Here is a 144179-nt window from a genome sequence, read left to right on the forward strand (position 1 = left end):
ATTTATGGCATACCCCTGCTTACCAGCTTCTGTCATCTGACCCTGCTTAACTCTGTGACTTGATCTGATATTGTGCACCCCCTCATTCACTGGAAGGAGCTAACCTTAACCATCTGAATTTAGGTAACCACCCAATTATTCTCCATCTTATACACATAACAATATTTTTCAAGGCACAATATGATTATTCCTATTTTTTATTGCTTATTTATTTATTTAAGTCTTTTTTCTCCTGATTATTGATAAGAGCAGATGACTTATCTTTTTATTATCACTTTACCCTAAATGCTTACAACAGTATCAAATACAAAGTAAATTCAATAACTACTTCATGAATAAAGTATAAATGAATAAGACATATTGGTAATGTGTTTTACCTTGCTGACTGACTCTCATTCTCAGAACTACATTACATAATGTAATGTAACATAACGTCATGTAACGTAACATAAGATAATGTAATATAATGTAGCATAACATAATTATTCTTTTTTTTACTTCGTACTGTATTAGTACATGAGATCATGAACTAAGACTTAAAATTAGAAGTTTTGTAGGCTGTACTTGTCCCAAACTTCTAATTGCCTTATTTCTATTTCTTTTAAGTACTTCTCATACTGTAATATAAATTAATTTACTTATTTATTATGTTTTACTTTTTTGTTGTCCTTACCCAATTATAATATATACCATATGGTCAGAAATCTTGTCTATTTGTTTACATCTGAATAACTTTTCCATTTAAAATACTATCTGGTACACAGCAGATGCCTAATAAATATTTGTTGCTAAGTAAATTTTTGATGACCTTAACTTTCTAATTTCTTGATAAGCATGGAAAATATTTCAAAGTTCATGAAAGAAAAGATCTCCTTTATTTTCACCCTAATTTTTCATCAAGAACTCATAATTAACATATTACACAATTTTTAAAAATTTTATTATTAGTTTTAAGAATGCAGTACATCGGTTAGACATTCATATAGTTTATGAAATGATTTCCCGCTCTTTCTCTCCTCTGGCTCTACCCCTAGCCATTACATTGCTCCTGACATATTACACCAATTTTTGAGTAAAGATTTAAATGATATAGAAAAAGTAGGCAGAACCCTTTAATGTTCAAACTTATTATTAGTATATAAATTAGAATAGATTTATCCCAAAATGGATCAAAAGAGATATAGGCCCTCTAAATACTTCCTTGAAAAGGTTCTGAACCTTTCCATAGTAGTAAACTAAAGAAAGAAAACACTATTTCCTTTAACTAAAACTATATAATTTTCTTAAGCATGACTTCTTCTACCTGTATCTACTGAGTTACACAAGCTAATATGATGCTTTAATTTCACAGTATTTTATTTATTTAAATGCCACATCTTGATCTGAGCTATTTGAAGCATATAAATAGACTCTATTTTAAAATTATTCGCATGCCAGAATTAGATCTGTTATCAGAAAACCAATTTATGTATCTTAGTGCCAACAAGAAAGTATATTATTTAAGTTTTACTGGAATGTTTCTCGGTAATTCACTGTACTGTACTATTATGAGTCATTTAATATTCATTAACATTACCTAGAAAATACATTTGGACTTGCAATTAATAAATATTCATTTGTCACATGCTCTTTTTAGTAAGGAATATAAATAATTCTTAAGCCATGTTTACTGCATTCCCACAACTTGTAATCTGTCATGATCACATATAAATTTAACTAACTGCAATAAAAGACCATATGCAAATTGTTGACCATTGGTGGTACAGAAAACAAGTTATGTAAGACTTCAGAAGAGTCTTAAGGAAGATTAATAAGAGAAGGGGGCCTTGAGCTGGGCATTGGATGATAAGTAATTAGATATACTGAGACTAGAAATTTAAACAAAAGGTTCAAACTGATCAAAAGAACATAACTGGACTGAATGGACTCATGTTGGCAAAAGTGTAAGGTTTGCACAGAAGAATGAGAGAAAGGTAAGTTAAGGACGTGACTTGAATGACAAGCCAAGGACATTGAACCTTACGTACTTAACTGTCACATTATACTAGAGACATTTGGGGAGATAGAATTGTGATACCATATGGAGTGGTTGGAGAAGCAAGAGATTAAAAGCAGAAAACCAATGGAGAACCTTTGGCAATGGACCGGTTTTGAATTAATAAAGACCTTGACTAGAGATATTAATGATGCTAATGGAAAATGACATTTTATTTTTTCTCTTGATTCTATCATTTTTTTTTCTGGATGGATTTCACAAAAGTATTCCTGTAACTTGAAATTCATGTCTTCTTTGAATCCAATTCTACAAGTCTGAATAAGTGAAATGAGTTTCATAAACTTGATATGAACTCATTAACTTCAGTGAAAGTGTGAAAGGCTGCAGTCTTCCTTTTCTCAGTGAAGTGGGTTGTCTATAATAAAACACCTATCACTTCAGGGATTTTAAATTAGCAAGCCATCTGGCAGAAAACAAATTAATGAGGACAGCAATACTCATGAGGGAGGGTTTGGTTTGACTCAGTGGGCTAAACAACATTGAAGATGATCTGTTTTTTTAAGTTAAAGTTTCAGTTCTTATTAAAATATAATACCTCTAAGGGTCACATTTTTAATAGATTTCTGTGTTGTAAAACCAAAATTATCCATGCAAAGATAGGTAAGTAATTATGAATTAGATGTAGGCTCCATTGATTAGTTCAGGTCTAGATAATACCATGTAACAGTATAGTCAGGTGTTCTGATTTGTCCTTACCATAAGGCACATATTAAGGTCCATTAGTGCACTATTAAAATTACTTGGCTGCAATACCTTCTTAATATGTCTCCCTTGATGATCTAGGCCTATCGCTGTTTAAGAAAAACAAAACTTAGTGTTGATGAAGGTGGGAGGGTATTATTCACTGCTAGTAGATAGGAAGGTCATTGATTCAGCTTTTCAGAAATGCAATTTGGTAATATTGTTAAAATCAAGACGTATTTCTAACTTTTCACCTATTAGTCTCATTGTGGATTTACCCATATAATAATCAATCAATCAATTAATTAATTAATTAATTCACTGAAAAAAATTGATTGTCTAAGAGTAGGTCAATAAGCCATGGCAAATTTATAGGCTGAAATATTATTAGGCTTATGACAGTTGGAAGGTTTTAAAGAGACATTGGATAAGGAGTAAAAGAGCAAGAGACTCATTTATTTGAGCTTCATATTCACAAAGAGTCTGAAATGTGGACTTTTCACTTTCTACTCACATGGTATAAATGCAGCCATATATTTATATTTACAGAATACACAAACACACACACACACACACATACACACACACATATATACATATATGTATATAATTGTCTTAGTTTGAGTTCTCCCAGAAACAGAACCTGAGATGCAAATTTTGGTACAGGTATTTTGTTTGGAAGTCCATTTCAGGAAGCTGGAGAGAACAGGGAAAATGTGACATGAAGTAGGAAAGTAAACAACGAAACAATAAAAATTATATTCTTGAGGTCGCAGCTGTAGGCTGTGATATATGTGTGTGTGTGTGTGTGTGTGTGTATACATATATATATATATAATTGTTTCACACTACCTTTCTTGGATGGTAGACTTACAAGTAATATTTCTATATATTTTTGTAATATCCAAATTTTCTATGATGAATATATATCACTTTATAAATAGGAATGCAAGTAACAAATGCTTAAAAAAACAACACTATGGAGATAAGCGACTCATACAGTTGTAATGCTCAATCCATTTTAATTCGGTATATGAAGCACAGCAATGTAGGACATCTAATAATAAGCACCTTAACACAAATGACAGATGGATTTTTTTCCCAACACTAAAATTCTTCCTGGCTGTTCAATTTATTTAATGTAAAACTCTTTGTCGCTGCTAAGTAATTGTACTTTGCTATTCTTTATGCTATTTGCCTTCCTAGACACCAGAGATAGTTGTTATATGCAATCTGTTATATACACAGAGACTTGTATTCCAAAGTGACAACATACTGTCTTAGTTTGAGTTCTCTCATAAATAGAACCTGAGATGCAAATTTCAGTACAGGTATTTTGTTTGGAAGTCCATTCCAGAAACCTGGAGAGAACAGGGAAAATGTGATATCAAGAAGGAAAAAACCCCAACAAAAGTATATTTTTGAGATCACAGCTGTAGGCAATGGGCTCAATTCAGCCAGGTCCTCCAATAAATTTTCAGAATGCCTCCAGTGTCCATACAAAGGATGGTTAGGGTATTTATGGATCAGATTCCAACCCCTCCAGCATTAATACTCCTGCACTGCTGGACAATGACTGCATGTGAATTAAGTGGGTGTTCTGCATCTTTGGTGAAAATTATGAGACAGGGTTGCAGCAGGATGGATAGCTCATGCTTGAAGAGGAGTACTGCCAGCACATAAAAAGATATGTTTCAGGCCTGCAAAAACTTCTGCTTTAACCCATACTTACACCACTCAGATTTACTTGTAACTCACTCACTCTTCAAGGTGGTAATCAACTATATTCTCTTAATAATACTCCGTAATTAGGGTTATTGCTGCAGCTTTCGCTGAGGACATAAATAACATTCATTATCATCATGCTCTACCACCCATTCTGGATTGTCCTTACCTTTGTCCAGCATTATAGCTAGTTTAGCTATTTGCCAGATGATGATCTTCCTACCTGAGGAGTCTAAGACTTTGGTTGTTTTTTCTTGTCAATGCCTGGTTGGTGAGAAATGCTCTATTAAGTCTTCATAGTCTAGGTGGGCTAGTTAAGATCTTTATTCCTGAGGGGTCTGATCATCTGGCTGTTTTGCTCTTGTCAAGCTGTGGAAGCTGCAAATTTCCTTTTATTCTTACCAGGCATTGAGACTCCAAGAGATATTTCAATAACTCTCCAAGTTCCAGACACATTCCTCCCTTTCTGATTATGTAGCAGTAAGTCTAGCTCTTCTTGATAATCAGAGTTAATTTTTCCATCACCAGAAGGATAACTCTTTTCTTTGTCTGCTAGTCTACTGACATGATATGCCAAGTGACCAAACAGCTGTCATAGCTTCAGTTTCAGTGAAAGTGTTATTGTGTCCAGTGGTAAAAGCGCTCCTCTCCTGGGAAATAAGGAATTCTAATTCAGCAGAGACTGAAGTTGTAGGGATGGGAAAGAGATATTTTCAAGTAGTTCTCTGTAATTAATAGCAAGAGGCCTAATTCTACACCTATGTCTTGATCGTAGGCTCAAGCATTATAATGATTTTGGATACAACAGTACTATGTCAATGCTTACCACCTATGTCTTTCAAGGACTGGTAAGATAGCATTTTACCTGCCAAGCTTTCACTAGTCTCTTTTTCCCACATTATCTTTCTGTATTCTACCTCAAACCTCCCCATATCTCAAAGTTGTAATATTTATTTTCCTTAAAAATCTATAGCTCCTTATTTGTATCTCTGCAATACCACTGCCTATTACTATTAATTTGTGTATCACAATTGGAACCGTGGACCTGTGGTTTAGTTGTTGAGCCTTGCTGCATCTGAAAAAGCACTCCTCTTGTGCCTCCTCTTTTTCTTCTGATTTTATACTGTAAATAGCTAAAGAAGAGCAGACACTTCCTCTCAGGGTAATGCGGTATGTGGAGAAATAGAGACCAACTGCCAGAAGTTGTCCTATCAGGAGAACTTGTTCAGAATCTTCCCCTAGAACATTAACTCCTTGAGGACAGGAACCATGTCTGATTGATATCAGTGCTACCCTCAGATCAGCATTTAACACATAATAGGGACATAGTAAATAAATGAATGAACAAATTGTATACACACTATCTATCTCACAACGGTGTTGAGAGAATAAAAGAATAAGAAATTTAAAAATATATGTTACAAAGTATTATTATTATATTGTTATTTATCATGACCAACTGGTTGCTTTATTGAAAAAGAGGACCATATGGAGTAACTAATGGGAACAAGATTGTTGGGATCTGAAATTAGCAATAATGTTGTCCATTCTGCATACTTGCCTTCTGAAAAAAATTTAATCATTATTGGTTGTAGAAGAAGATATCAATGCAAGAATACAGCAATAAAGAGATCATGTGTATGCTAGGAAGGCCATGAGTCAGTGGCTATACAAAGAATGCAAACACCTGTCTCTTCTACATAGATATAAATATTGAGACATGTATTATTATAGCTTTTACACTTTTTATACTTTCTGTCCCATTCTGTTTGCCTCTATCATCCAAAAATGAAGGCAAATTGATGGGGTCTGAATAAGTTATCTCCAAATTTCAACCATACCCACATAAACTGATTTCTGGATCTTTTGTGCTATTAAAGGATGCATATATTTGCTGTGAATATGGGATTCTTCTACATTTATTCCAGGTGGAGTACATTATCGGGTTATTAATTATCTGCTTACCCTCAGGGTCATGATTCATCACTTCACATCTTCAGGGTCAAATGTGGTGGGACGGAACACACTGCTAGTAACTGCCTGCTCCTTCCTCATAACTGGAGTCCGTTGTATAGACTCCTGTGTAGATCTTCATAGCATTAGTGGATCTTCTCTTCAAGGGTAACTGGAGAGGATTGGTTTTATCTATACACAATTTTTCCCTGTACCTCTTAACCTTGATTCTCTATACCATTTAGTAATCCTCTTTTTGTATCCCATGTTATTCTAAAAAAAATAAAATTACTTTCTTTATATTAAGAAACTAAGTGCTAGTTGCATAGAATTTATTATAGTTATTAAACTGTGATACATTTATGTAATAACTAATATGGTGTATTCTAGACAGTTCTTAGGGCTTAGATAGAATGATTAAGCAAGATAGAAAGGGTCTTCTCTAATATGGAGCCTTCATAGGGGAGAGAAAACAGAACAAGAAAACAATCAAATGCATGAATTATAAATTGTGATTGATGCCATAAAAAATAAATGAGTGGCTAAAATAGAAAATAACAAGGAAAGTAGAGACACTGTGGAGGAGTTACACTTTAGACAGAGCAATAGAGAAATATTTTTCTGATAGGATGATATCTAAACTGAGAATAAAATAAAGGAAACAAATGATCCATTTGAAGTGTCGAGGGGAAAAATTTTGATCTATATTGAGTGTCTAAAGGAAGAGAGAAAACAAAAGGAGAACATAGAGAGGAAGCAGGAAACAAATCATGCAGGGTATTTTTCTCCATGGAGAAGAGTTTTAGTCTATTTATGAGTGAAAGAAAAATGATTATATAGTTTTAAACCCTAAGATGATTATATTCATATTTAAAGGCGATGACCTTTGAGTGTAGAGAGTATATTGGAGATGGGGGCAAGGAATGAAGAGGGGAAACCAACTAGGAAGCTGTTACCATGGTTGAAGAACGAAATGAAGCTATGCTGAACAAGGACGGTGACAGTACAGACAAGAAGATCCTAGAACATTTTTGTAGGGAGAAATGATAGACTTTGCTAACTGTATAGAAATTAATAGGAAATAAATTTTGACTTGTTATAAGAAATAATTGCATCTTGATGTGACAGATTGTTATTGTTCAAAACTGTGCCCTTAAGATTTTACTTTTCTATTGCATTAACACCGGTATTGGTCGTGCCATTTGCTTTGAGAAGAGAAACGATACATGCTGCTTCTGAACAGAAACCTTAAGAGTTCGCTTATGGCTTCGCCAGTGCTCGTTCCCTCTGCAGGGAAAACAGTATATCTCATACAGGAGCTCTCCTCTTATCTCAACTCTGAAATAAAAAAAATAAATAAATAAAGTGGGGTATAGCCACGGCTGATTTAAAAATATGTCATGTGAGTGGGGAATAAGCCACAGAGATTTGAAGTTTGTTTATCACTGTAGCATAATTAGTGACTGATAAAATGTGCAAATATTCAAATCTCACATTTTTAAGTATTTTGTCACATTCAACTATATCTATAACAATGCTTTCCTATTTCTATTAGTTATTGCATAGCTCCAAGAAAAGTTTGGATGCTCAATACATCTATCCCCTTCCAAAATTTTTCTAATATTTAATTTATCAGTATCTGGATATCTAATTAATCGTAATCCCCATTGTTCTTTCTTTACCTTGCAATGTGGCTCTGAAAAGAGAGCATATTGACTTTAATGATTTAGATCATATGAATAAATTGAATTCTTCGGGCCATATAAACCACTTAGAAGAATTCACTAATACCATGTTGCTTTCAATGTCACATAATTAAACTCTCATGTCCTTTACCTCTCCCTATACACCCCTCTAAAAAGGTATGGGGAATTGAGTTTGAAAGGGATCAGAATACACTATATCAAGATATGCCATTTTGGCCTAAGAATCATTTTGTGCTGAAGGCAATTAAGAAGCAGCCAATGTAGAAAAACTTATTTGCCCGTCCCCTATAACATAAATTTCCCTTTATGAAGGTATTCTTCCTGCCTTTGCTCATACTGGGAGGAGGAAAACGACCCCTATTTTTGGAGACAGAAAGTTGGGTCTACACAAACAAACTTTATTAAAGTAACATTTCTCTTCTATTCATTGTACTCATATATTTATCTTCCCCCAATTTGCAGCCCCTAGAGGACCAAACTTCTTTTCCTTTGTTTTGTCACTTCTCTACAAATTTATCAGCCTTTGTTAAGATAATTAAGATGATATGTAAGCCCCCAAATTTAACAACCCCTTAGAATTATTCATCACAGGGTTCTCTGTGTATGTGTTGCATGTATAAGTAAATTTTAGGTTTTATCCTCTTATTAATCTTTTGTCAGTCTAATTTGCAAAACCCAGCCACAGAATCTAAGATGATAGAGAAAAAAGGTGTTTTACCCTCTCCTATACATTCCAGTGTAATTATAGAACATTATTATTAATGGATTATGCCTCATATCAGACACAATTTCTACATACTCATGAGATAGAGGTATGCCTTTTTATCTTAGAGCATTTCGCGTATATTTGATTGATTGACAAAATCAATTGGTAGAAATCTGAAACATATAGGAAAAAATCTGAAGGATGAAACAAATTCTTAATCACCAGTTTTACATTATAGAATAAAGCTTTAAAAGTTGAAAGAAAATTCTTTTAATGATGTTTTATTTTTTAATGAAATAGTTGATAATTTTAAAGATTATTACCTGGGGAGCACCACGGGAAATTAATGTTTAATATTAACATGTTAAAGTTTGCCTCCACAGAAGGAGGTTAAAAGGTAAGACTTGCAGATAAATTTCTTCTGGCATGGCCATACAAATAGTTCTTGTTGAAGTTATACACATAGATCTTTTTTAAAAAAGTTAATTGATGTAGAGATTTTCCTCTGAAGAATTCCTTCCCAAAGTTTTCCAATATTCTTTTCTTGATCATTCCAGTTTCTTTCTACTAATTTTCACCACTAAAGAACATAAACAATTTCCTTCAGACAGCAAAGCAAATAGTTTATTTCTATCAATTAGGGAATATAAATTAAGATCGGTTTTTATAATGTCTCTCTGTTATCCCTTTCTAATATTCAACTAATGGAAAAATTGAGGCAATTTTTGTACTGAGAGGAAACTAGATTTTTAAATTAATTTTTTCCATGATTTGCAAATATGGGCATGCTATGTAAGTTTTTTATGTTCCATTTATTTCACCTATAAGTGAGATATTTTTATTTTACCTAAAAATAATATGAAGGAAGTATATGAGATTATATTTTTTTAGCACCTACCAAAGGCACAGGGCTAAAAATTGTGATTCTATTAAACACACTGTTGACCATTTCTAACTGACCAAAACAATTTGCCAATGTGAACTTGCTACATATTTTATACATGTAAAATTCCATAAGATATTGACTTATTTTCCCATCCCCAAATCCAGTTATACTGAAAGATAAATGAGTATTTAAAAACTAATATTAAATAGAAACTTTACATAAGAGGGCTACCTCTATGGTTAGTGTTCTTTCCAATTTAATTTTAAATCAGGAGAATATTTTCATCTCTAAATTAAAATAAAGCCCAACCATCTGCTTCTTCATTTTCCAATTCTAAAACACAGTTCTTCAGATAAAGAGATTTATCTGAAGATGTATTCTTCAGATAAGGAGATTTAGCACATGTTTATAAAATGTATCCTTAATTTTGTGGATTTTAAATCTCTCATTTTAATACTGATAATACTTTACTATCTATGCCCCAAGGTTATGTATATCCAACATTCTCTTATCTTGGCAGGGTGCATTTCAAAAAAGTTATTTTCCCTAGTCAAGCTAAAAGCAGCCATCTAAAAAGCTGATACGGCAACCCCATCCAACTTTATTTCTCTCTGGCTCTTGGGTCTTGACAGCTGACAACTATTTAACAGGTAAAATGTAATTCTCAAACTAGTTCCATGGAGTATTTTTTCCGACTTATGTTTTTTGTGTTGGGAGAGCTCCTGGGGACCATGAGAGATTTGGACCCTATCTCCACTCCCATCATTGCCTACAAGAGATTTTGGTGATTCAAGTTGGGATACAATATTTCCAGACAGACTTTTATAATTTCGTAACAAGCCAGAGTGATGATTTTCATAAGACATGCTTTAGTGCCCAACCACATGAATGCAAGACACAAGAATAATTTTGGAAGACTTTCTTTAGGCTTCTAAATGATGTGACTTCATTTTTTTCTCAAGATGTACAGAAAATGATCTCTCATTTTGTTTCAGTTGCTTTACAGCAATAACTTTAAAAGTTTAATTAATTTTTCACATAGTTTTAAAATAAGACAGAGTCTAATCAGCTCCAATTGTCTGTGCTCCTAGGGGTTATAGAAGGGATTAAAAGGAAATATTCGTAGATGAAGTCCCTATCTACTACAATCCTCTCCCTCACCTCAGTGACTCCAAGGTATATATCCTGATAGTTTAGAGTAATGAAGTTTTTCTCCAGCAGTGTGTTCCTTTCTCCTCCTTTTTCTCCTCCCCTTCTCCACCTCCTCTTCCTTCTTCAGTTTTTTTTTTGTTTTTGTTTTTGGGTTTTTTTTTTTGGTGTTCAGCAAGAAGAAATGCAATCTGTTCTTTTATGACTGATTCTAGGAGGTGAAGAAATTTGATCATTCTCTCTCTAATGGCAAATGAGGTTTCATGTAAATAAGTACTTATTAATTTCATCAGTAGTGGCTAAAGATGAAAAAGATAATAATCATTTCTCTCTTTGCATTTTTATTCGATTTGGATTAATCTATAAATCCAATCATTTTGCTCTTAAAAATGAAGAAATATGAATATCGTGGATGTAGCAATCAGCATCTCAAAGTCTTAATAGGTTAGCATTAAATTGAATTAAATCTAACATTTGGAATATGTAATAGAAATAAGTGTTAAATATTATAACTATGCCCCCAAACCTACGTACGGCAAGTGTATAAATGAAGGAGATATAGTTTTACAGATCCTATATGATAATGAGTTAAGTTTCCTTGATGATAATTAACACTGTGATATGTATGACTAAGAGGCTAATGTGACCTTACGTAACACTAACAAAAGTAGAGTGCCCAGAAGAAAGAATGTGATAGTTTAATTGTTTTCTGTACTTCTAGGGAATTCTGCCTCACTCTGGGGATACATTTTGTCTAAGTAATCAAAACAATGAGATGACTTTAAATATAATCAGTATCACATATTTTTAAATAGTTAGAAAAAATTATAGAATGAGGATGAAGTAGAGGAATATTAGAGTTTATTTAATTGAAGGGCAGTTTAATGAGAAGTCACTATGTTCCATTTTTACCCTATCATACATTTCTCATGTCAAAATTTTAATTTAACTCAATTTATGCTTATTGAGTGTCTACCCTTTCTCAGAAATATAATGGGGTTGAGAACAAGGTTTCAGTTCTGGCTCTTTCATTTACTATTACATGACCTTAGGCAAGAATTTCACTTTTCTGAGTTATAGGATTCTCAACTATATTGTAGGGGTGATCGTACCTATTTTGCAGGGTGGTGTCAGGTATTAAATTATATAAGGTATAGAATGTAACAGAGGCCAACTCACAACAAGCATTTGACTCACCTTTGTGAGTACTACTAGTATTAATAATCAATGCATTTAGTAGGTCCCTAATAGAATGAACAAGGACCAAAGTATTAAAATTACTGATATGTTTCTATTCAAAAAACCAATAACTTTTTTGTTTCTCACATTCTTAAACTTTTTTGGTGCACAGATACCTTGGAAATTCTGGTAAAAGCTATGAGTTCCCTCTCTATAACGTGTATGCATGAACAAGTATGAATACATGCACAAATTTTGTTAAATATTTTAGGAGATGAATTGGGTCACTAAAATTCTTTTCTTTGTATATATCTTCAATAAATAAAATAAAATTAAGTCGGGAAAATTAGAAATTTTGCAGAGAAGGGAAAGGAATTCTCTACCACTGAAAAAAGTATTGAGAATCCTATATGTTAGAAATGCTGTATCATGCTTTCTATCTTTCTTAGTAATGACACAATAAGGACGAAAGACAAAAGATTGAAGATGTTATCTCAAACCCAATTAGAAATTAGAATTCATTGAGCAATATCCAAAGGACTTACTAAGCATTCCCTAGATATAGGAGAGCAAATGAGTTGAAAATTAATCCTTGTTTATTTGCTGACTTATGGTCAATTTGTTTCCAAGCATTACATTGGAATCAATTTCAGAGTTTATGTTTTGTCAACAGAACAAGTCCCATTACACCAATTTTCTAAACCTTTGCAAGCCCATGGTCTCTTTTGATAAACATAATAATATTAATCTCTCATTTAATATCATTTAAAATATTTGAATAAACGTTAAGGTTCTGACCATTTAAAAAACACTTTTTGAAGTTAAGTTGGCTCTTAAAGATTTCAACATGCCTCTCTCCATGTTCACTCCCCTGTGCCTTGCCCTCATTAGCTCCAAAGCTTGTTATGCACTTAAATAATTTTTTTAGACTTCTGGCTCAGAGGGAAGTGAAAATAACAAAGAACTAAAGCAGTTATTCAAATTAGTCTAACCAACCTTTTCACTTTTGTTATGTGGTACCTAATGTCTTTGACTGCCCAGGAATCCTCTTCTCTTCTGTTGACAGAACCTGGTTCCTAATCCTAGGATCAGCCATGTGACCCAGGTTGAGAGATTCATAACCCATAAAATGAATTCAAGAGATTAACCCAGGGGCAGCATAAATCCTAGAAAGACAAATGGAATCACTCTCCTGGATTCTAAACTGAAACTAACAAGTCTGTGTGTTGTGCTGGGGATATTGTACACATATGCGTGTGTAAGGGGTAGGGGAAATCTCTGTTTTCTGTGGCCATAGAGTTATATGGATATTACATCAGAGGATATTCCCTCATCACACAGACAGAATAAAGATGCACATAGAAAAAAGAAGAGTTGAGGGGTAGCAGAGACTATCCTGAGAATGTTGTTTCTATATGCCAGAGATACCCTGATGCCTACAAGTCTTCCTTCAGTTCTGTGAAATATTCTATGTCCTGTCAATAAATTTTATTTCCACTCAAGCTAGATCAAATTGGGTTTCAGTCACTTGCAACTGACATAGTTAGTACAATGACTAAGAATTTTAAGTTATTATTATTTTGATCTTCAAACTTTTATTTAAAGTGGTGAAATCTTTTTCAAATGAGATAGTAAGAGGATTCCCCCAACCCACCAAAAAAAAAAAAAAAAAAAGTTGCTTGGATTCAAGCAGGTAATGAGTGTCCTGGTCTTAACAATGCCTTCTCGGAATCTTCCTTTACCCCAGAGGCGACTCCTCTCCTTTCTGCAAAAAGCCTTGGTGTCTGCAAAACACTGTGAAAAAAATCAATGGGAAAGTCTTCCTGGGGATGAAGCATACACTATACTTCATCTGTTTCTTTTTTAAAGTTTTAGCTTTATGGGATTATAATTGTCATATAAAAGCATAAGATATTTAAAGTCTACATTGTGGTGATTTGATATATGTATACATTATGATAGGGTTGCCTTCATTTAGTTAAGTAATATGTGCATCACCTCATAATTACCTTTTAAAAAAATTTTGGTGACAACATGTAAGTTCTAATTGCTTAGCAAATTAACTATGCAACATATTGTTTTTAACTGTAGTCACCATGTTTTACATTAGGTCCTCAAACCTTATCTCAAAGCTAAGAGTTTATACCCATTTACCAACCTCTCTTTATTTTCCCCACTCCCTAACCTCTAGTGACAACTTTTCTACTGTCTGTCTCTCAGTTTGACCTTTTTTTTTTTTTTAGATTTCACAGGTTATTTGTTTCATACATGTAAACATGAGTATAATTGCTTCTATCACACTTTGCTGTGTTAGTGATATCTCAAGATAACATCTTCTCATACTTATTTTGTTAAAACTATCCTTTATCTAGTGTATTACATAAAAAATTCTGTGAGAGACTAGTTAGCACTTTAGAGAAATATATATATATATGATCACCATTTTCCTAATGTAAATATAAAATTTGGGTTACGTGTTTCCAAAGATAATATTCAAATGCTTGTATCATATTGTTTTCAATTGAATTTTTATTTGATAAAATTTTAGATTTTAATATTACATAAAACTAATAACCCAAAGCTTTAAATTCACTTCCTAATTTTAAAATAAAAGTTGTATAAATAATATCTGTAAAGAAAATTTTATAAAAAATATAATGTATAAAACTGTTATAAAAAGATTTTCTTGTTGATTAAGCTTAAAGAGTAATGTACAATATAAAATTTCACTTTGTGATAGTGAATATAATTATGTTTTATAGCCAACAATTCCTTAAAATTAAAATAAAATGGTTAAATGAGTTTCAACTTCATGTCATGAGCAAACTTCATTTTAGTAGAGTGCCTTTCATGTAGAAGTCAAGAAGGTTGATACAATAATGATAATGATGATGTTTTTAATTTGAACCTCATGAGGCCTCAGTTATCACATTTAAAGCAAATGAGAAATGAAAAAATATAGTTAATAGAAATGTAGCAACTTAAAGTCACCAGTTTTTTCCAGCATGTTTTTACCTACTCAGCATCCTCTCTTTTTTGGTACAGAACCTCAAATTTGGGGGGGGGGGGGTGGAAATGCTCTCCACCCACACTCAGGCAACAAGGTTCAGAAGGGGCTTTATCCATGACTGAATTCAAGATTTAGCCTGGACAAGCAAAATCCTGAGTTGCCTTAGACACATACCCAAATTCATACAATCAGAAAGAATCCCTGGGCTGATGAGGGAGCTGTTAAGAGGAGAAGCTCTATGTTTTAACTAAAATAGAGAACCCAGAAATAAATCCACACATCTGTAGTCAATTGATCTTTGACAAAGTTTAAACAACACATACAAGGGGGGTGGGGAGTACGGTCTCTTTAATATAAGGTGTGGGGGAAACTAGATATTAACAAGTATGAATAAAATTGAACCCTGTCTCACACCTTAAACACACATTAACTCAAAATAGATTAAAGACTTAAACATAAGACTGAGAACTATAAAGTTCTAGAAGAAAATATGGGGAGGTATCTTGACATTAATTTGAGCAATTTGGATATTACACCAAAAAAATAAGAAAAGCACAGACACCAAAGTAAAACTGGATAAGTGAGACTGCAATAAACTATAAAGTTCTGCACTGCAAGGGGAACAATCAACAGAATAAATAGGCAACCTACCATATAGGAGAAAATATTTGTAAACCAATTCAATAAGGGGTTAATATAAAAAATACATAAGAAATTCATACAACTCAATAGCAAAAGAAGAAAGAACCTAACCCAATTAAAAAATTGTCTGAGAACCTGGATAGACATTTCTTTAAAAATGCAAATCAACATTACAATTAGATACACCCCCACACAATTTAGAATGCCTATTTTCAAAAAGACAAAAAATAACAAGTGTTGGAGGATGTAGAGAAAAGGGAACCTTTGTATTCTGTTGATGGGAATTGGCACAGTGACTTTGAAAAACGGTATGCAGATTCTTCAAAAAATTACAAACAGAAATATTACATGCTATTTCTATACACAGAGCCAAAGGAAATAAAATCAATTTCTCAAAAACAAAATCTGTATTCTCATGTTCATTGCTGCATTATTCATAAAAACAACACATAGAAACAACCTATGTGGCCATCGACAGGATAGATAATGAAAATGTAGTGGATATACAATGAAACTGTATTCAGCTAGAAGAAAGAAATCCTGCCAATAGTGGCAATGTGGATGAAAGTGGAGGACGCTATGCTAAGTGAAATAAGCCAAACACAAGAAAGAGAAATACTACATGATCTCACTTACACGTAGAATCTAAAAAAGCCTAACTCAAGAGCAGAGAGCAGAATGGTGTGGTTGTGAGGGCCTGGGTGTGTACAAAGGGGGTGGGCAAAGAGATGTTGAGAAAAGGGTATAAAGGCTCAGTTATGAGAGATAAATAAGTTCTGGAAGCCTACTGTACAGCATGGTGTCTATAGTTAATAATACTTGTGTTACACATTTGTAATTTGCTGACAGTTGGTCTTGTGCTCTCAGGAAAAAAATATATGGCTATGTGAGGTGATGCTTATGTTAATTAACATGACTGTAGTAATCAGTTTACAATGCATACCAAAACATTACATTTCACATCTTAAATATATATAATTTTTGTTAAATATACCTCAATAAGAGTAGGAGTGGAAGTCTGGACATAGTGAATTGACAAAGGGGTAAAACCAGAGATTATTAGTCAGGAGATGAAGGTTTATTGAAAAATTTGAGCTTGGTATCTATGTTAACAAATGAGTAAGATAGGAGTTTGTAAGAGCATTTGATAGGGAGAAAATGTCAGGGATGTTCCAATGGAATTTTGTACATGGCCATTCTACCCTTAATCTAGAAGAAAGTTTCTGGCATGTTTATATAATTTTTCCCTATTTCAAATACAAATATAGATTATTTTTCTTAGCCTATTGATAATTTTACTCAGCATTTAGAATAAGTAGAATTAGATGTATATATTCAAACTTCCATCTTAAACGAAGTTTAATTAATAATAATTAAGTCTCATGGCAAAAGTGAGTAGCTGAAAAACATATACTGGACCTTTAGAAGTAGGAATTTATCAGGTCAAGAAATGAGAAAATACATTACATATATATATGTTTATGGAATAGTTTATGGCATAAATGACAGATTTATGAAAATAATAAGAGACCTATGTGACTATATTTTAGTAATTATGAAAAGATTTTTAATAAACAATTCTGGTAAGGTAAGTGGTGATTAGCTAACAAGAATCGTGATGCCATGCTCAGACCTTTGATCTTTTTCCTTCACAAGAGTTCACTGAATATTTGTGAGGGTGGTCGTGATTTGATAGAAATCTAGCAAGAATGTGAATAGTCATGGAAAAAATGGACTGGAAAATTAGGTATAATTATTGGAGAAAATGGACTCTGGGATTAGATACTAAAATAGACTGTTAAACACCTATGTGAATAAGAACAGAGAACACAGGTGGAATAAGGTAGTGTACATGGGGAAGGCAGAATACTATAGATTTGGTGGTAAGTTTCTTCTACAACTGCATTATTTTTTTTTTCTTTTTGTCTTGTATCTTGATGAAAAATAATTGTACAGAAATGTTACTTTCCCTCGATGTTCAAATCCAAGTACTGGTAAGGCTCTAAAATATATCCCGATTCCTTCTCTGATCTCATCTACTTCTCACTCTCTGTCCAACTACACTGATATCTTGCCCTTTCTTGACCTTGCCAGGCTTGGTTCAGAGCTTTCACACTTCCTGTTTCCTTTGCTTGGGATGTTCTTCCTTCAGAAATCTGCATATCTTATTTCTTCAACTCCTTCAGGGTTATATGTAAATGTTACCTTATTATCTACATTTTCCATCTTATCTAAAATAGCAACTTCCTTCTTTCCCTTCCCCACTCTATTCTTTTCCTTAGCACTTAGTACCTAACATAATAAATGATTTATTCTCTCTATTGTTTTCTCCACTAGAATATAAGTTCCCTGAAGTCTGAATGTTTTACTGCTTTGTTTACTGTAAACTCAGCATTTGGAACAATATTTGCACCATTGTAAATGCTCAAATATACTTGTCAAATGCATAAAGTGGTATGTTTTTACAATGTATGCAGCTGCTTTTGTGCTTTTTATATTTGTATTCATTTCTGTTATATATACTCCCTATCACCATCACTTTGTGAATTTGACCAAATTGGTACACAGAAAACCTCTGGAAACCCTACACAGCTCACCCATTCCCATGTGACTAGGCCTCCACCATCCCCCCATCGCCACCACGCATCCCCTACCTCTCTCACTCTCTCTCAGAGAATATAAGAGTAGAAAAAATATTTTTATTTTAACTTAATATGTAGATGTCATTATATTAAATAATATTTTTCTCTTAAGTGGAAAGTATATATAGCATATTACGTCAAGTTCCACATAGTGACAGACATCCAATAGTCATCTGACCCTCACTTACTGCTTTGATTTGTTAGAAATTTGATAAAAATTTGTTAGAAATTTGAGGGGCCCTGAGTCCAGGGAAGATAGATTCTACTTAAGCCCTAAAAAGAAAAATTATCACTGACCTCCAAAGTAGTCTGATAATTCCCTTGGCCAGTGATTGGTTTACGAGTGGCCACGTGATCCAATTGTGGCTAGCGGGATGGAAGTGGCAGGCTACTGAAATGGGCTTCAGAGAAAGTCTGTGCTTTACTGGTCATAAGGTCAAATCCAATTGTCATGGTGCTTTAGTTTATTCCCCTTTCCTATTCATCCTGACTGGAGATGCAGCTCTCATGAGGTGATAAACATGAGGAAAGCCAATGTGCCAAGACTAACAGAGCAGAATATCAGAAAGACCCTTAGTATCCAATGGCATTCTTAAGTACCTGCAAACAGCTTTTTGACAGCTGATTTCTGAACTTCTTGTTACATGGAAAATAAAAATATATTTGCATAAGGTACTATAATTGCATTTTCTGTGTTCCTAATTGATGCACTAGTGAACAAGTGATTTAAGTATGCTGATGCAGTTAGCTAGTATTAATACAACAGTATTATGCTATACACTTTGCTTATATGCAATAATACATTCATTGTAAAATATTTAATAACAGTAAGTTATATTAGAGTAATAATGGGATATTAGGGAATTTCATATATAATTGCAATTTATTGAAATGAGCTAATGCTTCATGAGGTAAAATTATATTCAAAAAGGATCTCAATAGATAATAACAGTTAATATATATTATTTTAGTGAGGCAGAATTCTAAGTGCTTTACATTTGATATTCTATCCAATACTATGTTTATATGAAATCAAATGTAAATGTGTGGTACTTAATATTTTCTAACTCTCTGTTCTCTATATATAATTTTTCCAAAAGAGATTTTCTTAATTCCACATATTAAAAAAAAAAAAATCCGAAGGAAGATGTTACATAATTAATTTCATTCTATATAAAACAGTGTCAAGTTTGGTTGATAGGTGAGATTGACACAAATTTAATACTAATGATCCATTAAATGTACTTTAAATAAAAGCATATAAGTCTTCCTACTGATGTGAGCAACACTTTTCAGGTTGATAACTCTTAGAATCATGTCCTTTACTATTCCAAATAGTAGTTTTACCACTAATTTGAAATAACATTGTGATACAGTTCATGACAAAAGTAAAAATGTTGAATGATGTCCTTGAATAAAAATCAATGAATAGAACATGAAATCCAGCTTAAAGGCAATTTTTAAAAAAATCTGGCTTCCGGTCTGTCAAGTAAAAGGTTAGCGGTTGCCCCTCTGTCCTGACAATAAAAAAGCTGAATGAACTGAAAAATTAATATTTCTTCTTAGATCTGTAAGAAAAGTGAGATAACATGGCAAACTGCTGCCCTCCAAATTGGAGAAATGGGCAAACACAGAGAATCACAGCTTAAAAGAGCAGAAACTCATGAGTAGCAAATTCCACAGGAATCAGTGCCAGGGTGAAGAAACCTGACTATAATTGACCAAACTGCTGGAGTTCAGTGTGGACAAGTCTGAGACTTAAAAACTCCAGGGAACCCAGTCAGAGGGGAGCCCTACACTTTCTCGATTTTACCTCCAGGAGCATTACCAGGGCCTCACAATGAATATCAAAGAAAAATTCCCTCGTGCTTCTGGCAGGGGCGGGGGGGGGGTGCCATTTTGAATTATGCCAGAGCATTCTATTCTTCTTAGCAAGGACTGCCCTCAAAAGAAACTATTTAACCAGGGCATAATCTGCTGGGGTTTTATCAGAGCCTAATTGACTTGAGGGAAGAGAAATGCCCAACTCCAGTTGGCTCTAGCTGTCCACATGGAGGAGGAAAGGGGCAAAGGGAGAATGAGAAGCACATGTGAAACCCACAGTGCAGAACGTAAGTTCACTAAAAGACTGAGACCTAGTCATAGAACTGCAAAGAGCTTTCCTTCCCCTCACTGCTTACCACCACATTAATAAGTCTTAATTAAGCTGTTCCTTTTACCCGGTATATCATGTCTAGTAATCAAGAAAAAAAATTATAAGACATACTTGTAAAATGCAAACACACAGTTTGAGGAGGAAAAGCTAGTATCAAAACAAGACTCTTATGACAGGGATGTGGAAATTATCAGACCAGGGATTTAAAACAACTATGTTAAGATCTCTAATGAATCAAGTAGATAGTATACATGAACAAATGGGCAATATAAGCAGAGACGCAGAATTCTAAGAAAAGGAAAAAAATGCTAGAGATCAAAAACATGGTAACAGAACTTTAAGACATAGTACAAGGCTATTGTAATCAAGACAATGTGATATTGATAAAAAAGTAAACAGATCAATAAATCAAAATAGAGAGTCCAGAGATAAACCCACATAAATAGTCAAGTAATCTTTGACAAAGGAGAAAAGGTAACACAGAGAAGAGTCTTGTAAATAAATGGTGCTGGAACAACAGGATATGCACATATAAAGAAGTGAAACTGGACTCAGACCTTACATTCTCCACAAAAATGGACTCAAAATGGATCATAGATCTAAGTGCAAAATACAAAACTGTAAAACTCATAGAAGATAACGTAGGAGAAAGTCTAGACGAACTAGGGATTGGTGATGACCTTTTAGATAAAATATTAAAGGTGTGGACTATGAAAGAATTTAAAAACTATACTTCATTAAAATTACAAAATTCTACTCTGTCAAACACACAGTCAAAAGAATAACATGATAAGCCACAGATTGGGAGGAAATATTTGCCAAAAACTTATATGATAAAGGATTGTTATTTGAAATCTGCAAAGAAAAAAAAAAACTCTTAAAACTCAACAATTAGAAATTTAAAAACCCAATTAAAAAATGAGCCAAAAACTTTAGCAGATACATCACCAAAGCATATGGTGAATAAGCATATGGAAAGATAATGCACATCATGTCATCAGGGAAATACAAACTAAACAATGGGATACACTACACACCTATTAGAATGGCCCAAATTTGGAACACTGAAAACAAATGTTGGTGAGTGTGTGGAGCAGCAGAAACTCTCAGTCACTGCTGGTAGGAATGTATATTGTAAACCCACTTTGGAAAACAATGTGACAGTTTCTTAGGAAACTAAACATACTCTTACCATCTGGGCCAATAATTACGTTTCTTGGTATTTACCCAAAGAAGATGAAAACTATGTCCACTCTCAACCTGACATGTATGTGTATAGCAGCTTTTTCATAACTGCTAAAACTTGCATGCAACCAAGATGTCCTCCAGTAGATGAATGGATAAACTGTGGTACATCCAGACAATAGAATATCATTAAGTGCTTAAAAAACAAAAACAAAAATAAAACAAACAAAAAAACTATTAAATCTCAAAAAGATATGGAGGAAACTTATGTGCATATTACTAAGTGAAAAAAAGCCATATTGAAAAGGCTACATTGGACGTGATTCCAAACATATGACATTCCAAAAAGGCAAGGTTATGGGAACAGTAAAATATCAGTGCTTGTTAGGGATGTAGGAAGGATGTAGAACAGAGAGGATTTTTTAAGGTAATGAAATTACTCTACATGATACTATACATGACATTGTAAATTTGTCCAAATATACACCAAGAGTGAATCTTGCCATGTACTATGGGCTTTGGGTAATAACAATGTGTCAATTGTATGTGTACAACAGGGAGTATATGAGAAATCTCTGTATTTTCTAATTTTGCTGTGAACATAAAACTGCTCTAAAAAATAAAGTCCATTTAAAAAAGTTAAAAGACGGAAAACAGGTTGAGAAGTTGTTTGAGGGGAACTTCTGTGGTGCTGGTGATGTTCTCTTTTTGAACTAAGTATATTCCTTCTGTGTAAATCCATTAAACCGTATATTCATTAAAGAATAAACAGTAGATCATTTCAGCTCTTAGGAATGGCTTGTATTTTGACTGTTTCTGACTTCCATTGACATTAATCAATGATGTGCATTCAGAAAGTAGTGACCTAACATTTAAGTTGATGTTGGAAATTATCTTTTGATTAGCATAGTGTAGCATAGCATTGAATTGTCCTTAAAAGAAAAAAAAGTAGTACAGATTTCATTTCAAAAGATGCTCAACTTTATTAGCTATTGGGAAAATACAGATCAGAACTATAATAAGATACTATATCGCACCTGTTAGAATGGCTGTTATCAACAGGACAAGTAATAATAAGTGTTATAGAGGTTGCGGGCAAAAAGGAACCCTCATATATCGCTGGTGGGAATGTAAAATTGGTATAGTCACTATGGGAAACAGTCTGGAGATTTCTCAAAAAACTAGAATTAAATTACCATATGATCCAGCAATCCAATCCCTCTTCTGGGTATTTGCCCAAAAACCCTGAAAACATTTATCCGCAAAGAAATACATGCTGTTCATAGCAGCATTATTTAGTGGCCAGGACATGGAAGCAACCAAAGTGCCCTACTATAGATGATTGGATAAAGAAGCTGGTATAGGAGGAAAAAAAATGGCATCCCTCTGGAGACCAAATCAAAGTTGTGAGGAGCAACAAGGAGCAAGCAGCAAGGAAAATTCATCTGGGATCTAGATGAAGAAACCAGACAAATAGGGAGAAATCCAAGAAATCACCCTGCAATGGCAGAAGGTAGGATGGGGCGAGAACCCAAGGCCGCCCATTCTCTAACGGATGAGTGAGACGGAGGCCGCGACAGCAGCAGCAGCAGCAGCAGCAACAGCAGCAGATGCCTCTTAATAGGGCCTTGTCTGCAAGCAGATTTTCGCGGTGATCGAGCTGCTTACTCTGAGCACCAGTGCCGATTTGGCTGTGTGCAGGGGGCACCAGAGACTTACAGGGAGACATTGTCAGAGTGAGGGCTAAGGCAAGACTTGCTCTATACAGAAGTGCCAGCAGTATCCTCCGTTCCTTGTTGATCCCTCCCCTCTCTCAGTGGCAGACACAGCGCCACCATAGCCGTGATGTCATCAAACTGGATAACAGAGGTCGCTCTGCCCAGAGGATTCCCTGAAAACCCACCTCCCCCAATTCCTGACCCCACTCAACCCATATCCAGGTATATATTCAGTGAATCAGGTGCTCCTTGCTGAGCAGCGCCTAGACTCATATTGGAGCCAGCTGGCCTCAGTTTCTGTTGAGGCCTTTTGCGGCAACTGTAAGCACAGCATCTGTGGATTGCTTTATAATCTGGACAGGTGGTCCCAGAGGGATAGAGGCTTGAGCTAAATTTGGCCTATAGCTGAACCCCTCTCAGGACTGTGCCACTGGACACCTACTTCAAAAACCCACTGTAATAAGACCAAGAATTAGGAGCTTTGATTAGTACATAGAAACAGACATGGAAAGGCAGCCAAAATGAGAAGACAAAAAAGTAGAAACCATATGAGAGAAGAGAACAGTGATCCAGATATAATGGAGTCAAGAAATCTAACAGATGCAGAGTTCAAAACACTGGTTACAAAGATGCCCAATGAACTTTTGGGAAGTATAGATAAATTCAGTGAGAACTTCAACAAAGAGATAAAAAACATAAAAATAAAAATGAAAATTATAAAAGGGAACCAGTCTGAAATGAAGAACACATTATCTGAGATGAGACGTATATTAAATGGAATAAACAAAAGAATAAACAAAGTGAGTGAATAAAGGGATCAAATGCCCTATCTAGAGGATGGAAAAGCCAAGATCACACAATTGAATAGCAAGAAAAAAAGATACCAAGAAAATAGAAATAATTTAAGGACACATGGGAGACTATTAAAGGTCAAAATATCCATCTGATCAACATACCTGAAGGAAGACAAGATGTTAAACAGCTATTTGAAAAATAATGATGGAAAACTTCCCTAACTTGGTGAAGGAAATGGACATACAACCTCAGGAAGCCAAGAGAACCCCAAAAACCAGAGATACAAAGAGGCCTACACTAAGACACATCATAATTAGAATGCCAAAGGTTAAATACAAAGGAAAAATCTTAAAAGCATCAAGAGAAAAGCAGAGTTACCAACAAGGGAACATCCATAAGACTGACAGCTGATTTCTCAAAAGAAACTATACAAGACAGAAGGGCTTGGCACAAAATATTCAACGTGGTGAAGACCCAGTATCTACAACCAATACTACTTTATCCAGCAAAGCTATTAGAGTTGCAGGACAGATAAAGAGCTTCCCAGACAAACCAGTATTACAGGAAATGTTGGAGGAACTTCTTTAATAAGAAAAAACATGTATCAAAAACAGGAATAAAGAATGGTAACTACTACACTCCCATCAATAAGTACCTCAAATAGAAAAAAATTAAGTGCTCCAACTAAAAAATAGAGCGGATGAATGGATAAAAAACAAGACCCCTACATGCTGCCACAAGAGATTCACTTCAGATTAAAAGACACACACAGACTAAAAGGAAGGGGATGGAAAAGTCAGACGGATAAAGATAAACACTGTTATGATTTCACTTATATGCAAAATCTAAGGAATAAAAAGAACAAACTAATCAAAAACAGATTCACAAATATAGTGGACAATTTGGTGACAGTCAGAGGGGAGGGGGGATGGGGGCCTGGAAAAGATGGAGTAAAGGGTTAAAGAAGTACAAATTAGTAGCAACGAATAGTCATGGGGATGGGGAGCATGGCATAGAGAATGCAATTAGCATTAATACACTGATTAGGTGGAGAGTCAGGTGAGGGGGGGGAGCAATTGGAGGGATCATTATATGAACTATATAGATGTCTAATCAATGTACTGCATACTTGAAACTAATTAAAATAAATAAATTTTAAAAAGATACACACAACAAAATATTACTCAGCCAAAAGAAAAGATGAAATATTGTCATTTGCTATAGCATGGGTAGATCTCGAGATAACCATGCTAAATGAAATAAATCTTACTGAAAAACTTGAAAACAATATGATTTCACTCATACGTGAGATATAAAACTGAAAACAACAAACATGGCAAACAAATAGAGACTCATGAACACGAATAGTGGATAAGTGGTTACCAGAGGGAAGGGGGTGTGGGGTAGGTAGATAGGGGCAATAGGGGTCAAATATTTGATGATGAAAGCAAACCTATCTCTGGGTGATGAACACGCAATGCAAAATATATACAACACACTGCCGAATTGTACATTTAAAACTTACTTGATTTTATTAATCAATGTCACACAAATCATCTTTAATTTTAAAAAAGTGTAGATTTCATTTCAAAAGATTAACATGGACATTTATCATTAATTTCAATTCAATAAGCAATACAATTTTTTTTTGCATAGTATATAAATATATATGCTTTTTTTTTTTTTTTTAAGAAACAGCGTAGGCATACAATAAAAATTAGTGAGCAGTAAGAAAGAATAATTCGAATACAATAATAGAATACAAAAAAGATTTAGTGATAAATTGCATATTTCAAACAAAAATTATATTCTAATTTTTTAGCAATCCTCCCCCCACCACCTGAGAAAAAAAAAAAAAAAGAAAAAGAAATAAATCTCATCAAACAAGAGCAGTTAATATCAAGGTAAATACTGAAAAATAAGTAGCACCTTTGGTCAATAAAATGATTGTCAACATTTGTCTTCAGTAATCCTAAATAGAGCACTTCTGATTTTGTAAAGAAAATAAAACTAGTTAATATGTACCATGAAGTTTAGCTGCTGCATAATTCAGCATTTGCATAGAATGTTTACTGACAAAAAAAATAAAATAAGATCTTCAAAATAGACTAGCAATTTTAAGATAAAATGCTACAGGTGTTTACTTTCTACATCTTAAGTTGAAAATTTGCCAGACAATTCTTCTAATATACATTCATCTTGCATCATACAATACTGTAGTATTCATTTAATAATCTAGATACATAAATTTATTTCATAAAGGAATTATTTTGTGCCTAGCATTTTGTTAGGCATTGAAGTTATTAGTGTAATTAAGATAACATCCTTGCCCTCAAGGAGCTCACAGTCTAGTAAGAAAGAGATGAATTTTAAAGTATATTCAAAACTGCTGACATAATATATGCTCTCACAGATGAATTCAACATTTGGTTTCAATTTAGAGAGCTGAGAAGATAAACAAACTAATCAAATATATCTTTGATATGTAAATATATTCAAAACAAAATAGAATACAAATCAAAATTACATATAATGCTTAGAAAATAAGCACTACGGTTCACACGGTTCACGTCCTTTCTCACTAAATCCAGAAATATTCATACTTTGCTTAGAATAGCATGTAGTAGAAAAATAAAGTTGATTAAATAGTCTATCAGAAATTTGTACTCTAACAAACAAGCTATCTGAATGGTTCTAAGTTAAAAATCTTTTTAGATGCACATAAAAAACAACAAACCTAGAATGAAAGCCTTAGAATGTTGTAAAATTTCACTCTGACATTCATATGAGGTAAGAAGTCCATTTTCGTTCATCTGACCATAACTTTTAACCAACCTTAACAGAGTGTTGAGTACCAGTGTTTTCATACAGAGCTTCTCTAGCTTATTTTGTCATATTTGAATTTAAAAGAGAAACAAAAAGCTCATTTTACCATGTGAAGGAAAATACCTGCTGAAAGATAATGGATTTTTAATCACTGAATAATAACTTAGTGAAATACTGAATATTATGCACTTTACTAAGAAGTATATATGAAGACTTTATGGGATTGTGTAACTAGGGAAAGTAAACTGAGCCCTCCGAGGAAACAAAAATTCTATGGTAAAAATGTCCCTAATTAGGTTAAAGATGTCCATAATTCTATAGTAAAAATTCTCATAATTTGCAAGAGAAGTTGAGCTAGACATCATGAAAAACTATGAAAAGAAAAAGATATATATTTTTAATATAGGTAAAAAGGAAGGGGTGGGGTAAAGCAGCATGGGATTGAGATGGAAGAAATAATTCAGCATAAAAAATTCCCATATGGTCTACTAAAGTCAAAAATTCTTTTTCTAATACAACTTTTCCTCTTAAGGTCTAGATCTAAAATTATGATTCTTAATACTGCTACAATAATTCTTCCATGAAATGTATATAAATCAAATTAGGTGAAAATGATGGGAACAGAGACCAAAATAAACCACATTGTAGGACCATGTAAAGTGTTAAGACCTATTGTGTACAACTGATAGCAAAGAAGAGAAAAATCAGAACTACAGAAAATGACATGAGCTAACAAATTATTCCTTTTTCAATTATCAGTTGATAGTTTATGATATTGACTATATAAACATTATAATTATAGATAATGGGGCCTCTCAGGTTTAAGTGCATTTCTCAAACATGAGGTCATACACAATGGATATGTAGAAATCAAAACCCTAAAAAAGTGACATGAGTTGTGAGACAGGGTGGTTGGAACTTGGTAATAAGAAAATGAAACTTACGAATCATGTGAATTTATATTGAGAAAACATTGAGTCTTTTGACATGAAGTACACTAGATCCTGACTCACTGCCTCTTAAATGTGTGCTGATTAGACCCAAAAAGAATCGAGAAAGAAGGTGTGAATAGGTCAGGACAAGTCTATACCTAATATTCTATTTATAAATTAGAAGGCATATTTAAGGTTAAATGGTGAAAAACATGGGGTGCTCAGTTATCATAAATGGCCAAATAAACTTGAATTACTTTGATCGTGAATTATTTTGGTACTTTGGTTTATGATAACCTTCCTTCTGTAAAATTTCATGATGGAGGAAGAGGACTCAAAAAGGATCTTGATGGTGTTCTCTGATTTTGCTTTATATCTTGAACATCTAAAACCTATAGTTCCCTAAGGGAATATATATGTTCCGCACTAATTGGTACAGACACAGAAGCCAATCATGTTTCCTCCTCCATTTATGTGATTATATAATAATGAATGTTCTGTTGATACTCTCTTCTCAATCTTTGAATAATTCTGTTAAAACAACATATGTTCTAAAAAATTCAAGGGAGTGGGAAGAATGAACAGAAAAATTTATTTTACCCTGGAACAATCGTGAATCCTGTTTGTGAGTTGAAGTCACTGTTTTAAGTATGTTCTGACTTAATTTTCAACATTTATTTACAGAAATGTATGTGTGCATATTTGTGACTCTGTGCAGGCTGCTGCCAGGCATGACTTTATATATCATATCATGTGCTTTGAATATGTAATTTCCCTTCCCTTTCTTTTTTAACAATATAATCAGTGTTAGAAATTAAAAGATAATGAAAATGGCCAAAGAGCAATGAAATAAATACAAACTGTTTTTGACCAGAAATTCATCCGTATGTAAATAAATCCCCTTTCATGAAGAAAGCCACTGGAATGCACCCACCAGCATATCTCTATCAGCAGGTGATCAAAAGAACTATAGCCTTAGACCTAAAATCCCCCCATCATTACTGTGCTGTTTTTCCTCCCAGGAGTCTCATATCTATATTAACTTAAATGTATTCAACACATTTTGGGTGGAATGTTTAAGATTGAAGAGCTACTACACGATTTATGGTATTGAATTTCTTATGACAAGTTAAGAATTACAGACAAAAGCACTGATAATATGAAAATAGCTTGTTCCAGATTCAAGATTGGGTGAAATTAAATTAAAAACAGCCATACAATGCCACATGATTGATTTACATATGGTATTGGCACATATTGTTTTACTTAATATTTTAGAAATCCAAATACTTCTTCATATGCAAAAAGTGAATGTAAATGAATATGAAATTTTATATAGCTTCCTAAATATGAGCCACTTGCTTAAACAGTGCATAAATTTTACAAATCAAATCCTTAATATTAACTATCACAAAAGCTTAGTATCCAGGTACAATCTTACATCAAATAAGAATATCTCTTGCCTCAACTGCAATAAAAAAAAAAAAATGGCAAATTCCTTTAGACATCTAAAGAGTGGCATTGCTTCGATGCAAACACTAAATGTTTTTTAGTAACCATAATCATAATTTAAACTTCAGATTGGTAGATGTAAATATTTACATTAGCCATATATCTTTCTCATTTAAAAGCCCTTTATCAGTCAAAATGATATTTAATAGTTCTGAAAGCACACAACTATCATATGCCTCTATATTAAAGAGTGATTCAGAGTCCCAGATGTTTTCACATAGATATGAAAATGAGAAACTGCTAAAGTAACCTGGGTTGCAGCATTGAAAGCTTCTTGCTTCGTATCACAAGAATATACCAAGTCACACACAACTTCTAGTTCTAGAAGCCTCTTTTAACAGTCTCTTGGTTTAGTTATGTTCACAGGCAGTTAGAAATCCTATCAGTAGAAGGCAGAATTTTCAAGTGCTACCATTCCTATGATGTCGAGCATTTTCAGTAGCTTAGTAAAAAGCCAATTTGTGATTTCTACTTTTTGCTTTCACATTTTGAGGAAGGGAGGTAAATGAGAATGTTTACAGGGCTCATTAAAAGCATCTCCCACTCTAAGTCAACCTTACCTAGAGAGATTACTCATAAGAGTAACCTCCTAATCACCACTATGTGTTGGGAAAAATTGGAGTTTGGCCTGTTTATAAGCCTGTCTACTGGAATTCCAGTTGATTCCACTTTGATGTCTCAATATGAAAATGAGTCTGATAGAATTCTGGTCTTAAAAAAAAAAATCCCTGGTTATTACTTTATAGATTACTAACAAAAATCCTTTTTAAAATCAATAGCCATACCTCATTGCTTGGAGCTATTTAGGCTTTTAATTTAATTTACATATTAGGTAAAAATTCTGAAAATTATTTGAGGGTTCTAGTCTCTAGCACTAAGTACTGATAGTCTTCTCAAAGAAATCATGTGTGTGGATTAATCAAATCTAATAGTGCTTAGAAATAATGGTTAAAAATGGATTTTCTTCTTTTCTTAAATTTTATTTTATATTTTCAGATGCTTTTTAAAGTTTTATTTTCAAATCAAGATCACCTCATTTTCACTCATGTCCTTATCTTTAAAATCCACATTGTAAAAGTAGTATACTGATATAATACATTTTTTTCATGTATTTTTTTGAACTTATCTTTTGTTCTCCAGATGCCATGTATGTGTATGTATATATGTGTGCACATGTGCCTGCACGCGCATACATGCATGTGTGGGGAAATTGATTTTTCTTTAATTCCAATTCACACTTTAATAGCAAATAAAAATGAAATATGGAGAGCATACTCTAATAGGATTAAACATAATTCTTATAACTACTTACACCAGGGGTTTGAAATTCAGATCTCTATAATGAAAACTGGAAGTCACTGGAGGACTTTAAAATTATTTTTTAGCTGCCACAACCAGAGTCCTGTATAGAAATAAACCCATTGCATGAATTCTTTATATGCATAATCTCAAAATTTAACTTCCAAAAAAATTTCTTAAAAGAAAACATTTTAAATCTGCCATTGAGAAAAATCTCATCTTCATCCTTAATTGTAACACCTTATTTCAACTAAAAATTCTCCAATATTTTTTTTTTTATTTAAAGAAGTGCTCCTAAGGAAGTCATAAACACTGAAATCAGAGATGGGATTCTTGTTATATATTAGTTTCTCTTTCTGAGTGATTATTCCTTGATCTCTTACTTTTGCCACTACCACCAGAGTGTTTAGATTTGGTTAAAGATTCAGATTCTCTGGACTCAAGCTTATGTATTCTCCTCCTTGCTCCTTCCAACTTCTTTTCCTTTGCAAGCAATCTATAGTTTATAACATTGCCAATGAGCAGCCACACTCCTGCTAGGAGCACAATAACTCCACAGGCCAAATACATGTATTTATATTCTCCAGTTTCATCCACCAATTTACCTAAGAGACAAAAAAGCATTTTTTTAAGATAGCACAATAAAAAAGCCATAAATGATAAAATTTTCAAATAAGTTCTTCTACAAAGTATGTACTTATTTCTTATTTAAGTTAATATTAAATGAGACTTTAACAAAGAAAAAATTATTCCAGATTATGACATCTATATATGTAAATAAAGAAAGGCACGTATGGATGGGCACATGCAGCATTATATTACCAGTACAGTAAAATCCTTGAAAATTATTACCACCCCTCAATAAAAATGTACAAGCAAGACAAAGTATATATATGTTTTTGGATATATAGTCATAAATACATACATGTGTGAGGTACATTTTTTATATCCGTACATGTAGAAATAGATACATTTATCTGTTTACAATATATACATTGAGACTGCTTCATTTCCGTGCTTCCTATCTTTTCAATAAAGAAAGAAACACTACATTCTTTAGGAAAGACCCAAAGGCTTTTTAAAGTTCTTGACAGAGCATAATGTTTACTAAATGCCTTTTCTATTTTCAGCACTAGGCTAAACACTTTATTTGCAATATCTCATCTAATCCTACAAGAGCACGGCGAAGCAATCTGACCATAGTAAGAGAGGCATTCTGAGTGACAGAATCTAGACTCTAACTAAGGTCTGTCTGAATCTCACATTCTTAACTGCACTGCAAAATAGCCTCATCAAACCTCCTTAAACCTGGTTAAGTGTTATGTCACTTTTTGGGCCAATCACTGTTTTTTATTTTATTTTATTTTTTACTTTACCTGAATCTAAATTATTAAGACCAAACTAATCAGAAAGAAAATATTTATTCCATTTGATTATTAAAACATTAAAAATTAGCCTGACATCATATAATCTGACAGTTTACTGACTTTATAAAATATTTCAGTTTTCAGTCTTGCTTATACAGGCATTTAACTATTAACAATAATTATTATCAACAAAATTTAGTGTATACAAATATATCTTGTTTATCATATGTGTATCCCAGGTGGTTCTGACATAGACCTATTTGTTTATTCATAATCTTTATTATTATAACTAAAATCTAGTCAGTGGCTCAGTATTACATTTAGCTACTTGTAAAATCTATTTGAACAAAGTTACCTGTTTTAAACATTAGGTAAATGGTGAAATAAGATTATTTAAGTATGACACATACATAAGCATAACAAAAACTGTATAACTTAATTTTTCATTCTCACCTTAAGTCAAATATTTCTATTCATTGAATGATTGTTATATCTTCTAAGTAATAAATATTTGTTCTATTGCCCCATCAGAGTTATTGTCACTTTAGGCTGCCATATCAACATACTTTCTAAATGTTTTGGGAGTTTTTCATCATCATTGAGAAACTATATATGATTTCCGTAACTAGAGCTCAGTTCTTTGTAAGTGCAGCAGTGACAGTTTGAAAAAAAATTAAAATAAAAATCATGCTCTCCCTATCTTTCACTGTTCTACTAACAAGAGTAATAGGAGAAGCAGCGATTGTTTAAGAAGTAACTTCAACGATACTCCTTCATTCAAAAGTATTTAGTGAGTACCTACAATGTGCTGGACACCACTCTATGAGATACCAAATGCTGTAGAGAAGAAGCTGTCTAAAAGTCATGGAGTGTCAGGGGTAATAGGAGGCAGAAATAAAACAAAATAAAAAAATAGGTATGTTATGGCTAAAGTCTGAGAGCTTCACCAGGGAGCTGCAAATCAATTACTGCCATTGTCACCACTGGTACAATAATTTGGCAATATTAATACAATAAGCATTGAAGGATACTAAAATTGGTATAAGTATTACTAATACAAGTTCTCAGCACAAGTAGAAATAGCCAATTCTGATTTTTTCATTTTCATCTATAGAGCCTACCCACTAAGTCCATGACCTGAGATGATATTTTTTCATCCCACCATGTGTGGTGAAATATAAATTTCCCTGTTGATATCAAGAATTTTAATGTTAACGAACAGACTTCTAAAACCTATTCGGTAAAACTACTTCTGCGTGGAAAGATAGGCCCATTGTACTTATATAATGAAATAAGTTGGCTGATAAATAAGACCTACTGGCTTTTGCTCTTTTTGAAAATTATGCTAGTTAACAGGACAGCCATGGTGAACAAAAAGTCAACAACTACACAACTCATTCCTGATCAAGTGAAAAACAAACATGAATTTTTCCACTTTAAAAATGGTTCTTTAATGTCATACAGGAAATAATTTATAAATTTACATTTAGCCTGGCAGTTACTGTGACCACTAGGGGGCAGGCCAGGAGTCTAAATGAATAGCTGTTTAGAATACAGTGATTACTGGAAAAGACTGGCCCACAGAGTATTAATATTTATAACATTTAAGACTAAAGAGTCTTAGTTTCAAAAATGAACTTACACATGTGTCTTTACTTAGTCTCCTTCCTGGGTTATTTAGCACAGATACTTTGTAGGCATCAATGAAAAAATTTCAGATCTTAAAATTTAAAGGTAGTCTTTATAATTTATAAATAGTGAATGTAAGTATGTGATCAAAAAAATGACCTTAAATGATCTCCCTTTATTCTTACATTCCATAAGTATATAGATATTCCTATCAGTGATATTATAAAAGTATTCCTATCTTAGGCATGGAACAAGTTCCATATTAATATAACCAATGTACTCCAATAAGAAAATAGATCCTGAACTTTTGAGAGAATTATTTTAAAATTTTGGACTCATTTTAATGTAAACAGAAGATAAATTTATTCACCAATGATAAAATAAAAAATGTCATTTTATTTTTATGATATTTTTAAAAGCATGAAACAACTGATAAAGGTAAAAACCTGAAAATTATGCTACTAATGATCAAACTTAAATTCTTAAATTCATAGGTTCAGGCTCTGAAACAAATTTAGGTCTAAAATCAACTAATTATAAAGTTTAAAAATAAATAATAAAACCTAAAATTAACACGCCCATAGTCTTTCAGGCTATTAGTATTCGCTATTACAAACCATATTATATACTACAAAGTCTCAGTTAATGGCTATCAATTTTATACTTTTATACTTTTTGCTTTACTTGAGAAATATTCTTACCAGCAAGAGGAGGGCCAAGAAGAACTGGGCAACACTCTACTACTGTGACGAGTCCCACAGCACTGGAAAATCTTTGAGCACCAACGAGGTCCATGAGAGTTTCAAAGAGAACACTGCTAACACTGCCAAACCCAAGGCCAAAAAATACAGCATAAATCACCAGACTTGTGTAGTCCTCTGCCAGTGGGCACAAGAGATGACACACTCCGGTGAACATAATTGCAAAACTGAAAAAGTACTGGATGCGGGGTCGAACAATTGAGGAGTTTGCAATAAAACCTCCAGCAGGCCTAGCAAACATATCAACAAAAGCCATGATAGACAGCAGGAGAGCTGCAGAATACTCATCAATCCCTCTGTCTTTAGCATATGGAGCCAGAAAAATAATGGGGGCAAAAAACCCTAGAAACATAATGACATTTCCAGATAAATATATCAAAAATCCCCTATGCTTGAAAAGGGAGAAATCTAAATACTTATTAATTATTTCCCGTATTGATTTCTTCTTGCGGCTTTTCTTCACACCTGGCTGAAGTGCTCTTTCACTAATCTTATTTTTGGACTTAGTTTGTTCAGGTCCAATGGGTCTCATGAGGGCCCCAGCCACACAGGAATTCAAGAGTATAGCCCCCAAAATCAAGAAGCTTCCTTTCCAGCCATAAGTATTATAAAGAAACTGATTGAAAGGAGCTAAAGTACTTAAAAAAACAGGACTTCCTGCCATGGCGAGTCCATTCGCCAAGGGTCGTTTCTTATAGAAGTATTTGCCAATGATTGTTAAGGCAGGTTGCAGGTTGAAGGCAAGACCTAAACCTGAAAAAAAAAAAAGAAAAGAAAAGAAAAACACAAACACATTATGCCACTCTCAAAAGAAATTACTCTTCAAAATATACATTTAAGTGAGCAAGACAGAACATAAATGTAACAGCAGGTAGTGATTTTTGTTAATTATAGATATCAGTAGGACAGCACATAAACAAAAGGTTTTGGACACTCGATATGTGTGACAGTTTTATATTGCTTTGATTAAAATACAAAAACAAAACCAAGAATTACTGATATTTCAATAATTAGAGAATAGATTGCAGCTAGGACAAAGTTACTATTTCTTAATTACAATCACTTAATTTCACAGATACATTAATCTCTATTTACATATATATATGTTCATATATATATATATATAATTAGATTCTTTTCCTTGTGGGGAAAGTCTGCATTTAAACTGTTAATACTTTCTTTTCAGAGTTGACTAGGCTAAAAACTTTGTCGCTTATAAACAATCTTAGGTCTCCCCAGAGATATTTCTTCAAAACCATGCAAATGATAAAAAAAAAAGTGATAAATTCATGCCATTAATTTCATAGTCTACGTCCCTCACATTCCACATTTCATGATATAGATGCACATATGTGTTAAATAAAAAAAATAATTTTTTGGCTTAAAACATATTCTTATTTGAGAGATTAAAGATTCGTGTTTATAGAAGTCAAAAGTTCACACTGTTTAGGGAAATCCTTGGCAGTGCTAAGTATAGCTTTTGAAAAATGGGTTACTTCTTATAGTTTGCCAAGGTACTATTTAGCAATAGTAATGAATAAGTTTGTTTAAAAAGTACATAAAATTGAATTATATAAACTACTTCTCTTTCCTCTTTAGCCTAGATCTTATTCTATATTATTTTAGGTGCTATAGAAGTAGGAATTCTTTTGCATTTACCAATTTATGTAAACTGAGACAGTATTGTAAAGCAATTAAGTATTTAGATTCTAGGACATTCAGTTCTGAGTACAAGTACTTATAAGCAAACATTTAATATGAGTATTTTCTATGATTAGGAGGGTCCCTAGAAGCTGACTATAAAGAACCAAGAACATGCTTTGGAGAGGCAGTATGATCTCTGATTCTACCTCAGTTATACCTATGAGACATACAGAATAAGTATAATTAGAGCCAACTTAAAAATAAAGAAAAACTGACTAGCCTATGGTTAGCAACTGGTAAGTAGAAGAACCAAAATTAAAACTCAGGAATTGTGTTTTGAATTGTGTTTCGAAATTGCGTTTTAAGTTTCTTTATCTTCTATCCCCGCTCCTTCCACCCGGTTCTATCAGCTGGAATTTTTCCTTCAGATGTTAATCCAAGTTCTCCTTAGGAGATGTCAGCCATCTAATTCCTATTCTGGCATGGCAAAACATATATGAGATTTGAAATCAAAAGACCTAAGTCTGTCCCAACTACTTACCTACTAGGCAAAACATTTAGACTTCTTAAGCTTTAATTCCCTCAACAAAAATCAACTAAATTCTAGAACTATAAGATGTTACACAATGACACTGTGATCATTATTATTTGCTAACATTTATCTAAAATTAACAAAATGTTGGACACTCTGTTAAGTACTATATATTAATTTTTTCTATTAATCATTCCAATGACTCCCAGAGGAGCTATCATTTTCCCCATTTTAAAGACAAAGAGACTGAGGCATAAAGAGGTTAATTTATCCATGATCACACAGCTAATATGTACTGAGTCAGGTTTAAAAACAAGACCCATCTGATTTCAGATACCAAGAAGTATTGGCTAATAATGACTTAATATAAATCCCTTAAAAGTGTATTTAATGGTTGACTCTAGAAGTGCCAAAGCCTTCAATACTTAAAGGAATGAAACTGAAGTTGGAATAATATATAATGCTGTTGATAGTTTTGGTACAGTGATATCAAAATCATCTTTTTCCTAATACATCTACTTGTAGGCCCAGGCTGACTTTATAGTTAAATTCAATATGTAGTATTTCTGCATAAAGGAAAGGGCATTCTCTCCACTATGACAATTCTTAGATATAATATGACTCTCATTAACAAAAGGTGTTTCAACCATATCAAAAATAGAGTTGTCAATAGGTAAAGATTGTAACATTACTATGACTGCAGGCTTTAATATGTCTAATTTTTTTTTTTCATTAATTGATACATAAGTACAAGGTTAGACTGATCTAAAACTGAAATAAAGAAAAATATATTTGCCTTTTTATCTGTGGGCATAAGAAAATGATTCAAACTATATTTTGAAGTCTAATTTTTCTTAAAACTGAATAGAGATTTGTTTGATTCAATTTATTATTGAGGATAATAAAAAATAGTGTTTTCCAAATGTACATATTCAGGCCAATTTGAGTCCAGAGACATGATGCATGAGAAATGACAATATGTCCTTCTGAAGTATTTGCATTTAATGGCAATTGTGCCTTACAAAGCTTTTAAGCAGAATGCTTTAGGTAAGGAAAATAAGGGACACCAATACAAGTTCTACCACTAGTCAGAACGCAGACACTGATAATTCTGTTGTTAAAGTTGAATCAGTGCATCTGGAAAATATCTTTTTGCCACCATTTTTAACCTATTAAAAGTGATATGTCAGATACTCCAAAGAGCAATAAGTAACAGAAAATAAATTTTTAAAAATGAAGCTATTTCTATGTCACAGAGTGTCCATAAAACCATCATAACTGGTCAAAGGATAAAGGCTAAAACAGCAAAAACAGACCAAAGCTGTTTTGTTTTTGACATTTATATCATTGCACATTACATATCTGATAACTCATTTTTTTCCATTTTTTGAAATGAGTTTGACTGAACATTCCATAGCTAGTATTTCAATGTACTAGATGAAAATAATTTAAGGTTGCATCTGATATAGAAAGGAAACCCAACGAAAACAATAAAAACATTCCATTGTTCATCCTTCTTACAGAGTTTTACAAACAACCTCAGTGTTAAGAAGATAAGCTGAAAACAAAACTTACCTCCAATGAATCCAATAGTGAGGTAAAGCTCTAATACGCTGGTACTGAAAGAGGCAGAGACCATTCCCAAGCAGCATAACACACCTCCTACCATCACCACAGGCCGGCTACCATACTTATTCACCAAAACACTGCTTATGGGACCTGCAGTAGAGAGGAGATGAAGAAATATTTAGTTGCTGGGTCATTTATTTATTTTAAACATTTGGTATTTAATGTTTGATCTTAATGATCAAAAAAAAATAGTAGTTCACATAGAATATAATGAAGACTTTTTGATACTTTCCAATCAGTTTGACTGGTTACTTTTAAATATATATGTATGTGCATATACATACATATATATATATATTCATGTAAAATAATAAATTAGAAGTATTTAACAGATAGTTTATTATGTCCATTCAACTTTTGATGGAAAAGTTTTTCAACAAGGCATAGCCAAACTGTCTAAATATCTCAAGTGCAGGTAACTTTATGTAACAAAAATTAAAGGATTATATAAATGACTTGTGTGTTAGAATTTTATTTTTTAGAATAATGTGTGTGCGCACAAATACACATACATGCCCTTAACTAGAATTCAAATTTTTTTATTATGAAACATTTTTTTCTTTTATGATTTTTCTTTATTATTATATTTCTCTGATTCTAAGGCACCAGTTGTTTCCATTTCTTCTTATATTAGAAATAAAGATGTCTCACTCTTGATGGTCTCTTAACAAGCTCTTCATCAGGTGGCAGTCATAGGTAGTAATGTAGCTATCATTGTCTATGCGAGCTGAATTTGGTTGTTATTTCTGTGGTTTGGCTGGACAATGGCAATATCTCCCATTTCAATCAAACCATTTGAGGCCCATTTGAAAAAACAATATGAAATTCTCATTGTCTGAAAATAGTCAGTTGATACATTCTGGTAAGGTCAAGAAAGCACTAACCTCAAATTTACAGAATGGATGCAGTAGTTTAGATGGAATTACCAGAGAAAATGGTGGATCTCTCAATTAAAATACACATCCTCATCAGTGAAGAGAACAACTTCTGTGTGAAATATGAACATTGAGGATTTAGATTCAACTAATTTAGAAGAGCCAGATACTGAATGGGAAGAAGTTTTTGAAATGCTTTAATATATTTAATGTATCTTTTCCAATGCATATGTTCATATAAAATATTCATAAATGATTAAAATGATTAAAACAATCTGTTTACATCTAGAAAAGCTCTTTTGATAATTAAAGTTCTAAATATTTACTGATTATTTTGATTAATTACAACAATCTCTTCTCAGTATCATAGATATTACATACAGTATTTTCTATGTGGTGCCTGGATAACTAACAAATGAATTAACTGACTACTATATTTTATAAATGTGTCTGTCCAAAATACGTAAACTGAAAATGGAAGATAGGCTATGCATCACAACTAAAATTGTAGTGTATGGAAAGTAATTATATCTATAGATTAGGATAACCACATTGAGGCTTTCTTCCATTATTGTGATTAATTAGGGTAGCTACTAAAAATTTCTAGAGGTGTTAGCATTTAGTTTTTTGTTTGTTTTTTTGAGGAGGCTTTGATAACATCTACATTGGGATGAGTCGAGATGCAGTCAAAGTTCTAATTTTAAAAAATATTTTAAGTTATATACTTTAGTTAAATGATATCTTCATAAAGGATATAGCTACACGATTCATCTATAATCTTTTTTCTAGTCTAAAAAAAGATATACTTTTATAAGTGATTATTCAGAAATAATCAAAGCTTCTTACCCTTTAATATTAAATACTTATAAAATATCATAAAATATTTCTACTTTGTAATGTTGATCAAAATTAAAATTATGATATAAAATAAAATGTGCTTATTTTATAAAGAATCTCTAAATACTTAATATTATCTTGAAGAGGCATCTAATATTAGGTGTAAAACACAACACCATCCATTACTCCTCCCCATCCTATAAGCAGTTCGATTTACTGTATTAACAAGACATAAAATTTCAAAAAAAAATAAATCCTTATCAAATGAGATTTTTACTAAACATGAGCTGGCTTCACAGGTGTCCCTTTTTGGCCTAATCATATTCTGAGCTCATTCATTCATTCATTCATTTATTTATTTATTCAATCTTTTCAGAAGTTTTTACTCAGCATGTGTTTTCAAAGTAATCATGATGTTTAATCATTAGTTATGTGAAAAAAGAAAATTCTCTACCTGCTGAGAGTTATAGCTGAGCCCACATCTAAGCAGAGCAGTTACAGTTCATCAAAATTCTTTGTTCTATTTGCTTGTCAAGCAGTTTTAAAAAAATGATGTGCAAGAATAATGTTGTATTTCTGAAAAATTCCCGAAAGTATCAGAATGTATCTAAATCAGACAATCTACCCTCTAATTTATTTTGATCCTATTTTCCAATCTAAGAATTTTTGGTGTCAAGTATAATGGCCATGTTCATGCTAGCTATGGAGTTGTAAAGGACAGCTTTATCACAGAGCAGTGTAAGGATCCCAATACTGTCACCCATATTTCAGTTACTTCTTTGTCTTCTAAAAGCTAATTCTGTTTTTTTGTGTGTGGCTCCACAACACTTAGCAAAAGATTATGTATTCTGCCAAGGAAGCTTCCGTGGGTTCTTACAAATTAACAGTTTGCCCACTCTTAAAACTGTTGGACTTATAGTTGGTAACACACAAAAACAAAACACTTACTCTCCTTTTTATTTGCTTGAATCTTATTCATACATTCTATTCTAAGATCTGTGAAAGTAGCTGTCACATGTACTATTATTATTCAACATTTATTGAGGCATTACTTTCTGCAGGCAGTGTGCTAAGAATTATATGTGCATCATTGCATGTGATTTTCATGGCAATCCGACGATATAATTACTTAATTAAAGCTGTTGACAGTTGATAAAACAGGGGTGTGCCAAGTGTTTAGATAACTTATTTAAGATCACATCAGTATAAGGGGTAGAATGTGGATATGAGTCCAGGGTTATCTGATTACAAAACTTGTATTTTTAACTGTAATGCAGAAAAGTGTCAGCACTGCAAGGGCTAAGATTACCATCCATAGAAAGGCCTCCTTGCAAGTTTGGCTCTTGGCCGGTATCCGGGAACTTAGATTTCAGAAGTGTTCTCGCCATCCCCTAACTGATAAGAGTGGGCTCATCATGCCTAAACTGTTTTTACAATGTGTTTATGCTAAATATCTGCTTTCTTTCTGGGAGTTTGGAATTTTGGTACATGCCAGACAGAGAATGTCTATGTGACCAGAAACACAACAGAAACCTTAGCTGTGAGTCTCTAAAGAGCTTCCTGGTTAGACAACACTCCACACAATCTGACACAACTAATTGCTAAAAGAATTAAGCCCATCCTTTGTGATTCCACTGGGAGAAGACCCTTGGAAGTTTGTGACTAGTTTCCTTTGTACTTTGCCCCATGTGCTTTTTTCTCCCCTGATACTGCTTTGCACCTTTTGTGAATCTTCCAACTAATATAATAATAGAAAAAATTCAATTCTACTAAAAATTTCATAAAATCTGTTAATACCATCTCACACTAAAAAGTAGTTAACATGTACTAAACACTTTCTTTTCCTCTAATTAAGCTTGAAAGTTTACTTAGTTTCAAATAATTATCTCAGTGTGATCTAACTATAGAATATTAAAAAGTGATTCTGACATTTTTCCCCATTTGTTCTACACAATTAAATGTTAGAATAGTTTAATCCCAACAGGATTTTTGAAATATGGATGTATAATTCAGAACGCATCTGTCTTAGGTAACTAATAAATAATATGACCATTTCCAAATTATGCTAAAATGTTTCTGTTCATGGATAGTTTTCCCTCATAATTTTTATTGTACATAGAATATTGCATAAAGTTCTATGAAATTTTATATTCTTTCCACCATCATATTCTTCAGAATTAGGTTTAAATAACACTGCCATAATGCATTCCGTGAACCCATCTGTCCAATGTAATCCCCCAAGCTTTTAACTGCTATACTACGTTGTTCCTATTTTTCTTAAGATAGCAATAATATTCTACCTTGTGGTATATTTATTTGCATATTTGCATTAATCATTAGAGCTTCAACTCTTAGAAGAGAGGAGTGTAATTTTATTCATATTTATAATTTACTTAGGCATGAAAGATCATTTTTTTCACATAGTAGATAGTAATTATTTTAAATTTAGATTAAATTGTTTTCTAAGCTTATTTAGAATTGTCATATGATGCTACCATCACTTAATTGGTATGATATCAATATTTAAGAGAAGACAAAGTTTTATGAGAATATTTAATCTACTAAGTTCCTTTCTCTTTTTATCTAAACCACAAATAAACAAATAATACAACATATATGCCATATTAAAGGTCATTTTAGATATGTGTATATGATCACCATTCATCTTAACTCTTGTCTTTAAAAGTACCTTGGTTTATGAGTAAAGATGTTTTAAGCAAACAAAATTCCTAACTAAAGTTATAAGGTCCACTTACCCCAACATCCTTACCACAATCTACTACAGTATAATGTATATATAGTGTAGCTATAGATGTATCTGTATATGGCTGTGTGTGTTTTGAATGCAAGGAACATAATACCAAGAGAATGTACTAGTATTCTTTGTGCACCTTTTTCATAAGTTCTAGTATATTATAAAGTACTATTGAGTAATAGCGATTAGTATTCACTGCTTATTTCAGGAAAGCAATAATAACAAATATTTAAACAAGTCCTCCCTTGGTTAATTCTCTTGGCGAACAACTATGCATCCATTTTCTTCTGTTTCTTTTTTTGAATTCCTTACAAGAGTCTGCTTTTCACTGTGCAGCCACATGCTCAGAGAATTAAACTCTATAATGAGGTAGGAATCAATTCTATTTTACTGAGAGCCAATCATAGAAATCTCATTCCCTCTCCATTGCATGATTTAGGGCTGGGCTTATGTTACTATCCTGGCCAATGAGACATGAGTGGAAATCTTCCCAGTGATTTTTGGGAAAGCTCTACTTTTCTTCAAGAGATACAAAGAAACTACTAAATATTGTCTTGTATGTTATATTGTCTTAAACCACATCAACCATCTTGTGAACATAAAGAGAACTGGCCTGAAGAAAAAGCTAGCATAGTAGATGGTAATTATTGGAAGTAAAATAGTTGATTTAATATTTAACAGAAAAATCCATGCACAATATTACCAAATATCTAACTAATGATAATGAAGACATTAACCAATCCACTTCCTGCTTCATATCCTTTTAGTGTATCTTAATGTAGGTTTACTATGAAGTTAAGCAGCTTAAGGTTCAGAGCCCTGCACTTGCAGACCCCTTGCAAGGTCCTGGGAGTGCCTAGAGATGTATTCACAAGGTCATATGTTTAGTAAAATCTGAAAAGATACTTTTATATTTTTTTCTCAAAAAAGTTTCTTTCAAATTTTATGATATTTCTGGGAGTATAAAATCTATATCTACTCCTAGAAATGCCAGTATATTTTGTTTGCAATATAAACAAATGTTTGAGTTTAGACGTAGTTTCATAAAACCTGTCTGGATTGTTCTTGGACGAGTAATCTTATTTGTGTATTTCTTAGCAACCATTATCAATGATCTTTAAATTAATATAATTTACAGAATTGGAAAAATCCAGGTGCTAACAAAAACATAATTTTAGTTTCTCTATGACCACTGCAAACATAGGCAATCTATTTTCTGTTCCATAAATAACACTCATTAGAGAGTTATGCTAATAATGGATTGTAAGAACATCTTCATCCATAAAACCCCTAAATATTCTGCTGTCTATTTTGTCAATATTATTTAAAGGGGAAACAAAATAATTTTTGCTAGACTCACTCAGGTGCATGGGGATAGAGCTAATCAAGAATGCTAACATGGCTAGAACTCAACTGATATACTCTAAGATGCTCTTTATGACTACGACAATAGTAATGATACACTAACTGAATCTGCTTTGGCTCGGCTCAACATTAAATATGAAAAACATCTTCTCATTCTACTGAGCTTTCTCTAGACTTTAACTACTTTAGGAGTTCCAAATCTAAAATTTCAGACTAGAATTTTTTAATGACTATCAAACAAGACAAACAAGCCCTTTCTAGCACTTTCAGCTGTGTATATCACTGACACTTCAAATCAGTTGAGTCACAAATATTGTTTCACTTGAGCCTCTGAAATAAAATTTGCTCTGCTCTTGTTTTCCTGATTTCATTCAATGACATCACTATCCATTCAATCAAGCTAGAAAGTTAGACATCATCCTAGATTACTCCTTTTGTTTTTATAGCTGACATCAAATTAACCACAAGGCATTACCAATTCTATTTCCTAAATATATCATTTCCTTCTTTTCATCTTTGCTGTGTTTCTTTACATGAAGTTCACACGACCTTTTACTGGACACAAATAGATGACCAGAGTGATCTTTCAAAGAGTATATTATAGATCATGGTTTTTCTCTTAAAACTCTTAACTGACTGCCTATCAGCTTCAAAATTGATTAAATACTTTAAAAGGAGATATGGCCCATTAATCCTGTTACCAGTCTTCAATTTCACAATTTTTTACTATTTTTTTTAACATTTTTTCATGGTCTATTACCTTTGTGAATGCTGTTCTTTTAATATAGCTTATAAATATTGAGAGTATACCTTGTTTTAACATAATTCTAGACATTAAGGATACAGGAAAAACAAAAGCAAATTAAACCTCCTATTCTCCTAGCATATCCATTCTAATCCTTTCTGCTTGGAATGCCTTCCTTGCCAATATAGATGATCGACATTGGCTTGGGGAAGAGAGAATGGGATGTTACTAAGCAATAGATGTAAAGTTTCAGTTAAATAAGAGAAGTAAGTTCTAGAGATCTGCTATCCAGCACTGTACATTAACCAAGAATACTATATGACATAAAAAGTTAAGAGGGTAGCTCTCACGTTGTGTTCTCACCACAATAAAATTTTATTTAAAAAAAATGTTTAAATTAAAACAATTGAAACCCTCAGGGGAAAATAAAATGATGAGGATGGAGAATCTGAGTGAGGATATAGCCCAGAGTAATTCTTCCAGAGATTTGTTTAAGCCATTGCATCTTTGTTAGGGTATGACATTCATTTTGACTGGTACTACCTTTCTACCTTTGAAAAGTATGGCTAAATGAGTATAGCTAAACAGACATCATATTTAATAGCCAAAGTGGTGCTACTGTTTGAAATAATTTAATCCTCTAATCTGATGAATTTGGGGAAATTTTCAAAGCAAAAAGTCTTCCTATTGTTGACATACCTCACTTTGCAAATGAGTTCCAATGCATTCTTTGTCTTGTTGCCAATAGCAAGCTGCTCTTCTCAGATTTCTGACAATGTCACCAGTTACTCATTAGAACTGCAGTAGTCATTTGATGTTGACTAATACTGACTTCCTTAACATTTAGTAAGAAATTGTTATTAACCGAAATTCATGATTACCTATCCCATTGAGGGGTGTCTATCTCCAAGCTGCTCAGCCACCCTATTCCACTCAAATTATATGCAATTACTATTTTAATTTTTTTCCAAATCTCTTAAAATTTAAGTCTCTCTTTTTCTTACTCTGCCATTATTCAGCATATGACCTTCCCAAACTACTTACTTGGAGAACACAAAAGACATCAAGCAAGAAATACTTCATCCTCCAGTGAACAATTGCATGTTTAAATTTATGTTTGAATATAATGCAAAACCAACAGGGCCACAGTCTCTCATTTAAAAACACTCTTGTGGTTACCTGTGATCAAGCACAGTGTGTAATGTGTCACACAGCATGATGTTACATAGAATTAGCAGACTTCTAACTTAATCTCATCTTAGTGCAATTTTTTTTTCTTTTATTTTCTTTTGAAATGAGTATATTTTCCTATCTGACATCAAGAAATAAAACCCATCAGAAACAGAACTCTTATTCCCTGTAAACTGTTGTAAAGTGGCTTCATTCTTTCTAATGGCTGCAATGCATCATAAACTCAAAATAAATTAGTGGCCATTAAGCCAGAGGCTCCCCACCATTTGTATTATAAATGGTGCTTAGACATCAGGCATTACTGGAATCACCTTTCGTCTGAAGAGTGATATTGATATCTTAAGCCAGAGCACATTAAAATGATCCAGTGAAATATACTGACTTCAGGAAGGATATTCATATATTGCTTGTGATGAGAATAATACTTAGATTTCCTAGTAGCAAAATACATTTCTTCAAAAACAAAAACTATATTTTTGAGGTAAAAGTTAAATACAGTTCAAATTAATATGACTTTTCAGGAACCTCATAGTGGTATACTATTTATACCACTGCGGTTTGCCACATAAATCACAAAGCACACAGACAGCATTTAAAATGTATTCCTGAGTTATAAAATACAATTTTGCATTCAATTTTGTATCATGTTTTCAACTCTTTTCAAGTAATCTAGCTCTCCCACTATCTGAGATTTCCCATACCACTCCTTCTGTCCTCAAAACACCTATCCTCCCTCTGCCAGAATCTGCCTCTTCACAGTCAGCTTGTGGTGACACCAGAGAAGTCATCACCAAGGACCGGCTCAATTTTTTGTGACTGAATACCCCTCTCTACCTGAATATGCACTCTTATTTCTTCTCAATACAACATTTATATCCACTTCATATTTCCAATGATCTCACTAACAGAATTGTAAAACTCAGTATCAGTTGGCTAAAGTTCCTTTGCCACAGGACAAGTGTTAGGATAGATATAGATAATTTTGTCTCATGACCACTCTTTTTGAATATAATTTTTATTTGAATAAGTAAATGGATTTAGTATGATTACTATAACAGCCTAGAGTTCCTTTCTTATTATTTAAGGTAACTTCGTATATCTCTGTTCTGATCCATTTATGCATTGACCATTAAGTTGAAATCTCTAGACAGTCTTATTTCCAAATATTGTATCACAAAGTTTTTAAATTTTTTCAGAGATGTAAGTAATGGTTACTGAGTAGGGAGCCTTTGGAAGAGTTGGGAGATCTTAGGACAGGAAGAAGAGGCAGAACCTGTACATTCATAGTTAACAACCCAGACAGCCAAGAGATGGGGAATCCAAGACTAGTGAAGTGAGATTTCCTCATGCCCAGTTATCTAGTGAATCAGTATCCAAGGGCGGTGAGAATAGTGATAAGATCATCTGTCCATCTATACCTAAAAACTTTAAATATTCCGTATGCAAAATAGTTTAAAATATTAATTAAAGAACACACACTTTGGCTAACTGAAAATAGCCATTCTTTATATTCCAGAGGCCTTTCCCCAAAGAGTTCCAAGTTGCTTTTATTTTCTACATGGACACCATTGAAGTTCAGGGAAGCAATCCAGAACTCCAAAGTCTAAGGCAACTCGAATTAGCCACATGGACTCATTCCTCACTATAACTGAGATAACTTTAAACATGGTCAAAGGAAAAATAAAATTGAGGTGAAAAATACTTTTGAACTCTACCCACAAACTGATAGTTTTGATCCCTTCCTCATATCCCAAACTTGATTGAAATGGTTTAGTCTACATTCTTTCTGTGATCTGCTGAGACAACACTAAAAAGAAAGATGTTTTGTTTTGAACGGTGCCAACTGTCGATACTCAAAAAATAAATGATAATAACAGGAACATGTAGGAGTCAGCTCAGGGAGAAGTAAGTGTAATGTCTAAAAGGCTAAGGGACTTATTTATGAGATATGATTAAGAGGGAAAAAAATAAGTAGCTTGGTCAAATAATACTAAGGAGGGTGATAGAATAACTGCTAGTATTTTTTGGAAGGCTTGAACATGTTGAAAACTAAAAGATTATTCACCAAGTAGGATAGTAATAATAATCACTTTAGACCTTATATCTCTTCAGCACAATTTTCAAAATACATCTCACTTATCTCAGAGTGTAATTAAATAGCAAATTATTTTAAATCTATAAAATTTTCCGTGGTGAAAATAATTTGACTAAGGGTAGTTATTTCTAATGGAACAATGTTATGTACTATTTTCAATGGGAAAGATGAAAACTGACCCACTAAGGAGAAATAATCCTGAGAGATGGCACCACAAAAGCCCAGAAGTCAGGAGCAGATGCCTTCTGTCCTACCTCTGCTACTCTCTATGTGGCTTTTGGAAAACTCATAACTCTCTTAAATCATTTTTTATCTGTAAAGAAAGAAGCAGTCAAGTGGAGACTTTCCTTCACTTTGTAAATGTGAATGAATTCACAAAATTATGTTTCAAAGTGTGAAATATTTCTTTAAATATTTCTTTAAATTATATGGATTTGGAAATGGATTCTAGCTGTTTAATGATAAACTATACCAATAATGTGATACACTAAGTACTCATCAGCTACATTCTATCCCTTCATTTATGAATATTAGCAAAAATATTCCCTTTATCTCTGTGATTAAAAATGAATGTGTTCTTAAGGGAAAGCATTTATTCGATAATATTGGTATACTATTATTCTTGGGCACTGGAATATCAATAGCTATCATTTTTTGAGTAACTCGTTACATACTAGGAAGCATAGTATAGTACACTTTGCAAAATTTATCTAATTTACCTATACTTTCATAAACTAAAAATTTTCTATTTTCACCTTCATTTCACAAGTAAAAAGAACCTATATGGGACGTTGTTATTGCTGTATTCTTAAATGCCGACATTCCATATGCATCTCAATTTCAAAGAAATTACTCCTACAATGCAAAAATATCTCCACCATCTCTTAAAATATACTTTTAATAAAAATATTCTCATGACATCATTAACTAGTTAATAATGCCCCATATAATTAAATTACAGAGTCACATTGGTGTCTTAAATTCTAGCCCTATTCTATTTTATAGCTAGGCAAACATCTCAGATATAAGGACACAACTGATTCCAGCAAGTCTACCACAAATTCTATCAAATAGAACATACCATATATTTAATTGGGAAGTAATACATCAGATTAGCAAGATCAATGACAGTTTTTATTTCTATAATTGATATATAAAAAGGAAGACTAACCTCAGGATAAAATTGAGATGTACTTTTTAAAAGCATATTGTGTATATTAATGTTATTATTCTTATTTAAGAATTTTTTTCTTTCTGCATACACATATGCACTTGAAAATTGATATTAAGCTATGACAACAAGCTAAGCTTTCAGAGGAGACACCTGATATGCTCTTTGGCTGGTGCGAAAGGTGAAACAGCACCCTGCTTTACCACATTAACAGCATTATTTATTCCACTGTCACCTAATCCTCAGTACTAGAATAAGAGGTGGACAAAAAATTGTATTCTATTGATGATCTACAAAAAGCTGCTCTGTACTTCCATGGCCTTTCAGGCCTTTCTACAACTAAAGTTTTCTTGAAACATGTACATGACTGCTTAGGAGCTGATGAGCTATCTATAATATTTGTCATATATAAAAATTTATGTATATACACATTATATATTACATGTGATGATATTATGTATAAATATATTTTTATCTCCACAATTAAAATTTTCACTGTTAGCTTTATAACCTGCATGTCTGTTTAGAAATGAAAAGAGAAGGATTTACACAATATTCTCTAACTATAAGCAGAATACTACTTAGATACATGAAAAGAAAGGCAATAGAAAATTTTTAAAAAGCTATGCAAACAGAGAACAACAGTTAAAAACAAATAACTGTTGTTTTAGAATTTTGTAATAGAAAATAGCTGAAGGGTTTCAGAACTTGGAAGAGAATTTTCTGCATATTTTTATTGTGACCTCATAATATCACATAAAGTCATGTTATGTAATGCTTTGTACTCAAATAGCCCATGTTTCCATATTTTATGTCTGTTATATAGTTAACATAACAGACTTGGTGTCTGTTACCCTTATATTAGAAGGCTGACTTTAAACATTTTGAATCCTCTCTTTCCCCAGGCAGTCTTGTCATTGCCCTTTCACCAACTACTTCTTTGACCATTAAGGCTGTCTTTTATTCTTTTCTCCCAAAGTAGTTCATATTTCTGTCTTGAAACATATCTCACAGATTCAATAATTTTTACCTCCCTTTCTTCCTCTCTGGATGAAACTGCAGGTCAGGGATCATGTCTTTTTCATTTTTGTATATCAATGTCTAGCATAATTCCTGGTGCATGGCAGGAGCTCAATACATGCTTATGAAATGAAATAAAAAATATGAAGTAATGTGAATTCTGAGAAAGGAAGTGACTTCTGAAAAAACACACTATTATACAGTAGCATAGCGAGGCATAGAACTCAGTCTTTCACAGCTTATTTTATAATTATTACAATACTTTTGATAATGATCCATTTGTTCATTCCTTCAAAAAATATTAAGCACCTACTACATGCCAGAGCATATTTTAGTGACATAGAAGTTCACACTATCATGACTGTTCCTTTTTAATAATAGAAAGGTATATTTCTATTAACATGAGAACTAATTATGCCTTCATAAGACTATATTCTATTTCAAGAAAACAGACCAAGTTCATGAATGTGTGCTATAAGGAAAAAAAAAAAAGTGACCTAATAAGAAATTTTAGTCAACTACAAATACATAAGTAACAATAACGTAAGAAAATTCCAAACTAGGACAAATCTATTGTCCTTCTAATTCTGTGTTCTTTTGACAGCAATGCCATAATGGATTTGATGGACTATATGGCTGTTGCACATTACCTCAACCTGAAGATTAGGAAAGAAAAAAAGGAGGTATAGTGGTAAGAAATTCTTATATTACTAAAACATGAAAGTGAACAGAAATATGAACTTTAATTAAAGTCAAGAGTATGAGTATTGTTTATAATATTTTCTTGAAAATTAATATGCTATTTTATTCTTAGTAAATTTGTAATTCAACAATCTCCAATATAGCTGGACTGCTAAGGAATACAGATTAAATACCTGTGTTTCCATTTGTATCTTGTTATCATTCATAAATTTATCAAAGCTTCATATGATTCTGTTAAAAATTTGGTCTAATTCACTTTTTATTGGGATCATAAATTTTATTGGGTTATCATTCTCTTATATTATAAAATTTACCATTTCAGGTTTCTCTTGGGCCCAATTTTTCCTTCTCCTTTCTCACTGCAATTCCAATATTGTGGAATTTAGTTAACACATTTATTCACATAATCCATACCCTTCAGGACTTTATATTGTTTTATTATCTTTTCTTAGACTTGGTATTTTTAGCCTGTAAAGACAAAATCTAATTTATCTGTCTTGATAGAAGAAATATTCTCTATTTCAGAAACAACACAAACTCACGAATATGTGTTTTTGTTCATTTTAGCTTCTCTGTTTTGAATTTTCTCTGGCTGTATTATGTTATTGAGTATGGTACTCCATTTTGTGCACCTATTGTGTTAAAATCTCTTAAAAATGCATAGCCATTCATAACAAAAGGAGATAAAATGCAATGGTTTCTCAGCAGTTACAATGAATTTTGTGACTTATTTATTCTCACATAAGATAGATTTTCTCAGCCTATTGCATTAAAAAGATAAGAAATGTGGAGAAAGAAACCTAGAAGCTATAACATAAAGCATGGACTAAAAGTTAAAATGTCAAACTTAGACAATGTCTAAAAGAAATACAGACAAATTTTGCCTAAGTAATAGAAAGATGAATCTTTTAATTTATAATTATTTTAGGTTGAAATCTAAGGTAACATTGGCATATGATATTTTCTTTCCTTCTTAATTCATTTTTCATAATTTCCACCCTGGAGGTGCTGTCCCGGTCTTTGGATAATTTTGAATTTTCAAAACACCTTAAATAAGCTCAATGCTAGAACACTACATCAAAATACACAAATTTAGATGACACATATGTTAGCCCAGATAACCATACTGTTATTTCTGTGTTTAATTAGGGGAGTTGAAAAGAATCAATAGAGTTCAGAACTAGCTACTCATGAAAAGATGCATGAACATTTTATTTATAAGGAATTAAAGCACAGATGTGTTGAGTAATGTGCCAGAATTACTCAGCTGGTAAATGGTAGTGTGGGAATCTCAACATAGCAAAGTTCAAGTCCATGCCCAAACCACTCTACCTCTGAAAAGAAAAAAAAAGAAAAAGAAAAAGAAAAAAAAGGGGGGGGCTTCTTTTGTTTAGAAATTTAGTCTACAAAATCAGTTTTCACCATTGAAAGTGGCATTTTCACTTAAAAACCAATGATCATGCACTACAAATGAAAAAGTGAAACAAACTGCCAGTGGAAAAAGGGAATACCTCTTAGAAAATACACAACAAAAAAAATTACAGTAGGATGGTCATGAATATTATATAGGTATCATTGAAGATAAAACTAATATTCAAATGATTAGCTAATTTAATTTGGGTCTTATTAAATTCATTCTAAGGTAAATAAATATGACAGTTAAAGCAATAAAAAAAGTATTGTCTGAAACCAAACAGAAATTCAGGTTCTTTCTGAGATTTTTTGCCACTACCTCTGACTCCTCAAAGGAGAAGGACTGACAAAAATATATAAAACAAAAAGTATTTCTATTTTCAAATTTGTTTCTTCATAAGTAGATAAATTTTTTTCAAAACCTATACATGATAATTATTTAACATTAACAGCTATTTTATTCATTTTTACCTACGAGAATAAAATTAGTCAAAGAAGCAAAATAAGAGGTCACGGATATGAATTTAAAAAGCAAACAATAAAAACAATTTCCTTTTTTTCTCTCAGCATAGTTTGGAATGTTAATAGTGTACATGGACCACACTATCTCATCAAGAAAAGCAATTTCATAAGTACTCAAGAATTGCCTCAGGCTTCCAGTTCAGTTGTGTTTGAAATAATATGGAAGCCATCTTTAAGGAGCAGAGGTTATGCTGCCCGTGAAAAGTTTTATCCAGCTTCTAAAACAGATCATGTTTAATTTAAGGAACACTTCTAAATAACATTTTTGCTACAACATAAAGATATTTAATATCATTTCTTGATAGGAGCAGTGTTCATTAGAAAGGCTTTCTCATTTTATCTGAGTAATCTCATTAAACTTGTTTTTCTCTGTCTGAAAAGGCAAAATTAACTCTACATAGGTATTTTTCGTGTATTTTACACCAATCATGAAATACTCCTTGTACCCAAGAAGGATTTGGAAGGTTAATGACAACCTCTAAGTGTTCAAGATCACTCTAAATGAGGTTATTAAAATTCGACCCTTTGAATATTTCTGATAAGGGGGGGGGGACAGAGTTTGTCCCAGATAAGAAGGGACAAAGACTATACGGAGGCTTTGAAAAGTTCTTCAATCTCTAAATCCATATCCACTCTTTGGAAGATGATAGACGTCTGAAACATTGAGACAGATCTCTGTTTCAAAAAATAGTTTCCGTAGCCTAGTTCTTTCCCCAAAGCCAAATAAGTAACCATCACATGGATTTCACAACTCTCATTTCCATAGCACACACCATTTACTCTTTCTACTAGTATTACAATATCTTATACTTGTTGGAAAAAAAAAATCTCAAATATTTTAACTTACTGTAGGATTTTTTTTCCCTCCTAATTAAAAAAAAAAACTAAAAAGATGCTTTCATGATTTTGTTCTATAGATGGTTCTTATGCTTCTATATCAATGCAAGTCATGGACACGAACATTGTGTTATCTAGTAGCAGTTTGGAAAAATTAAAAGAAACTCCAAAAGGAACTGACACATATATAATATTTTTCCTTTTGTTTCCCTTTGTTCATTATCTAGATTTCACTCATAGTTTTATTTACAGATTCTTTTTACTCATCACCTAAAGAAAACTGATGAGTCTGAAGTATTTTCAGAGTTCTATTTACTGGATTTATTCCTTTTCAGCCTTCCAAGAATGCACATTCACAGCTGGGGTGCTGAGAAAGTATAAAGCTTGCTTCCATTTGGCCTCTCACATGAATTTCTAATCTAATCATGGGATCCATGAGCGGTGAGGCCAAAGAACATAAACCAACATAATGCTATAGTCATTAGACATTCCCAGAGTATTCAGAGCACATTTTAATCAGAACAACAAAGGCTATGGAGCATCACTTTAGCATCAGTCTTCAAAAATCTATCAAAGCTTTACACTTAATGCCATCCAAGTGACTAGTGACTAAATGTAGCTACTATTACTTAAATAGCGAGAGAAAGTTGTATATTTTTAGTAAGAATCAATAAAATCCAGGGTGATAATCAATGTCTCTACATAAATGCTAATGTAAATTAGCTTTGTGGTTGTGCGGACTTGCCCCATTCCCAGAAACAACAAATGAAACAACTATAATAAAAATATTGGGTAACTCCAAATCTTTTTACACAGCACAGGAAACTAATTCTATCAGAGAAAAAGTCTACAGTTATGATTAATCCTCATTATCTTGGATTCCATATTATCTAACTTGCTTACACACTGAAATTTATTCATAACCTCCAAATCAAAACTCACAGTGCTTTTTCCATCATACATGGAGATATGCTTAGTAAGGGAAAACTGGAACCACCTGACATGCACATTCCCACCTGAGGGCCAGTCTCTCTCATGTCAAATCTGAAACTGAAACGTGAGATCGAGATGCTGGTAATCATCTTCCCTGTATCAGGGAGAGGATATCAAAATAAATAAAGCTACCGCACTGGAAAAAGCAGAGCAAGGAGGAGCAAGAGCAATGTGATAGACAAATAGAAATCACTGGTATTGATTGACCTGGAAGGCGCTGGTCCTTGTGCTGCTCCTCTGATTCACATGCAGGAACATTTCTGTTTAGACCTAAAGGCTTTGAATCAGGTTTCTGTCATTTGCAACAAAAATACATCTGTATAAAATATGTAATAATATAATAATATATTTTAGAGAAATTTTAAGCCAAAAACCAAAAGAGATATTCTTGCCAGGCCATATATTAATAACTAGGTTCTTTTTATAAGTCCGTAAATGAAATGTTCACTATCTAAAGCACACATATAGAAAATAGGATTGAATAAAATTTCTTAAATTATTGTCTGCTGAAAATAACATTTAATTATAATCCAATATTATTTGGACTAGATTATCAGCTCTTCATAAGGAAAGTATCTCCTGGAAAAGTTTCATAGGTCTAAGCATATTTGTGGATATGTCCTTGATCTCTGCTTCCTTCCATCCCTGTCTTGAGGGGGACAAATAGTCCTCTAATCATAGAAAGCTGAATGGGCACGATTTGATCCCTACTTCTGTGCCTTGAAGTAACTACTTCTTTATTTTATTCCAAAGAAACCTGGCAATGATGATTTCCACTTATACCTCCTTTTATATTTGAGATACTGAAGCCTTCCTCTTCTCTAACAGAGATCAGAAGAAGTAACAAAGATTTTGCCAAACTTCTTATAACATAGTATACACTAAATGACATCCCATAATCTGTTCTAGTCCCCACTAATAATTTACATAATTATTATTATACTTAAACAACAATCTAAGCCTTCCTGCAAGGTGAGCCAAAGATCTTCCCCTTGTAGCCATGTTCTATGGAATAAGGTTGCTGCAGTAGGGAAGAGGGAAAAGGAAGATGAGAACCAGCTAGAAGTGCCTTGTCCAGGTGTCCAGTGATGACATACATCCTTCCACTCACATTTCATTGGTCAGAACTTGTCACTTGGTCACACACAATCTAAGTGTAAAGAAGCTAGGAAATACACAGAAGCTCATGGCTAGATAGTGAGCATAATGGTTTCCCCCATACTGTACTGTATTTCCTTGGAAAACTTTAGGAATATCTATGTTCATGGATGGAAAAAAAAATCTACCATGGCATAAGTATAAGTGGTACCCAACCTGCTTGCTCAGGACTGTCCAAGTACTTCCAAGTTCCTGGTACTTTCTGGTTTATGTAAAGCTAAGATGAAAGTCCTACCTATTTCAAACATAGGAATGTGCTTATTTTTATTATTGCTTCTAAGATACAGCCTTATATGATTCAATAGTATTTATTCTTTATTCTGCAAAATATTTAGAGCACAAAGCAAAACAATATAATGTGCTTATTTACACTTAAAAACAATAGAAAAATATGCCTTGTATATTATGGCCACCATCCTCCTATACCTAAAACATTTTGCTTCTTGCCCCCCAATAATATGAGCCCTGTGGTCTAATGCTTGGTCCCTTCATAATGTAGTCCCATCACCAAACCATCATCATTACTTTAGCACAATTGGCAGTCACTGTCCACAGAAAATAGAAAAGTTACTATGAAGACAAAGACAATTCTCCTCCCTATAATGGCTGATTCTTCCAAGACATAACAGATATAACCAGAAAAATAACATGAGGCACTCACTGAGATTGGTGGTCCCAAATTTGTGTTTGGTAATTATTTAGCTAACCATGTTCACATTATTTTTTGTTAGAGTAACAAAGATAAACATTGTACTAAAAGGTAATCCTATGTAATCACTGTTGACAAAATAAATCTCTATATCCATTTAAACAATGTGGAAAGTTTAAATTGTAATATGTTTTCTACTTCTACTTAGTGCTTTATTAATGGGGTGATCACTCTGCTTGACCTATTTGCAGAAATCCGTTAGAGCTCCAGGAGACCATATGGAAGGCCAGATGGGTTGTGTAATTTAATGCCATTATTCTAAGAATGAAGTAAGGGATAAACATAATTTGCATTTTTTTTTTATCTTTCCTCCATACCTTTTATTAGTTTCATTTTTAATTTGAACCTCAGACGGGAAGATAATAATACCTTGTTACCAAGGCCCAGATGCTGACTAATTACTACAAGAGACTCCAGCACTGACATCACAGGCCAGGCCTCTGAACATGCTCTGTCTTACCCAGTGACCCCACTATGGTGATTAATAGCTTGAATGCTAAGCCCTAATGAATGTGTCAGATCTTAGATGTTCTCTACACTAACATAATTAGCATTACATTGAACAGATTATTTCAGTCACATGGCAGAGAGAATTCTACTTCATAGTGCACACCTTTTCACCTGATGACCTTTGAATTTATTTTATAATCATCAACTTAAAAGGCCCCTATAAATAGAGATCTTTCAAATATTAAAGGCAAATTTAAATATTTTTAAATTGAATGTTGCTTTTCTTCTACAAAAGTGAACCCCTATGTTGCACATATAACGCAGTGGTTTTCAGAGATGCTCGTTGAAATGGAAGTTCCTGGACTCGACTACCAACAGAAATTCTGATAAAAAAGGGTTTGGAATCAGACTCAGGGCTATGCATTTTAACACGCGATCCATGATTCGGAAGCAGAAAATGTGAACCACATCTTGAAAAAACACTGCCACTTTAGTAGCAGGACAAACATCTGTTAGAGCATTTGAATCACTCAGACTTTTTGTTCTAAGTAGTGTGCTCCCGAAAAATTTATCTGCATCCACCTAAGAGGAATTGTGTTCATACTGAGATTACAGTTTTAAATGGGCCAACATTTTTTTGTTGTTGTTAAAAGATCAAAAACTAATTATCAGGAGAAGACATGGATATTATTTCCAACAAAACATATAAGTGTATGAGGTCGCCATTCACCAGTGGACATGGTACTTAGCAACATGTCTATCCTGTAGGCAGTGAGCCTGGAATTGCTTTTCCACTTTTAAAGAAAATTAATGTAAAATTACTGACAGAAAGTGTAAACACAAAAAGTGGAAAACAGGTACAGGATTATTGGAATATCAATTTTTACCTTGGTAGTAAAATAAAGAGATAATATCTTAAAGAATAATTATTATGTCACTAAACAAGTGACTTTGGTGGATGAAGCACCTGAATTAGGTCTGTAGAAAGCCTGCCCTAGATCTGACTCTGTCACTTTCTAGAGGTAAAGAGGAAGATACAAGAAATCAGAAGAGCATAGTGATTAAATGTTTGGTGTCTCAATTTCTATACACTGCTGATAAGCTGTTTGACTTGGCAAAATGATTTTAACTACTTCCTCAGCTATAGAAGAGAGAGAAAATAATACTTAATTTATAGCTCATTAAGAGGATTGGGTCATATAACACATAGCAAGCATTTAGAAAGGCCTTAGTTGAAAGTAAATACTAATAAATATTGGGTATTTTTACTAATGGTATAGTTCTGTCACTATAAGCCATATTATTTTCACCTGTAAAGTAAGAAATTACATTCATGATTTGTACGATTTCCTTAAGAGCGTAGATGCTGAGTCTATACCTATCTCTCAAAGTCAAATATGCAGTTGAAAACTGAAAACAAATCTAAATATTTTAAATAATTATTTTTAACAAATCTATAAGATGATCTAGTCTGCTGTTCACATTTATTAAAAAAAAAAAGATAGATGGCAAAAAAATGCACTAATGCCAATATATATATTCGTAACATTCAGAAGTGACATGGCACATTGATTTAGTCATGAATTATATCTTCATTAGAACATAAAATGTAACAAGATAATTGTAAGGTGACTATTTGAACTTTAAAATGTCATATTTAATAACTACTAGACAGGTAAGGAATTATTTCTATCACACAAACCTGAATGGATCCAGAATGTACATGATAACACTCCAGTTTTACATCTTAGGGTGAAATACTTCGTTAACTTCCTAGGCTTATAGATTGCCAACAACTTGAGTTTCTTATTCAGAAGAATTTCTATCAACTGTGGCAATAGTAAGAAATTATACTAACACCATAGTAAATACTTTATTCCAAATTAAGTGGAAAAGTGCCTCTTTTGAAAGTCACATAATTTAGTAAATCTTACTTTGTGCAAAGAAATCCCCATCCATATAAATATACTAGTAAGATTAGAATTATGTAAATAGTTCAAGGCAGTTGAATTACTAAAATTATTAAAAATTTGGTTCTAATTATACTTTTAGTTGATTTTAAATGACACTAATACGAAAAACAAAGCTTTAATATACCAAGAAACTACATGTAAAATATTGTGGCATGGAGAAATTGTCTTCTTAATGCAGAATTTTATGGATTCCAAAGAACCTTACCTCCTGCGTACATAACAGACAGCATAATCGATGAAATCCATGCAATTTCACTGGAGGTAGCATTGAATATTTTCTGAATTTCTTTGAAGAACACCGTGATGGCTTTGGGGAATGCGTATGAAAATCCAATGGAGATAAAAGCTGCTAAGTTCACTACCCAGCCCCATCCTCCATCAGGAGGTTGAGGCTGTTGGGTATCTACGACTACTGGCATTTCTGCTCTTCTTTTTGAAATTCAAGTAACCTATATTAAAATAATGAAACAATGGTTTAAAACATTTTTATTTTCATATATCACTCTTGATAGTCACCAATATAGTATTTTTCAGTTGTAAATACAACTATATAATTTTTCATAAATATTACTTTAATACTCTATACTCAAAAAATTATCATAAAATTTACCCTCCAAAACGGAGTGGGATATGTAACTTTGACTGTTATGGACTAAAACTGGAAAGCATTTAATTTTTTTATGGAAACAAAAATTACTCAAGAAGTTAAAAATTCAGCTCCGTACTGAAGTACTAGCAAAAAATTAAAGCTATTGCAATCTGATTTCTAAGTATACAAAAAAAATGGGGCTATCATCACTTAAAACAATACTTTTTTTAATCCAAAATACTTGTGACTTCTGTATACAGAGGTTAAAAGGGACCATTTATTAAATCTGATGAATTATAAAGAATTAAATAGTAGGCATATTTTAGAATTTCACTTTTAATCATTGAGAACACATAAAAATATTTCAGCACACATCTATTTTCTAAACTTATGGGTTAGAAATTGTATAGTTCTAATAAATTAAGTTAACTTTAATGCACTTCCAAAAACTGGTGCTACCTCTATCAATTTATAAATGATACATTTCATGTATTTTTATAACAATGAAATTCTCTCAATTGAATGGGTGATATGTTATTGTTTATTAAAAGGAAGGTACATTCTTTTTAGATATTCCTAGGAATACTTAGTTGTTAGCTTTATGGTACAGGATACCCACTACCTGTGGAAGAATAATCTTACATAATTTAATACAATTGATATCAAATTAAAAACATCTTTATTCCCTAACATCATTTTTTTTTTTTGTATCCTGCAACTTTATTTAATTCCTTGATTAACTGTAACAGTTTTTTGGTGAAGTCTTTAGGGTTTTCTATAATAATAAGGTCATGTCATCCGCAAATACAGACCATTTTACTTCTTTTACTCCAACTTGAATGCCTTTGATTTCTTTTTCTTGTCTAAATACTCTGACCAGGACTTCCAGTACTTAATCACCATTTGTTTGTCCTGATCTAGTAATTAATACATGTAGATGACATAAAAAGACTCATATGTCTTCAGTATATTTACAGTTGGCTTTTGTAATAATTTTTGCTTTTTTAGAAACAATAATTAAATATCTATATATTTAATTTTAAATTAGGATTCTTCTTGGTCATCAGTTAACCCAGCATGGTAGGTTTATGGTACATGAGCACTGAAAATAATATCTTTTAAAAAGTATAATACTTAAGAAAGAAAGAAAAAAAAGAGACAGGTGGTAAATGTTGGTTAAACCAGCTGAAAACAGCAATCAGTCTTCGAGAGTTGTCTAAAGAATCTGAATTTGCTGTAGGTGTTTTTAAAAATCTGAATTTATATATTATTGAATTTTGTTATTATAAAGTATCAAGTTTCTTATTGCTTGAAAATATGTTTTTAAAAAATCTAGAAGAATACAGAGGAAATACCAAAGGACATTTATATGATAAACTACCTTTTGCTTTATTACCAGAGTGTAAAAACAATTTTGAGATTTAAAGTCCTCACTCTACAATTTTCCTTCTTTATCAAGGAAAACAAAATCTTTTATTATTAATTTATGAGTTTAAACTATTTTAGCTTTTATTACATCTACTATAGTACACACTTAAAAATACAACTGGATGATTTTTCAGTCATTTCAAAAATCCCAAATAACATTTCTAAATAATTTTAAAATTATATTTAAAGATAATTATATCAATATACATATTTCTATTTACCAATATTCTAATTATGTTATAAATAGTAATACTGAAATTTACTAATGAGTTACATTGATGTTGAGATTTCCATTTTACAGACAAAAATCTATGCTCACTGATAAGGGCATTATATGATCGAGCTATTTTTTCTAATTCTCTTTCTTTTTTTTGTATTGTTATTTTTTTTTTCATAATTCATCAGTTTATCTCAGCATGCGATCTACTCTTCTCTGTTTCCAGCATACTTACCTGATTTTAATTATAACTGCATACTTCGGGTTGCAAGTCACTGTTCATATACCTCTCATTTCCATATTTCCTATCTGTTCTGTTTCTTCCATATAAACTGATGTCTTATCATCTCTTAACTAAATCATTGCAAAGTGAACCCAGAACCAATTAACCCTTAGAAAATTCTACTTCCACGATTGTCACCTGTTCATTATTAATAACTCCTGAGTTGATTAATGGTCCAGATCCAATTCATACACACTCATTGGCCTCATGTTATTTTCCTGAGCACAATTCTATAATATTTTATACAACTTTTATTTGTGGGCATAATCAAGAAAAACAGAGTTAAATATAAAATTTTACCTGTCGACAGGTGCCTACTCGAAAAGACTTCTTTGGATTATACGTGGAATTCTTAAGCCCAGTCACTATTCCTTGAAGTATGATAATTGAAGGCAATACAAAGGAAGAGAGGTAGAACAGACTCTCGATTGTCTAAAGAAATAGAAAAACAAGGGTTATATGTATAATTGAGTTCTACAAGTATCACTGTAGCCACTAGCTACAACTTGCCCTAGTAAATTGTGACCATGGTTTAAAAACTAGCAAATTCCTCAAAGGTAAACCTGAGACATTTCTGAAGACTGGACTTTGATCCTCCAGTCTATGCTTAATAATCATGGTTTAGGAAGGCTGCATAGGAACCATAATAACAGAGATCTTGACAAGTTCACATTTTAAGTGCTCACCAACATTTCTACAAAATGTTCACAGTGCCTTAACCTAACTGGCCTATTTTCATCCAGAAAGACCAACCTATATCCAGGGCTTTTTTCAACAAATTAGCCAGCATTTCTCTGTTTGATAGCAAAAACCATAAAATTTATTTTATATCCCTTACTCTACATTGATTAACATAGACTTTTTATAGACTTTTATGCAGATATATTTACATAGTACATACATTGATCTTTAGTTTTAAAAATGAAAGGTAATGTTTCAGAATCTGGGAGTCTAACTAAAAAAGTAGTAGAAGACCAACAATCCTTAACCAAGTGGAAAGGTTTACCTTTCATTTGGGAAAGCAACTATTTTGAAAAACTGCTTCCTGAAGTCTAGGTAGCATAAAGTACATTCTTCCCTACAAAGGAGAATTAATTACTATAGCTAGAAGATGGGCCATGGTATCCACAAATTTGGTTTATTAGCAATTCATATATATGCCACATGTTATATGCTGGGTTTTACTTAGAATATATATATATAAAATCTTGAGATTTCAATTTTTTTCTAAAGATTTAATTATTTATTATAATCCCATAAACTAAGAGGAAGTGGTATTTTTAAACCACATTTCTAGATGAAGGCATAAAGAATCAGAGGTGCGAAGTGATTTTTCCAAAGTCTAATGCCCAATAAGTGACTAAATTGGTATTATAACTAGTATCTTTTTGTCAGGCCCATTGTTACTGATTCCACTTTAACACACCAACTCGGAGGGTGCTCTTTCTGCTTATAAACAGACACCTTCAGTTTTATTTCTATGGTAAATTTCTAAATTTCAATTCTTGCAAATAATGTTGCTTGTTTCATCCATTGAAATTTAAGTATTTCTTTGGAATTTTAAATCCCAACTATCCTTTGAAGCCTGTAGAAATTCATCATTATTCCAGCTTATTTGTATCTGTCTTTTTATGTTTTAGGGTACATAGATTACCATATACCATTGTCGTTAACAAAAGGGTGACTTGATGGCTACTAAAAACATTGAGCTATTTCAAGAGTTTTTTGAAAATTTAAGTGGTAGGAGGTGCTGAAGCCCAATAACTTTGCCTTATCTTATAGAAATCAATAGGGGTTGATAATTTTGTGGAGAAGTTAATATAGGATAAAGAAGTAAGTAATAAGACTATTAGTGATGGTCAATGTTTTGACTCTAAATGTCATATTCAAGGCCTTTTCTCATTTAGTTGTATAGAATATCAGAATGTTTATGTATTTTGTGAATAATTATTTCTTCAACTCCCCAAACATAAATCAGGTTGCAAAAATTTATGAACCCTTATTAATAGTCTAGGGCATTCAGAAGTTTATGTTTCAAAATACAATCCAGAAATAATGTACTCAGCAAACTAAGTCCCAAATTAAACCAATAGTTTTTAGCAGACTATTGGCTTCACTATAAACTCTTCTAGATGGCCTATAGATAAACTATAAGTTGTTTTTTTACATCCAACCTATAAAGTAGCCTATGTTTTCACCTAATGGAATTAATATGTCCTTAAAGAATAATGAATTAGTCTTTTTGCTGCTCTCTACTCCCTCTTTCTTATACAAAAGAATATAGTAATATTAAATTAATGTGCAATGTTTAAGTTTAGGTGAAAACTCATCCAGCTTTATAACAACAATTCAACTGAACCAAATTTCTTTTCCAATATGCAAGTGAATTAATATTGGAATCTAATTCTGGGAGGTTATTTTATTTTTCAAAGTGGATCATTTTTTAAATCCTATTGATTGATTAACTTTGACAGCTCAACAAGAGAGATATCAATAGTGCATGGCCTACAAAATGTCAGTAACGCAAAACCTATTTTTAGATGTAAATTATTACTGTAGTTAAAAAGACTCTGAAAATGCTAATTGTAACAGGGTCAAACTAACTAAAAATGCTTTTGTAATAGACAAATTAGGAAAAATAATATGAACTAACACATAATTATTTATGACAAATTGGAAATTGACATTCCATACAAAACATAATGGTTGTCAAAAGTATGTGCATGTCCTGTCGCAATCCCCAGAACCTGTAATATGCCTTATGTGGTCCTATAGATTGAACATTTGTATTCCCTCAAATTCATGTTGATACTTAATCCCCAATATTATAGTATTAGAATGTAGGGCTTTTGGGAGGCAATTAGGTTATTAAGGTAAAGACCATAATTGGAATTAGTGCCTTTAAAAATGAGATTCCAGAGAGCTCCTTCACTCTTTCTGCCATGTGAAGACCCAGTAAAAGATGGCTGTCTGTGAATGAGGAAAAAGGCCCCAACCAGATACTGAATTTGCTAGCACCTTGGTCTTGGACTTCCTGACCTCCTGACTGTGAGAAATAAAAATTTCTGTTATTGTTACTCAGTCTGTGGCATTCTGTTATAGCAGCCCTAACACAGTAAGATAAAAATTGGTACCAGGAATGGGGTGCTGTTGTAACAAATACCTTGAAATGTTGAAATGGCTTTGGAAACTGGGTAACAGGTAGAAGCTGGACAAGTTTTGAAGTGTGAGCTAGAAAAAGGTTATTTCCATAAATGGACTATTATAAAAGATTTTGGTGAGAGCCCAGAAAGGGAAGAGGAGAACTATAGAGAAAGACTTGATCTCCTGAGAAAATAGTTTAGGCATCCTGGATAGAATGTTAATAGTAATATGTAAGGTAAAGGCCATTCCGATGAAGTCTCAGGTTTCTATTGTTTTAAGTCATGCAGTTTGCGGTAATTTATGGCTGCCTTAGGAAACTAATACAGCAGTGGTGATAATATTATAAAAGCCACAAACTCAGCAATTCCAGTTAAGAATATTTCTCTTATAGACACACATGCACATTTGTGCAAAGAAACATACAGGATGTCCAGGGTATCATCATTTATAACTGTGGCAAACTGAAAGTCACTAGGAAAATGGGTAACGGTTACACGTTCATAATAACATATTATACAACTGTAAAAAGATTGAAGTAGATCTATATGCGCTAACATGGAAAATTGTTAAAAGTGTAATAAACGTGATAAAAGTAAATGGTAAAACAGGAAAATATGATTCCATTTATCTTAAAACATGTTCAACAGAACATATTCTCATAAAAAGTGGGACAATTTGGTTCAATGTCGCAAATAAATCACAATGAGATGTTTTTCAAAGTTATGACAACAGTAACTTGCATATCATATACCTGAAATGTTCTAATGAAGTATGTAATATTTCAACTTATATATTGTACATTTTTATTTCTCATATTTGCTGAACTTATTTACACTTAAAAAACTATACTGTACAGCTACCAAATAGGAATCATGTTAATCACAGATTGTTTGATACAAATATCATGTTCAGTAGAATTTAGTTACTAAAACAAAGATATCATTAATAATGTACAGAGTTGACTGCTTACAAACATTCCATAAGGTATTCCTCTTGTCAAACTTATATATAAATTTTATGACACTGACATCAGTGTGGACTGTTAACTGCTGTCATTTCTTATAAAAGATCAATAAAACCTAGCTGAAATAGGAAGCAGAGCTGAAAGTGATCACTTTCATCATATTTTATGACATTCTCAAGATTCACTAGGAAGATCCTAAGAAAGCCTCATTGTGAAGTTCCACAGAATTCACATTTTCAAGACCTTGTATTTAGAATATGATGTTATTGTTCTGTAATACTCACTGAACACTGATAATGAAGTTAGTGCTAACTGGAACAAAAATGAACCCAAAGTTAAATATAACCTAGATGAGAGTTACAGGAGCTGTTGAAAATAAATCAGTTGGTCCAATCCTGCTTGTCATTCCTGGCAAGTCACCAGATAGAAGCATCATCACAAATGTAGAGAAAAGAAAAACTTCTCAGGCTCTTTTCTGCTTTCTGATTATACTAGTCAAGGTGGTAAATCCCACAAAAATATACAAACAGTCAAACAAATACAGTCCTCTGAGGATCAACAATATACTTGGACCACAGAAAATTAGAAGTAACAAAATTACTAGAAACTGTTCACCTTTACACATTGCACCCATTTTTCTTCCTCTTAGCTTTCTGCTTAAGGTTCATAGGCTGCTTTCTTTCAGGTTTGGCTGCCAACTGAGTAGAGAAGACATCCATAATTCCAAGCATCATCTTGCTCCTAATTTAATTTCTTTACCTTTTAATTATTTTATTAGTTAAATTTAGTTTCCACCTTGCCTTTTCCTCACATAACCTGGCATCCACACATAGTCTAAGACCAGAGATTCTCCTGCCTGACTGTGTACCATTCCTTTCCAGGTGATTCATTCATGTTTATCCTGAATTTCCTGCAGCACAGATAAAGAGCTCTCACTACCTTGCCCTGTTTCCCTTATATCCCTTCAGTCTCCACAAGAGAGTGCTATGCTTCTCTGACCTTTTGTTTGCCCACACCACACACCCCAGCCAGATAGACAGCATGACTAGTGACTGAGAGAGGAACAAGCTGCCGTCCTTTCTGCCCTGCTCACTAGAATGAAAACATTTTAAACCTGGGTTTAACAGCAGGAAGGGAATTCCAGTGGACAAAGTTTTTAAAGATAGAAGCTAAAGAAATTGTTTTTCCTAAAGACTTTGATGCTTTGTATGTAGTTATGTTTTAAGATTAAGAAGATAATATTTGATGTAGATTTGGACAGAGGGAATTTTTGCCATTACTGCCTCCATCTCAGCTTTGAGTCCTTGAGAATCAGTTACTTTGGGAGCATCAGGAGACATGATCCTTTACAGAGGCAATGTTTGTTATTGTTTCCACTTGAGGGTATTAGCAACGGTGAGAAACAGTAGTGAAAAAACTTCCTCATTTCAAACTCTATTACAAAGTTTTAGGAAACAAAATAGTATATTTTGGCATAAAAATGGCAGACAAATATAACAGACTCAAGAACTCAGAAATAAACCCAAGTATATACAGTTAACTAATATTTGACAAGGGAGCCAATAATATTAAAAAGGAAAAAAGACAGTCTTTTCAATAAATAGTGTTGGAAAAATTGGATAATTCCATACAAAAGAATGAAATTGGGCACCAATCTTATACCACTCATAAAATTTAACTTGAAATGGATTAAAACTTAAATGTAAGAATAAAATCCTAAAACTCCCAGAATAAAATATAAGAAAAAACTTCTTGACATTTGTCTTTAAAACAATTTTTAGATATTACACCATAGCATAAGAAAGAAAAGCAAACATTAAAAAGTAGGAAAACACCAAAATAAAAATCTTCTGCACAGAAAAAAAGTCAAATCAATAAAATGAAAAGGAAATCTACAGAATGGGAGAAAATATTTGTAAGTTGTCTATGTGATAAGGAGTAAGTATGTAGCGTATATAAGGAACTCATACAACTCAATAGAAGGGGGAAAAATCCATTTTAAAAATGGGCAGAGAACCTGAATAAACATTTTTCTAAAGAAGACATACAAATGGCTAACGGATATATTTCATAGGGGAAATGCAAATCATAACCACAATGAGATATCACCTCGTATCTACCTGTTAGAAGAGCTAAAATTAAAAAGACAAGAGATAAGTGTTGGCTAGATATGGAGAAAAGGAAACACTGGTGCACTGCTGCTGGTAGGAATATAAATTAGTGAAAACAGCATGGAGATTCCTCAAAAAAAAAAAAAATCAAAAATAGAACCATCATACCACTTTTGGGTATATATCTGAAGGAAATGAAATCACTATCTTTAAGAGATATCTACACACCATGTTCACTGTAACAATATTCACAAGAGCCAAGATGGAAACAACCAAAGTATCCATTGATAGATGAATAAAGAAAATGTGGTGTGTAAGTGTATGTGTGCATACATAGAAGAAAATTCTGCCATTTCTGACAACATAGGTGGACCTTGAGGGCATTAGGCTAAGTCAAATAAGTCAATCAGAGAAAGACAAATATTGAATGAGCTCACTTATGTATGTGGAATCTAAAAACATCAAACTCAGAAACAAAGAGTAGAATGGTGGTTGCCAGGGATTTCAGGGTGGGGGAACTGGGGATATGTTGGATGAAGGGTACTATCATCCAATAATAAGATGATACATTCCGAGGATATAATATACAGCACGTTGCCTATTGTTAAAACTTTATTACACACTTAAAAGTTGCTAAGAGAGTACATCTTAAATGTTCTCACCACAAAATAAATGGTAATTATATGAGGTGATAAAGGTGTTAACTACTCCTATTGTGGTAATATTTTGTTATATATCTGTGTATCAAATCATCATGTTTTACATCTTAAATTTACACAATTTATATATCAGTAAAGCTGCGACACATAGATATATTCCCCAACACACATAAGCAATACATGGATACAAAGTTTAGAATAATGGTTACCTCTTTGAGGGGGTAGGTTGGAGATGAAACAGGAAAGGAATAAAACCATTTCGACTGATGTTTCTGGTAAATTCTTCAGTTGAATGGTAGGCTGTAGGATATTCATTATATTAATCTATATGCTAATTTATGTAAATGTTACTTGAAATTGTATTTATCAAATATATTTGATACTGATAATATATAATAAATAGTAACATTCTTTTATATCTATTTAGTAGATAAAAATACTATAAGAAGGAATTGTATATTATCCTCCCTGCCTCCATTTATTGCATTGTTTCCTTCATTAACATGACATACTTTAATTCTTAAGAAAAATTTTAAATGTTAAAATTATTCAAAGTACTCCTGAGGAGTAAGAGAAAAGTAGTTTCTTCATTTTCTGTTTTCCAAAAATTACAAGCTCTGTTAGTAGGGGCTACACCTAATTGTCTATAATTGTTTTTCAAGTACATTTGCTGTGCTTGACTAGATAATGGTAATAAAAATGCAATAATTAGTAAATAGATTTTTCTAAGTATTTGTGTTACTGTTAGGTACAAATGTTTTTTAAAAATCAGGAGCTACTTGACATAAAAAAAAAAAGAACAGAACCATGCCAGCATACTAAATAAACACACTAAAATTATACATTAAAAAAAATAAAAGTTTAATTAAAAATTTTTTATTCCAAATCCACATGCCCTCAGTATAAAAGAAATTTAATTTTTTTATCCAATTAGTGAAAGAGCATAGTAAAAATACTAGGGAAAAAAATGAGGTACATTGTTTTTACCTAAAAGCATAATAAAACAGAAACAAACAAAGTCAACTGTTAGTCACTGAGAATATCAATCTGTATGATGACTCTGCTGTCAACTTCAGGTTTGAAGCTTAATCATTTTAGGAGCAAAAAAGCATGTGTCATATTTTGCCCAAGAGACACTTGGGAACACATATTCATGCTGTTACCTTCATAAATTTCTTGACGATTTGCCTGAAGGTCAATTAATAATGAAACAATAGAAATTTTAAGTTTTGAATACATTATGTGAAGGCAAATTTAATGAATATTTAGCCCGCATTATCATTTGGTCTCATGAATATATCCACTTGGAAATATGATATAGCCTGCAAAGCTAGTAAAACATGTAATAGTACTGAAGTACACTTATTAAGTGCATGATTTGTAAGCACTAACATCAGAATACATCTGACTCCATGTCATTTTTTCCAAAGGGTTGGCTTTCTTTTTTAATGTTTTATGTCAAAAGAAGCATAATTCACTAATTTTTGATATCTACACAATTTTTATTGTCCCTATAAGTTATATTTATTATAATAAACTACATAAATTATTCAAAGACTGTGACACAATTATCATAGATAGCAAATTGGCCACAAATTATTCCCATCCCTTCCTGCATCTACCTCTTTAAATAGTCCCCTTTCACATTTACTCTGGGCTTGGCCATGTGAGTTGCTTTGTATATTAGTCTCTGTGGGCTGCCATGACAAAACACCACAGACTGGTGGCTTAAACAACAGAAATTTATTTTCTCACACTTCTGGAGGTCGAAAGTCAGGGATCAGGGGCCCACCAGCATGGCCGGAGTCTGGTGAGTACAATTAAGCCAGCCTGAGGAGATCATCAATACATTTTGGTTGAGTTTTGAATGAAGAGTGTTATTTAATCAAGTGAAAAAAAAAAATGATCCAAGAATATGTTGCAAAGGTCCCTAGAAAGAGATGGTGATATACTTGGATAACTAACAGATAAAATTGACTTCGTCTTTCCATAGACAACCAATGATGCCCCAGAAAATATCACAGCAAAGTCTAATAGAGACTGAAGTTAATTGGAAGAACTGTTAGACAAAATGAAACACATAGTTTCATCTTTATAAAATGTTCCCAATATTAAATTCAGTGTTATAGGTAAGAAATGGATATTGTGATATTTTCTTCATTGTTGCCAGTGTTCTCCTAAGTTACATGAGACAGTTATTTACTATTTCTATAATTTTAACTGACCATAAAGAGAAGAAAATGTGTTAATCAAATGTTAATATAAAATGTTTTATTGTTAAAAAAAATAAGTATGCTAAAGATTACCAATGGACAAAAAAAAAAAAAAAAAAAGAAACATATTTACTGGCACCTTGTCTAGTCTATAAGTAACATACTACATCACCTTACTTTCTCCAGTACTTAGTCTGTGTTGAAGACATGACCTCGCTAGTATATTTCAGATCTACCCTCAAGTAATAACTGAAACTATTTGCCAATTGCTGTCCAAAATAACAGCTCATTATTCAATTATGCCAAAACTAACTCAACACTTTTGGTAGATGTTCTTCTACATCATGATATAAAAATGCCCAAAATTCTATTCAACAGATTAGCTTCATTATATGTGGAGTATTATGTAGAAAAATTATATGTGGAGTATTATGTAGAAAAATTATCCTTACATGCATATTATACTGATCAAAATTCTAAAATGTATAAGAGCCTTGCTGAAATGGTTAAGACTTTGGAAGATGTTGGGATTGCGTGAATGTATTTTTTGCATAGAAAGGACTTGAGTTTGGGGTAGGTCAGAAGGCAGACTGTTACGTTGAATTGTGTCCCTCAAAAATATGTTTAAATCGTAACTGTCGGTACTTCAGAATGTGACCTTTTTTGGAAATAAGTAATTAATTAAGATAAGGTCATACTGGAGTAGGGTAACTTCTAGTCCAATATAACTGGTGTTCTTTATAAGAAAGCCATGTAAAGGCACAGAAATACAAGGAGAATATCATGTGAAGATGAAGGCATTGATTGTCATTATGCTGCAACAAACTGGGGCTATTAGAAGGTAGAAGAGGGAAAGAAGAATCTTCACTTTGATTTTAAACTTCTAGTCTCCAGAACTGAGAGAGAATAAATTTCTGTTGTCTTAGGCCATCTAATTTATGGTTTGTTATTATGGCAGCCCTAGGAAGTGCTCTATAAGGATTTATAGTCTACAAGGTCAAATTTTTTAATAAATTCACATGATTCTTATACTAAATAAGAGAAGGAAGTACTACTGTTATAATACCCATTTATGGCACACTTAACAGAGGCTCTTACAGGTTATATGGTTTACCCATGATTTGTAAAGCAAGTTAACTGTGGTGCTGGGATTTTGAGCTAGGTTTTCCAACACCTACCCTTTACATCTCTCTTTCTAGCTCCTTTTTAGATAGATCTTATATGTTTGTCTGCATGTGTGTGTGTGTGTGTGTGTGTGTGTGTTTGTGCGTGCATGCACGCATGCAATATCTATGAATAACTGCCAAAGGGCCTTGGTGAACTTTTTATCAATTTATGAAATATCTCCAATAATGGACTAAAGGAGCAGAGACAAACTTTTTTATGGTAACCTGATTTGCATAGTCTCAATAGAAAACTGACAGTTTTCTATCCAATAGACACAGTGAATAGCACCTAAATATTATTAATATTTGCAAGCACTGTTCTGAATATAAATATTTAATAATAAAAGATGAATTGAAGAGTCCCCTAAAAACAGGATAAGCAACCTATACATACTCAACTTAAAAAAAAAAAAAAACACCATCTAAACAGTTAGGGTCTCAAACTTAATTTTTTTAAACATAAGTCAAATAATTGTTTAATATTTATATTGCATGCAGATTGTTTTAAAATTTAAATAAAGATGCTTCAAAGTTATCTATATATTTTGATTTTATTCATATTCTACATTTCCTTAATTAGTGAAATTTCATATAATTAACTTATAAATTATGAATCTGTCAGTGTGGCTTTAGTGTGTATCGAAATGAGATCTGGCAGCATGGTCTTCTCTAACCTTGAGGACATAAATATACATAAGCAAATCCATATGCAGACAGAAGGAATGAATTAAAGAAATTATAATAAATTGATACACAAATGTTAGCAATGCCAAAGGTGAATCTGGAAAACATCACTTCCCAACTATACCTTAAATGCCAATGCTTATTTAACTATATCTTCAAATGTAAATATATTACAGAATAAAATATGATTTTCTTTTCAAAAACAGCATGAATATCAGCTAATAAACTATTAACTCTATTTGTCAGCTGGTACACAGAGACTTTGATTCTGGTCCCAGCACCCCCAATAGCTGTTGTTACTCTCCCTCTCTGGACTCAGTTCCTTGTCTATAAAAAGCGATGTTCCTCAAGGCTCCTACTAGTGCCACATTTCAATTGCATGATCATCAATCACTGTCTGACATTTAATTTTAGTTCAAGAGAAATATAAATGGAAAACTGCATATGTAGCACCACAATAACATTTAGCTTTTGATGCTTACTTGTCTTTACCACTTAAGTTAAATATAACCAAAACACTTCTTCTTGGGCTTGGATACTTCCTGAATAAAGATAATAAAGGCCAGATACTTTAGAAGAACCAAAATTCTCTGTATAAGTCCACCTAATTTGTGGTTTCAGTGATTAAGCCGTGTGATCCGTTATGTTGGGAACTTAATGCAAAATATGATTATTCTGTACAGAGGAGCTATCTTTAGAATCCAGCTTTGAAACAGTAAAATTTAGTAAGCAATGTTTTAATTATATCTAAACTATACCAATGGCATTACCTGAAATATAACTATAAAATAACTTCATATATTGCCATAATAAAATCCCAAATGTTTTGGGAACAAATTATCAAAGCCCCATAATAAAACCCAACTTATTTTTAAATTTTTTTCAGCAAAGTGCACCTAGACATTTATAAATTGTTTCGATTGAGAAAAAGAAGATCACGTTTGAAATTACTGTATGATATCAAGTAAAAAAAATTTAAGTGATTAAAGATTTGATGTTATTTTCAAAATTCAATGTTAGGCAAACTTTAAAATTTTCCTGACTAATGAAGACTTGGCAGACTATATAGTGTACTATATTATTTTAAGTAATTATGATTAATACATCTGTCAGCCAAGAGATTTAAGAATGACGATAGTTTTATAAAGACATTTAAAAATGCTATTTCCCAAATACAAGCACAGAATCCTTCATTAGTTTTAACATAGTAGAACTCAAAAGCAAAATCTGTTTCTGTCAGCCAACATTTATAGATTTTCATTAAGCTTAGAACATGAAATTAGTTGATATTAGAAGAAAAAAAAAGAAAATCCCTGCATATCTATAATCTACAGTATAGCTTAACGTGAGTACAATTTGTATAAGTTTAAAAATTACCTGAATAGAAAGAGAACGTGAGTTTGACACTTTTCTCAGGGCTCAGAGCTGAAAACAGATGCAACTGATCATTAACTTTAGCCAGAGGCAACTTTGCACACAAATCTCAGGAGATCCTCTGCTTTGCCTTTTCCTCTCTGTCTGTCAAATGGAGAAAAGGTTGCTTTCTCTCTTCTTAAAAAACTTGCCTTGACATGTACAATTAGTTCACACTTTTAAGAGTTAAAATTAACTTGATTTAAATTATACCTTGGGTCAAAGAAGGTGACCAAGTCTGGCAATTTGAACTGCTAAATTTAATCTTCTGATTCCTTTTTTCTGATGTTGACATAGCCACATTTTCAACTGTATGTACCATTACGTGATTTAATATCATGTATAGTACACATTGTAAAATAACTATAATATATACACTAATGTGTCAGTGAATCTTCACAGAATCTAAGGCGAGATAATTTAGTAAATTATGAACAATAAAAAAGAGGACAAGGTCATGTGCTGAATCCCTTGAGAGCCAGTTAGTTTCATTTTGTTGCCTAATCACATGACACACTCCTTACTCAGCCAGTCGTCCTTTAAATGCACACCATCTGTCACAAAATCCTCCTTAAGAGTGATGGTGGATCTGATCGTAGGTTAGTGTTGCTACCTTTATTTCTGAAGAAGTTGGAGAAATAAAGAGCTATTGTTCCTTGGGTATTTCTCATATTCCAGGTAGATATTTTACCAATTTATATCCATGATCGTTCTCTAAACCATATATGATAGACATTATGATAAATCCTTTAAGCATGAGAACACTAGAGCTCAGAGTTTTGATTACTTATGTAAGGTCAGATAAATTATGGGTCCTGAATTCCAATTCTAGTTTTTTTGGATCCAAGATTCATGTTCCCCTCCAGTGAACAGCAGTCTGATCTTTCTATGGTCAGTAACTGAGGGGAATTTGATTTCCCAGGTGAAAGAAGCCATTATTAGATCTAGGCACTAAGCAATAGCCTGTTGGAAAATATACTTCCCCAAGATTTTAATAGGCTGCATTTCTAAATGTATGTAATGATTACAATAACCAGGTAATAATATAAATAATCTCTGGACATTTCATCTAATTTAACCAAATAAAGCAAATACCTTTACAAGATAAGATGTAATATTTTTCTGTCTCTTCTATTAAAAACTTCAATTGAAAAAATAAATATAATGCAATAAAATAAAAGCATCAGGAAAATTTGCCTAGTACAAAATGAAACATACACTGAGATTGTATGTAATACAATGAACAAACTATACCATGGATTGCACAATTATGTACTACATCTGACAAACAAAACCATTTTTACTAAGAATGCTCCAAATACCTTTGTCCTAACACAGCAAAGTGCTTAGTAGCTAGTAAGTGTTCAATACATTTATTCGGGGGTAAAATTACCTGTATGTAATATAAGTGATTAATCCATTGAATATAACCATTTTGTACTCTGTAGAGAAACCTCAAATGACTTTCTTTTTCAAAAAAGGTAGAGGAATAAATTTCAGTCAAGTTGTTTGCTTGATCAACTACATTTATATAATGCAAATATGACAATAAGACTATATTTTTTGCAAATAAATGATTATTGACTTTATTAAGTAAACATGTTATTAATTATAATAAGAATGCTAACTTTAAAAAGCTCTTGCATGTATAATTAACTTTTTACTTAGTATTATAAAAGTTTTAAAGTTAAAATGAGAAATATGAAGTTATCTAAGTTTAATATGTAATAATCATGTTGTCAAGAAAGTAACTTGACAACATAATATCTATAAAAATTAGAATTGGCAGGAGTATGGATAATGTATTTTGTACTTATTTTGTATGATTTTGCTTAGTTATTACAATATTGAACACTTAAAAGTGATAAAAACCGTGGTCTGTAAACTTTACAGAGCTTGTTAGAAAAGTTTAGAGCTTAATTATAAATTATATATTTGTTTTCTATGTAGAAATTATTTTTCTTTGCATATTTCTCCTATTATTTTAACATCTTAAATACACGTTTTTAATAAAAATACCAAAATTTAAAAATTATCTAATTTAAAATAGATATTTGCTGAAGTAGAAAAAAACAATAAAACTAAGTGACTTTAATATGCAACTTTTGACACCTGTGCAATTACAGTAAAACTTCAACAATTTAACTATTTTTTTTACAAGAAATATATCTTTGTTCAATCACAGAGAAATCATTTTATTAAAGTTGAACAACTGAGTTCTCTGGGATTTGAGATAAATACAGACAATTGTGTTTGCTACATAAACCTTTGAGAAAAGAAAAGCCAAATGCAGAAAGAATTTTTACCACAAGCCCTGGGAGAAAATAGCTGAAGGTGACTAACCTTTGTCAAGGTTACAAATTCTCAAGAGCAACTCCAAAAATATGATAATGTGAGGTTGTTTGTTTTTCATTTTTAATTCCAGTTTCCAAAATTCTCCAATAATGCAGGTGCAGAAGAGAGAGGAAATAAAAGTTTTAGGGGAGAACTTTGATGAATAGCATGTATGCTCATGGAATAGGTTACTAAATCTGCATTTGAAACATGACAATAAGTTCTTGGCAATGAATTTGTTTATAATATTATTCCCAAGTTCCATGTAGCATTTGCACATTTCCCCTGTGAGATTTTGATGCTTTTTTGCATTAAGACTAAGGAGTGAAAACTGAGTTAATGTGGAAAACCCAAATTTTTCATGTGAATAAAAAGTATAAGAAATTGCACAGGGCAGAAAGCTTGGTTATACATTTGGGGTGAGAAAAGGCAGTAAACTAGTCAGAAGATATTAAAATCAAATTCCTTACAAAACATTTGTTTAGCAAAACTGATGGTTATCCTATTATTTTCTGAATTCTAGGTTTATAATGGCACTAAAAGGCAGTATATACTGGAGGAAACAATCTAAATTCATTTCCTGATTTAATTAACCCTCGGAGTTACAATATAAAAAGGAATTTTTTTTAACCTTGATAAGCATTAAAGAACAAAAAAATATCTTTAGTTAAATTTGTTTTCATAGAATAATTCCTTTAAGACATGGGAAAATATAATGGGAGCAAGATAGACCTAAATACAAAATATACAAGTATTCTATTATTTCAACAGATTTCCCCCATTTTGCTAACAGTGGCTCATCAATAGAACATAATTATTGGAAGTGATTTGGAATATTTAAGACCCTTCTTTCTTCAACTGTTAACCAGTCGATAGAAGATCTGACTTGATTCAGTCAATACAGGAAACATGTTCAGAAAGAGAGTGCTTTAAAAATATCCTCTAGCTCACAACCTTTGATTTCATTCAGCTACCTGCCATCACCCTCAGCATGTGTTATGTGGCCTCACAGCTTTCCATTAAATGCACCAGCATTCTGCCAGTGACTTAGCTCAAAGTCTCAGAGTCAGCATGTTTTCCTCTCTCTACTATCAAATCAAAGTTGCTAATCCTAGTAGACCTGACTTCCACAAGGACTGAAATTTATTTTCTTTCCTTCTTTCCCACAGGCATCATTTAATTTCAAAAAATTTGGTAGTATTCCAAATGTTATTCCAGTACCCGATTTCTCTCCTTGAGAAAAGCCTCAATATTTTTGCCTAAATTATAGTTAATACCAGCTCAGACCATGACACCCTCCTGTTAAAACTGGTTACTATCTCCTCACTTCCCATTTCCAACACCCACACACCACAACCATCTCTGTATGCATGTACACACATGCACACACACACACACACACACACACAAATTTCAGGGATACGTTATAAAATAATACAATTGTGTAGTTTCTATCTATTAATATAGCCAATAATACTAACATAGGTGTTTTAATGTGCTTTGGTTTTTCACTGCCATTAGTAAACTAAAAGCTATTATTTTTCCTGGTTTTAAAAACAGTGAAAAGGTATTAGACAGGAAAAGGATATAAGTAAATAGAACTTAAGGCAACGCTACATCTAGCCCATCCACATCTCACCAAGTATGAGATTATCACATACCTAAAAATTAGTTTATATCTTTAATAAAAGTTAGTAAAAGCTTTAATTTTTAAATTTATTTTAAATGAAAGTATAAAATTTTCAAATGCTGATGCCATAGAATACAAATAAGAAAAAATTAAGAAAAATAAAACGGTTATTGTCAAAAAGTTCAGAGATAACAAATGCTGGTGAGGATGTGGGTAAAAGGGAACCCCGATGCATTGTTGGAGAGAATGTAAATTGGTACAGCTACTACAGAAAACAGGATGGAGGTTCCTTAAAAAATTAAAATAGAACTGCTCTATGATCCAGCAGTCCCATCTCTCGGTATATGGCCAAAGAAGATGAAAGCACTGTTTCTGCACTCCCATGTTCACTGCAGCATTATTCACAATAGCCAAGATATAAAAATGACCTAAGGATTCATCTACAGATAAATGGATAAAGATATACCAAAAGAATTAAAATTCTGCCTTTTGTGACAGCATGGATGAATCTTGAGGACATTATGCTAAATGAAATAAGGCCAACAAAGACAAATACTGTATTTACATAAGGAATCAAAAAACATTGAACTCATAGACACAGAGTAGAATGGTGGTTGCCAGAGGCTGAGGAGTAGGGGAAGAAATGCGATATGTCCGTAAAGGGTACAAACTTCCAGTTATAAGATGTGTAAGTCTCCGGGATTTAATGTACAGTATGATGACTATTGTTAACAATACTGAATTGTATACTTGAAAGTTGCTAGGAGAGTAGAGCTTTAATTCTCACCATAACAACAGCAAAATGGCAATTAAGTGAGGTGAGGATGTGTTAACTAACTTATTGTGGTAAATATTTTGCAGTATACATGTTTCAAGTCATCATTCTGTACACTTTAAACTTAGACATGTTATATGTCAACTATATCTCAAAAAGCTGAGGGAAAATAAAGTAACATAAATTCATATGGCAAAGGCAATTTATAGGAGTCTTGATCATGCCCTAGGACTTGATAAAATTCCTGCGGCTTCAATCGTTTTATTCCTTTCTGGTTTCCTGTGTGAACTAGACTTTCTTAGTGTCCTTCTCAGCAGCAGACTGAGCACATGGCTCTTCTGTGCCTTTGTCTAGTCCTGTGACAGGCCCTAGACCCCTTATTGTATTTTATCCCCTGAAGGACAAATTATTTCCTACTATGGAATAGCATAAGTGTTTTCTTTCTGTCCTTCATTCCATTCAAAAGGATTCTAAATAAAAAAGAATAAAATAAAAAAAATAAGTATTTGGTTTAGTGTTAGAAAGCTTGGGTTAAGACCTACACTCTACTTCTTACCTTGAACATATTGCCTAACCTCTCTGAGTTCCAGACTTCTCACTGGCTTCATATTTCCTAATGGAGACACGTTGGGTAAAATAATACTTCAGTTTGTCCTACATCTGATTGCTGAATTTGAAAGAAAAAGAGAAAAAAATCTAAGCAAGCTTAGTCGAGACATATCTTTCCCATATGTGCCTTCCTATGGAGGAGGGTATATTCTAGTTTGATCTATACCACGTGATAATTCTGCTAATTTTGCTCACACAAAGGGAAAAGCTAAGTTTTGGAGTTAAGTTCAAATTAGAAACACCATTTGACCATATATCCAAGCCACATTCTCCAGTTCAGCATTAGGTTTAAAAATGAAATAGATGAGATGAAAGAACTAGCTGAATCTATTTTTTTCTCTTATGTTAATGAATCAATTTAACTAACATTTAATACTTTGTGGTGTCATAAAGCTTTATGTTTGGTATATGGTCATGTTATATTTAATTGACTTAAGAATTTCAGTTGCAACTAAAATGCATTACCCAGCATTCATGACCCTTTTTTAAATGAACAAACTTTAATTAAGACATAAATAAAATATTTTTTCAAAGGTGTTTACTAAAGGAGCTAAATATGTATGATGTAGTGAAGGGAAACATATTATTCATGTTTATACACGGTTGATTATTACCAATAGAGTGGTAAAATGTTAAAAATTACATCAGCTGAAATTGGTAATTTTATTGATATATTTCACACACACAAAAATATCCTATTGAAAAAAGGAACTGTTTTAGAAACCAAAATAAAGTTAAAAGGAATATTTAACACTACACAAATTCACACTCAAATTTTCCAGAGAAACAACAGATAATTCTAGTCTCAAGAGAAAATTTTTCCCTTTAACTTAACAGCCTCGTCCAACCATATTTGTAAACATTCAAAGTTCATTGACACTTAAGAGAAAGTTCCGGGAATGAAATGTTCATTAACACCTTAATTATAATTTTATGTTTTATGATAATTGTGAGTATTAGCAATAAAGTCAAAAATAACTGAGAACCCATCTAGTATTTTCTTTTCAAGTTCCTTTTGCATTCATTCTTTGCTCACAAGCCTAGAAAACATGTTTGTTTTAGAAACAAATGGCAACTACAAAAGAACTTAGAGTGAGCGATTAATGATCAAGGCAAAAATGTAAAATCACATCAGCTGATCAGTGGCTGACTGATCCAAGGTTGAAGCATGTGAGGTCATTGCAGCAAAGCAGAAGAATAATATTTCTTTTCCTGTTAAATGATAGGCATGGAACAACAAACCACCTCACACTCTTAGATATCCAAAAAAAAAATTCATTGTTTTAAATTTACAGAATCACCAAAGGTGATCTTTGAATGTCACAGGAAATTCTCTAAAGCTCTGTTTCATACAACTATAGAAACACTATTTACAACTACTGTATATTGCCATTTTCACAGCTACTTCAAGAAGTTCCATTGCTCTCATTAATAAATAGTATAACCTAAGATTTCTAAACAAGTGCAAAAAATTACATGAGTGGAGTCTAAGGAAATAACTTCCAAGTGTCTTAGAATAAAAATAAACACTGGAATAAATAGTTTTGATCGCAGAAATTTAGCAATAAATATTGAACGCACTAATCTTATTCACACATCTCAATTATGTATGAAGATACAAATTGTCTGCCCTTCTAACTGAGGAAGCCAAAGACGAGAGAAAGTCAATCGGTATTGAAAACAAATACAATTTTAGTACCATATTGAAAATTAATCATGAAGAGGGATAAAGCCAAAACATTGTGAAAGCATATTTTAATGAGCTTGTCTCATTGATGTGTCAACATGCTTAGTTTATCATATCTCTATGATGCAGATGAGGGTAGCTGTGAGGGGGGCTTGCATGAAGAAATGTGAAGAAAGCCAAACAGTAGGAGTTTCTATTAGCTACCATCTCCCCTGCAGCCAAGTTTATCTTTTATTCTATGAAGCAAATTGTACACCACAGCCTTTAGCAAAATTATTTTCATATATTATTAGGATAGACAAGTATGGTGTGGTGTTCTTAAGATGTGCCTCAAAGACCTCCAACTAGAGGAAGTATAATTGCCCAAGATCCCAGGCTGCTGAACTCCAGTAACCCATTGCCAGATTTGAAAAGAGTCTACATATGCTGGATATTCATTAGTTATCTTTGGGGAAAATCAACTATTGTTATTATTGAGTTGTCAAAGCCCAGGATGCTGCATAAACATCAAAAATTGAACTCAGGTGAAACTCAGTTTTAAGATAATTTTCAGCTTCCTAATGTAGTTCCAGAAAGATAAACTATAGCAAGTGGGTTAGAAAACTAAAGAGAGATTTTTGTTCCATATAAATATAACCTCTAAAGTCAGAGATATCTAAAACTTAAATAGGCTGTTCAATCCTCTTAATTATTCTGATAATAACATCCTCATTTTATAAAATAGGAAACACTTGGTTTGGAGAAACCAAGCTATCAGAGTTACCAATTTTAAGGGCAGGAGCCAATATTGCAACCTTAATTTTGCTCACCCTTTCCACAATGACCGTCCAGTCAGAAGCCATTTCTTTCATGAAAAGACCCTGAATGCAGCCATTGATGGGTGGCTGAACTGTGTGATGAGAAAAAAAAAAAAAAAAGTCACTTTCAGTGCTAAACTTTAATGACTTTTAAGAGAAAATGCACTTGAAAATGTTGTCTTCTTTATTTCATATAAGGCATGTTTCTTTTCCATACATTGTGGAAGAGGTAAATCTACACACCCAATTTATATTTCTTAGTTTATGTTACAGTTATCAAAATGCTCAGGTAAGGCTATATTGTTTTTATTTTATTTTACTTTATTATTTATTAAATTTATTGAAGTGACATTGGTTAATAAATTATACAGATTTCAAGAATATATTAAATTCTATAACACATCTATATTGCATTGTGTGTTCACCACCCAAGGTCGAATCTCCTTCCTTCATCATATATTTGACCCCCTTTACCCTTTTCTACGCTCTCTCCCCCATTTCCCTCTGGTAACCACTAAACTGTTGTCTGTGACTATGAGTCTTTATTTGTTTATATTGTTTACTTGTTACTTTCAGTTTTATACCCCACATGTGAGTGAAATCATATGGTTCTTGACTTTTTCCAAGAATATGTTGTTTTTAAATTTAGCAACGTTCCATTAAAATATCATTAAGCGGGAATCTGTCCTAATAATCAAAAAAGATGATATATAAATACTAAATATTAAATCATTACAGTATAATGCTTTGATCAAGTGGACACATTAGAAAAACATGTCTATAAGATATGTACTATTATTAAGTTTAGAATTTTTAATAAAATACTATTAAGCTAGGTCACAAAACCAGAGTTATACATCCAGTTAATTTCCAAATCTTATATTGAACTGACCAACAGGGTATGTGTATTAGCCCAACACCTATGGAACTCTGGAAGGTGGGCCCCTTACTTGGCTCAAACATGAATGTGTTCGAAGTCAGGTCATGGTATTATTTGGAATCAAAATAACAAACGACTTTAAACCAAAGCTCCATTTACAAATTTGAAGCCATCAAATTCCACTCATGTTTCTTGTCTCTATCATTGTCAAGCCTTGAATAAACTGTTTCCTCTCATTACTAATCCTCTTTCTCAATCTCTTCTTCATATACCTATATATATTCCCCCATATGGATCATACTTCCCATACTACTTCACTCCTTTTGATGTCCTTCCCAACATTTTCCATTGTATCCTTGAGAGCTCCCTTTCTTTCCTTTTTTTTTTTTTTTTTTTTTTTTTAATGAACAAACTTCCTTATTCCTAACTTGGAAATTGTACTGTCTCCACATTCTTTTCTCCTTGAGGAATTGAATGCATGCTAATTCCATTCCTTCGTATCCAGAACAGAGAAGCTCAGCATAATCCCAGTTCCAGTTTGTGGCTTTTGTATCATAACTATTTTAATGCATGGCAAAGAAATTTTTCTTCATTTAAGTTTATTTTACCAAGCTATTTCAACCTGAATACTGGGGTTCATTAGCTTTCAGGTCATTTCTCCAAAATCCATTTCTCTTCACTTCAAAGTCCCACCATAATCAATATTCACATCAATACCTATGTACTGCAATCAATAACCTATCCAGAAAATTCATGACCTTCACTTTCACTCTCATTTTAATAACCCAGTTCCAACTTGAACCAAAAAGCCATTCTGAATGCCTCTATCATTGGAGTCTTAAACATTCTATTTCTATTCTTAACCACTCTACATTCTATTTCCTGTCTTTTATGCAACTTTAAAAATGTTATGCCATAGATTCTGTTCTGGAATTTTCTTGAAACTGTCTACTCCCTTGACACATCTTCTCCAAAACTATTAGGACTTTTCTAACTTCAATCTCTGTTCAGCTACAGTGTTGATCTTCATTCAAACCCCAGTTCTGTTACTTATTAATAAAATAATCTTGGGAAAATTACTTAACTGGATCCTCAACTTTTTTTTTATTGGAATAATACTTATGCCTCATAAGAAGGGAATAAATATGACAATATATATACTATACTAAGTAAATAAAGTTCCCTAGCACATTCTAATTATTCAATAAATATTAATGTCATTTATAATCACCAACATTCTCAAGAGGCTCATACCTTTGTCTTCCTGCAAAAAGTAGCCTGAAACTTCCAAACCTGGAATAGACCCAACAATTATTGTATAGAGTAGAGCTGAAAAATACAATGGATTAACTGCACAGATTTATGCTGCTGCACATTCATAGATTTCAATTTTAGTAGGACCCTCAATACTTTTCCAGTAAGCTTTTTTCACACCTCTTGGTATCTTCCTCTCCCTTCTATTACAGTTCTAAACATCTTACTCTCTTCTCAAGTTCCCTAACCACCCTCAGTCTTCACGTGTAGTTGAACTGCTTTTGTTCACAGAAAAAAATAAAATCCATCAGACCAGTCATAAAGTCTCACAATGTCTTGTTCTTACCTGTACACATTCTTATATCTCTGTTAGTCCTCCATTCATTCCCTCCTGCCCTGTAGTGATGGTAAGCCCCTTCGTGGTCACTGAATAGGCCCTCATATACTATGGGATAATTTCTGCTCGACGTTTGATGGTTTTGCCATCTGATCTGACCCCTTGTCCCTTCATTCTCCTCTAATTTCACTTCTTCCCTTGTTCTATATGTTCTAATGATACTGAATTAACTTGTTTCCAGCTCACTCCATGATATTTCATACCTTTGTGTCTTTACAGTCTTATTAGGTGTCAATGCCAATTGAGGAATCCTCTTCTCACTTTCCTATTAGACAAGCTTTTATTTATTTTTCAAGACTCCACTTAAGAGTTCCTTCTTTGTGAGAGTAGTACATAAAGACATAAGGGAAAGGATGATGAGAGGTACTGACAGGATGAGGAACTTCCAGGAAAACTGATAATAGTGAAGCCTCACAATATCTTGAGTTGATAAGATGATAATGAGTTTTAATTATGAGATTAGATGTTTTTGATTAACTTCTATTTTTCACATATAATTACACTTACTTCACAAAAAGCATTTCAGTTGCTCCCTCATAGCCAAGAAATAGAGCCTTAAGCGTTTCGAATTTGTGGATAATTACAAAGATATCTCCAACTGTCAGGAAATTACAACATATCTCTTCATATGTTTATAAAGAGATTTTAAAAGTGAAGGGCAGAAAGAGAAGTCAAGCTACAACACACATTTATTGGCAAGAAAATCAAAATCAAATAAATGGAGATCATTAACTGATTTTTCAGCAATATTCACAAATACTTTAAGTACCAGTTACTTATTATATGATTATAATACAAGCCTAACATAACTTCTGGAATTGAAATTTAGGATTTATAGCCTTTGAACTACAATAAAGCCAGAGCTTTGATTGCACTAGATACATCTGGTAATGTTTCACATTGTTTTGCTTTATTTTTTCACTTTTTTTTTTTGGTTGTTTGGTTGTTTTATTTTCATCATTGAGCTTAATAAAGCCCTAAATAACATAAATTCAGTTTTACTGCTATTTAGATTTTATGTCAAATGTTAGCAACATATAAAGTCCAATACTCAGACTTATCAAGTACTCTCTCAATATTTCTTGTGCAGAATCTCCCATGTGCTCAGAGATATACTGCTCTCTAAAGAACAGTATCATTATTATCTCCATAGATATTTATTGCTTTTTAGTGAACAGATGTAGGTCATTGTTGAGACCATTCCAAAGTCACTTCCAAAATTGAAATAAAGCCATGACATTTGGTAAATTTTCAAAACCTACTAGGTATAATGCCACGATTTTCTTCAGTTCACCAAAATTCCCTTTGTGCTGAGGAAAGGCTGCTGGAAGACTAATGTTTTCCAACTGTTCAGTTTGATTACGCTGGTGTGGTACCACTTATCTAAAGCTATTTTAAGCATGTTCTTGGGTTACAGTAAGCTGTATTGAAAATCTAATTACACTTGCCTACAAGAAAGAAAGTATACACAAACCCTGCTCTGTAATCTATTTAACAAAAGGCACTGTACTTTTCTTCATAGCATTTATCAAAATTGTTATTATACACTTCTTTATATTTCTAATGCCTGTTTCTTCCACATAAATTCCATAAAAGTCATGTGGATGCGTTGTATATGCAGTACCTAGTGCAGCGCCTAGAGGGCCAATAAATGTTTGGTGACTGAATGAACGAATGAATAATGAACAATGTAAGGTATAACTAAATTTATATACATTTATGCTTGTCACTTTACACTCATGCTGAAAAACTACACATATTTCAGAGACTTGTTGGGACATAGTATAGTGTAATAAAACAAAGGAGACTTTCATGAAACAAAATGAATTTAATGCCAGATCTGGTATTTAATAGTTCTATGATCAAAAACAAGTAGATTAAATTCTAAGCCTCTGTTTTTTAATCCGCAAAATATAAACAATTGCATTGGAGTTAAGTATTCTTCCTCTTATAATGTTCTTACAGATATACTGTTTATAAGCAAGAAAAACACTGATTTGTATGGAACGAACTAAAAACTAATTTTCAAAATCTGGAATGATAAAACCAAAGATGGATGGTATCGATTATAAAAACATTACAAAAATTAACTTTCAACTCCTCAATTAAGTCCTGGAATTGCTAAGAATCTTCAGAAAATAAAATCAACATATTTTAAGGCTTCGATGTTAAGGCCTATGAGCCAAAAGATTATAAAGTTCACATTTATATTTTACTGAGTTGATACTTCTAATGATAGATAAAAACTAGATAGAATTGCAAGCTATTAAATCAGTATTTAATGCTGAAATGAGAATCAATTATTCTAATACAGATCGTGTCCAACAACCAATGCAGCTCAAGTATTAATAGGGAACATACGGAAATGCGTAATAATTCATCAGAACACATGAAATAACTATGCTGTTCTGATAACCTACGGGAACAAAACTCACATTTAGTTTACCTTACCCAACTGTCTCAAAGTAAGAGCTATGTAATTGAAATTTGTGAAGTAACTAAATATTTAAATAAGTACTAAAAACAAAAATACTTCAAATGCACTTACGATGACTCTTTCTGAGTAAGGCTGATTTCTAGTACATCATTATTAGTATATATAAAGAACATAGAACAAAGATGTTTAAGTGAAGAGTTTCTGAGTACAGTATATGCGCCTCCTACCTCTTGGGGGCAGGGGAGGGAGGTAACGGCGAAAGACCAGTGGGAAATCAGCAGCTTAAACAGATGAGAAATAATGAAGAATTCTCTGAGGGAAATATTTTTTTCTGATGAACGGATGAATCAAGTCACAAATATTCCCTCTTCCACCTCTGAATTACACAAGATTCTTGCCAAATTAGAATCCATCTGAAGTGTCGGTAGGTTTCAATAAATTGTAACACAACTCCTTGCAAATCCTTCATGGAATTTATTATTGCATACCTGACACTTGGATTTTCAAAAATTAATTTCTAGATTATTAAGTAAAAAGTGGTACAAGTAATTAATTAGTAAAGGACATTTTAATAGTCTCTAATGGTAAAAGTATCAGACTATACTCTCGTTTATTACATTGCCTGATCTGTAATGTGTGCTACCGTAAGTTCACTTTGTATATAAAACTGAGGGATTTGTTTGAGCTGGATTGCCAATGAAAAGAGAATTGAGGAAATAAGTCACAAAGGCAATGTTAATAAGGGGCAGAAATTCAAGCTCTGATAGTACATTTTGTGCCTGGATATAGCAGAAAACTTTCCAATTAGGGCCAACACGTAGGAAGCTGATGACTCCAAGCTGAGATTTATAGGGAGAGGTCAGCAGCATGTAATGAGAATTTGGAGAACATACATCTAGCTGCAACACCTTTAGTATAAGTATAGTTTCTAATGCTAAAAGCTAATGGCTCTATGACAATAAATAATGGTGAGAGAATATTCTAGCCTCAGGCTTCAGAAAAAAACTCTGGTAGTATTATGCGATTTTCATTAACACTAGCTGAAGGAGTAGTTCTAAAGGTGTAGTTTCATTCCCCTAAATGCCTCACCTGCAGTAAAATATGTACAATCACAATAGGCAAGGAACCACCTTTCAGTTGAATTAAATCCTTTCCTCCACAGAATTTACATCTAAGCTATGTCCTTGCAGAAAAGAAAGAGAGGGAGTGAGGGAGGGAGGGAGGGCAAAGGAGGGAGGGAGGAAGAAAGAGAGAGAGAGAGAGAGAGAGAGAGAGAGAGAGAGAAATTAGTGCCCATATTCCCATCACTCACTGTATATCATTCAATAAAAATTTTAAAATAAAGAACACTGAAAAGCATTGAGATTCACTTGGTACTTGTTGTGTACCTACAAATAAAATATCAGAGTACTTGTAATGTACACAGTGTAAATGGGGCAACCTGGAGTTTGGACCAGTACAATCTACAAGGCCATTTACAGGCAACACTGAATATTGAAGAACATAGACTCTGGAGCTGGCAGATTTGTAATCAAGTGACCCTAACCATGTGACTTTGGGCACATTATGAATCTGGCTAAGTTTAGCTTCCATATGCATAAAGTGGGGGATAATAATATTAATCACCGCCATGGGTTACTGAGCAATAAATGCAACTAAAACATGTAAGACACTGCCTAGCAGAAGTTAGTGAGCTATGAAACTCAACTGTTTATTATTTCTGGGTACCAACCTTTATAGTAAATACCACAAAAAAATATGGAGCAATATGCTAGTTGACACATTGTTGAATGAGAGTACCTGGAATTTTACAGATTAAACTCTATTGCTAAACATTAAGTAACCATATCATTCTTATTTACCATGAAAATAGACAGCATATAATATGGTGTGGCTTTACGGTATCATACTAACTAATGCGATTAGTAGTCTACCAGATTCTGATGTATCTGTAATCTTTTTGGCAGCCACACTGTACAAACTGCAGTTCCCCAAGTGCCACAGGTTCCCCAAAGACCAAGAAAACAGAATAGAGTAGGGTAGGGTAGAATTGATAATAGCAAATATAAAAAAGCACAATGAAGTATTAACCAAGAAGACTGCCTAATTTTATAAAAATAAAGAACAAGCACATTGTGGGTTTTTTTTGAGCATTTGCACACATACGAAAAAAAATAATCTTGTCATACCTACCTCAAGATGGATAGCAGAGTTATTATTCTTCAATGTAGCTAAGGCCTAAAAGTCAGATATAATATTAACAGCCGAAGGGGTTCCTTACCCAGGTAAATTTCATACAAACCCGTGCCTCTTCCTAATGCCCATCAGCCCATCATCAATCACAATGATTTCTTTCCACAGCACTCTCTTCGAACTCTTACTCCCTAAGTGTCTCAGCCACTCATATACTGCCCAAAATATACCTGTATTTAGTTTTTACCTTGAGTGAATATAAAAGTAGGTCCCAAAGTACACCTGTATTTAGTTGCTACCTTGGGTGTGAAAAAGGTCACATTGATGGTTGCTCTTCTTGGTATTTTATCTATCTATCTATCTATCTATCTATCTATCTATCTATCTATATATATATATATTTTTTTTTAATTTGCTGAGTTATTCTAGGTAGACTCTGGCAATTCTAAATTCGAGGTGGGGGGTAGGGAGGGGGGTGGAGGGAGTGTTCTCCAGGGGATATTTGGCATTGTTTGGAGGGATATTTGGCATTGTTTGGAGATATATTTGGCGTCACCATTGGGAAAGTGCTTCTAGTGGACAGAGAGAGGACCTGGACTATGGTGAGGCAAGGCAGGTGCTTCAGGCTCAAAATTTAAGGAGGCATTCACTCACCATTGGGGTCATACCAGTGCAAGACAATTTACATGACCCTGCGAATGAGTGCCTCCTTAAATACCATACCCAAACTACCTCCCTGGCCTCACCCTAGTTCCAGCCCCAGGTAGAGGCCAAGAATGCAGCTAAACATCCCCCCACAAAAGGAATTATCCAGTCCAAGATATCAATAATGCTGAGGTGGAGAAATTCAGAATGGTTTTAAAAATCTAAAGAAAAGCAGGGTTGGAAACTTTTGATTCTCCCACTTTTCCACTTTAAAGTTACAAATTTAAAATCATACATATGTTAGATGTGACTAAAAGTAAAATAATACCAAATTCTAGCATATAAATTTAATCTGCTTTATTCCTATTCGCATAGCCTACAATGAAGTTAAATTAAGCTAAGTCTTTCCTTCCTAGTCTTTGTTAATCATTGTTTTCTCTGCTAGTCATTCATTTGTCCCATATATCTTTAATGTCTAGATGCAAAGGTACCTTCTAGTACCTTCTAGTTGATATCTTCTCATCGAACTGTGACACTTCCCTTTTCAGATCTGTTTCTCTTCCTTGTGGTACTTATATTCTGTCTAGTATTACACTATAGTCATTTATTTGCTTATTTAGCTCTCCTCATCCCTACCTCCATCCTCTGTTGCAAATATGCACACGAATGCACACATACTTCATTTAACTTCCTTATGGGCATGGACCAGGTTTTCTTTATATTTACTTTCCCAACCATTTTGACATAGAACAGTTCTTTGAACATGTAAAGTACTCAATGTACGTTTTAAATGGATCGATGAGGCAGGTATACATGATAACATATAACAGACAGCATAGATCATGATATTTCCTGGTGGCTATCTGAATCTAAATATAACGTTGCATTATTAGACCTTGTTAAGGCCAGTACCAATTTCCTTTCCTGGCATATGTCTCCATCTATTTCAAGTTTTGTAGGTAACTGACTTGACATTTTGCTACAAATAAAAGTACAAAATGGAATGTATCTTCTACTCAAAGGCCTATTCTAGCAGAAAAACTCATGTCTTTGCCGAGCTGTGAGACTGAATTCAAAAAGAAAATAAATTCAATTCCTAATAACAGTTGAAGAAATAGCCTTGTAGTATGTCAAACTCTTCAGGAAGCCAAATGGATGCTGCTTGAAAGCACATTTCCATCAATTTCTACCTCGCCTTTGACCTTAAAACTATTCTGAAACATTTCTAATTTTGAATTTCAACCAAAAATAAACGAAACCATTAACAAGTAGCTACAAACAACTCCTTTTGAAAAGCAATACAGTACATATACAGTCAAAGTTTTTAGCTAGTTGTCTTTAAAACAAACTTTATATATTTTGTATTTCTAAATATGTGGCCTGAAAAAGGAAACCTTCTACATAAAGATACCATGAAACCACCTATTTTAATCATTTAATCTTCTTAGAAAAGCAGCTTAACTTTTGGCACTTAGAAAGATTAAATACTAAATTTACAAGTTTATTATGAAGCAATTATTGTGAAAAAATAACTATTGAAAAATATTCCGTTGACAAAATAAGTTTTAAAACTTGAAGTCATAGCTACTGTGCTAGGTTTTCTTGGGGTGCTATTTGACTCTGTGATAAGTAAGAAGCATTTTAATCGTTTGGTCCATAGCCATTAGTTGGAAGAAGGAGGTTGGCTTGTTTAGAGCACCCAGTATGAGGCAAACAATTTCCATGTTTGCTTCATTCAATACTTGTAACAACACTGCTAAGAATGAGGTTTTACCACCCACTTTTTGTAGAAAGAAATAGCCTCAAAGAGGTTTAGCAAGTTGCCAGTTTTCATATTCACTGGCATATACAGTGTATTTAAAGCATGATCTTTCAGCTATGTCAGAAAATTACTATATGGAAAATATACCAGATTACATTTTAACCTATGATAGGCAGAAAAATCTGCTCATAAATTAAGTGTTCCACTAGTGAACTAATATATATGACTTGATATTAAGCTAGAATAATGCTCAAGGTCAAGCAAGGATTATGAGCTTCTCAAAGAGGAAACGTAGCACATCATAGATGATAGATAGGTAGATAGATAGAGAGAAATATTGAATAATACGAGTTACACAAGAAATGGATATGTACTTTATATAGCACAAGAATCTAAATAGTGGCCTATCAAATTGTATGTACTTCTGAAAGAATTCACTTAAATTTTTCTAATTAATGGATTTTTTTTTTTTTTATCATTGAGGTTGTGACATAATGCCACTGGAAATTATTTCTGGTTTAATTCACCAATTATGCATAAACTCTCTTGGGTTCCAGGTCAATGTACGAAGCACAGCCTGGTGCAAGCGATATGAGACCTATGGGAACTGCAAGATTGGCTTCATTTCTAATGAGGGAAAGTTTTATTTACAAGACAACTCAGCTGTGAAACTGAAGTAATAACTTGAATTAATTTATACACTCTGCATTTAAAGGTCGAGTACTCTTAACAATTTCTCTCCATGTTCCTCAGAAAAGAAAAAAAACTATATCAAATAATATTTATAAATGTTTTAAGAACAAAGTCTCTTATTTGGTACATGTTGAACCCCTACACAATCTATATTTGGTTGAAAAGTTAAAATTGATTTTACTCAGTGGCAAAGAAATTTTTGTCCTGGTTACATTCCATGTCCTTTTTATTTTTACTATACAAAGCTTGATTTCCCTGTTACTCGATCTAACCAAGTTGTCATTCACTGTGAGCTTGAAAATCTAAAGGCAAAAAAATTAAAGGGAAAATGAGCAAAAACATATTTTAGTCACTCAAGAATATATTCTAATACATAATAGTAGTATATTCATTTCTGTGACAGGATTGGTTGCTTGCAAGTAGTGGGAAGAATCTTGAACTTAAATTCAGGACTTTGAGTTTGGCTCCACTCCGTATTTGTAATGTGACTGTGAGTGATTCACTTAAAGTCCCTGAGCCTCATCTGTATTCATCCACAAAATAGAGAAGTTTATTATTCTGGTGTACCTCACTGAATTGATGAATCAGTGAAAGCACTGTGTTCATTGTAAAAGACTGTACAAAATGAAAAGCATTGTTAGTTTTATTTATCCATTTTTTTATGTTACTAAGGGCCTGGAAATAACCCAAAATATAACTGGATATACTAATTTGCAGGCATTAGGCTGAGTCCTGACCTTCACTTTAAGTCACATATTCTTCCCTTAAAAAATTTTTAAAAATAATAAAAATAAAACCCTCAGGCACTTAAAAGGGGAAAGGGAAAATTATTCTTTGAAATGTTTAAGGCTTTCTTAGAATTATTTAGGTAAAAAATGAGACTTTTCTGTAAAATGCTCATGATTCTACCTTTATAATCTGTAATTGTACCTACTAACATATTCTGCTTTTACCTCTGTTATGCTCTTCCCATGTAAATTAATGTTTCACACACAATAGATTGTCAATAAGCATATGACAAATTGAAATAGAAAAAAATTCAGCTGTGAAGTGTTACACATAATACAGCTCAATGTCTGTCTCTTTAGGCAACAATTCTTTCATTCAAGTATATTTTTTATATAAAGGAAATTACATTAAATGTTTTACTAAGTTGACAAATTATTTTCTCTCTCTTTCACCAGTTTACATTAGTCATATTTGCTGTTGCCTCTGTTTCTTTCAATTTGCTTCTTATTGGTGATGAAGGGAACATAGCTATGATCGTAACCCCAGGACAAGCCAAGGGTGACATCAAATGAGAGAAAAGAAATAAATAATATTTATCGATTAGCCACTATATCCAAGACATTACTTTTACTTTTTAACCTCACTAGAATGAATGTCTACTCTCCCCACTTAGCCTTCACTGGCCCAGTTGTGACCAGTTTTTTTCTGTGGTGTTTTTGCTAGAATGAAGCTTTTATTTTCTACAAATTTCTGTCTTTCTAGGCTTCCGCTTTCTGATTACTTTTGTTTAGACTTCTTTTTTTTTTTTTTTGGTATGATACATTAACATTTCCTGGTTGCTGATTTTTTTTTTTTTTTCACTGTAAGTCTGGGTTACATAAGGCAAAAAGAAAACTCAGAGAACTCACTACTGTGTCCTTCTTTAGGTCTCAAGATCCTAGCAATCTGCCTTCTCTCCACCTGTCAAAGTATACATATATACTATCCAGCTGGAGGGTGGGAGGAATTGGGCATGGTGTTTCAACTCCATTATCTCAGAAGCATAATAACAAGCCCTCCTGGTAACTGTGATGCATGCTAAAATTCTCCAGAATTTGTGCCACCTTTTTGTTTTCATACACACTTCTTTTTTTCTTCTATATCTGTGGGGCAAAGAAATGACCATCTATGTTTAACAAGAAAAGTTTGTGTCACTGTTACTATCTTAGTTTTTCACCTATAGTAACTTATTTGTTTCTCATCACAACTATGAAATAGTACTGCTATTATCATCTTGTTTACAGAGAAGAAACTGAGTCACAGAATCTTTAAGCAAGTTTCCCAGGATTATAATGCTAGCAAGATTTGGAGCTCGGATTCAAATCCAGAGAGCCCAGCAGCAGAACCTGAATTCTAACCATTATGGTATACTGTCCTTAAATAGTATATCCCCTTACTATCATCTATAGTTGAGACTAAGACAATTTCATTTTCTATCTCAAGAATGTGAAGTATGCATGGAGAGATTGAGTCAGTTGGACTGTTTTAGACACTAGAAGTAGTTCATTTAGCATTGTAACAGAATGGAAAATTGGTAGGCCCTGGGGAAAACCAGCCTTAGAATACCATTCCAGCAAGATCTGATTATACTTTCAGAAATTAAGCTACAAGAAATTTCTCTGTATTTTCAGTTACTGAGCTTATTATTTGAGTTAATGTGTGCGAATCCTTGTACTTTGTTGTATAAAAATCCCTCCTTTGGAAGCAACTAAGAATTGTATACAAAATATGAAAAGTAGATAGAAAGAAATACCCAGAGAATTAAACGAACCGAAAGAGAGAACCTGATGGTTAAGATGAGTATTTTATTCAGGTTTTCTCTTGGAACATTTGATGAACTCAGTAGACTTGGACTTGAGGTTTCACAGCCTAAAAGGTGCTTGCAATAGATCATAAGACCCAAGGCTGGAGAAGGAAAGTCTAAAAGGTAATATGCTCTCCTGTGACTCAATAAAACTATATCATCATTGTACCAGAAATAAGTTTACAACAGTACACACACATACATACATATGCATGCACACACACAAACATACACATAAAACACACTATACACTGCTGGCGATTGCAAAAAAACCAGTCTGCCTCTAAACTTAACATTAGTAAAAGGGAACAAAAAATATCACCTGAGAGCTCATGATCAAGCTACTCCTCACATGGTTTTGCAGTCTAATTTCATACTATCAACATGGTTCAAACATCTAAAATCAGTTTACAGTGTTGGGTAATATCCAAGGCCTTGGCAGAAGGAAATGCAAATTCTCTCAAACTAAATCAGTTTAGCCCAAGTTTCAAACAATTCCCACATGATAAAGTAATTTGTAAGGCAATATGAAGCAAGAACCAGGAGAAACTACACATAGTAGAATCAGGTCGATAAAGACATTAGATAGCAAAATTATCAACCAGAAAATACAAATTACATATGCTTTAAAGGGTAAAGGATTAAAATATGATTACAGAGTAAGAGACAATGAAAATTGTACAAGAACATTAAAAATATATTTTTGCCCAGTATAACTTATTATTAAATCCAAACAACACCCTCCCCCCAAAAAGTAAATGAATAATAAATATAAAAATTCTAACAGTGATTAGCTCTGGAAATTGGGGGCTGGGGAAGCAAGGAGCAAAGAATGAGGTCAGGGAGATGCACATAGGTAAGTTTAGATTTTTGTTTTAATATTCTAAGTTTTGAATAGGTTGATGGGCTCATTGGTTTTCATTATATTAACATATAATTAAGTATAGCTGTGAATGATGAGACCAAAACAGAAATAATAAATAATAAATAAATAAAATTTTAAAAACAATTACTATAGTTCACCACATTAATAGAATATGGGGTGGGGGGAGACATAAAATCATCTCAAAATCCTACCAACCTAAATATAGAAATAAAAGTCCTTAATCTAATCTGTAAAAACAACAGTAAACGGAAATCTATAACATCATACTTAATATTATCATTTTAAGAGATTAGGAACAGGACTAATCCCTTATGCTTACTACTATCTAATCTATACATTTAATCAAGTTTCTAAAGCTCTGGTGATTGACAGTGAGAGGTGCTAGTGCTAGGATAGATGAATTAACCAAGGAACAAAATAGAAATCCAAGAAACACACACACACACACACACACACACACACACACACCATTTTTTTATTTCAAAACTGGCATTATCAATCATTAGGGAAAAGCTGTTGTTCTAGGCCAACTGGTCATCCATATGGCAAAATATGACACTAGATTTTCTCTTCACACCATGCAGAAAAATGAATAACGAATCACCATTCATGATAAAATAAAGCTAAAACAAAGCTGTAGCCGAGCTATTTAATCCAATAGTCAATAACCACATGAAGCTATTAAAACTTGAACTGAATTAAAATTAAGTTTAAACATTTAGCTCATCAGCCACACTCTTCAAATTCCAAATGCTCAATAGCAATATCTGGCTAGTGGCTACCATATTGGACAATACCAAATATAAAACATTTCTATCAGTGTGGAAAAGTCTATTGAATAGTGCTGAGAGACATTTAGGATAGTATCTTTACAACCTGGGGGTTGGAAAGAATGTAATAAGCAAGGAATAACAAGTAAACAAAACAAAAATGGAAATAACTGATAAATTCAGCTATTAAAATTTAGAACCATTTATCAAATGATACTGTATAGAAAAAAAGATATTATGTAGAAAATGAAAAAGCCTTAATCTGAAGGAAAATACTTGGTGCATAAACAATATACAGAATATGTAAAGAACCTAAATAAGCAACAAAAAGATAAATAATCACAGAAAAATGGACTGAAGACTTACCAGGTACTTCATTCTATTTGATGACAAAAAACGATAATTATAGTCTGACTTATTTTTATCAATATCCATGTTCTATTTTAAATCGCCAAGAGTAAGAGGGGAATGACCTATTTTTCAGCCTAAAAGGAAGATTATACTGGCTTAGACAGCAGCCTGGCAACATGTAAGTAGGTTGATAATAATGTTTGAACATGTAATTAAATAGATACTCCTAATATTAGCTTATCCTTTATTAAAAGATAGTTTTCTAGTTCCCCTACGATTTATCTTTACCTTATTTTGATGCAGAATAGTATATTTGGGAGGCACGTAGTACTTTATGCCACCTTTTCACTGAGTAGTGACTAAGGCATTAACTTAATATTTACACCAATTAGAAGAATCAGAATACAAAGATATGTGTGACCAGAGGTGGGATGGGAAAAGTAGATAAAATTGCAAACATATGAGGAAATACTGAAAATATAATAGAATGCATAGTTTCCTCAAAATAAAGACAGATTTCCACCCCTGAGTTAACATGAATAGGCCTTACTCTGTATACCATCCTTTTCCTTGCTCAAAAAATGCACAGACAGGATAAAAAAAAAAAAAATCGTTTTCTTAATTTATATATATATATTTATATAGTTTCTCTATTTTAATAAAACTTAAATATTAAAAACTGATATTTATGTACCTTAAATTTTGAAACAAAGCAGCATTCACACCACATTTCCAAGTGGTCTAATTTATACTGTTTTAATTTGAACCAAATTCTAAAAGAAGCATTAAAGAGTTTTTGACCTTTTATTCTGGCATATTAAAAAAACTTAGTGACATTAAACAACTTTGAAATAATTTAAGCTATAAATTAGTATCATAAATTATCAAATAGTAATGTGTATTTTGGGTAGTAAGTACAGGTATTTTAGAATTAGAGTAGAACATTCTACTTTAAAAGAATTAGCTTTGCACAATCTGTTTTCATAACCTTGGAGGGTATAAGAAGTATGAAGAGAAAAGTTCAGTGTACTGTTTTAGTAAACTGTCAAATGTCAGTCGAAATTTAGAAAACTTGCTCTTGTGCTTCTTGAACGCAGGTGACTTTTACTCAACTATTAGCCCCATTATTGAGTACAACAATATTTTTATTTTCATTAGTCTCAGTTACACTGAAAAGAATGAAGTGAGATTGTATGGAAACACAATTAGGAAAAAAAATACTAAGCATCCATATTCTAAAATCAATAATATAGCAGTATATGTTGGTTAGCCATGTGGTTTAATAAATGTTGGAGCATGGGATACATAAAATACAGCTTTAGAATGTGATGAGAAAAATGACTTAGAGATATTGAGTTGTGTTTAAGAAAATCTGTGAAGTCTATTTAGCAGATGAGCATATAAGCAGTATTGATAATTAAAATAACCAGATTGACCTCACATGGGATGTATTCATTTAGTCCCTAATAATGAAGTTAGCTTTAGCTTTAAGTCTGTAAGGCCAGATACCAGATCTCAATGATTAATTCCCAACTTCAATAATTCCATTTATCATTTTGCTTTCTATTATTATTATATCAATACTGAACTTTTAGTACCCCTAATAATCTTGATCTTTGTCACTTTTTTCTGAAAACAGGGAGAGTGGCTCCCTACTTTGATATGCATTGTAAAACGCCTGAGAATATGTCACATTTTTAGAACTGTGAAAATAAGATCCAAATTTAGCTACTCTTCAGGCACAGTCAGGGCTTTATAAATAATACTTCCAAATTCCATTCTGTCTTAAACACAAAGGTCTTTCCTCAAGGCTATGTTTCCTAAATGGTGTTTCATAAAATTCCAATGCTATAAAATTCTGTTCAAAAATGGCATATGTATCAAATAAGTTTGGAAACTTTTGAACTTAGGCATTGCCTAACTATAGATTGGAAGCTGGTGCCTGTCCAAACCCACTTGAATTTTATGAGATATTAATAATGATGGATGAGAAAGGTTCATACATTAATGAGAAGAAACTATTTCGCCTTTATAAATCTTATGAATATGCTATAATTTATGTAATATATGCACATGACTAAAGACTTAAAGAACAGTGCAATAATGTATACAAATTTTTTGATTCCACACTTTGTGGAGCAATGGGAGTAACAATAATGCTAAAAACATAGAAGCAATTTCATCCTCATATTAACCCAGATTATGCATTAGAACAAAAACCTATATTATTTAATAAAGTTAACTAGCCGCTTCCTTAAAGAGTATATTTATGTAACAATATATAACAATTAAAATCTATAAAATCTTACTCATTGTAATTAAATTCTCAGTCAGGATATGACTTTTAATTGGGTAATGATGCTAGAAAATATGCTATCAAGTATAAAATTAGAAATGAGTTCTAAATTCCTTTTAAATAATAAATATTAGAAGAATTGTGGAAATAAATTACAGGTATTTTAGCTGTCCTCATATAATGGGCTTATTCTGGAAATGCTGAAATACCTTTAATTTCCATGGACTATACTTTTCTCAAGACTCAAAGTTCCCCTTCCTCGTTCTATTAAACATTCTTTATTTTTTGCCTTACAAACAGTCGAGTTGAGACAATTGAGTAACTAAGGAACAGAATCAGATTTAAGAAGATGATGGGGTTATCTTTACAGAATAAATCCAAAAAATGTAACTTAAAAATAAACTCACAATTTTTTTGGTATTTGTAAAAAAATCTATTTTTTACACTAAAAAAAAACCTAAAAAAACTATCTAAATTTAAAATAAATTCAGGAAAAACTAAGAGCTTAATTATAGAGGATAAATGCAAATTTAGACATTCTCAGTGATCTACGTAGAATATCTGAATTGCAGGACAAATAATTTTTGTTATTGTCTAATTTTTTTACTTTCGTTCAATGTAAACGATAAAATGCTCTAGTCCAAAGCAAGAGAGGATTCCTGTGAATTGATGTTATTTAGGTACTGCAGGGTCCTGCCTACCTTCAGTAAATGCATTAATAAGTGCCTCCAATTCTTCTGTTATATGACAAGTAAGATGCTGTTCAGTGAAATACTTGCTCTATGTATTTATACCTAAGAGTTACAGGCCATGGGTAGTAAAGCTACAAGTCAATTCTTTAGGCATCATGCTGTTGCTTGTCCTTTATGCCTTTTTTTTCTTTCTTTCTTGCTCTCTTGTTCTCACACTCATGCTCTCTCGTGCGCGCTCTCTCTCTGTCTCTGTCTCTGTCTCTCTTTCTCTCTTTCTTGTCAGTCTGGCTTTTGGCAACTGGTAGGTTTCCATGACTATTATTTGCAGTTTCCCCTACCAGTAAAACCAAAGGGCATTTCAGGGAATAGTCACTAGACCCCAGTCAGAGTCAATGCCGAGAGCCAACATTCAAATCATGGAGTGAGGCCAGGGTCCAGGATGAGGCAATAAGCAGGCTCCAACAAGCTCATCTTTTTAGACGCTCTGGCACTTTAGAGTTCACAGGACAAATCCGCATCACATGAGCAAGGTCAAGTCCAGAAAACACAAGTATCATTATCATCTACACAAGGCTCTTTATGTTAATTAGGACACTGTTTCAGTAACAGGCCAAAGGTTGATTTCTGGGACAATGGTAACACCATGACATTCTAAGAACAGGAATAGTTACCAAAGACAAGAATGCTTGGCAACTTTGCTTGTACCATTATTGGCACAACTGTGGGACTACGGGACTACACAGTGTATTGGTTTTACAGAGGCAGCAAACTCAGTATCTGAATGTTTGCTAATCTTGGCACACACTTCTCTACACATACCTGTTTGCAACCCTATTAGGAAATTCCCCTTACAAGAGACCATAAAAAAAAGAAAAGAAAAGAAAAGAAAAGAAAAGAAAAGAAAAGAAAAGAAAAGAAAAGAAAAGAAAAGAAAAGAAAAGAAAAGAAAAAAGTAACAGTTGATGTCAAATGAAAGTAGAGAAAGCTTTTATTAGTAATCATTGGCATATTTGAAACAAAAATTATACTGAAAAATTGAGAAATATATGGCTGTATGTATTTTTATTTTCAGGTTTCTGGAAATTTGAGAGACTTCCAAGGAATGTAGAAAGGAGATGATGAGGCAAACAAACGAACAAACAAACTTTTTCTAAAGCAAAGTTTGATTTCCTAATGAAATAAAGTTAAAGAATGGTAGCATTTCAACCACCTTATACTATCTTGGTGCCTTTTAATAACACAAAGTGCACATCAGAACCATCTTTTTAAAATCATTAATGGTTTGATTACAAAAGATAGTCCTTTTCAGGAGACAAAACATTCATGTAAAAATTTTTCTCACCACTATAGACTATCTAGCAATATCATGTTTATTTAATTCAGGACTAATTAATAATCATTAATAGATTTATTGGTCATAATCTTAGTACATTTTCAACTTGAATCTCTAGTTCCACTTTTGTGTAAGAAGTCCTATGATACAGGAATACCTGATTTGTACGACTTCTTTGTTTGAATTATTGGCCTTAGACTTTGCTTTGGTAAACTACAACTTACATACTATAGATTGTCTAAAAAATATATGGCTTTGCTCTTAATCTGTCCATAAAAGTATTCAATTAACGATGGAGCTTTTCCTGTCTTTCCCATCTCCTAGAAAATACTGCTCAGTAGATTGTAATAATAACCAATAATATTCCCACATCTCCTTGTTCAGAAAATTTTTTGAAGTCAAGGAAGAGATATTTTAATTGCAATGCACAAATTATATTCTCTTGTGAACTATAAAGAAATGTCCCACTGCACTTTATATCTTAATATAAACATACAGCCTAAGTCATAATAGAATGATTATTGTCTTTCTCTTTGTGGTAGCTTTTAAATATGTTTATATGCACTACTAGAGCCACGTAGAAAAGTAAAGAATTCCCAACTTACAATTCTCTTGGGATGTAGTCCCAATTGACATTATTAATTTTGAGGCTAAGTGAAAAATTCAGCACTTAAATATTTTTGCATCGTCAATATCAGTGCTTGAAAGTGACAAAAACCAGAGTTTTATACATATTGGAAAGATCCATGTTATTGTAAAGTCAATGATTTTCTGCTGCTGTTGTTTTATAAATCACCTAATTGGCTCATCCTGTGAAGAGCAATTTTACAACTCATAAATACTTGTGTGTAAGAGAATTCTTCAAGAGTAAAGAGGCTCTGCCAAAAACAGAGTTAGAGAAAAAAGCAAAATGATTATGAATACCATTTGTTGGTTACCTACATTATTTATTTGCTCTCCAACAATAATACCATGATATAGATTTGTTTACATTTTTAAAAATAAAAATATATGGGGCTCCATATGTTTATATAGCTTGATTTTGGTTAAGCAGCTTAAGTACTGCTAAGTCAAAATTCCATCAAGTTCTACCTACAAAGGCTCTGATCCAACCTATTAAATGAGATGGAGGAAAAAGGGAAAAACAGAAAAGAGAACTATGGAATGAGACAGACTACAGAGCAAGGATGACATGGCAAATCTACAAAAAGTTGGCCGAAGGACAAATTGCTTAACTTGCTTTGAGAATATGTTCCATTATTTGTGTGAACCAAGACTAAAAGGAACTTACCTGTTTTATTCCAGCCATTCTCTAACGTCTGGAGCACAACGGATGAATAAATAGCTGTCAAAGAATTGTATTCTCTGGCTTGAAATGTCAGAGACCTTATTTAAAATTCAACTTCACTGTAGATATGACATATACATATCCATGACAATTTGCCATACCCTACTCTGTACATGCCCCCACTGGTAGCCACAGCTTGGGGCTTCCACAGGAGCTTCACCACACCATGCACACTCCACCCCTACCACCTTGGATCCAGGGCTAGAGGAATCATGTTCCAAACTTACCATTTCTTCAGTCCCTGCTGGTTCTCTAGTCTCCCCAGGCTCACAAGTAGTATGAGGTCATTATTTTCTCTAAGCTTCCTAGTTTGGTTCCAGATACTTCCTTAAAATAGTAAGGAATCCTTATCATTCTGTGGACTCTATGTTTTAAAAAATCAAAACTTATGATAGTTGACTAGTCTTTTTTTTTTTTTTAACACTTCTCAAACTTCCTTCCTCTGGAATTTTTTAATATCCACTACAGTAGTGAGTATTTTAAAATACTAATATTGAAATGTACCCTGTGATTATTAGGTTCAAATCCAGATCCCTCCATTGACAAGATGTATAACTTTGGGCAAAATACTTAAACCTCTATGCCCTAATCCTCTAAACTGTAAAATGAGAATCATAAGGGTTTGAGGATCAAATTAGTTAAAACATGAAAAATAAGCATGTAAAATGATGCCTAACATATAGAAGTGTTCAATAAAGGCAAACTATTTTTACCCAAACTTATCTCTATAGGTTTACCTAATAGCTACTTTTTTTTGGTCTAGTATCCCTAGTATCTCATTTATTATACACACACGCGCGCGCGCACACACACACACACACACACACACACACACACACGACGTGGTCGTTGATTTACTTCTAATAGCATTACTCTACAAAGGTGGTCATTTTACTGTGTGGCTAATTTCTAATTATAACCAAAATTTAAAGTGAGCATTCTTCCTTTTTTTCCTTCCTTTCACTGGTTTATTCATTTATTCATTCATTACACTGAGGGGCACAGAAAGAAAATGTTCAGCCATGAGATAAGAGTGGGTTCTTCCACAGGTAGATCCCTTTATACACCTTTATTTCTCACCATTTGACTTCATCTGAAAAGAAATGATATTGATGGCTAGTTGAATGAAGTTCAAATATTTATATTTATAAACATTCATTTTCATCCTTGAATTATACTGTACATTTCTAGACTTTCCAAAACTTGAATGCCTCCAAAACACAGTGGCCCTCAAAAGAGCTTAATCAGGTCATGTAAAGAACAGGTAGATAAACAGAATATGTTAGATTAATAGAGAAAACAGAAGAAATGTGAGCTGTTGCCACATATGTACAGGCTGTCAATCAACCCCAAAATGGATTTATTTTGTGTGGCCCGAGAAAGCTGAGTAAGGACCCTAGGTAGAAGCAAGAAGAATTGGGTCACAATTGTAACTAACTTAAAGAAAACAGGCTGCCCCAGTGTCAGACTTAAATAATAGATGATAATTTATTAAAGATGCTGAAGAAAACAATACATAAAAGTGGAAAAAGATGCCCTTTAAGTTATTTGCAATGTTGTAATCCACCAAAATGCTCAAGGATATGTAAATATGAATGTTATTATTGCTGACATCTAGAAATTTGTAGTATATGGAGAAACCAAAGACTTCTTACAAATGCAACCATAATAAAGTGTTTAAAACAAATAAGACAGATTTTAAAAATGCAATGTTACTGAAATTTTAGAAAAGCTTCTACATATCCAGGGGCTTCAGAAGAAGTTTGAATGTGGTATTTAAGCTCAGCTTGAAGATGAGGTTAAAGTTAGACATGGAAATAGCAGGAAGTTATAGAACACTTTAATATGAAAGAACAGAATGACCAAAGGTATAGTGACATGAAGATAAATGAGACACAGGGGACAGTTCAATCTGACTTGAACATGGTGGCAGTGGGGAATAAGCCTGTAAAAGCTTCTTAGATTAACAAGGATGAAAATATTGGTCTTTAGACCTAAGTAATGGCAGTCAACAAAGTGTTAGTTACATATAGGTAAAGGAGATGCACTTCAGTTAGAGTATCTGGTGGCACATACAAAATTAACTGGTATAGTGAGAGACTGGAGGTGAGAAGTCTAGCTAAGAGACTACAACATGACTCTGGGCAGTATGTAAAAGGTGTCTGATTCTGTGGCAGCATCAGAAAAGAAACTGGTGAGATAAGTATTTTGGATGTGCAATTGTTAATCTTAGCAACTGACCCTTAGACACAAAGTTCAAGAAGAGTGGGTCTCAAAAGCTTCTACACCAGAATGCAATAAAATAATAAAGCCAATAAATGCAATGGGGGGCAACAGGAAGAAGGAAGACAGGGTTCAGAAAAGATCACGAGGTACTGGTGGTGCTAGCCACACAGTATAGGGGAACTGTCCAGCAGGCGTTTGGATCCCTCAGCCCAGATATTATGTGAAAATCAGGGCTGAAGATAATGACGTCAGAGTTATTCCCACTGAGGTAAAAACTGAGGCTAAGAATGAGCTTTGCCAATTGACATTATATGCACAAAAGAAATACTCAAAACAGAAATTGAGGAACACATGTGTTAGTGAGTAGGAAGGTGAAAGATGAGCTGAAGGAGCTGCAAATGAGCGGTCAGAGAAGTAAGAGGAGAACAGAGAGCTCACTGAAGCCAAAAGAGGAATCTAAGAAGCAGCAGGTGCCCAAACAAATGAAGATTTGGAGCCTAGGAGGTCCATAACCTGATTATTAAATGTTAATACTTATGGATACCTTACAAGAAAGACCTAATTCTTTCAAATCAAAGTATTTTCACATGAGATTACTTATTTTTTATCCTTTGAAGGAAGAGCAAAGTAATTTCTTATTTAAAGATACTCTGATTTCAAGGATAATTTCCTTAAACATTCTCAATTTTATCCTATTTGGCAATGACTTTCAACAACGGATAATACCATTCTTCCAAGAGGTATATTTAAATGTAGGGGCATTTAAGGCGATTACAGTAACTGAGGGGAAGCTAAGGAAGACAGGAGCCATAGACACCGCAACAGGAGTCAAAAGTCCTGCAGCAAAAGAGGAATCCCCACACAATGAAGAGGTGTCCTGCCAAAAATACTAAGTGTCACCTGCTGAGAAACACTGTCATATGTTTTTCACTGAGTGTACTTTTTGAACATTTGAGAAAGATTAGTAGAATTTCACATCCCAAAATTTGGGGGACTTGATTTTAAAGTAAGGTAAGTACCATAGTTTATCCCTTAGAAGCTTTTCAAGCAAAAGCCTATTGTTCAGTTTTACTGTTTACTCCTATCTAATCTTGTTCCCCAAAAAATAAGTCTTCAAGTAAATTACTTAATAGGGTAGCTTCTTTTAATAAATTATAATTATTCCACATATAAGCTCTAATTGGAAACTAAGTAGGGGTATAGATGATTAAAAATACATTTCACTGTGTTATTAAGTGAGGAAACAGCCAATGCTTGAAATAAAATGCTTTCTAAAAATACCAACATTTTAGACAGGAATATATTGATCTAAACAACTGCATTCTCTTGCATTCACCACTCAAACTAAATATTTTCAATTGCTGTTCTAATGCCACTTATTACCAAAAATTAATCACCAGCTTAGATGATTGAACCACACAGACATTTTTGTGGGGGCTATCCTAACAGCACAAAACTTTTAACAAAAATATCTTTACACCAGCATCTTGTAGCTGTCATTCGAATGTTCTGTAAGAGTTTAATGAACTCTTTTGAAATTCAATGAATATTAATGTGAACATTTGCAAAACAGTTTGGTATTAGGACAGAAAAATTATTTTCAAAAATATATGCATCACATATTAACACTGATATTTATAATTATGTTAAACATCTATGGGGCACCCAAGCACTCATTAGTCCAGCCTTAGCTGGACTAGTTTTATTATATATACTCAAGTTCAATTTGTTTAACTTGTGGTTAATTTTTTCTAGTGTTCTTGATTATTACAGTTTATACTTAAATGCACATACCCCCTCTTGTTTACTATGCCAAATATGTGTGGTAAAGGTTATTTTTTCCTCTAAACAATGGTCTATATTAGGCTATTCTCTCATATTATGATTATAAGCTACAAGTACACTAGGCACCTAGGTTCAGCATTTTAAGGGACCAATGGAGAAAACGAAGCTTTCTCTAAAAGTTTCTTTAAAAGTTAAAAAAAAACGTTCTTACTTACTGAGACTTAGTGTGCAGTACACATTTTCTAATCACTTTGATCCAAACAGTGTTGAGAAAGCCTGAGACAAACCAGGACGACCTTTTAGACAATGAGTCCATTTAATGGTTTTATTATGCAATCCATAAACTGTTTTGACAACTATTGGGGAAACGGCATTTCAAAGGTTCCTGAAAATCTGTTAAAAAGAATAAGCCAGTGGTTCTTAAAACGGCCTAACAGCCAAATATTTAATACCTAACACTAGCTACCATGTATTGGGTTATGTCTATTTTCTATGCATGTGCTTGGCACAGTGGTAATTCACAGGCATTATCTCACTCAGTCAACACATGAAATTGATTATGATCCTCTTTTACCCATTAAAAAACTCAAACTCAGATTTAGAGGGTTTCGCGCATGAAGAAACCAAGATTTAGATAGGTTTAGCAATTTGCCCTAGCTAGTAAGTGGCAGAGCTGAGATCAGAACCCAGACAGGCCAGACTTCAGAGCCCTCTGCCCTGTCTCACCCCAGAGACCTGGGTCCCACAAGCGTTCCCAGATAAATCACACATGGTCTCTACTCAAGGACCAGATAGCTTAGGAAGAGAGAACGCCTACCCAGATAATTATAGTTCCAGATAAAATATAATAATTGGCCTAAGAGAAGTCCAGATCAAGTTACAGGCAGTTCAGATGAACAAAGATTGCTCCAAGATAAAGGAACTTGGAATGAATATTTTCTGTGGGACAGATTGTGAGGAAGGAAGGAAATGAGGGCATAAAGGAACATAGCCGGTATTGCATACCATTCATTAATCAGGTAGAGCAGAAGACATCTTACATTTGTTATCTTCTTTGGTGTTCAGAAAAACCATAGGAGTATTTCCCCATGTTGCATAAAACTAAGTCAACCATTGGTTTAAATGAAATTTGAACCCTGAATCCCTGAAGATAAGATGTCCCTCTTTTTTTTTTTTTTGGTACATGTTGAGGAGGTTTCTTTTTTATCTTTAAGGGATATAGGTGCCTTTTGTTAATCTGTCAAAGAAAATACTTTTCCAACTTGCACTAAGTGACTAAATGACTAGATGCAGGCCACTTGCCCTGTCCCCAGGGCAGAGTCCATGCGGAATTTCCTGACATATTTAGAACAGTAGGTAGGAAAGGAGGCTCATTTTTACCTCATTTCCCTTTTCTTCCTTCCTACCACTTCTGTTTCCCTCCTTCCTTTCTTCCTTCATTTTTTTCTATAATTAGTTCTAAACTATTGCATGCAAGACACTGCATTGGGAATGGAGAACATGACCCTCCTGACCCTCCTTTAGCTTCATACAAGGCCGAAGCTGAACTACTTAGTGATTAAAGCCAGTCTGAGTGCTCGCCCCAACTCAGCCACTTACTAGCTATGCTATTTGAGCAAGTTACTTTATTTCCTGTGCTGAAATTCCTCTTCTGTAAGTGTAGACATTGACAGACCTACCTCATAAGGTTGTTAAGGGGATAAAAGGAGTTAATAATATACAGAAAGTGGTAGCATAGTGCCTGGAACATGGTGAGCATTATAAAGACATTGTTATAGCTAAAATATTATAGTTAAACAATATTCTTGGGCTTCTTGGAGTAGCTTAGTCTGTCCAAAGACTGGAAGATACTGCGGCTCAATCTCTTCTCTTAAAAAGAGGATATCAATTCATTAGCAAAGATATCCTTCAGAGAAGGAATGTCTGCCCCTCATAGCAAGAAGAAAATTCTCCATGTTTTTTTTTTAGATAGGGTCACTCTCAATAGGCAGAGGAATGGGGCTGAATGCACAGGTTTCTAAGGCGAGATACCCTTCAAATTTGCGTTTTAGCATATCTTACAAACATTTCTTAAGACTACTAACTCCCTTTCAAGTTATTTAGAACATATACTTGTTCCATTGAGTAGGAAATTGAAGGTAAATAAGGTAAGAGGAAGATAATCTAGATGACTAGATGGAAATTTTTTGAGAGCAGAATTCCAACTTCATTTATCCTGACAACCACAATGCAGTGTCTGGAACGGCTTTAGGCGTTTAAAAGTAGCTAGTCTCTATTTTAGGTGTTTTCCATGCAACCTTATTTCTCACAATAGCACTTCAGAGTAGGTACCACAAATTTCATTTTATGGGTAAGAAAAACTGAGGATGAGTGTTAAATAATTACTCAGCCTTACAAAAGTGCAGAACTGAGCCTGAAATCTAGCTCTAACTCTAAAGTTAATTATCTTTTTCCATGTGAATGTCTCAAAAAATATTGGGTTAATGAATACAAAATTAAAAGCAAATGCAGGATACTTCCTTTTATTTCGGATCCATGATCTAAAAATACGACATTTGATAAAGGGTATCTCTTTAGGTCGCTTTGTCCTCCTTCCCCTTAGGAGAGCTCAAGGCAAAAAATATGAGCCAGATATTATAAAAGAGTAAGTGCATGTATATAAATAAATAATATTTGTATGAATATATGCTAACTGGACATTGGGAAACAGGGTGTTAGAATTTCAGACCACTAACCACTATTAAAACACTCCCTGGAAGAAAAAAAGCAGTACCTAATTGCAATCTGTTGATGTGAATTTTGTAAAAATAAAAGTTTTGACTTTATGAGTTGTTATACATGACACTGAGTTGCTTAAGGCAATAATATTTCCCTTTCACTGAGATCATTCAATTGCCCACCCACTTAGATTGTTTTAAATGCAATGTGCTCAGAAGCAGAAAGTGGAGCTAGGATTGCTTCACCAGGGTTAAATAAGTCACCTTGCTGAAGCCTCATCTACTCTCTGTAGCCACCGGCCAGCTCAGATTTTTCAGCCACACTCCCTCAAATACACACTTAGTACTTGTGGTTCCAATGACACAGCACATTCAAGTTAATGTGTCTGTTGTAGGTTTGCAGCCCTCTTGAGCTCTCAGTTTGGGTGTAGCTAACAAAGCACCGGGTGCCAGGAAAAGACATCTAGCTTACTACTTACTGCCCAGTCTTTTCCACATCACTCTCATCACTGTCAGCAATTTATTTCTTCTGATTTCTTTCTTAGTGGACCCAGGAAGGGAGGACACAGAATATTAGCTTTCCTACTACCACTTGCTCATCCTCACTCAACCCAGCCCACTCATTCAATGTTACTTCTGCAGTAAGTGGAGCCAGAGCCACTTGTAGAGAAACCACTCATTTTCTCTAGCATGTGGTGTGTGTGTGTCTGCGGGCAATTTTAATAACCCCGGCATAGACCACAAAATGTCCTTGCCAGTCCTACCGGGAAAGTGGCCTTGGTCTCTATCGCCCTTGCCAAGGCAGTCGCGGAAGTGAGGGAGAAAAGGGGGTGGAGGAAGCGTCTGCCTAGCAGCATCAGCTGAGAGGAAGAAGTTTGCTCTACGGCCACCTAGCCAGCTTCCCGCGCTACCTGGCCTGGCCGGACACCCTCAGCGTGGCGCAGCGGCTCAGGAAATCCAGTGTGAGCATGGAGCACAGGCCCTCTGTCAAGTCTAGCTCCCCTTCAGCCCGCGCAGAGGCCTCGCCTGCACACACCTTTCCTTCTCTGCCTCTAATCCCGCCGTGCTACCTGAAGACTGAAAAAGAAGGAAGAAGACCTCCCTGGTACTTCGTCTCCTCCTCCCAGCCTCATGGGGTCTGATCTCCTGCGAAAAGAGAAGACGCTCCCTACACACACTTTTATCAGTCTCCCCATCCCGACTTTGTGCGGCAACCAGGCCGCCCAGGGGTGCTTGCGGTCCCGGAGTGAGATGCTGGTGAGAAAAGCACTGGAGACACGCGGGGCAGGAAAGAGCCCGGAGACACTCCTGAGACAAGAAGAGGCAGCACCGCACCGGAAGAGTATCAGTGCAAAAGCCCAGAACATGGGCACCTCTTGGCCGAAAGCACGCGGGCGCGCGGGGAGCACTCCGGATCTGCCACCGCTCGGCCCTCTTTCGGATGCTCGCGCGCCAGGAGCCTGGCTGCGCCCCCGCAGGGATGTCGGCGCACAGGGTGACGCGAGCTTTCCTCCGGAGGCAGCTTCGGGGTATTTTTGTCTATATAAGGGCTTGCTGGCAAACTCTTCTTTGGAGTGTTTGTCGCAAGCGAGCCATTAATTTTTGCACACACGTGCATTTCCCAGAGCAGCCCGGTGGCAGATCCACACTCGCCTTCCTCTCCGCGGGAGCCTCTCTCCTCCTCCCGGCCTCCCAGAGCGTACTTTACCTGCTCTCCCGCACAGGGTGGGCGCTGCAGCTCTCGGTTTCCCCTTGGCCGCAGCTGGTTCACCTCGCTGTCACTAGGTGAATGGAATTATTTATTTATTTATGTCGCCTGACGTGTCCTCGTCCTCCACAGCTGGGAGGAGGAGGTGGCGGGCGGGGCTGCAGAGCGCCCTTTTGGGTGCCCGGGAGCGCCCCGGGCGTTGGGAGGGCGGGGCAGGGGAGAAGGCGGGGAGAGAGGGGTGGAGGAGCTCCGGGGCAAGCACCATCCGCTTCATGGGGGACAAACCACCGCCCAGAGACTCAAGGAAGACTGAGCATGCTCCAAGTGTCAATGCTGTAGACACTTTATGGCTTGGGTCACTCCACTTCAGGTTTTAGTTTTGACCAAGAGAGAAAGCCAAATGTCTGGTAGAAAGTTACTCCAGATCAGTCCTAACAGGCTTTATCCGAAATGCTTTGGCACTTAACCAGGAGGCAGGTGTGCAGTACCACAAAGATACCCTAGGAGGGTTGGACAACCTACAGGAGTGGAAAGCATGCAAAAGGAGAAGAGCCTGAGAAAGTCCAGGAAGACAAGAAGATTCTCTTTATGAGGGGAAGTGATGGGGTGTTTTCAATTGAGTACGTTTTTGTGGGGAGTGGGGATGGCACTGTTGGAGATTAGGCTCACCAACCAAATACCTCAAAGAGAAAAAATAAAATCTACACCGTGAGAGGAAGTGTTTAGAAAATAGCACAAGAACTTGAAAACAGATAAGAAATGAAGGTCATTTGTAAACAACTCCTTTCATTTTGAGTATTACAAATTATTTCATTCTTCAAAGTAGGATTTATTTATTTGAAGATGAATAGCGCTAGGAGTAATGATAATTCCAGTCATTGATTTGGTTCCTTCTACCTTTATTATTTTTTTCTCCCATATTTAGAACATGTTTCTTGGGGAAATTGGAAAGAGGAAGGCCTGTAAGGGAACATTTAGGTTCAGTTCCTTTAGTGTCTTTAAGGTTGTATTATTACTTAGAGAAAAAGAAGCTGTCCAGAAGAATAAACGTGGGCTTGGATTTGAGAATTTATATTGCAGTTTTTCTGTCAATTTAACTGACGGTACCCCCATTTCTGTTTCTAAAAAGTGAAAAAGATAAAATGTTATGTTTATCCTTGGTAATATAACTTCCTAGAAGCTTTCCTTATTTATTCTAGAATTTAAATCATTTATTAAAAAGCTGAGATAAGTTTGCTAAAATAGAGCTTTGAAGCCCAAAAGACAAAAAAAAAAAAAATCAAAATGGTAATAACAGTAAAAAAAAAATTACGCTTATTAAGCATATGGGGGTTCAGAACAAGTCACCCCCAAAGTGTGCCTCTGTTGTATGCAGATCATTTTGAAGTAAAGGCAACTTTAGCAACTTTAGCAGCTGGCTCAAGAGAAACTTCTGCCTCTACTTTCCCTTCCTAAAAGGACTTGAATTAGGAGCCTTGCCCATAATTAGAGATTATCAGAGATAACCTATTTTGGTTTAGCTATAGGGCAAGGATAAACTTCTATTTACTAAATATCTGCTCTTCTTTTCAGCCTCCACTGACCCTTTGAAGCCCATAAGGTACCTTACCTCATCCCTAGCTCAGGGTGTTTTATATACCTCATTCCTCCTTTCTGTCTCTGAACCTCTGGTGCATGTGAGGTCTCAGATACTCATGTATGCAAGATTCCCATACATATGTATTAAATGTGGTTATTTTCTCTTGTTAATCTGTCTCATATCTATTTAATTATTAGATCACCTGAAAAAAACCTTGAGGGCAGAGGAAAGTTTCTTCCTCCTCCAAGTGCTTATCAGGTCCTCTTTAAGTACTTACATGAATTATTTCAATTAATACAATAACTTTATTAGATTATTCATGTTTTACAAATTAAGTCACTTGGTTAAATTCACATTGCCTTACTTCTGCCATAGCTTGTCTATAAGCTTGGACAAAACTTGAAATTTAATTTCTGCAGCTAAAAAAATAGAAATACCAACTTTTTATTCCTATCATAAGATCTAGATGAGATGATATATGTTAAATAGATGGTAGATAATATGAGATTGATGAATGGTGGCTATTATTAGTAACTTCAAAAGGTTTAGAAGACAGTTTTGCAAAGAGAGGGGTAGTTTAGAAACTAAGTAACCAAGGCAGAAAATTCTAGGCAGGACTTTAGATTATTTTTAAAGCTAAAATGTATAAATCGACATTTGTATAAGATAGAATAGACATTTGATGATGGAATGTCTAGCAGTGACTATAAACACTTCATTTTCATTATAAAAGAATGGCAAATTAGAAAAGAAACAATATTAAGACTCACATTTCAAGGTCATCTTCTTGAATGTTTGCTATTTTTTCCTATTCATTCATTACTTTTACTTCCTTTCAAAGAAGAAAGAGAAAAAGAAAAGTCATGTATTTCCTGATTTGACCCAATTCTCTTTTTCTTCTCTTTGACTTTTTTTTTCATCTTGTAGTTTTTACAGTTTCATGTTCTTGGCCTATTTAACTCATCGCCAAACTCATAAACATTACTACCCATAGCATTATATCATAACTGTATCAAGTTTTCTTTCTAAGTCTTCTTTTTCCAACAGTTAAAACTCTGGATGCCATCTACCTCCTGCTCCAGTGTTAGTATTTGAGGATTCATTTCTAAATTGCCTTGTTGCTATGACGAGGTGTGTTTTGTAAATATTTGGTTGGATTAGAAAGAAATCTGACTATGGCTATGCCACCCTGAATAAGCCTGATCCCCTCTGATCTTGGAAGCTAAGCAGGGTCGGGCCTGGTTAGTACTTGGATGGGAGACTACCTAGGAAGACCAGGTGTTGTAGCTGTAAAAAAATAAAAAATAAGGGATTGTAAGCTGACAAGGTCCTTACAATCTGTGAGGCCAACAAAGGGTTGCCTTGCCTAAAAAGAAGAAAGAGAAGGAAGGAAGGAAGGAAGGAAGGAAGGAAGGAAGGAAGGAAGGAAGGAAGGAAGGAAGGAAGGAAGGAAAGAATGAATCTGAAAGGAGAATTAAATGAAAATAAACCCAATCTATGTATCCTATGACTTACAATCTCAAAACTGTTTAAATATTAAGAAAAAATGCAATTTAGGGAAAAAAGCAACCCATATGATCAGAACTTGAACTTTGGTAAAATTTCTGCCTTGATTTCTATTCATGAGGTAAACTAACAATGGGAGAAGCAAAGAATAGCAATATATTCAATCTTATAGCAACCTGTATTCCACAAATAAGTCGATTAGAATATTAACATAACCTATAAATGAATAAAGCTCAAACATCTTGTACTATGTACCCCACAGCCTAGTATTCCAGGTTTTCTGGCCCTTCTTCAGTCTCCAGCCATGCCATATCTTCTCATACTTTTCTGAATGTTCTTATTTCCTACCCACTTTTCCATATCAATTTAGCCGAAGCTTTTTTTCCCTTTTAAGAGCCAGCAGCTATGTCATCACATTTGTAGCATTTCAAGGATTTCTTCAATAAAAATTAATTTTATCTTCCTCAGTACTCATTCCCATAGTACCTGTTATATGCCTCTTCTTGGAGCATTTTCTTTCTGCTGCACAGTATAGCTATAATTGAGTGTGTGTGTGTGTGTGTATCCAATTTTTTAAGTCTTTGGAGGTTAGAGATGACATTTTATTCATCTCTGTAATCTTCCAGCATTCGGCACAAATTCTTTCAGATAGAAGGTAATCAATAATATTTGTCAAATGGAGCAAAGAAATAATAGTGTGCCCCTAAAAACAGACTTATAAGAGAGGTTGTTGTTGCTCATAACATCTATGATTTGCATGACACTACCTTTCCCTGATTCTCTTACAGTTTGAGGGTGGGGGGCTTGTGACTAGTTCTAACTAATAGAGTATGAATGAAAGTGACACATGCCATATCTGGGTCAAGAGAATTAAGAGCCATCATGCCTCCTTCATTCTTGCCTTCCCCTGCTCTGATAGCCTCATGTTTCAGATGGAGTAGCAACAAAATGGACTCACTAAAAGATAAAGAAAGGCTACTTGACTTGCACTGGACTTTCTGTGAGCAAGAAATCATTATTGTGTTAAGGCACTGAGTTTTCAGGCTTTATTTGTCAGGAGAATATAACCCAGCTTATTCTGACAATACAGGATCTTACTTAATAAGATCATAAATCATAATGGCATAAAGACCCAAATGAGACATCGAGTTTATGAGAATGCTATAATGTGTTCTTAAGGCTAAAAATTTATATTCTCACCACCCAAAGTTGATACACTACAGTCTTTTCATGGAAAGACTCTGTGAGACCAAAGTACGTGCAAGTGTGTTGGTGGAAGGTAGAGGGTGAAACCTACACACAATAGATTCGTTTTAACAAAGGGCAAAAGACCCAATCTCCCAATATAGTCCCCTTAGCCTGAGTGAAAACAAACATGAGCCTGCCATCCAGGGGCAGGCTAGCACCTGTGAATATAACTGTACTGACCTGGTTTCATAGAATATGAAAGTCAACTTTCCACTGCTTCTATATTTATAAGTACATCCATATAGGCTACTTTGGAAATATCTTCTATGAAAGTATAGGGGTTTAGAACTAGTCACCCCAAAATGTGCCTCTGTGGCATGTGAGTCATTTGAGCTAAATGCAACTTTAGCCATGGGCTCAAAAGAAACTTCTGACCCTCCCTTAACTAGAAGAACTTGAATTAAGGTTCTTGCCCATAATAAGAGAGTATCAGAGATAACATCTTTTAACCTGTCTATAGGGCAGGATAAATTTCTATTCACTAAATATTTGTTCCTATTACCAGCCCGCAATGCCCTTTTGAAGCCCATGAGGCACCTTACTTCATCTCTAGCTCATATGTCTTATATACCCATTTCCCCTTTCTGTCTCTGAACCTATCCTGCATGTCACTCTCTTATGCACGCAGAGTTCTCATACATATGCATGTAATAATTTTGTTATTCTTTCTTACTAATCTATCTCATGTCTATTTGATTATTAGGCCAGCCTAAAGAACTTTGGAGGTAAAGGAAAGTTTGTTCCTCCCATACAGTTGGTGCTGTGAGCAGAATAAACTCACTGGCTAAAACCCTGCACTTCCCCCATGAGGTAGCTGTCGATGAGGAGATCTTGGGGCATCTGACACAGTCTGGCAGAAAGTGAGGATTCTCACCGTGTCAGCATCACTCTGTCTGCAGGATCCTGTGGAAGCAAGTGGTGAGGATCTTTTTCTCTATCCTACATTTAAATTGGCTGGAGAAAATATTTATGAAACTAGTATCTCAGGCTAGCAATTTTTGGTTATTTGATATGAGTACTTATAGGTTTAATTTTTCTCTGTTTTCTCTCTTTATGTCTTATTATATGTCCTGATAGCTTCCCCATATGATTAGTGAGAATATTTTCTCTCTGGCTTCTATTGTCCAGAAGGTTTCCTTGCCAAGGTGCACCTTGCTCTCTATCTGGCCATGAAAAGCTCTCAAGAGATTTTTCTGTGTCTATCCCATTCCTTTCAGAGATGGAAGGATAGTTATGTTCTAGTGGGCAGCCAAACCAGCTGTGGGTCCAAGCTTAGGGAATCTTAAGCCTTATTCTGTTAAAACGGGGAAAAGCACATGATTCACAGCTGTTTAAAATGTGGACAAAAAAAGAGTGCTGTAATAAATTATAAATTCCTAACTGACCAAGTCACGGTGAGTGGTTATGCCTCAAACATATAACTTTTTTAGCAAAAGTCTTATCTTTGCCTTAAGCAAGCCCTGTCCATTATTTCTGTGCATTTAACACACCTTTGTAATGCCCCCTTTCAGAACCCTTCTTCTAAAACAGACTACCCTCAAGATAGCACATAATATTAACTATTCTGTAATTCGACTCCCTCCTTGCTTTTTCCTACCTTCATGCAATCTTCCTTAGTTCCCTCCTCAATTTCAAATGCCTAAAAGAAACTGCAAAACTGTCATTCTCTGGAGCATTGGAGATCTTGCTCCCCAACATTTGTCTTCAGTTTTGGCTCAAATAAACTTATACAATTTTTTCTATAGGTTTGGACATTCTTGCATTGACAAAAGATGGGTTCCCCCCATCTTCCTCAGGCTAATTCTGGGCACAAAGGTACCTGATTCCAGAGAATCATTCCGAGATTTATATGCCAGGATGGTGACTTTAACATGTCATGATAGCAAGGGGAACCAGTCCATCTATGAATTAAAATTTGATGATGAGAATTTCATCTTGAAGCATATGGGACCTTAAATCTTGTCCATGGCAAATGCCTGGACCCAACACAAATGGTTCACAGTATTTCATCTACACTGCCAAGACTGAGTGATTAGATGGCAAGCATGTGGTATTTGCCAAGGTGAAAGAAGGCATGAATGTTGTGGAAGCCATGGAGTGCTTTGGGTCCAGGAATGGCAAGACCAGCAAGAAGATCACCGTTTGTAACTATGGACTACTCTAATAAATTTGCCTTGTTTTATCTTAACCACCAGACCATTTCTTCTGTAGAAATCCCCGTCTGCTTTGGAACATCCTGTGATTTTTGTGCTCTCACTACAGTTCTTTAGGTTCCAAATTTTTTTTTTTGTCTCCCCCCAACCAAGTCTAGCGGGATTGCAGAGTTAAGTTTATGATTATGAAATAAAAGCTAAACAACAATGACAACAAAGGAAAAATATATATATATAAATTTATAATTGCTATTATGAAGAATGTTCAAATTAGAAAAAAAATGGGCTCAATAAAATGGACATTGATGGGGTTAAACAAAGGTTTTAGTACAGTATAATCATTACTTCAAAGAAATGTATCATCCCCTATTGATAGACCAAAAGAGTTTATATCTCATAGTCTCTTTTCATGGTGAGATAGCATAGGGAATAGGGAATTAAGCATGGGGCTTAAGGGATGCCAGACGGCTAGGAAGAACTATAGATAAGCTGACCACAAGAATGCCACCACCTCATCACCCCTTACCTAAAAATGCAGAAGGATCTGATAATTATCTCCCTTCTAACCATTTACTTCCATACAGATATGAAATCACTATTCCCTAAATGCAGTTAATCAAGGTTTGACCACTCTACAACTTTGCTGGGGTGGTAATAATGTGCAGTCTACCATCTTTCCCCATAGTTCAGACACTAACATGGTTACCAGGCAACATAACCAGTAAAGAAAGCAGCCCCCTTTTCAAAAAGACAGTCTTTTCACACAGGCTATCTCTGTTTCCCAGCTCATAAAAGCTAACAAACAAAACTAGCCTCTGAGTCAGTTCAGAGGACCTTCCTTTCTTCTGTGATGTTTCCCTTGTGCTGGAGCATAAGCTTAATAAAACTGTTCCAGGGTTTCCTCTTGATTTCTCCCTTGGGGAACCCAAGATCCCCAGTGCTGCTAACAAAGGACAAGGCCCATAATTCAAGTTCTTCTAGGAAGTTAAGACAGAGGTTTCTCTTGAGCCTGTGGCTTTTAGTTCAAAAGACCTGCATGCCACAAAGGGACATCTTGGGGTGATTAGCTTTAAACGTCTACAGCCAAATTGACCCCTTCATTGTCCCCCAACATTAAAGGACCTCAAATAAATCTGCTCTATTTACCCCAGCATGGATAAACTTAATACACAGAAAAGAAGCAATTACAATTGCATCTCTTTTACCTGATTGTATTATGGAAATAAACATTGTGTCTCACTGGGGAACAGGGACATAAAGGTTGTCAGTTCTTTTGGCTATCAAAGAGAAAGACTCTAGAAGGTAATAAACTTTGTACTCTCTTGGGTCTGTGAAATTGTTTAATACCTCCAGAAATATTTATTGCTTGTCCCAGCTGAAACCTGACAAGATATTTGAAAGGATATAATGACTTTCTGATCCAAAATTTGGCCAAATTGCACGCTAATGTCAGAGCCTAATATGGAATGTACTCAGGAAAATATTTCAACAATGCATGAATGGATTTCTCAGTCCTTTGCCACCATTTAGGCAGCAACTCAATTATTGAGGTATTAAAAACAGCTGTCTTTGTTTTATAACTATAGTCTTTACAAGACCAGAGGTGTAGCTTCAGAAACAATTCAAAGCCCACCAATTCCTTTGACTGTCCCAGAAACTTCCCTATTTATCTCAAGAGGCTTATGAATATTGGCTTGAAGGGGAGCTTGAATTCTTATCCCTGCACCTTTGAAATATAAATACCAGATAGTCTCCAAGAACTCTTAACTGGGCCATCTTTTAAAATTCAAGTTTCATAGAGCTGATTCTTATTTAAAAAAAAAAAAAAAACTCAGCCATCTGAGCAGATCAATTTAACTTATTCCAACTGGTAATATATTGCCCCTTCCTGACTATCTAGAAGAACTCGAATTAGGAGTCTTGCCTATAATAAGAGGTTAGCAGAAATAACCTCTTTTGACCTACCTGTAGGGCTAGGAAATTTTCTATTTACTAAAATAGGCTCATCTTATCAGCCTCAAGGCATCTTACTTCATCCTTAACTCAGTATGTATTATATACCCATTTCCTTTTCTGTCTTGGAACCTCTTATTACATGGGTTTTCTGTCTCTCTCTCATATACAGGTGTGGATGAAAAAGTGATTCTATGGAAAGTAACTTCAAAGGGTTAGCTGATTGTAAACTCCTGAATGGGCAAGTCATGGTAGATAGTCATGCCAGGCATGTAACTTGTTTAGTAAAAGGTTTATCTTTGCCTTAAGCAAGCCATGTCCATTGTTTCTGTGAATTAATACACCTTTGCAATAACAGTAACCACCCTTAAGAAAGCACATAATCTTAAACTATTCTGTAGTCCAATCCCCACCCTACTTACTCCCACCCTCATGTAATCTTCCTTAGTTCCCCCTTAATTTCAAATACATAAAAGAAACTACAACTATTATTCTCCAGAGCATTTGTGATTTCACTCCCTGGCAATTGTCATCAGTTTTGTCTCAAATTAACTCTTACAAAATTTTCTAAGGCTTCAGGTCAACATGGCAGAGTACATACATGCTATGCTAAACTCCTTTCACAACCACATCAAAATTACAACTAAACTACAGAATAACCATCATTGGGAATCACCTGAAATCCAGCTGAACATAAGTCCTACAAATGGGGACACACAGAAGAGGCCACCTGAGACTGGTAGGGGGGGCAGAGATGTGAAACAGGCTAGTCCCACACCTGCATGTGCTGGTTGAGAATCAGGAGAAATATTCCAACTGTAGAGGTCCCCTTTGAAGAATGCCGGGAAGAGAAGTCCCCACAACTTCTGGCTGTGAAAACCAGTGGAGATTGTGCCTAAGTGAGAAGAAGGGCTGAGGGAGTTGCAGACTTTTCTCTTAAGGGGCTCGCACGCAAACTTACTCGGTGAGGGACTCACCTGCTGAGCTCCAGCACTGAGGCAGCAGCTTAAAAGGTGCCAAGGACATATAAGGAGGAAGTGAGTTTTCTGGCTTCAGGGTGTGAGCTGGAGGGCCAGCTTTCTTCCAGACAGAAGTGCTGGCAGAGGACATTGTTCCTATGTTGAGTCCTCCTCCACCTGGCTCGCAGACCCAGGTGGGCACCATATCTGAATTTCTATCAGCTTAGCTAACACTGGTCACCCCACCCTGGTGATTCTCTGAGACTTCGCCCCTCCCAATGTGTAGGCCCACCCAATCTCCTTCCAGTGGATTTTCCATACAAATTTCCTGTCTTGGCTCATGCTGTGGACTTTCCTAAAATCTCCCAATGGTTCACAAAACCTAAACAAGCAACATCTGGCTTCAGCATGCCTCATGCCTCTTGCTAAGTAGTTCCAAGCCCAGATCTGGGGAAAGCCAGCCTCAGTTTGCAGCTTGGCCTCTCAAGGCACTCCCAAGCCCAGCATGTGATGTAGGTTTCAAATCTGTATATTGGGATAGAATGTGCTCCTTCTCTTTAACTCTGTGATTTGGGCTGGAGCCTAGCAATGCAGATGGTCATATAAGGTTTATTGATTTTGTGTTTTTTGTCTTTGGCCCACCAGAATTTCATTTCTTAATACACACCCGGAGTCATGGAATCCAATTGTCAACGTAAGAAACATCCAAACCTGTAGAGAATTTTTATTAGAGTTTATTTGAGCTGAACAAATGACATCTGCCAGAGAGCAAGAACTTAAATGCTCCAGAGAATAAAAGTTTTGCAGCTTCTTTTATGCATTTGAGATTGAGGAAGGAATATAAGGAAGATTACACAGAGGTGGGAAAAAACAAGGCAGAACTGAATTATAAGATAGTTAAAATTATGCCCTTTCTTAAGGGTCATTAAAGCTCATTTCAAAAGTATGCTAACCCAGATGCACAGTAACAACAAACAGGATCTGCTTAAGGCAAAGACGAAACTTTTACTAAAATATATGCCTGCGGCATGACCATTCGCCATGACCTGCCCATTTAGGAATTTATGATCTGATTACCCGGTGAAATTATTTTTCATAGAACCTCTTCTTTTTTCATCCACACAAACATGGCTTTGAAATATTTATCTTCATGAGTTTTATTCATTCAACATATTTATTAAGCAACTATTACACACCAGGAAGTGTGATAAACTTTTTAGATGTAAGTAGTGGTTTTCTCAAGAAAACTAGACACTATTTCTTTAATTTTCAGACTGATTAATCCTAATAATATGATTACACCCACTCTATATTATGGTTGCATATAAATACATAACAAAGTATAATTATCAAAGTATCAGGGGTTTTTTTTATTTAAAAATTTTTTTCAATTACAGTTGACATTTAGAATTATATTTGTTTCAGTTGTACAGCATAGTGGTTAGACATTCACAAATGTACTCCCTCCAATGAGATTAGTACCTACCTGACACCAAACATAGATATTAAAGTATTATTGACTATATTCCTTATGCTATACTTCACAATCCCATGACCGTGTTGTAACTACCAATTTGTACTTCTTAATCCCTTCACCTTTTCACTCAGCCCCCTAACTTTCTCCCATCTGGCAACCATTAGTTTGCTGTCTATGAGTTTGTTTCTGATATTAGGTTTCTTGAATGGTATTCTTTGTAAGTTTTTTCAATCTAAACTGCAATAGAACATCTTAGTTATTGAGCTAAAGGTTATCCAGAGACTCAAAAACATGTTTCAAAAAAGACATGTAGAGTTCTTCCTCAGTAGCCTTTATAAAGAAGAATAAGCTTTCTTTCATGATGCCAAATACTCTAACAGAAATTGTGAATTTCTTTGTCAATGTACCAACTTTGTTTTATTTATTTATTGTTTTTTATTTTTTTTATTTCTGTCTAACTTTATTTTAAATGGACTTTATTGACCTATAACTTACATGCCTTAAAATGCATGCATTTTAAATGTACTGTTTAATGAGTTTTGATAAATTTATATACCCAATTAACTGCTACTTCCATCAAAATATAGAGCATTTCTACTATCTTAGAAAGTTCCCTATGCCAGTCTTATCTAACCCTCCCCATACCTCAGGCAATCACTAATCTAGTGTTTATCATTACCGACTACTCTAAAATATATAAAATAAATGATGGAATATATACTGTTTTGTATTTAGTTTTCTTTTACTTTGCATATTTATCTTTAATTCATCCATGTAGCTGTGTGTATGTATCAGTAGTTTGTTCCTTTCATTACTGGGTGTATTCTGTTGTGTGGAAGTGCCACAGATTCTTTATCAATTTACATGTGATTATCTTTATTATTTACTTCTATGAATATTTAAATATAAATATCTCTGTGGACATGTGCTTTCATATCAAGTTTGACTTTTGTACATAAAATAAAAACCTTGTTAAAAAAGCAATGAAATGTTTGAAAGGAGTATTTTAGATACTAGGCATCTGAAGTACTGGTTATAGGCCTAGTTGGGCACTTTACTAATGCATTACTTTGGCAAAGACACAAATACATTTAAACTTTGCTTTCCTCATAAGTAATAAAAGCTTGATTTCATTATAAAGAAGGATTAACCAAACGTAAATGGAATTGTTTTACCTACCATGTAAGAGAAAAGGAATTAGACTCCACCCTTAGAGGAGGGGTAGTAGGCAAGCATTTTAGGCAAGCATGTGGGATGTGGGATATTATAGCCATTTTGGGAAAACACAATGTGCCACATTTTCTTCTTCGCTTCAATTGGAAACCAGTAGAAGAATACTGGTAGACAAACTAAACAGGAAATGGATCTGCTTATAGTTTTCCTTGAGAAAATCAGGTCTGATATACAGGAAAAGAGCCAGGTGGTTTCTTGTCTATTTATTAATTTTTTGGTTTGTTTTATCTCCTGCCTTTGAAAACTTTATACTGTGTAGTAGACACCGTTGTGTTTCTTAGATTTTGGATGCAGCCCAGGTGCAGAGTGTGGTTAGCAGGCAGCCTCCACATGTCAACAACTTCGAGTTTTGCCTTAGCTGCAGGAAGTCACATTTTATGATGGCACCTCCTTTTCTGGATAGCCTGCATCTGGTGACTGATTGTGGTAGATATATAAAAACCCAGTCATTTTGGTCCAATGTGAGATGTGCTTATTTCCAGACATTTGCTAGTTTAAGCCATAGTTCGATTTCGTTTTCTGCCCAATTCTGCTAACTCCCCTTTCCCTTCTTAGGTATTGATTCTTAATGAATACATTACACCCCAAACTTCTCGAAATCTGTTTTTAGGTAATCCAGTGTTTAAAAAGTGGTACCAGGAAGGGTCTGAGAAAGTAGATGTAACTACTAAGTAGATGTAGAGATGCTTTAATTATCATTCGGCTGTCCCCCATCGCAAATAGCTTCTGGAACAGTGTGGTGGTCTATTTGTTAAAACCTTTCAGCAGTGTCAGTTGCCTACTCTCTCACACACACACACACACACACACACACACACACACACACACACACACAGGAATTGAGTCCAGAAACCCAAAAGAACAGTGCTTTCTCAAGATACAGGATTTAACATACTGACAACTCCATCAGGAGATGATGTGAACCCACTACTGGAAAGGCTTTTAGATCTGAGCCAGATTTTAGAATTGAAACACTTTGACTACAAATGTGGCTGGTTCCTACGGGAAACAATCCTGCACTGCTATGACAATTATACTTGAATGAGTTCCCTGGTCTTTCCTCAAAGGAATCTATAGCCATTTAATTGAGAAAGGGGGAAACTCAGATATTATGAGGATGGAAGAACAGAATATATGAGTGAACATTAACACCTAAAGACCCAAACTATTCTCATGCCCCTTCTTAGCCTTTAGGCACATGAGCTCCAGATGATAAATGGAGTACTGACAAAGTCCCGCTTACGGTGACTTCCCTGTAACAGTGGGCTCATTCAATGGTCATTTGCCGTCTAGGATTTAAATACTGGATAGTTGGAGCAACTCCCACATTACATCCTTGGTCTTTGAGGTAAAAGTTATTATACTGGGGAAGGCCAGTGGTGGACCTAAAAACTGATTGATTGGATATATAAATTTATATGCCATTGAGAAAAGATGATGAAAATCAGTTTACATTCATAAGGAATGGACAACACTAACTTTAAACTTTCACTCTAAGGCTTTGTTAACTCTCCCGCCCTCTCTCATAATACAGTATGAAGAGATGTGACCATCTGGACATCCCACAGAACATCATTTTGGTTCATTACATTGATAGCATTATATTTATGAGGCTAAATGAGTAAGAAATGGCAAGCATACCAGAATTCTTGGCAAAATGCATCATTCCAGTGAGTGGGAAATAAACCCAGTGATGTTCAGGAAACTTCCTCTTCTGTAAAACTTATAAGGGTCTAATGTTCCAAAGTGTGCTGGGATATCCTGTTCAAAGTCAAGATAAATTATTATATTTCACACCTCCCAAAATCAAAAGAGAAGCATGCCATCTGTTTGCCTCTTTCATTTTTGGAAGCAGCATATTTTATATCTGTAGATACTGCTCTGGCCTCAGAGACTGAGAGATTGAAAAGCTGCTGTCTTTGAGTGGGGTCCAGAGAAAGAAAGTTCCTTGTTTTTAAGAAACATAATTTAATACGCTCTATTGTATTGGTGGTGTTAGTGGTGGGAAAAAAAATATCATATGAAGTTTTTGGTAATCCCCAGTGAGAGAGTCCCATTGAAGATCCCTGTAGTTCTGGAGCAAGATCATGCCAAATGCACATAAATACAGTGACCACGAGGCAGAAATTGAGACTTTGAGCTTCTGCCCTCACAATGCCGGGCTCTCCAGTATTTAAGGTCTTAATCCACACAAAGGACACACTTTTTCCAAGGTCCACAGCCAAGTGTTCACTGAATGATAACCTGTGGCTGCTGCTTGGCAACTTTGAGTTCCTAATGTCCAACCACCAACAGGAAAGAACAGGAATCACTTTCCTGGCAGGAGAAATTGATTCTGATCATTAGCGGGAAATGGGGCTACTGTCACATCATGGAATAGAAAGGAATACATGTGAAATTCAGGTGATTCACATAAGCATCTATTGATAATCCTTTATCTAACTGTGATATAAATAGGTACATCAACCCTGGCTGAGAAAGGCATGGTGACCAGAGGCTTAGGCTCACTGGCAATGAGGATCTGGTTCACACCATCAGTTAAGTCATTGATGTTGGCAGAGAAGTAGCGGGATGTGAAGGGAACCTAGAATGTACAGGAAGGGAGAGAAGAGATCACAACTGAGTATCAGTGTTGGCTCCAAGCATGACTATTGAGACAGCAACTGTCATTTGTCTCACTAACTTCTCACTTCTAAGAGTCTCCTCTGGAAGAGAGGCCCACAAGAATGCTGCTCTACTAGGAATCATACATGAAGAAGCAGATGCCAGTGGTACAAAGGGTGAACTGTGATAGATATAGAGATGTACCATCCAGACACCCTTCGAAGACTGACTGCTGCAGGAACTGTCATCAGCAGACAGCCTCCTGTGTCACTCCTTCAGGACTGGCCTGACCTACAAACTACTTCACCTGCACTGGTAACTGAGCAGGGATGGAAGGCCTGGCCATTTTACCCCACCCCTGGGCACTTTAGGTGACTTGGGTTTGATTTGCCTATTTGTTTGCTGTCTCAACTGGTTAAGGGAAGATCAATAGATACCGTGGAGATCACTGGATTTCTCTCTGGAGCTCTATGCTGAATTAGCCAAGGCTTTGTTGGGTTTACTTTACAGCTGGATTTCTTCCTCTGCCTAATCTTGCTTATTCCCCCTTCACTCCTCTAATAAACACCTTGCCCACTAAATGCAGTGTCATTGTTTGCTTCTAGAGAACCTAACCTGTAACATACCAGTTTAAAAATGCAAACCAGACGCTGTCTCTTTCTGCCTTCAGGGACCACATTCAAAAAACAAAACTATGTGTTAATTCCTGCTCATAAAGAATACAAAGTATTGTTAAACCGATAATAAAACAAAGTTAATATGCAATTTCTCATTCCTTTCCTCTTTAAACTCTGGTCATCTCTTAAACCACATACTGTAATTTAAAATTGTTGTGGATTAAATCACTCATATATGGAGTTTTTTTTTTTTTTGTCTTTTTTTTTTTTTTTTTTTTTTTTTTTAAATTATATTAGCAAACCCGCCTTTCCAAGTGATTCGTGTTCTTCATATTTTTTATTCGGATTAATGAGGTATAATTTACCCCCAAGAAAATGTACTCGTTTTAAGTAAATAGTCATATGAATTTTGGCAAATGCATACAGTTTTGTAACTCCCACCAGAATCAAGTAGTTAATCTATACCCTTCACTCCTAGCCCTAGGCAAACACTGACTTACTTAGGTTTTTGTTTTCTATTGTTTGAACTTGTTCTCTTTTTTTTTTTTTTTTTGAGCTGATTTTTTTCCCTTTCTCTTGACATTTTATCCTCCTTCACAATCTTGCCTGGTATTTTTAGGCTGACTCTAATTTAGTGACATCCGGCAGCCCCTCAGGAAATGGCTCTCTTGCTTCTTCTGGAACATTTTATATTCACCTGAGGAGAATTTCTACTGCTGCGTGACATGATGTGTTAATCCAGCTTCCATATTACCTGGCTCAGGGGCCTTACCTTCTGCCTTTTCCCATCAGTCAAGCTAGCTCCTTCTTTCTCAGAGTTCATTGCTTTAAGGGTCCCACGGATTCCCCACTTGAACTGAATAATCACATAGAGAGCTCCAGGACTCATGAAATCAAATGAATTTATGTTTCAACTCTAGTAACTCTGAGTATTTCACCTACTTTCTCCCTATAAGTTTTAGATTTAAATAGCTTATTGCTTCATTAAATTCTAAGTCCATTTAATGGGAAACACCTTTACTGCTAGAAATTGATCTAAAAAAATTATAAAGAATAAGAAGTTTATTTTTAGATGAGAGAAACTAATCCTAATTCAAGACTTCATCAGACTACACCTGGATGATTAAAATACTCTTCTAAATGATTTCCTACCTCTAATCTTATTCTACCTTTAGCATTTCATCCTTTGCAAGTATTATCTTTCTTCCTGTTAAAATATTCCAATAAAAGTGAAGAATTATTAGAAAATGAAGGCTAAAGAGAACCGTATATGACATGTGTGGCATCTAAAATAGTATGCAGTGTCATTTAAAATAATGCCTCTGTCCCCTGCCCAATTAATATAATAGCTTTTATTTTGCAAAGCCCCTTCAAGAAAGAAATATAGACATTATAATACTTGCATTTCCACTATAGCAATAATTTGTAGTTCATGTAATGTTTTCCCATTCATCCAGAAGTAAGTATAATAGAATGTGATTTGGAATTTAGGGGCATCATATGTTCTTGTACCTTTCCATAGCTGGAGAAAAGAAATACAAGTATGCAATATTATTTGTCCTTGTGGATGAAGAAAGGATTCTATGAAAAGAAAACCTCACGGGGTAATCTGATCATAAATTCCAAACTGAGTAGGTCCTGGTGGGTTTCACGCCCCAGGCATGTGACTTCTTTAGTTAAAGGCTTATTTTTGCCTTAAGCAAACCATGTCCATTGTTTCTGTGCACCTAGGTTAACAAACCTTTGAAATGCTGACCCTTCCTTCTAAAACCGACCACTCTCAAGGGAACACAGAATATTAACTATATTGTAATCCTTTCCCCTCCTTGCTGTTTACCACCTTTATGTAATCTTCCTTATATTCCCTCCTTAATTTCAAATGCATAAAAGAAACTGCAAAACTGTCATTCTCCAGGGCATTTGGGATCTTCTTCCCTGGTGTATTCATCAGTTTTGGCTCAAATAAACTCTTATAAAAATTCTCTACAGGTTTCTTACAACAACAGCTTAGTGAATTATAACATCCTTCATTAAGAGTTTTCAAATAAGAATCCAAGGAGGGCAACCTATAAACTCTATGAATCAGGGTTAGATGGAAATAATCATCTGCTATCATTTCTTAGAAAACATTTGGTTTTCTTGTTGTTGTTTAGAATAATAAACAGCTCACAAACTCATTTGTTCTCAGTCCCAATTAATTTAATTTGAGCAATTATGCTCAAATTTCTTATTTTCATTTCCTAAATTACAAATATAATTAGCCTTAATCTTAGGTTTAGATTTATTATTTTTTTTTTACAGATGGAAATATTATAATATTCTGGGTAAATTTTCAAACAAAGCTACCCCTGTGTCTTCTCTATCTAATATTATCTCGTGAATATCATTTTTATATGTGCACTACTGGGTAATAATTAATAGCTATCCCTTACAAATGAAAACTTGAATAGATGATTAGTCAATATACTTGAAAGTAGAAATACTTGCTTGCAATTATATTTTAAAATAATTCTCCTGACTTTAAATAGGTGCGGTCTATTCTGTGCTTTTTACCAGCAAGGTCCATAAAATCTCAAAAATAGAATCACTAATTCGACAAATATCTATCGAGAGTTTTTATGTGCAACGAAAATGGAAACAAAAGACATTTCATGAGTGAAGCATATAAATCTTAAAGACTATGCTCAAGTCAAATGGCAAATCAGGAACATCCAGTCTACTGAAGCTTATGAGTATAGGGTTTGTGCCATGACTCAGTATGTTATAGCACTTGGATCTTTAAGACTGTAGGTACAAAGATGAATGAGAAGTGACCTTTGCTTCAGAGAACATTACCACCTAGTAGATTATCTAGTTAGAATATTTATATAAGTAATAGTAACTCCAGATAAAAAAATAACAATAAAAACTAGCATAGGGGTCCAGATCAAGTGGTCGGATCAACTTCTTGTGGTTAAAGGAACCAAGGATAGTTTCTTAGAGGAGAGAAAGGTAGCAGAGTACAATAATGAAAAGCATTAGTTACTTGGATTTAAATGCAAGCTCTGCTACTTATTAGCTGCATGATCTTGGGTGTCCTTTAGGAACTCAATTTTTTCATCTATAAAATGTAAATAATAATAATTGTTTTATAGGATTATTGTGAAAATTAAAAGAGCCAACATTTAGAAAACAGGTAGAATCGTGCCTGGCACATACTGAGTACTATTTGTCTATTCGCTTAAAGATAACATTTTGAATAGGACCTTAAAAGAAAGAAGTAAATTGCCTTTTAACATTGAGAAAAATGAGATGAGACAAGGTAAGGATTAGCATTTTTTGTGAATTTAGATCTTCCAAGTCACCATGGAAGTTATTAAGATTTAAATTTTAAAGAGCCTGAGACTCAGAGGGGTAATATTTGCACCCAAATTCATAGGATACATGTAATTAAAACAATTCTAATTCATAACATCTAACAATTTGCAAAACTAACTCTGAAGTTCTCCGTATCTACCACAGCCTTTAACTGAGCCTATTTCTTTCTCTGTATTCAATTCACTAGGACCTGCCATTTGTACCTCCATAATCTTTCCTGAATCCACCTTCTCTTCTCATTTTCAACTTTCTTTGCCTCTCTATTCCCTTTAAATTATTCCTGCAACCTTCTGTCTCTCTGTGTCTCTGTCTGTCTCTCTCTCTTTCCAGTTCCCCAATCTCATTTTCATTTGAAAGAACAGATTTGAATCTGTTGCTTCACAGATCATATATTCAAAAGCCTCACAATATCAACAGAATGTGATCCGCATTAAAAAATAAACAAATAAACGTCTGTATCAATCTCTCACAGAATGACTCTGGCTCTCTGAGCCAAATCATTCCACTTCACACAATCTTGGCAGTCCGATATATCTGTTGTGCTCTCTGCTGTCAAGTCAACCTTTCCTCTTGACTGTTTTTATAACATGATGTAATCAACTTTTCTAATAGTCTCTGAATTCTAGAAAAAAGACTGAATAAATCCATGATGAATCTACGACAAAAATAAACAAAATGGACACAGTGACCACAGCCCCAAAGGCTTAAATAAAAGACTAGAATCTTAAAAGGAGACATTTTCAGAAGAACTGTAAAAAGTAGAAGATTTTATTTACCTCTCCCTGACCTTTTATTTGAACACTTAGGAGGGTTTGGGGATATACATTTGCGAGGGTACTGTTATATGGGTTCTCAGATACTTGGAAATGTAAGAGAACTTAGGAACACAGAAATCCACCTCTACTTCTTGCTTGCAGAAGACTGGATCCTGGAGCTGGTGAAGAAACTTGGACAGCAAGGAAGAGAGAGAGTATGCAAATTTCTGAATCTGTACAACTGCCATTTGCAAAACCAAAGAAATATAAGATCCCCCACAAGGCAATCAGATGCCAGAGAATGTACCAAGTTTGAGTTGTCTCAAAGGGACCCTACTTAAGAAGTTCTATGATATACTTCCAGGAGATGGAAGCTGAAGAAAGGTAGTAAGATGTCAGCCTGCACATTTGCCCACATCAGAAAACTGAGAAAGTTTACTTAAGGCTGGATTAAACAACCCTATTGAGTAACACTTTTGCCAACTTTCCTCTAAACTCTGCTCCACCCCTGGCCATACACATAGAAGAGAAAGAAATAAGTAAACAAAGATTCGATCAATTACTTCTTCACAGGAGCAGGTTTCTAGGGAAAAAAAGATAGGCTTAAATTAACAGAAGGGGAGAAACTTTCATTTGAATCAGACTTCTTAATTTTTAAGAGTGGTGTCAAAGTGATGCAGGACAGGGCACAGTCTTCCAAGTGGGGGAGGCCAAGCCTGGCACAGAGAAAGAGGAAGGTTCTTGGCAGAGTGTAAGAAATTATTCAAACATACACCAAAGTTAGAGTCCAAAGGCAAGTTTACTAGGGAGAGGGTAACACTCCGCCCGGCAGAGACAGCATGGTCACCTCTCTGAGGCAGAGAGTGAGAGAGCCTGAGAGAGACTCAGTGGGACAGAGAGAATAGAGAGAGATGGGGATGACGAAAGACAGAGTAAAGGCACTGAGAGGGACTGAGTGTGGGGAATTTAGGTTATATCATTCTTTAGTTCCTGTGAGTTATAGTTTAAAGACTTTGTTTATTCATTTCCCTTTGATATGGACATACAGTGAGGAAGGATAAAAGTATGTAGTGTAAAAAGGTAAGTAAGAATATATAGCATGAAAGGCCTGCTGGCGGGTCAGCCTTTAATGGTTTTATGATTTTAGCCATAGGGAATGAAATATTTTGTTCTGTGTATGGCGCCACTTAAAGACTGTTTTTCCTGTTTTCCCTTCAGGGTATTGGGGAAATGGGTTGTTAGCAATCTTGGCAGAAATCTTCCTTTGTTCTGCAGGTATCCTTGTGGTCTGGCTGCAGAGCTGATCAGGATATTACAGTCTCTGTTTATTGTTTGATTTAACATTTTAGTTCTCTTGTTTCCTCCCTACATTAAAAGTTACAGAATCTTCCTGAGATATCATTAACAGGGAGAGTATCTCATTTAATAAACATTTGTTCATAGATTTCTTCCCAGCAGAATCCAAACTTGCTTAAAACACTACCATTTAAAAAGGGAACCAATCAAAAGAATACACTCCTTAAATTCTATACTTTACATATGTCTTAATCATTTTGCAATACAATTCTTTTGAAGTAGTTATTTGTACTACCCATCTCCACTACCTTCACCACCTCCCTACAATATTCCTCAATGCTGTGCACCCCTGCTTATCCAACTTCCCCTTAGCTGAAGCAAGTCTTGATGCTTTTCGTTTTCTAAAGGCAATGGATATTGTTCAGTGGTTTTATTTGATACCTCACTAGTATGTAACACTTGACAGACAACTCTATCCATGAAAAGTTCTTCCATTAACTTCCATTACACTGCACTCTCCTAGTTTCCCTGCAGATTTTACCCAGGCATTTCAGACTTCTTATAAGATCATTCTTTTCTTCAAACAATTAGATATAGAAGTTTCTTATGGCTTGGTGCTAGGACATTTTTATTAAGAAACAAGGCTCAGAAAGATTCTCTTACCCTCCTCTCTTACTTTACATGCTCTTCTTCAATTATCTCATTAATATTTGCAACCTTACTTATCATCTATATGTCAAAGTTGTTGTTTTTTCAATTAATTTTAAGTTAACTTAAAATATATATAGTTAACAATTTACTGGATATTTCCAATTAAATATCTCAAATGCACCTCTGATTGTACATGTTCAGAACTAATCTCACACTCTTTAGCCTCTAACGTGTCTCTTCCAATGTTCCCCATCTCTCTATATAGTAATACTATTCATTCGGTTCTATAAGCCACAAATTTTTAAGTCTTCCCTGATACCTGCTTGTCAACCTTCATATCCACTCTTTCATATACACACTTTTCTCTAGTTTTAGTGGAATTTACCCTATTTCATATTTTTCTGCACCATTTCACTTGTGCCCCCTGGCTGATCTTCCCATTTCTACATTGCCCTCCTCTAATCTATTTTCCATAAGGAAGCCAAAGAACTTTAAAATAAAAAACTAAAAGCAAGTAATACACTACCTTGCATAATTCTGTTTATTGTTTCCATTTCTCTTAGAATAATTACAATAAAAAAACTCTATATGTCTTTTGCAGATGTTGTTGCTAATTCCCTATGTAATATTTATTCACTCCATTTTCCTTAATAACAGAACCCCTATTTTATTTGGTGAGGTGGCAATACACTCAGCTAAAAACTGTAATTTCTAAACTTTCTGGTAATTAAGTGACATTATGTGGCTGAATTCCTGCCGCTGAAATTTAAAAGGAAGTTCTTTAGCCTGTGTCTTTGGTGAAGGCTACTTATTAAGGCATAGACATTTTTGTTTCCTCATTTTTCCTTTATCTTCCCTGGACTATAGAAAGAATGTATGGGAGTTCAAGAAGTCATCTTGAACCGTAAAATGATATGAAGATAAGTCATAACCTGGGGATGTTGAAACAAAAAAGATAGTAGATAACTGTCAGATCAGGCCAGGACTTTCTACTTCCGTACCTTTTTCTTTTCTTTTTATGAGAGAAAATTAAACTTTATCTTTTTCCTAAGCTCTTGTTGTTTCTGAAATGGGATACCAGCAGCCAAGTGCAATTCCTAATTGCTGCCATAATCCTACTGTTACTGGAGAGTGGGGTCCTCTCCCAGCACTCTGTCCAGGTTCTTGATGTCTCAAACAAAGAATTGAGCAAGACACTGAAATACAGTAGAAAAAAAAAGTTTCATTAGAAAGGAAAGTACACTTCCAGACATGGAAGCAGGCCTGAGCAAGATAAGCATGGCTCAAAAGGCCTGGTAACAAAAACTTCAGGGTTTTTATCCCTTTTTGCTTTGGGTGGTTACTTAGAGTGGGCTTCCTTGATTGACAGCTAAGATCGACAGGACTCAGTGATTCATCATTTTGCTTTCTGTGCATGTTTGTTCCCAGAATTCAGTCTGTTATAATGACATTAATGAACTTCCAGGCATATGCATCATATTATAATAATGATATAATGAGGCTCAGGTGAGTTGAAGGTTGTTGGCGGGGGTCTTCATTGTACAGGTGTGAGTGACTGGCTTTAACTGGTACCTAAATCTCTGCCTACTTTGTGTGAATTAAAAAAATGCCTTCTGGCTTGCTTAATTGTGGGCAGATTATGGCAGACCCTTTCTAAGATAGGATGACCTCAGTGTCTTTGCAGGCAGACCTGAAACCTCCTAACTAACTTTCCTGCCTACCTCTTTTCTAAGGGCCATGAACCCCCTTATTATCAGTATGGATGTTGAGGGACAGGAGGTCTTTTCTTCCATATCTGTTTCCTGCTGAGAATGGCTGTAGTCCCTGCCTACAGGGGTTTCATGGAGCTCTTTCCCTTCCTGCCTCAGCCAGGGTGGGGTTTTGGGTTTCCTCTTGAAATGCCACCTCAGTCCCTAGACAAGGAAAAGAAAATACAAATTCATTATTTAAATCATGCATCTATTAATTTCTATTATTGATTTTCCTATTAAGTGAGTAAAGGGAAACAGGCTTGGTTAATATATTTCTTAAAGAGTAAAAAGAAAGATCTTTGACTTAAAGTCCACCCCTACACACATGCACACACACAGACTCTAAGGGCCCTGTCCGGCTTAACACCATTTCAGCTTAGACCTTTATCAATAGCCAGAGGATCTGAGTTGCCAGGGCAATTATCAAGATTTGAGGGAGAGGGCCTCTTTCCTAAAGAAAGGGGGGAAGAAAACTAGGTTTACCAAAAAGATTAACTCTGCAAGAAATGTCCCATTTCATTTCCTGCTAAAAGATTAAGAATTTTACAAGTGATGTCCTGTCTCACTACCCTACCTACTTATAGAAGTAGAATTATAATATATCATTAATCTGGTACACTTCTGAGAGTGTGAAGGGCAACGTAAATTACTAATTATTATTATTATTTATTATTTATCTTAAACCTAAACTATTTTAGGCAACTGGAATATATGTTCAGCCAATTTATAAAGCCCTATGTGATCTATCGAGCTTCATCTCTTGCCACCACCCTCATGCTCAGGACGCATCATTAATTACCTTTCATTTCTTGGACCATATCAGATTCTTTCCCATATCCTAAAGTAGTTATAAGCTTAAGAATATTTCAAAATATCTGCAATAATTCATAGGTAATATAAATAAATCTATGATTTTGTTAGTGTCAAAGTTGAAGATACTGCCATGATTTATGGTTTAAAGACAACACTTACTTTAGTCAGAGATTAATGAAAATTAAGTATATATTTTTTATCCAAGTTTGCTAACTCACGAATTCTATCCATGGATCTTATGGGGGGAAGGGGGACATGAATTCTATCTAAGGAACCTAGGTTAATAATTCCTGCTTTAAAGCATGTTCAATCTATAGCAAGCAGCCATGCAAAAAGTGCATTCTTTTTTAATATTATATTTGAGATTAATCATTCTAAGAATTAAAGCCAATAACTGGTTCTTAAAGAATTTGTATTCTGAAAGAGATATGTAAACAAAGTATAAAGCTAGATATAAAACTAGGCTGTTATATGTTGTATTAAAAATTCTCTAAGTGTCAAGTGGAAGAACAACGGAATAGTAGAGAATATTAAACAGGCTACTGTATTACATATTCAGGTTTGCTTTTTAAGATTTATAAAGAACAAAATTATTTGGAGATAATCATGGAAGGAATTTCTTATTAAAGAAAAATTTTACTTTGGCCCATTTTTTAAAAATTCAACTTAGTAAGTTTTAAAAATCTTATTGGCTTTATTCAATGATTTATAAATCAGGCAGCATCCAGTCTAGCAGACAGAAAGGCACTTTGAGGGGCTGTGCAAAATAAAAGACTTTTATAGACAAGAAGGAGTGGGAGCAAGAAAGTTAGACTAGGCAAAAAAGTGATATGATTATTGCAATGTTACTTCCCTATAGGAGATGGCAGAGGTCTGTCAGGCAGATTAACTAACTCATGCTGATCAGGCAATTCCTGATTGAGTGCTTTATGATTCCATTTCTGGGAGAGCTGAAAATGTAATTATATCTCAGTTTGGTAATGTTGGGCTTAGCATAAATAATATCATTTGGGACCTGTTGTCTTGTTTTCAATAACTCTTTACTATTCACTCTACTATATCATTTCTTCTTTCATCCTCATTCAATGTTCACACTTTTTATTGTAAAAGAATATTTAACATTATGTATATTTATAATTATTTTTAATTCTTGAAGAAATGTACAGAAATTCCACACTCACTTTGTATTAACTTCATGTCTCTGTCTCAAAGATATCATATAAAGATTTTCATTATACTCTTACAGTATAGTCTCCGCCCTTTTTAAAAAATATATATTTTATCTTTTCTGGTCAATTTTAGGCAATATATTTATGGTCTAAGATTTTCCTTCCAGACACTACTTTATCACAAAATCATAATACTTTATTAGTCCTCATTTACCATTAAAAATAATAATGCCATAAACCCTTTTTCTCTAGTTGCAGCTTCTTTATATTTTCCCCTCTCATTCTACTTCCCAACAATCTTCTGTCATTGTGAAAGATAAATTCATTTTCTTTGGTGCACTCAAAAATGGGGGTCTTCAGGTCTTCCCATATGCTTCTTATTACAGGAAAGTTAATATTAGCATAAATCAGATGATTAAGATTTGAGAAACAGAAACAACGAAAAAATTCTTTAAAAACATTCCTATAACATCTTAAAGATGTTTTAAATGTTCGATAAAAGTCGGTATTATCTTTTTAGATCAATCGATGTCTTTTGAAATATGTTATATAATATCCTGAGTTCCTGTATTTTCTTAATCTTTATACTATTTCAGCTTTTTGTCTTAATTTTAGAGGTTAGCTATTTTTATTATTTTTTTATCTTCTTAAATGTGTAAAGTTACCCACACAAAAAGTACATAAAGCGTAAATGTGTACAGCTTCAAATTATTAAAAAGTGATCAGTAATTAAACAGGTCAAGAGAACATTTAGAGTTCCCCAGAAGTTTCCCATTTGCTGCTTTGCATTTTTCACTCCCCCCATTTCTTGACTTTTATATAAACATTTCCTTGTTTCATTGTGTAATTTCAATTCCTAAGCACTAAAATTTAGTTTTTTTGCTATTTTAAAACCTAATATAAATTTAATTCTATAGTATGTATTTCTTCTGTGTTAATCTTCCCTTGTTCAGCATTGCTTTTACAATTTCACTAACAATATTGTAGGCACATTTGCTTTTTTTCACTTTGATTCTATTGTATGAATGAATCAAAATATATTTCTCTCTTTTGCTACTGATGGACTTTTTGGTTTGCTCCTATAATGCGGCCATTAACATTCTTGTGACTGTTTCGTACTGTACCATATGCTCACAGCACTGATGGCTAAATATATATGAATAGATTTACTTGCCCTGGGCTTTGCATATTTTCATTTTAATAGATAATAATTTCAGAGTATTTTTCAAATATTAGTTAATATTCCCAGGAGCATTGTATACATTTCTATTACTCCAGATTCTAACACTTTGTATCATCAGACACTTTTATTATTTCCATTATGGTATTTGCATAGTGATATTTCATTAAGGATTTAATTTAAATTTCCCTTATTTATAATGAGGTTGTATGTTTTCATGGGTATATTGACCAATTATATATTTTCTTTTGTGAAGTTTCAGTTCCTCCTCTTCCCATTTTTCCTTTGTGTCCTTTTTCTTATTGATTTCAGGCATTTCTTATATGTTCTGGATATATGCTGTTAATTTTCTTCTCTCATTATGTAATTTACATTTTTACACCCCTAATGATACCTTTGATAAACAGAAGTTCTTAATTTTAATGTAATCCAATTTATAAATCTTTTTTTATTATTTAATTTTGCGTCCCATTTTAGAAATACCTCTCTGCCCTAATAATTTGACACTTAATTTTATCATTAAGATATTCCCCTTTATTATCTTCTAAGAACTGTATTATCTATTGTTTTCTCTTACACATTTAGTTCTATAAATACCAGTCGTGAGAAGCAGGGTCCAATTTCGTTTTCTACATGAATACTCAATTGTTGGAGGGGCTATCGATGCACTGCTATGCAAAGCTATCTTTGTCATATGCCAGGTGTCTATATGTCACTGTTGTTGTTACTCAGCCTCTATCCTATTGATCTATTTCTATATCCTACATACTTTCAAATGGCATGAAATATTATTATTAGTTTATGTCAACGTTAACCTAGTTTTTTAAACATATTTACTAGTTCCTGAGTTCTTTGTTTTTTCTTGCATTGCTAACTTGTTGTCAAGTTGTGAATTCTTTCATTTTTAATTTGAGAATGCCTTTATCTCACATCACATTCTAACAGGAGATTCTTTCAGATAGAAAATATTTGGTTTAAGTATATTGATAAATTATTGCACAACCTTTTAATTTCCTTTTTTGCTATTGAAGAGAAAGCTGTCAATCTGTTGCTACTTTTCAACAATAAGAATATTGTTGTTATTTTTTTGATGTTCTAAAGCGTGCATTTGAAATAGTTTGTATAATTTTAAAATTGTCTTATGTGGCAGTTGTGGTCCGAAACACACAGTCTACATAGATCTAAAATTTATCCACTCTTTTCTAATAAAACATTCACACACATACCATTAATCTCTTCTTTAGTAGAAGTAGATAAAAATTGAATCTATATCCCGGAGATTTTCTTGTTCTTTTTCACGATTGAAACAAACAGCAAATTCTTTATGCATTATGCCTATGTCTTCTGTAATCAGTTATAGATAATAATTTGACACTTAATTTTATCACAAAAGAGTCTATGAGTTAGGAAGGACAGATGTGGCTGTCACCATTTTATAAATAAAAAAAGAAAATACTGAAGACTAAAGTTATCGATTCATAGTAAACTATTAAAGATGATTCTGGGACTGGAGTTCAGATTTTCTAAACTTCTAGTCCATGAGTTTTACCAGCCTTTGAAGAGAGAAGATGGTAGAAAAGAAACATTGTATAAATTAATTATTCAATTTATAATTTTGACATTTTTTCTTTAAATAACAATTGAGAAGATGAGGACTGTTATTTCCCAATACTTGAACAAGCCAGGGCTCACCTAATACATTGTTTATCAGTCTATAATGATAAGTGTTTTATTGTTTGATAGAGTCCAAAGGGACACTCCTTAAGAATTTTAATTATGTAAAATAACTCTAGTTACTAAGTCTTACTAACTTTTACCAAAATCGAATTAACTTAATAGTTATTAAACATATATAGTTATAACTCTTATTATGCTATATCTTATCAGGATTGCATTTTAAGAAATGTAAATTTGAGAACTAGAATATTAAAAATATGGCTTTAAGAAAGGTTGCTATAAATAGTCCATTAAATTTACTTTCTCTTAAAATTTACATCATCATTGTCATACAACTTAGTGACACAAACTGACATTTTTATGAATATTTGTACTGAAAGATGTAATTCAATTGGAAATTTTTAAATTAGGGAAACTGAATTTTCAGAGTAATTTCTTATATTGCATCAAAGATAAGAAAAGTAAAGTTTTATTTTCATGTAAAGTTGTATTCTTATTATTTAAAATAAATAAATCTGAACTCTTGAGTGTTGAGATGAATCATATAAATAAGTGTGTAATAACATTAAGCACGATATTTAAAGTGATTTAAAAAGATTGTTTTTAGCTTAAGTTTTGTTAATATCTACTTATTTCCCAACAAGATTCTTCAATAAAAGCTCATTTGAAGACAATAATAAAGCTCTGTATTGAAAATCTATTGAAGTGGAATCATTTTGAAACAATATTACTATTTCCCTAAGCCTGGGACAATTTAAAATCAGTAATATATAATTACAATCCCTGTTTTCTGGAATCACCTGGATATATTCATTTTTTTTAAATGAGATATATAGTGATAATTGCTTCTCTTTTGAGAACACTTATTATATAAAACATAATTCTATAAAAATATTTGTGGAACATTCTTGCACAGTTTTCTCCACAGAGAAATTATTGTCTATTTCACTTGACATAAAGCAAAGTATGTTTAACTAGAAGTACCAATGACACATTTAAATATTTTCATGTATTTAAATTCTTGACAAAGTATGGATAAAAGACCTTATGTTTTAGTAACTAGAAATTACTGCTAAAGGAAGAGTAATCATAAATTAGAACAATATTAATTTACAGTATATATCAATGGGAAACTAAATCAACATACAAACATTCAACTGCAACCATTTGAATGAAATAGTTTACTGTTACATCTTGTGAAATGATTTTCAAAAAAGATGTTCAAGTAATGGATACCATATTGCAAAGTAAATAATTATTAGGAGTTACTCATTACCTTTAACTCAGATCAATATGTTCCTGACACTACAATGTTACAATTATGTTACTCCTTTTTAAATAAAATGTCATTAACATTGTTTAATGTTTAAAATTTGATTTAACCAACCTTTTGCATATTTACCTACTTTCATTTTTCCTAGCCTTTCTACATATGTTTATTTAATACCTACTATAGATTGTTCTTATTTTGAGGATCTAGTATTGAATGAGATAGTTAGGATACCCTTGTCCTTGAAGTTTATATCCTGGTAGTTGAATACAAAAGTTCACTAGTCAACACAAAAATAAATAACTCTTAAGGTGAACAAAAGGCAATATGATAGAAAATGGAGGGATGAGTATTAGATGTGGGAGAAGAAATATTACAAATATTACAAATTAGAGAGCATTTCTGCAAAAGAGGTGACATATGAAAGGGAATTGAATAACAAGGCAGCAGTGTGATAGGAAGAATTTATAAGCTTATTTTTCATTTTATGTTGTCTCAAGAGCCTCTGAGACTCATGGAGGGTAGGGGGATGGGAGAGGAGGGAGGTAGACAGGGTGACAGAAAGAAATCTAACTGTGGAAGATGAACACACAGTGTAAATATATATATATGCCTTACTGTTAAAGTATACAGCTGAAACTTATTGGATTCCGTTAACCAATGTCACCATAAAAAATATGACATAATATTATCTGATAGAATAGACAATGCAAAGTAGATAAAGTAAATGGACAAAACTAGTTTGGGGTTTATAGCTTTGGAGGTAAATGTCATTGTATGGAAGCATATGTCCTTTAAACATACTAAGAAGTCCCCTCTTGAATGTTATTATTTCTTCCTTTATGTAGCTTTACTTGTTAAGTAAGTCTTACTATGAAATAATATCCTGTGCAAGTCTTGACCATTGGTACCACTTGAAATTTCTAAATTTTTCCCCCACAGGAAAATCTTTGAATTATTGAAAGATGGTGTTCATATATATTTTATTAACTCTTGTCTTTATCTCAGCAAATATCTGTTTGCTTTGACAATTCTTATGGTATGATTTTTAAGCCTTCCTCTGAAAACACACATTTATAAAGGTTTGTCTTGAACACACATTTATAAAGGTTTGTCTTGAATGTGGGGCCCAGAGTTTAAGAATGTGTGCCAAATGGCATGGGTAGTGCAGAGCTGTAGTATCAGAGATACTGTTTTTTGTCTAGCCCTGGTCTGTTATCCTTTCAATGCTGCCTTCCTCCCAAAGTTTTAGGGGTATTTGGGGGCAAGCATTGTTAACATAACATTGTTGCCTTGTATTAAGATGTAATCAGCTATACCTATTTGGTTTTCCTTTGTGTAAATTGCTATAGTCTTATTTCTCCTATGTGTTGTTTCGATTGATTTTTCAAATATAAAACCCACATAGATGAGTCACGGTCCTTTCTTACAAATAAAAAATAAAACAGAATCGTTGATTTATGATTTTTTTAAGCAGCAAAATAAATATGTTAAAAAAGGTATTGAGTAGCTCACAGTCTCTATTTAGGGGTAGAGAACCAGACTTGGAGGTTACGCAGGCAGGAATGCAGTTCCTCATTTTTATGTCCCTGAAGCTAAGTGTGAAGTCTGTTTACAGCTCTGAATAATGTTTTGAAAAGAGTAACCAGCTTCTGTATTGAAAAGTAATTTATGCTTCTCAACAAATCTCATAAGGTAGAGAATTTCCCAAACATAGAAATGAGATTCAGAAGACAACAGGTACAAAGATCAACGATGTTCACTACCTCACTTTAAACATTTTTAAATTTATTCTAAAATTGCTATGGACCCATTCTTTTGTATTTGAATAATAAATCTACAATGTTACTTATTATCTTCTTATAGTTTATAAAATAACTTTACCAGTTAATATTAAATATAGAAAGATTTGAAAAGATTTAAATATAGAAAGATTTGAACTTATAGTTTATTAAATAACCTTACCAGTTCATATTAAATATAGAAAGATTATAGAGTTTTATAAAATTAGCTAACGCACACAAGATCATATCAAATTTGAAAAAAGAAAATTCTTATTAGGAAATTACTATTTTCATACATTTAAGCAATAATTATTTAATATAGTTGAGAATTCATTAACGATATAACAGCATGACAACTTAAGATATTTAGATTCCCTGATAGTAAAACAGGACTACTCAAAGCAAGGTCAATGCTTTTGTATATGACAATTACCTAAGGTTATTAAAATGCATATTCTTAATCCTTATTTCGAACCTATTCATTTATAATCTGGATTAGGTCCCAAGAATATGAATTTTTCACAAAGTACCTTAGGAGACTGTATGTACAATAAAATTTGAGAGTCATTGTACTAAATTCTGGTGAATTTTACCTAACATTTTTGAGAATTTCTTTCCTACTGCTGTAGTTAAAACCAGGCATCTTTGCAACAACAGCTGTACTCTGATATCGAAAACAATAAAATAGGAAATTGGTGCCTATTTATATCTTTTTAATGTTTAATTTAATTTAATTTTTTGAATAGGTAGCACATTCACATGGTTCAAAATCAAAACAATATAAAAAGATTTATAGTTATTATTCTTGTTCCCACTCTTGCTTTATCCTCTTTATCACTTTTATTAGTTTATTGTATATGCTGTTAGCATAAACAATTATCTTATTTTATTTTATTTTTTTATCTTTTTTCTTAGACAAAGAAGGAGGGAATGTGAAACTAGAAGACAAACAAATAAAACTAGGACTTAGACAAGAAATTGAGAACATGTCTGAATATTTTCTATTTTTAATAAAAATTTGCAAATGGAAACAATTTAAATTGTCTGTGTTATTTAAAAATAAAATGGATTGATTTTATTTCAACATATTATGAAACAATGATGTATAAAATTAATTTTATTTTTATTATTCTTAAAATTAAAAGATTTTTTTTGAATTTCATCTACCAATATTAAAAGTTGGAACATTTGAAATTGCCATATTTGTAGATTAAAAAAAAAAGATTGAACATTGGGAATTTTCAATGGTTCAACCTAATAATAACAAGGGTTTTTATATTCAGATCTGAGACAAAGTTTCAGTGACAGAGTGATCAGGCAGAGAGAGGGCTCACTGAAAGACATTACACTCACAACAAAATTTTGGCTATCTGTGCTTAAAGTGGGAAAACAAAACAAAAAAGACCAAAGACAGAAAAGAACAATAACAATCTACCTATTTCTCATTTCAATTCTTATCATCTTTCATCAGGATTTTACTATTTTAGTTTTAGGTAAAAGGCAGATTATAAAAAGATAAATTATGGAGGATGGACAGCTTAATAGGTATTTGTACTCAGACAGAAGTATAGGAGTGCTTGAAGCTGTAAAAGACCCAGAGTTCTCTGTCACACCCTCATTTCTTATTTTTCAAGCATGCAGTTGTGTCTCCTACTACTACGGCTTATGAGCCATAGTAGTAGGAGACACAGGCACTTTGTATATCACTTTTTATTTTTGATGCTGTGTGTTAGTTCATCAAATATTCAACGCATTTTGTCCTCCTACCTAGATTATAAATACTTCTTGGAACTAATGCTCCCTATTTTCTAGTTTGTTTGTTTTGCAGCTCTTGTCACTACCTGGTACAAAGGTCTGCATAGAGAGCTGTTGCCTAAATGAAGATCGAAGTCTTGTATGCCTTTAGGAACATGAGAAATACAGAACTTCTCAAGGTTTTAGATGAGTAATTTGTAAATTTGAGAAGGTTTAAACTATTATTGAGCTATATTTTCCTAGTCATTTGAAAGCAAAGATCAACAGGTGGTTCACAAAAACTATTTGCTTTTCTCTCAGTAATGCAATTGTGTTATTATTTCAAATTTCTAAATTTTAATATTTTTTGCTCTTAGACTGATAACTGTCTTGTAAAGTGTTCCTATAATTCCATATGTGAAGATATAGCAAAATGCTCACCCTTTGACATAGATGTTTGACTTAAACAACTCTTTCTATTAATATCAGTTTATTTCCAGTTTTGAACATGTTGTAAGAAGCTTTTTAAAAAAATTTCCCTCAATTCTTAAATGAAGTGCTGCAAACGATGTTATTTCTCTTCATTTAGATATAAACTTTTACTTTCTCTAGAGCTATGCTGTCCAACAGTAGAA

At 33.7% G+C, this 144179-nt stretch overlaps 1 protein-coding gene and 1 pseudogene across 4 annotated transcripts; one reads left to right on the top strand and one right to left on the bottom strand.

Annotated features, from left to right (window-relative positions):
• Nucleotides 1-25795: 25795 nt before the first annotated feature.
• SLC16A7 (solute carrier family 16 member 7) lies at nucleotides 25796-110944 on the bottom strand. 4 transcript variants are annotated; one of them, XM_036237118.1, is made up of 7 exons: nucleotides 110779-110944; nucleotides 106569-106746; nucleotides 61948-62079; nucleotides 59336-59579; nucleotides 38266-38409; nucleotides 34455-35267; nucleotides 31094-31362 (listed from the first exon to the last, which is right to left on the bottom strand). In XM_036237118.1, the coding sequence occupies exons 4-7, from the start codon at nucleotides 59547-59549 to the stop codon at nucleotides 31094-31096; spliced, it is 1440 nt and encodes a 479-aa protein (XP_036093011.1). In that variant the 5' UTR covers nucleotides 59550-59579; nucleotides 61948-62079; nucleotides 106569-106746; nucleotides 110779-110944. The 4 variants fall into 4 exon arrangements, with proteins under 4 accessions (XP_016020803.2, XP_036093011.1, XP_016020799.2 ...); XM_016165313.2 differs by lacking the exons at nucleotides 106569-106746; nucleotides 110779-110944 and adding exons at nucleotides 68735-68825; nucleotides 73966-74381; XM_016165317.2 differs by lacking the exon at nucleotides 106569-106746 and having other exon boundaries at nucleotides 25796-31362; nucleotides 110779-110943.
• Nucleotides 110945-113528: 2584 nt separating this feature from the next.
• LOC118614670 lies at nucleotides 113529-113647 on the top strand (annotated as a pseudogene).
• The last annotated feature ends 30532 nt before the right edge of the window (nucleotides 113648-144179 follow it).

The sequence above is a fragment of the Rousettus aegyptiacus genome, unplaced genomic scaffold (genome assembly GCF_014176215.1).
Source record: "Rousettus aegyptiacus isolate mRouAeg1 unplaced genomic scaffold, mRouAeg1.p scaffold_m13_p_2, whole genome shotgun sequence".
NCBI classification, from domain to species: Eukaryota; Metazoa; Chordata; class Mammalia; order Chiroptera; family Pteropodidae; genus Rousettus; species Rousettus aegyptiacus.

Bases quoted from the DNA above. Each gene is read 5' to 3' on its own strand.
- SLC16A7 (XM_016165317.2), bottom strand. From the start codon at position 59,549: ATGCCAGTAGTCGTAGATACCCAACAGCCTCAACCTCCTGATGGAGGA. The intron at 35,268-38,265 runs GTAAGTTTTGTT...TTTTTTTTTCAG, and splicing joins CACTATTGGATTCATTGGAG to GTTTAGGTCTTGCCTTCAAC. The intron at 31,363-34,454 runs GTAAGAATATTT...TTTGTCTCTTAG, and splicing joins TCTTGGCCCTCCTCTTGCTG to GTAAATTGGTGGATGAAACT.